The 144,179-nt window shown below is 44.7% G+C and overlaps 3 protein-coding genes and 1 non-coding gene across 6 annotated transcripts; all 4 read right to left on the bottom strand.

Moving 5' to 3' along the window:
* Positions 1–52,952: 52,952 nt before the first annotated feature.
* Positions 52,953–58,289, bottom strand: pik3ip1 (phosphoinositide-3-kinase interacting protein 1; the record flags this gene model as incomplete). Its single annotated transcript, XM_007910074.2, has 3 exons — positions 52,953–54,941; positions 57,036–57,114; positions 58,055–58,289. Coding segments are annotated over 3 exons (522 nt in total), but the record flags the coding sequence as incomplete, so codon positions are not given.
* Positions 58,290–83,300: 25,011 nt separating this feature from the next.
* Positions 83,301–115,049, bottom strand: limk2 (LIM domain kinase 2). Of its 2 annotated transcripts, none has more exons than XM_042337769.1 (16): positions 114,907–115,049; positions 111,549–111,648; positions 107,325–107,460; positions 106,546–106,655; positions 105,762–105,950; positions 104,754–104,859; positions 104,114–104,289; positions 100,119–100,302; positions 94,650–94,736; positions 92,106–92,237; positions 91,062–91,118; positions 90,816–90,881; positions 89,823–89,994; positions 87,381–87,436; positions 84,802–84,959; positions 83,301–84,128 (listed from the first exon to the last, which is right to left on the bottom strand). In XM_042337769.1, the coding sequence occupies exons 1-16, from the start codon at positions 114,920–114,922 to the stop codon at positions 83,972–83,974; spliced, it is 1,902 nt and encodes a 633-aa protein (XP_042193703.1). In that variant the 5' UTR covers positions 114,923–115,049; the 3' UTR covers positions 83,301–83,971. The 2 variants fall into 2 exon arrangements, 1 of the variants encoding a protein (XP_042193703.1); XR_006085276.1 differs by lacking the exon at positions 83,301–84,128 and adding an exon at positions 86,335–86,409 and having other exon boundaries at positions 84,903–84,959.
* Positions 115,050–130,485: 15,436 nt separating this feature from the next.
* trnat-cgu lies at positions 130,486–130,557 on the bottom strand. The gene has a single exon. It is a non-coding gene; the product is annotated as a tRNA-Thr (tRNA).
* Positions 130,558–131,253: 696 nt separating this feature from the next.
* Positions 131,254–140,032, bottom strand: rnf185 (ring finger protein 185). 2 transcript variants are annotated; one of them, XM_042337770.1, is made up of 6 exons: positions 139,757–140,032; positions 139,240–139,258; positions 138,326–138,438; positions 137,704–137,758; positions 135,772–135,889; positions 131,254–131,886 (listed from the first exon to the last, which is right to left on the bottom strand). In XM_042337770.1, the coding sequence occupies exons 1-6, from the start codon at positions 139,996–139,998 to the stop codon at positions 131,789–131,791; spliced, it is 645 nt and encodes a 214-aa protein (XP_042193704.1). In that variant the 5' UTR covers positions 139,999–140,032; the 3' UTR covers positions 131,254–131,788. The 2 variants fall into 2 exon arrangements, with proteins under 2 accessions (XP_042193704.1, XP_042193705.1); XM_042337771.1 differs by having other exon boundaries at positions 131,254–131,883.
* Positions 140,033–144,179: the final 4,147 nt, after the last annotated feature.

Here is a 144,179-nt window from a genome sequence, read left to right as displayed (position 1 = left end):
GTGGTTTATGGCAACTAGAATTGGTCTATATTTAAGATTGATGTTAAAGCGATGGTGGTAAGATACAGTCTGTATTGTATTAGCTGATCTCAGCCGGAATATGCAGTGGGCACTACAAATGAGGTCAATATTGCTGGGCCAATGAAAGAGGAAACCAGATAAGGTTCCTTGTCCTGGTCGCTATCAAGTGATTATTGCTGTAAGTGCACGTGTGTGGATGTTGAGTTAGTGTAGCAGAGGCCTTCCACACACAACTCCAGGCTCATGTAGGTGAGTGAGTTACTGCAGTAGTGCAGTTACCTGAGGTACCACATCCATTATGAGTCAGTGTTAAAAGAGCAGAAGCTGAACAACTGGGGAAGAAAAGGCTATTAATGTTAATGACTACAATGGATCCCCATTATAACACAGCAGTTGGCAGCCATAAAATCCCAACCAGCGCTATAACAGGGCACAATTGCTGCTAGTGTTTCTGTATTCATTGACCTTGCATACAGGGAGATAAAACTGGCCAGCAAATAGGAAGTGATAAATGGCTGACTTCAGGTCATCAGGTGGCTGTTAATTCTTTGTTTGTGCAGTATGCAGGAAGTGATATGGGCAGCGACCTATTGACCAGGAAGTTGGCCCTTTTGTGGTGAATGGGAAGGTGCACAGCAAGTGATATTGGTGATGACTTGATGACCCTAAAGTCAACCATTTGGTTTCCGCCGTGGCGAGGTTTTCTTGAAGCAGCAATGGTACTTTTTTATGTTTATTGATTAACAACAATACAGTGCCCTTCATGTGGGGTGGCATCCCGTAGCACTTGACAGTGGTGGAGTCAGACCCCAAGCCAGGGAGGGGGGAGGTGACCATAAGCACAACCAAAAAGGAAGTTCTTTAGGTGGGATTTGAAAGAGGAGGAAGGTGACAAAGCAGACTGATTGAGGGAGCAAGTTCCAGAGTTTTGGGGCATAGTGACTGAAGGCAAGGCCACCGATGGTGGAGTGGAGGGGATGAGGGACAAACAGGAGGACAAAGAGACAAGCGGAGGCAGCGGGTGGTGGAGTGGGGGGTAAGCAGATCGGAGAGGTAGGGAGGTCCGAGGGCATGAAGTAATTTGAAAATGAATGAGAGAATCATTGTGCAGTAATGGAGCGGGCCTTTTTTTTGTATTTATTGATTACACTTATATTGGGATCAAACCCCAACCAATCCAATAAATGAACCACCATTCTAATTACATGCTTTAGAACAGGAACGTGACAGAACGTCTGACAGAGCGTGAAAAATTAATTCTTGGCATTAATTGATCAATTGTTGTGCAGTAATGCAAAATAATTCTTGTTTCCTCTTTTACTGCAGTAATTGCAGATTAGTATTATAGTCGTTATTTACAGGTGAACTGCTCTCAGGCAATCATTGTGGAGCAGCAGGAATGATGTCTTCTTTATAAACTCAGTGGCCTGAGTGACTGAAATCGGTTTTTCACTTTAAATCATTTGATAAAACAATATATAAAGCGGTAACAAACGGCAAAACACTACAGATGCTGGAACTCTGGGGGAAAAAAACAGAAGTGGCTGGGAACACTAAAGTCTAAAGTCCCTCATCCCTGGTACCATTCTGGTAAATCTCCTCTGCACTTTCTCCAAGGCCTTGATATCCTTCCTAAAGTGTGGTGCCCAGAATTGGACACAATACTCCTGCTGAGGCCTAACCAGTGACTTAGAAAAGGTTAGCAGAACTTCCTTGCTTGTAAATGTAAACTTGTTATTGTTCTGGCATTGGTCTGTTTGGAAACAAAACCTGGTGTAGGGCAACATCTCAGTTTCAATCTGTGAAATAAAGGTAGTGATACCAACATTACTCCTTCAAATAATAATCGTTGAGTTTGATGAAGCGTCTGATTGAATTGAAACATCGTCTGACAGAGCTGCACAGTAAATGGCTGATTAATACATTCTGTGTTCCAGAAAGCCAATATTTCTTTAAATGAAATCAGGTCATGTTTACAGTCTACTAAATGGTGGGGAAAATCTTTTAATATGCACACTCTGATAGCAACATGATACTATGTTATTGAGGCCCCCATTCACATCGATCACTAACTGGACGCAGTCTGTCAAACCGCAGTATGATAAATGGTTCATTTAAATCCTCAGGGAAATAATGGCTTTGGCTGTTATCTGATTCTGGTCTTTCTTAACCTTGAACACTCTCTGTTCCTGACCTTTGCTACATCAGGGAGAGCAGAACGTTTGAAAATCCATGTTCATTTGAAGGACATTTCTATCTTGGTAGTGTTCTGCCATTGCAATTGTAAAGTGTTTGGCAAACAAATCTCCAAAAAACATTTGACATGTGAGAACATACCTGCAGTGGATGTCTTATAGGACAAGGCAGCTGGAGCAAAGAAAGATGAATCAAAGAGTGGAATAAAATGAAAATATTGTAAAATCATCCCTCTCACACTGTGCACTCAAATGGTTCTCCCCACAGTATAATAATAATCCTTTGTCACTGCATTCACTGAGGGCAGGGATTCTTCTAAATTGGCTCCTGATAATCCTGCAAGTGTCCTAGATGTGCGAACAGCAGGAGGCATGGCAGAGGGTGCTCTCAATGCCAAGTTATTTGGAGTTAGCTAATTACCCGTTGGTGGGAGGGGGAGGTAACCAGTGTCTCCTTGCAGCTCAACTGGCTCTAAGGGGATATGCATGGAAATTGAATGCCAGAATCAAGTCAACCCTCTGTGGCAGTCTTAGTAGTCCAGTTCCTGAACCGGGCAGTCCACCGTACTCCAGGCACAGCTGATGACAGAGTTATCAGTAGGTTTTGAAGGGTCAGACCAGTCAATGGAGGCAGAGATTCTTCCCACTCATCTCCTACAAAGTGGTCTTATCTGGACAAGCAGCTGGAAGCTTCCCAGACAGTGCTTTCAATGGCAAGCAATGCAGTTTTAATTGGTTAAACTCCACCAATGCACATTCAAACCACAAGGTCCACAAGCCGGACTTAGGTAATTAGGATGTGTCTCTGTGGGGAGAGAGTGCATATTGCATTCCAGACACAGGAATTCGCATGAGTACATGAGATGCATGGAAATCTCAGCTTGATTTGGATATTCTTAAACATGGTGATGGGTTACCGCATGTGTCAGACACCCGGTTGACCAAAAATGAATCACACTGCATTAAGCTCTCATTTTGTGCAAGTTTCCCAAACCCTCTTGTCACTCCGGTCAGTGAGCTCATTGCACTTGTCATCCTCCTCTTCTAAGAAGTGCCTCCAGAAATGGTTTGTATGTAAAACAAAGATCATTTTTGTTTTAGAAATTTTGACTCGGATGCCAGTTCATGAACTGTGAAAAGATGATTTCTTAATCAAGACAGAATTTAAGAATTCTCCAAAATTCTGCACCTTTTTAAATGTTAAGACAGTAGTTATTCCTAATGATGAGACAATGGAAAATGTCAGGTCGCAAACCCAAATCCCTCCCTCCCCACCTATTTTGTGAACTTGTCTACAGGTGGCAGCCCTGTAAACATTCACCCTCTTCTGTGTATCTGTAATGTGTTATCTATCTTTTCTTACATTCTTGGCATCTCAAACGTTTTCCCTTCTCAGGCTTCCTCTTAATTGACTACCAGTTGCAGTCCTCAGAGACTACATGCTTTCCGTTAGTTTTTAATTGTGGTTGTCAAGTAGTCAACTGTCTTGTATTTGAGTTCGTTCAAGCGCACAGTATATTTGTAAATGCCCCAAAGCAGCGCACTGCTCTGAAAATGAAAATTGGAAGTCTTTCTCAAGAAAGAAACAAATTAAGAAAGTTAGTGAGAAGAGTCATTGGAGAACTAATGTGTTGGGTCAGTGAGTGATAGGTATGAAAGATTGAAAAATAATTGAAAAGAAAAAAATGAAGGGATAAAGCAGTCTAAGCACGCTGTGTAAATTAATGATTAGAACCATTTTTCCAACTCACAACAGAAAGTGAGAAGTGTGCGAGTCCACAGCTCAGATACCCACAGGCAAGTATCAAACGGCAATAAACAAACATTGTTGTTGTTGCTGATGTTGATACATGTTCAATCACAGGGGTCATGGGAAATGGAAATGTCACGTTTGAGCAGTAGGAAGTAACAAGATCATAAGATTGGTTTAGATGAAGACCCATTTAATCTCCTTCCACTGTATCTTGTTGTTGTTGTATACCGACTGTCTTTTCATCACAGCATCAAGTTTTTTTTTAAAAAAAGCATAAGACCAGCAACCTGGCTTCAGCCATGAAGTGAATGATTAATTTGCTTAAGAATTGTCTGGTGAATTGTTAGCCAAGACCCTAGGAGTCCTCAAGATCTTTGAGGAGATGACTTCTCATGTTGAATACCATAGTGACCTGGGTCATTAAACATGTATGTGAAGGGCAGGCACAGAGGACCTGACTTTCATGTCTCATCTGGAGATCAGCACCTTTGACAATGCCACACTCTCCCACTGGATCTCCCAGCAGTAAACCTGGCCTGAGAACACCTCAAATTGGTGCTTAGAGCAAAAATAATAATAATAATAATTCTTGCATTTGATACAGCGCCTTATCACGTCTTCGAGACGTCTCAAAGCGCTTCACAGAATATAATGTAAAGTGAATTGACTGTATATTTTGTGGGTGAAACGCAGCAGCCAATTGCGCACAGCAGCGTCCCACAAACAGTCATGGATTCAGCGACCAAATTTTTTTTGAGGAATTATTATCAAAAAATAGTGTTCCACCAATCAACTGACAACCAGATTCCTACACCTGCACAGAGACATGTGGAATAAGGAAACTTGCCTAAGGTTTTGCCCTGCCCAGGAATCATACCCAGGTCTTCTCGTTTGTGAGGCGAGCGCTCTAAACACTGAGCTACAGGACTCCATAAAATGGAAAAGCACCTAGTGTACAGTGACGGGATCCTGACTGTGACACAGTCGCTACACAGTCACTGGAGGTCAGTTGAATTCTTTATGAATCAAGGTTTAAAAATGAGCTCCAGCAATTAATTTACACTTTGGGTGAATGCAGCTGGTCCCTGCAGTCAGTACTCGGAACCTGTGTCACCACAGAGAGTAACAGGACATTCCTCCCCTCAGGGCACAGTCAGCATTCACAAGGTAATCGAGCTGTGTTTATGAGCTGCTCACACACTGCATAATCCTTCCCAACCACAGTGAGAAGCCCATTTTTCTTGTAAAGCAGGATTTGCTTGCGGCAGTTGTAGCCGGGAAGAGCAAAGTATGAACTTTATTCCATTATTCATGCTTTGCTGCTTTTCTCACTAAGAGAGCCCAGGATGTGGAGTAGAGGTTGCTGAGTCAGGATAAGACATCCATTCTCTATGCATCCACAGTCTGGTTTGTTAACTTGATCATTCCGGGATTGTCTGCCGGTATTATTTCCAAATCAAAGCAGATGTGCAAGTGCTTTTGTGCTCATTAATCTGAGAGCGTCTGGCCCTTGTTTCTGAGTCTGCTTGAAACATCAGTGTTGTATAGTTGATGCTCTCTGTTGATTCAGCTCTGACCGGCTGGCTGCCTGCACTCAATACAGTTCAATGCAGTGAGAGCATTGAGAATTCACGTGGATATTACTATAGGAACGGAACCGTGAGAAGCATTTAGGAAATGGTACAGCAAAGTGAATAATAATAATAATAAAAATCCTTGCATTTGATATAATGCCTTATCACATCTTTGAGACGTCTCAAAGCGCTTCACAGAATGTACTGTAAAGTGTAGTGACTGTATTTTGTGAGCAAAACGCAACAGCCAATTGCACACAATAACAACAAGATTTCATTTATAGAGCGCCTTTTACGTCGGGAGGACGTCCCAAGGCGCTGGACAATTGGGTTGGGACCCGAGCGGGGGGAAATGGTCAGGGTGAGGGGAGGGAAGGGAGGCAGCAAGGAGGGGGGAAATGGTCAGGGTGAGGGGAGGGAAGGGAGGGAGTGAGGAGGGGGTAGAAAGCCGAGAGGGGAGCTGAAGGCACGGTCAAAGAGAAAGGTCTTGAGACCAGCCTTGAAGGAGGAAAGAGAGGAAGCGGCGAAGGCACTGGGGGATAGAGTCCCAAAGCCTCGGGGCTGAGAGGCTGAAATGTCAGCCACAGCAGTGTCCCACAAACAGTCATGCGTCGAGTAACCAAATTATTATTATTACTTTTCTTGGAGGAATTATTACCTCTGTAAAACAACAACAACAACAACAAGATTCCATTCATAAAGCACCTTTCACGTCAGGAGGACGTCCCAAGGCGCTGCACAGTTGGGTCATGACCCGAGCAGGGGGGAAATGGTCAGGGTGAGGGGAGGGAAGGGAGGGAGCGAGGAGGGGGGAAATGGTCAGGGTGAGGGGAGGGAAGGGAGGGAGCGAGGAGGGGGTAGAGAGTCGAGAGGGGAGCTGAAGGCACGGTCAAAGAGAAAGGTTTTGAGACCGGCCTTGAAGGAGGAGAGGGAGGAAGCGGCGAAGGCACTGGGGGATGGAGTTCCAGAGCCTCGGGGCTGAGAGACTGAAGGCCCGACCACCGATGGTAGGGCGGTTGGGGCGGGGGACGTGGAGCAGACCGGAGCCAGAGGAACGGAGGGTACGGGCAGGTAGGTAGGGGGATAGTAGGTTGGAGAGGTAGGAGGGAGCAAGGCCGTGAATGGCCTTGTAGGTGAGGATGAGGATCTTGAAATCAATCCTCTGGGGGATGGGGAGCCAGTGGAGGCGAGCGAGGGTGGGAGTGATGTGGTCGCGGTGTCTGGTGCGGGACAGTACACGAGCTGCAGAGTTCTGAATGACCTGCAGTGTGGAGGGAGGGCCGGGAAGGCCGGCGAGGAGAGAGTTCCCATAGTCCAGCCTTGAGGTGACAAAGGCGTGGACCAGAGTTTCAGCAATCCGAAAAGCGATCCGAATCAACTAACAACCAGGTTCATACTTACTCACTCATACCTCTCCTCACTCGTTCCTCTCCTCTCTTGTCAGATCTCCAGTAACTTTTTCTAATTTCCCATTTTTTTCCTCATCCTTCTTCTTTTGACAGTTACTTTTTTCTGGGGTAAATTTATTTTTTTTAAAAATGGTCAGCCTTGTTCAGTCGGTAATACTCTGGCCTCGGAGTCAGAAGGTTGTTGGTTTCAAAATTCGCTTTTTGACCTTATCGTCTCAGTTGACATTCCAGCACAGTGCTGGGGGAGGTGCTGTGCTGTTGGAGGTGTCCTATGAATGAGATGTTAAACCGGAGAGATTGTCCTCGCTTGCGCTGAGGAACTGATAAACCTTACTTTGGAAATGGTTCAGCAGCCATATTGGAGACTCAAGAGTTTCTGTTAGCATTGAAGACCGACTGACAAAGAAAATAACGCAATGATTACATTTTTCTGTGATTGCATTCAAGGATTAACAAACAAAAGTTTTCCTAATATTTTGTTGTGTAGCCAGCAGTCCCTGAAGTAACTGTAATAAAGACAATGGGAAAACTCTGAAATAGACTAAAGCTCATGGAAGTCTGAGCCTGGATCACATTGAGTCCCTATTCCATGGAGATCTGTGTGTTGTTACTCCAAATATCCACTTTCTTATTTTTCTATTTGACGTGCCTGTCTTGAAAAGGTTTCTGCTGAAGACCTTTCTTTTTGACCGCGCCCTTGGTCACCATCCTCCCCCTCCCCCAGCTCGGTCCTGGGATCTGAGACTGTGAAGCGCTCTGGGATGCCATCCGGCGTGGAGGGCACTATATAAATCCAAGTTGTTGTTGTTTCTCTGCTAATCATTTTCCCAAGTTTGTCTCTCCTTAATCTCCTGGTTGAATTATGCTTAAAATTTGAGAACTTATTTTATGTGAAGGTGCTCTACAGTGCAAATCATAGAGTCATAGAATTATACAGCACAGAAGGAGGCCATTCAGCCCATCGTGTCTGTGTCGGCTCTTTGAAAAGAACTTCCAATTCATTCCCACTCCCCCGCGCTCTCCCCATAGCCCTGCAAACTTGTCCTCCCAAATGATTATCTACTTATTACACGACTGTTTGTGGGACGGTGCTGCGCGCAATTGGCTGCCGCATTTTGCCCACAAATATACAGCCAATTCACTTTACAGTCTATTCTGTGAAGCGCTTTGAGACGTCTAGAAGACGTGAAAAGTGCTATAACAAATGCAAGGATTATTATTATTATTACTTCTCTCTTAAAAGCTGTTATTGAATCGGTTCCCACCGGCCTTTCAGGCAATGCATTCCAGATCCCAACAACTCGCTGTGAAAACATTTCTCCTCACCTCCCCTCCGTTTCTTTTAACAACTATTTTAAATCGGTGTCCTCGGGTTACCGATCCACCCGCCAGTGGAACGTTTATTGTATGGCTCCAATGGCATTAGGAGGGGTTCTGATAGCTGGATAGAGTAATGAATAAGCCGAAGCTGACAGCTCTAATATAAATACTGGATAGGAACAAGAGGAATGAAAGGAATGGGTTGGTCTAATAATTCACTGAACATACCTGGCTGATTGCTGTAATGACTAGCACAGCCTTCCACTATATTGTTGTTTTCTTTTATTTGAAACGTGGTGAGAGTTGCTGCTTGAACATGTGACACCTGAGCTGTGAGTGTAACGTAGGATGGAGATTTATCACCAACAGGAGTGGCAAACTGTCAGACCATAATCTGTATCTATTTGCCAAAATACATTACATTCTGACCGTACCCTTAAGAATGAGCAGAATGAATCATTCCCAATGACAGGTCCAAATATTGCCTCCACTGCAATGTAGTGGACTAGAAGTTGCTTCAACAACCCATTATATTTATTAGAGAGTTAGATGCACGGAGGTGATTATAAGCATACATATAATTTTTACATTGTTACCATTTCGACATACTAGTTTGTCTTCAGCTCCAGATCTGGCAAGACACTGGACTCAGACCAGGTGTTTACTCCTGAGATGAAGGCCTGATTTTCAGTGTTCTGTTTGATTGACAGATTCAGCAGATTCAGAAACGGTGTTGCCTTCTCCGAAACTCAGCTTAGACTAAGATCAAAGTCCCAACATAGCTGCTTGAACCCACAACCTTCTGACTCAGAGGCAAGAGTGCTACCAGTCGGGTCAGGTTGACACCTATATTGTCCCAGTTTGCTAAAAATTCACAGCCACAATCACATTTGCCTAAGTAAGGTGCATTTTATTTCAAATCAGTTTTGTTAGAGTAAAGCATTCTCAGACTTTTTTACATGAAGGTTGCTATATAAATGTAATTTATTCTGATATGGTAATAATTCCCTCTCCTTCCTATCCTAGAGACACTCAGGCCATTGCAGTAGCTACTTTTGCAGGAGTTTAAACTTTCTAATTTATATGACTCAGCAGCAGAGATTTCCCAACTAAACTATCAAGTCACTGGATGCACAGAGGGCTAATATTGAACACTTATCCTGATCCAGCAGTAAACTCTTATCTTATTAGGCAACTATGTAGATAATTATTTGGGGAGGACAAGTTTGCAGGGCTATGGAGAGAAAGCAGGGGAGTGGGATTGATTTGGAAGTTCTTTTCAAAGAGCCGTCACAGGCACGATGGGTCAAATGGCCTCCTTCTGTGCTACATAATTCTATGATTCTATGCCATTGGGTGCAGCAATGAAGACTTATTGTTAAATCAGTTAAGCCAGGCTGTGAAACAATCCTAAACACTGTAATAAATAGCATACTATCGATCCAGTCAAATGTTATTGATGCTCTCACCAGCAATTGCTGTAGCTTCATGAATTCCTTTGGCTTCCAATTATTGTTTCCATATTGCTATACACAGTCTCTAATACTTTACAGTTTCTGAGTAGAGCTTAATCATGAAGATTAATAACAGTATAAATCAAACAGTTCTCCAAATCCTCTTCTGTCCGTAAAATGGCACATTATATAATCATGGTTTGCTGCACAGCATCATTTTTTTTAACTAAACTAAAATGACTATGATGCTCTCACTGGCTTAGAGGGACTACACCTTCTGCTTTGCTGGTGAAGAGTATAAATCAGGAAGGTCCCAGCATCAATCTCTGCTAATGTGCTGTCTTTGTTCACCTCCCACGTTCAGATTGAGGAGGAAGTATAGATAATAATAATAATAATCCTCGCATTTGAAATAGCACCTTATCACATCTTCAAGACGTCTCAAAGAATATTCTGTAAAGTGAATTAACTGTATATTTTGTGGGCAAAACGCAGCAGCCAATTGTGCACAGCAGCGTCCCACAAACAGCCGTGGATTGAAGTGACCAATTTTTTTTTGAAGGAATTATTATCCCCGGAATAGGAATGCGCCAGTCAACTAACAATCGGGTTTCTACTTACTGCTAGGTAAACAGAGCCGTATGGAGTAAGGAAACTTGCCCAACATTTTGCTCTGCCCGGGATTCGAACCTAGCCCTCTCGCTTGCGAGGCAAATGTTCTAACCACTGAGCTACAACACCCCATTAGATAGTATTAGTTGGAACACACATAGAATCATAGAATTATACAACAACAACAAAATTACATTTGTATAGTGCCTTTCATGTCGGGAGGACATCCCAAGATGCTGGACAGACAGAGTTCCGAACCCAAGCTGGGGGTCGGCATCGGGGAGGGTGGAGGGGGTAAGCAGGGAAATCGAAAGCACAGTCAAAGAGGAGGGTCTTCAGATAAGTCTTGAAGGAGGCAAAGGGAGGGGGCGAGGTAGAGGGACTCCGGGATAGAGTTCCAGAGGGTGGCGGCCAATAGTAGGGCGAGCAAGGCGGGAGACGTGAAGCAGGCCGGAGCCCGCTGAGTGGAGGGAGCGAGCAGGATGGTAGGGGATTAGGAGGTTGCAGAGGGAGGGGGGAGCAAAGCTATGGAGAGCTTTGAAGGGGAGGACCAGGATCTTGAACTGTATCCTCTGTGTGATGGGAAGCCAGTGGAGTCGGGTGAGAATGGGGGTGATAGGGTCACGGAGCCCGGTGCAGATGAGGACACGGCTGCGGAGTTCTGGATGATCATATTTTTCTAAGTGAAAATTTATTTTATCCCTGATTATAGTCTCGAGAAGTTTCCCCACTACTGACATTAGGCTGATTGGCTTATGGTTCCCAGGTTTATCCTTCCGTCCCTTTTTGTATAGTGGAATAGCATTTGCAAACCTCCAGTCCTCTGGCATCACCCCTGTGTTCTAGGAGGATTGAAAGATGGTGGCCAGAGTCTCTGTTATTTCCCCCTTTACCGGTTCTAATTCCCTCAGTAACCTGGGATGCATCCCCGTCTGGACCGGATGACTTATCTACCTTGAGCACCGACAACCTTTTTAGTACCTCCTCTCGGTTTATTCTTATCCGATTTCTCTACCCTCTCCTCTGATACTGTGGCATTGGCTGCGTCCTCTTCTTTTGTGAGAACAGATGCAAAGTACTTATTCAGTACATCAGCCACGCCCTCTGCCGCCACAGGAAGATTTCTTCTTTGATCCTTTATTGGACCCACCCGACCTTTGACTAACCTTTTATTCTGTATCTGCTTATAAAATACCTTAGGGTTCCCTTTTATGTTACTCCCTAATCTTTTCTCATACAACCTCTTTGCCCCTCTTATTTCCTTTTTCAATTATCTTCTGTACTTTCTATTTGATTATCTTCTGTATTTTGGACCTGACATTTATCATGTCTCCTTTTTCTGTTTTATTTTAATCCCAATTTCCTGCTGCAGATTTGCTCGTCTATCTCCTTCCCACTATTTGGTGGTCTATAGTGTACATCTAACAGAGTGACAGCTCCTTTTCTGCTGCTTAACTCTAAACAAATAGATTCTGTTTTTGGACCCTCTAGCACATTGTTCTTTTCCAGGGACATAACCGTGTCTTTAATCAATATTGCCACCGCCCACCCCCACTCCCCCACAACACACAACCTCTTTTTTCCCCCTCCCTATCTCTCCTGAATCCATTGTAGCCAGGAATATTCAGCTCCCATTCCTGCTCTTGTTTGAGCCAGGCAATCCACCACATCATAACCCCATGTGGCAACTTGAACCCCAGCTCATCAAGCTTATTTGTCACATGGAGCAAAATGTTTGTCACTCAGACATTCACATCTCACAGAATCCTTGGATTGACCAGAAAGGTCCAACCTGGAGAAAATAAAACATTTGTAACTCACTAAAAATTGAGGTAAAAAAGTCATATTAATTGGTTCATCTGATTGCCATTTGTGAGTTGTAGTCAGTGCAATTTAGCTGCTGTGTTTGCCTACATAACATTCACTTCTTTTTTAAATTATTCCCATTTTTTGAAGCACTTTGATACGTTCTTTTATGTGAAAGGTGCTGTGCAAACACAAGTTGTTATATTAGAGTATTTTCACTTGCCTGATATTGGCCATTTGTCCCTGAATTTCATGGGCAAGGGAAAGTTTTGCTGAAGTTTGATCAAAGCATGTTCAAACATCTTTGCCTCAGAGAACCCCCAAAGAGCCCTCTGATTAAAGGAACATGTTGTCAGAGGCACTGTACAGCAACCCAATCCTAATGAGAATAATGAATGGACGTGACTGAGAGGCCATTACATATTCCACTGATGATATGGAATCTAGCAGACTTTGTTGCTGTGTCCTTTCTTTAACTGCAATTACCACAGGGCAAATTCAGCAATTGTACTTGCAAGCTGAAGCCCAATTACCACAGGTTTCTTATGTAAATTTGTAAATTTAATTCACTTTAACATCAGCATTTTTATTTCCCCAGTTGCTTCCCTTCCTAATTGGTCCTGCCATTACAGTGATTTTGTTTTCAGATTACTCCGGCTGTACAAATGGCGTGAGATGGTATCGACACAAGATCACAGCTACTCCCAGAGCTTTCAATTTAACAAGAAGCTGCTGTACCAGGCAATGGTCTCGCTATTGTTCTGCATGGCTGCATTTCACAATGTTAGACCAGGAGCATATACTGTTTTTTTTAATTCATTAATTGAATGTGGTTCATTAAAATGTGATCAATCTTATTTTTACTTTCTAAAACTAGTTATTTGCAAGTGAAGGCAACATCATTATAAATGGAAAAACAGAAGACCAAATCAATGAAGAATATTGAGACCAAATCAATGAGAACAAGAGGAATCTGCCTAGAAAACTATAGCGAAAAATTGGTAGAAGGATTTAAGAGTGAGAGAGAAAGACAGAGAAAGTTCCTTGAGGAATACCTATCTACCTACCTACCTGGCTGGCTGGCTGGCTACCTCCCAATCGATACCACTTAGCTTGTCCCTCATATCCCTGTTGTTTGCTTGTCTAAAGTTGTAGAGTTTTGTTGATTGCTTGTGCCATTTCGCAAATCCAACTGAATATTACTGAGCTACTAGGTCACTGTCATCTAGTAGATAAACTACTTCCATTCCCAGTGTCTGTGTCATTGATTTGAACTACATCAAGAAGCGATATACCCCCTGTGCCCTCCCTGACACTGAATCAGAAAGCAGTCATGTACTGCATTGACAAGCTCAGAATCCTTCCTACTTGGGCATTCCCACTTTATTTTTGGTCAGCTGGGTGTCTGACACACACACATAACCACAACAAAATTACATTATATAGTGTGTTTCATGTCGAGAGGGTGTCCCAAACCTATCACCAGGCTAGACTATCCAAATCAGAGTTCCAAAATACTAAGCCATGGAGCTTTCCCTCTGTCTGGAGTAGAATGCACACTCTCTAATTCCAGAGAATACTAAGTGTATATTGGTGAAACTCAAGGCTTGGGGACCCCAGAATGTGTGTTGTTGGGTATTGACAAGCTTCATGGTGCTTGTCCAACTAGCGCCACCCTATCGGTCAGGGCTTTGGCTCGCAGAGTTGCCACCCCCATGCCACCTCGAGCTTACCTTGCAGGTCCTGCTGAAAGCAAGGCTGGCTGATCTGTCATCAACAGTGCTCTGAAGTCCCGCTCTGAAGTCCCACGAATCACCTGGCTCTGAACCTGACCACTGAGACATCCACACAAGGTTAACTCAATTCCAACAATCCATTGCCCAGCACATCATCTTGAAGCTAGCTCAGTTCCAAGGAGATCTCATTTCCTCCCCCAAGTCAGATAGTTAAAACATTCTCTTTCCTATCCTTCTTATAAACATTTTGTCTCCTTGAAACTGTTCACCAGTTATCAACAAACTCAATTTCCTCTTGCATTCAGAATTGTCAACCAATCATTGGTGATCCTGCTCCTCTTTGCACGTCCCCAGACAATTATGAGACACATAATTCACTCCCTTATCACACAGATAGCTGGTTGAAATCCAATCAAACAGTCCACTGTCAGATTTGGCTGGACCACATCAAAACCAAACGCTCTGCCTTCACCTCAGCCAAATCACCCTTTACTCCAGGATTACCTGGAAGGCCAAGGACAACCCCATGCTCCTGTTCTCCACCCACCTTCCCTGCCATCCTCTCCTCCAACTCCAAATGCAAATTGACTTCCTTGGGTCCAAAATTGACGGGATCTGCTCTACTGCCTCTGCCCTTGCTGCTGCCTCCCCCCCACCTCATCCCACCAATCCTTCCCAGCCTCCACCCATCCCTACCTCCACACCTTCAATCCCATCTCTCCCTCTTCCCTCTTTTCTGTCATCTCCCAAATGAAGGTCACCAATTGTTCCCTTGACCCCATTCCTCCCCCTCTCATGACCTCCCAAATCCAACTCCTTGCCTCCTCTAAATAGCCATCTTCAACCTCTCTTTGTCCACCGGTACAATTCCCATCCCAGCCCAAAACAGCTGTTATTACCTCCTCAAAAAATAACATCCCATCCCTGTTCCCTAACTACATCAACCTCTCCAATCCGGTTTCCGCCCTGCCCACAGTAATGAGACTTCCCTCGTCATAAAGTCACAAATGACATCTCTCTCCATTTGTCACTCCATCTCCATGTCTTTCTTGACTGCCTTCGACACCGCAACCACCCTATCCTCCACTGCTTCTACTCTCAGGCCCAGCTTCTGGTCTTTGTGGAGTCCTGTAGCTCAGTGGTTAGAGCACTCGCTTTGCAAGTGAGAGACCTGAGTTCAATTCCCGGCAGAGGGCGAAACCTTGGGCAAGTTTCCTTACTCCACACAGAGCCTAATAACAATCCCTCCAAAACCAAAAACAATAATAAATTGGTCATTTTCAATCTACGACTGTTTGTGGGACATTGCTGTGCGCAATTGGCTGCCGCGTTCGCCCACAAATATACAGTCAATTCACTTTACAGTGTGTTCTGTGAAGCGCTTTGGGACGTCCTCCCGACGTGAAAAGTGCTATATCAAATGCAAGGATTATTATTATTATTATTATTATTTCTAGTTTTATTGTTACTTTTCCCATCATCTCTTTATCTCTTCATATCTGCCAATGACTTCTCCTTCTGCCTCCACGTACTATCATGTGCAATGTTCCTCAGGGCTCTGTCCTTGGTCCTCTCCTCTTTAATATGTACAACCTCCCACTCAACAATGTCACCTGAAGCCATGGGGTTAACTTGCTCATGTATGCGGATGACGCCCAACTCGATCTCAATGCCTCCGTCCTTGATTACATGACCACTGCTGTTCTGGCCCATCTCTTGTTGGATATCAAGTCCTGGATGTGAGCTAATTTTCTCCAACTGAATGTCAACAAAACAGAAGCCCTCCTGCTTGGCTCTCATGAGTGCCTTCTCACCTCAGGTGTTGACAGCATCAGTCTACAAAGATGCACACTCCACCTTACGGAGCCAGAACCATGGTACTATTTGAAAAGAAAAAGGAAGTTTCTCTCTGCCTCCTGACTAACAATCCCCAAGTAAAATTGATCAATCACCTCATGGGTGTTTGTGGAACATTGTGGTGTGCAAATTAGCCGTGTTCACTTACAAAATACAAAATCACGCTATTTTACAGTAAATCCTGTGAAGCACCTTGAGGCATCTTCTTGACATGAAAGGTACTGTATCAAATCAAGGATTATTATTCTTGTTAGGAAGCTGGTGTTATATGAGTACATGACCTGTTCTGTCCCTCCTACCTGTGGGCTCTCCAGGCTTTGTCCTGGGTTTCCGAGTAATGTTAAGTACTTTCTGGGAAACTTCCTTGTGAGGTTTCGAAGCACAATTAGTTTTCTCCTGGGAGGTATTACTCCTTACAATCTCTGGCTTTACGTGCCCTGAGTGAACATATATCTTTCTCATGGGCCTGTCTCTCACTTGTAAAATTGTACTTGTCCATTGATGAACACTCTTATCTGATGTAGCATCACCAGGAATCATAGAATTGTAGAATTATACAGCACAGAAGGAGGTCATTTGGTCCATCGTATCTGTGTCGGCTCTTTGAAAAGAGCTTTGAAATCAACCCCACTCCCCCGCTCTCTCCCCATAGCCCTGATCAACCCCACTCTCTCCCCATAGCCCTGATCAACCCCACTCCCCCGCTCTCTCCCCATAGCCCTGATCAACCCCACTCCCCCGCTCTCTCCCCATAGCCCTGATCAACCCCACTCCCCCGCACTCTTCCCATAGCCATGATCAACCCCACTCTCTCCCCATAGCCCTGATCAACCCCACTCCCCCGCTCTCTCCCCGTAGCCCTGATCAACCCCACTCCCCCACTCTCCCCATAGCCCTGATCAACCCCACTCCCCCGCTCTCTCCCCATAGCCCTGATCAACCCCACTCTCTCCCCATAGCCCTGATCAACCCCAGTCCCCCACACTCTCCCCATAGCCCTGATCAACCCCACTCCCCCGCTCTCTCCCCATAGCCCTGCAAACTTGTCCTCCCCAAATAATTATCTACTTCTCTCTTAAAAGCTGTTATTGAATCGGTTCCCACCGGCCTTTCAGGCAATGCATTCCAGATCCCAACAACTCTCTGTGAAAACATTTCTCCTCCCCTCCCCTCTGTTTCTTTAACAACTATTTTAAATCGGTGTCCTGGGGTTACCGACCCACCCGCCAGTGGGAATAGTTTCTCCTGTTCACCCTATCGAATCCCTCATCATTTTGAAAACTTCTATTAAGTCTCCTCTTAACCTGCTCTGCTCCAAGGAGAATAATCCTCGCTTCTCTGCCTCTCCTGATAGCTGAAGTCCCTCATTCCTGGTACCATTCTGGTCAGTCTCCTCTGCACCCTCTCCAATGCCTTGACATCCTTCCTAAAGTGTGGGGCCCAGAAATGAACACAGTCTCTCGCTGAGGCCTAACCAGTGTTTTATATAAAGGTTCATCATAACTTCCTGACTTGTGTATTCTATGCCCCTATTTATAAAGCCCAGTATCCTGTAGGCTTTTTAACAGCTTTATCTGCCTGTCCACCACCTTCAAACATTTACTGTATGACCTCCAGGACTCTTTGTTCCTTCACCCCCTGTAAGTTTGTACCATCAGCGTATATCGCCGCTCCTCATTCTTCCTCCCAAAATGCATCATTTTGCATTTCTCCACATTAAACTTCATCTGCCCCGTGTCTGCCCGTTTAGGGGTGAAATCAGTAACAGTGTTTCACACAAAGGGTATCGGAAATCTGGAACTCTCTCCCCCAAAAGGCTGTGGATGCTGAATCCATTCACATTTTCAAGGCTGAGGTGAATAAGAACATAAAAACATAAGAATTAGGAGCAGGAGAAGGCCATTCCACCCCTCGAGCCTGTGCCCCGCCATTCGATAAGATCATGGCTGATCTTCAGACCTAACTCTGATTACCTGCCCTATCCCCATATCCGCTAATCCCTCTATTTTTAAAAAAATCTATCAGTCTCAGCCTTGAAGATGTTCAAGGACTGACATCTAAGGCCTTCTGGGGGAGTGAATTCCATAAATTCACTGCCCTCTGAGTGAAGAAATGTTTCCTCAACTCTGTTCTAAAAGGCTGACCCTTAATTTTCAGACTGTGACCCCTGGTTATAGATTCTCCTACCGGGGAAACAGACCCTCAGTGTCTACTTTATCAGCCCTTTAAGAATCTTATATGTTTCAATCAGATCTCCCCTAATTCTTCTGTACTCCAGAGAATACAGCCCTCGTTTATTCAGCCTCTCCTCATAGGTCAGTCCCCTCATCCCAGGAACTAACCGAGTGAATCTACAGCTGCACCCCCTCGAGGGCAAGTATGTCCTTTTTTTAAATAAGGAGATCAGAACTGCACACAATACTCTCGGTGCGGTCTCACCAAAGCCCTATACAGTTGCAGCAAAACTTCCCTACTCTTGTACTCTAAACCTTTTGCAATGAGTTGCAATAGATATTTGTTAGGAGGGTATTAAGGGATTAAGGTGGGTAATTAGATTTGAGGTACAGATCAGCCATAATTTAATAGAATGGTGGAACAGGCTTGAGGGGCTGAATGGCTTCCTCCTGTTCCTATGTCCTATGTTTCTATATGTTTCTATATATGAACCCCAACTTCTGCTCCCTCAACCTCCTCCCAACCCAGTTGCTGGTCACTCAACTCCCCCTCATCTGCACCCTGCTGACAGACACTGTCTACCAGCCTCTCCTCAGGCTCCATCCCACTCCCCCTCAAAACTGCTGTCATCACTTACCTCCTGAAATAAAACACCCTCAATCCCCTCTCTAATTCCGTCCTATTTCCAATTTGCCTTTCCTTGCCAAAGCTCTTGACCTCGCTACCTTATTCCCCTGCTCGGCTGGCTCCGGCCTCCTGTATGTCCCTTGCTCCACCATCAGCTGCCGTGCTTTCAGCCACTTCGCCCTGAAACTCTGGAACTCTCTCCATCAAACCCTCCGCCTTGCCCTTCCTTCCCTTTTTTCGGATCACCACTTAATATCTTCCTCTTCAAAAGTGCCTACCTCGCACCCCCCCCCCACCCCACCCACACCCTCCCAGCTCAGCAACAGTCTCCACCACTCTTAAGCAATCTGAGATGCTACCTTATGTGAGGGGTGCTATATAAATGCAAGTTGCTGTTGTTTTTGGAGTTGATCTTCACTTGTTGCAGAACTTTAAGCATTTGGGGATGAAGAATTAATTCTGCCGTGCAGTATCCATTGAAACCTCAGTGCCCTTAATCCAGAATGTGACCTCCTCACATCCTCAGTTGTATGACAGTTTGGCACAACTTCAATCATTTCACTTTGTACTCAGTTTACAACATTTTTCCTTGGACTCTAAACACTTGAGACTGCTGATCATCTTTCTCTACATTATCTGCTTGCTTAGCACATGGCAGAATTTTTTATCACAATCATGACTTTCATTTGGTTTTGTTGATGTAGTGAAGTAATGAATCTATCTGCTTGGCTTTCATTGGGCTTTGTAGACACAAAGTCTCATCTTCTGTAATAAAGTCTGGCAGAATTGCCTTTGTGAGCAGTCGCAGTACGGACCTTATCTCAGTAGTGCAAATTAAACTGTTCTGTCCTTGAAAACACAGCTCCCAACTGAAAACAGGCTCAAGGTGTTGAAAAGTCAGGGTTTAGGGATTAGACCCGAGTGGGGGGTTGGAGTCACACACAATACTCAACAACAACTCAGACTCTCTTTGCCTGATAACTAAAATTACATTGTAAAGTGCTCTTGTTTGCCACATAGAATTTGTGGAGGCTGACACTCAAACAAGCTATTTCCCTGTAAATGAATGAATCTGGGATTGTTTAAATTTCAGAAAATTATTTTAGGAAACTTAAAAACATAAGAATTTGCTGGCGAATGAAGATCGAGGTCCACCTAGTTCATCTTCCACCTTCCTGGACATGTTGTGTTACAAACTATATACTGATTCCTGAGATATTCTATTCTGTTATATTACATATTATATTCTAGCAAAATTCTAATTTGTTCTTCAAACAAACACCATTTTCTGCTTCCACTGTCTCTCTAGGGAGCCTGTTCCATAAATTTACAATGTATTTTTTCTGGTTAACTCAAGCCCAGAAGGGTCTTGCCCATCCTCCTGATGGTTTTCAATTGAGATTATCAGGTATGCGCTAACAAATAATATTTTATTCATGCATTGTGTTTTATATTTTAGAGCTAAGGTCATTTTGCTTTGGAAAAAAATCAAATTATTATTCCAGAGCTGTTGTTAAATATGAATACTGTAATCTCACAGTCTGAGACACCACTGACACTATTATGTGGTATGTTTAATAAGTGCCATGACACAATTCAAATCTCTCAGCTGTTAAGGAGATTAGTCACAGCAGAGGTCAAAGAAAGGTAATTCTTTATTAATGCAACTCTTCTCTCAGACTGAATGGTTAACAAGCTGCTGCTCTACAAAGACATTTCCATTTTTTATATTTACAAAGACTTACAAAACATGTTCAGCACAGAATCAAGTCAATCGGGCCAACCAGTCTGTGCCGGTGTTTATACTCCACGCAAGTCTCCACCCATTCTGTACTCCTTCCCGTACACTTCTATTCCCCTCTTCCTCACGTGAAGGTCTACCTTCCTCTTGAATGTATCTACACTGTCTACATTGAGATCACTTCACTTGTTATACATTATCAGTCTGTCCCCTGAGTCAATCCTGTCTCCAGAGGCAACTGGCAGTTTTCCTGACTCTGGATTTTGCAAGACTCAACTTGGAATCAGATCAACTGTTCAATCAGGAGTGATGGAGGGAAGGAGAGGGGGAGTGGAAAATCTGCTGAAAGAACAGCTGGCTTTCTGGAGGCAAATTGCTGATTGCTAGAATTGTACTTGATTGACAGGTTTGAATGTCAGTGGTTGGGAATCTCTATGTGTAGGTGGGATGCACAGAATTCTCAGTTTGATTTGAATACTCTTAACCATGGTGATGGGTCACTGCATGCGTCAGACACCCTGTTGACCAAGACAAGATGTCAGTGGTTTGAACGGCAGGTCACTCGATCAGCCTTTTCTTGTAGGTTGGCTGACTCCAGGTGAGTCCTGTGATTTTTTTTACACCAATTTTAAAGAATGTTTTACTTCTTCACACTCCACCCACCCGCCAATGTGACTCAGAAGTTAAAATTCGCAGAGCTTTGACACCGATTGGCATGAACCACACGTTGCCAGATTCCAGACCCTCAATAATAGAGGCTGCGTACATAACAAATGCATTCAGAGGTAATTCTGTGGCAAGAAGACTGGGAGAAGGGAGGATTTTCACAGCATCAGTGAAAAGCTCCTTAAAAAAAAGTTGGAGTTTGAATTTAAAGTGAAAAATTAAAGTAAAGAAATAAATGCGTATTTAACAGAGGTTTCTTACTTTGGGCGTTCAATAAAGCTTTATAATCTATTTGAATATTTTTCTTCTTTGAGAATCCTTTAGCTGAGGTGCTGCTGCTGGGCCTTGTGATACCTTGTGTCACACGGTTTTCAATGCAGTTTCTCTCACCTTGGCAGTCTCTGTTTCAGGCATTAGCAAATCCCCCATTGAACCTGGACCAGAATACTGGAGCACCAATAACCTCAGATGCCTTTATCACAAGATGAGAACCTGATTCAGCTCCAAGCTTTTATTTGTAATGGAAACTGAAGAAAAAAAGTATCAGAGCCAGCAATGAAGAAAGTTCATAAGAACATAAGAACATAAGAATTAGGAGCAGGAGTAAGCCATTCGGCCCTTCGTGTCTGCTCCGCCATTCAATAAGATCATGGCTGATCTTCTCACCTAACTCTGATTACCTGCCCTATCCCCATATCCCCAATCCCTCTATTTTTCAAGAATCTATCAGTCTCAGCCTTGAAAATGTTCAAGGACTGAGGATCTACAGCCTTCTGGGGTAGTGAATTCCATAAGTTCACTACTCTCTGAGTGAAGAAATGTTTCCTCAACTCTGTTCTAAAAGGCTGACCCTTAATTTTCAGACTGTGACCCCCGGTTATAGATTCTCCTACCGGGGAAACAGACCCTCAGTGTCTACTTTATCAGCCCTTTAAGAATCTGATATGTTTCAATAAGATCTCCCCTAATTCTTCTGTACTCTGGAGAATACAGCCCTCGTTTATTCAGTCTATCCTCATAGGTCAGTCCCCTCATCCCAGGAACTAACCGAGTGAATCTACGCTGCACCCCCTCGAGGGCAAGTATGTCCTTTTTTAAATAAGGACCAAAACTGCACACAATACTCTCGGTGCAGTCTCACCAAAGCCCTATACAGTTCTGTGTATTCTATGCAGCAAGACTTCCCTACTCTTATATTCTAAACCTTTTGCAATGAACGCTAACTGCCGTTCGCCTTCTTAGTTGCTGCTGCACCTGCAAACTAACTTTTTGGGACTGGTGTACAAGGACACCCAAATCCCTTTGAATACTAACACTATCTAACTTCTCCCCTTCCAGAAAATAATCTGTTCTTTTATTCTTGCTACCGAGGTGAATAATTTCACACTTGCTAACATTGAATTCCATCTGCCACCTACTTACCCACTCCCCGCGCCTATCTATATCTTGTTGCAATCTTTTTGCATCATCCTGAGAGCTCACTCTGCTGCCGAGTTTAGTATCATCCGCGAATTTAGACACATTACATTCAATGTCCTCGTCCAGATCGTTGATGTAAATGGTAAATAGCTAAGGTTCCACTGGATCAAGTCAGATTCCTTATCCCAAAGTGGAATCAGCCTATAACGTTATCTTCTTTTTTTTCTTGTGAATTTATGTGCTTATCAAAAATGGCACGTTAGCACTGGAGAATGGAATTATATCCAATTTCATAGAATTATAGCCATTTGGCCCAAATAGACAGTGCTGTTGTTTGTACTCCATGTGGGTCTCCACTCCTCATAATCCTCTTTCCCGTATCTTAGTCACAGACCCAGTTGTCAGCAGTGAGCACTCTGAGGCTGGGAATAACACAGCAAGATGTGAAGTAAAGCTTCCTTTGTTGTGCCAAAAATAAACCAAAACTCCAACCTCAGAACTTATCTCTATTTCCAACACCAGCCTATCTTCTCTTCTTTCTGATTGAGAGTATTAGGGACATTTTTGTACTGTGGGTTGGGATTGTCCAAAGTTATTTTACACCTCGATTCTTGAAGGGAATGTGCCGCGTTTTGTTGACAAAAATATAGTCAATTCACGTTATAATAATAATAGTATATTCTGTGAAGCGCTTTGAGACGTCTCGAAGGCATGATAACAGGCTATATCAAATGTAAGGATTATTGTTATTATTATTATAAATCAATGGAGAGACCTTTTTGTGTAAAATAAATGAACTGCTGAACATTTTTGAACTGCTTCCTACTATTTTACCTCCAACTTTGGATGCACGTAAATCTTAGCTTGGTTTGGAGGCTCTTAAGCATGTGTCAGACCAAAAAATAAATTTGTCACAGTGAGCCTCCCCAAGAAAAAAATATTGATGTAGAGATTATTGAAATGAGGTAAATGGATTGATCTTTCCCAGGCCTGCATGCTCCTATTTTTCTGTCAGGATAGTCTCATATAATCATAAAATATTACAAAAACAAAATTATATTTGTATAGCAACTTTCATGTCAGGAGGACATCCCAAGGCACTGGACAATCAGCGTTTCAGACCTGAGCTGGGGATCGGAAATGGAGAGGGTGGAGGGCAGTGGGGGATGGAGGGTAATTGAAGGCAAGGTCGAAGAGGAGGGTCTTGAGATGGGTCTTGAATGAGGCAAGGTGGGGGCGAGGCAGAGGGACTGCGGGATGGAGTTCCAGAGGGTGAGGATAGAGTGGCTGAAGGTCTGCCCGACAATGGTGAAGCAGTCCGGGACCTGCTGAGTGGAGGGAGCGGCAGGTTGGTAAGGGGTTAGGGAGGTCGCAGAGCTAGGGAGGGAGCAAGGCCATGGAAGGCTTTGAAGATAAGGAGCAGGATCTTGAACTGTATTCTCTTTGTGATGGATACAGAACAGATAGAGGCCATTCGACCCATCGTGCCTGTGTTGGCTCTTTGGAAGAGCTACCCAATCAGTCCCACTCCTCGGCTCTTTCCCCATATACTTACAACAGATGTTCTTAAATTGTAGGATGTGTCTCTGGCCCCATGTCCTAGCGATGACCAGGCTCCGCAACACACATACCTCAGTGGCCAGACCTCGCCTCTACCTTTCTACACTACAACCCCCAAATGCCATACTGTGCAGTGAGGATTCAGGCTCATTCCTCCCCCTGATGGGGTGGTACTGATGGATATTGTACTGAAATGGTCTGTCGTTCTTTGGTGTTGTGATTGCCTGGAGCTTTTGTGGCAGTTTTGCTTTGGCTGCTGGAAAGTGTCCTCTTTTTGGGCAGAGCCACAGGATAGACCGGAGGCGACTTTTAGAAGCTCATACTCTTATTGTACCGGTATTGTTCGGAGACCTTCTACTGAATCCCCATCCCCAAATCTCCAAAGGTAATCAAACAAAACCTGCAGAATATTCCTCCATCCACACACCTTCCCTGTTGGCTCCTGGCCTGCTTCCTTCCACAGCCCCTGCCCACACTGTAAAATCACTGCATTGGGTTTGTCATCCACATGCTCAATGGGTTTGATCAAGTCCCACATGAAGCTTATTCATTTTGAAGTATGTGCTAGTGGTAATAATAATACTACTACTAATAATAATAATATGTGCTAGTGGTGTGCTTATAGTCTCAACTAGTTCAGACTAGTTCCAATGTTCATACTATGTTTTTAAAAAGGGGGGCAAAATGGGATTACAGTCTATAATATGATTAACCAAATATGACTTTGACTATTGAGGCCACTTTTGGAATACTGCTAGAAAATAATATCTTGGGATACAGTATATAGTTTGGTATACGAAATGTCAAGCGACTGCCAGGTCGGTGGAAGGCAAATTAGATGGACCTTAGTTGTCTTTCGCCAGCAAAATCTAATATTCTTATGTTCTCATGTACTGTGTGCACCTTCCGGCAATCTGACCTTCAAAGGAATATTTTTGTTTTGGAAGAAGGAAGTTCCCACAGAATTATTTAGCTTCACACAAAGATCACAAACTTGATGGTTGATAGATTGAGTTACAAACCTCACAGAGCAAAAGCTGGGTCATCCAAAGGTTTTCCAATAGGAACTGGACAAGTTCTTGTGAACTGAAAGGAGTCAGGATTATTAGTGAATAGTATAGTAAAGAGATACTCCAAGCACCAAAGAACAGAGTTAATTTTTACTTTATAGGAGGTTTAGAAACAGCTGCTTTTTAATGAAACATTCTGGAAGCCACATTCATTAGGCTAACGCTCAATACTCCAATTCAGGGCTAAGAGCTAAAGGAGATCTAGTAACCAGAGCTAAACTTTCCCTGAAGCAGTAATTGAGTGTATAGATGCATTCAAGAAGAAGCTAGGCCTTCACATGAGGAGACAGGAATAGAAAGGTATGGGAGGGAGTAAGGAATGTCTGGAGACTGGCGTGGACTATAAACACCGGCACAGACTGTTCTGTGCTGTACACTCTCTGTAAATCTTTATCTTTGTAAACAATATAATGTCAGCCAAATACGTTCAGCTCTGTAATCTTGAGAGATTTGCTGCTGGCATATGATCCTATCCAAGGAGTAATCATTAACTAAAGGGAATGTTATCTCTCGAGGACCAAGCCTAATAATCCACAACTGTTTGTGGGACACTGATGTGCGCATTTGACTTCCTCCACTATATCACCCCCTTCACCCCTATCTTACTGTATACACTGCTGAAACTCTCATTCAGGGTTTTGTTACCTCCCACCTGGATTTTTCTCATGCGGTCCTCACCAGTCTCTCCAATCCCACTATAAATAAAGTCCAAACAATACACAATTCTGCCATCCATGTCTTCATCTGTACCAGGCTTAGTGACCCCATCTTCTTGCCACTGGCTCCACTGGTTCCTCATTTGCAGAACCGATGGATTTCAAGATCGTCTCACTCTCACTTTCAAATCATTTCATGCCCTGACACCTCCCTATCTCTTCAATCTGCTCGCACCCCACTCCACTACCTGTCGCTTTTGCTCACCTAACTTGGTCTTCTGCATGTCCCTCAGCCCCTCCGCTCCACCACTGGCGGGTGTGCTTTCAGCCACAACAACCTGAATGCTTGGAATTCCCTGGCTCAATCCCTCCTTCTTGCCCCCTCTTTGCCCATCTTTAAATTACACCTGAAGACATAGGAACATAGGAACAGCAATAGACCATTCATCTCCTCAAGCCTGTTCCGTCATTCTAATAAATCACGGTTAATCTATATCTCAACTCCAAGACCTCTTTGACTCTTTCCTCGTTGTACCTCTTTGTCACCTCCCCTCTCTTTCCAGCTCAGTGTCAAAACACACTGCTGTTAAATGCTCTGAGACACTATTTGCATGAAGGGTCTATATAAATGCAAGCAATTTTTCATCATGCGTCACTGTGTCATCATGGAGAGCCCTGGGTGATGTGAGGGTGAGCCCTGGGTGATGTGAGGGTGAACCTAAATGATATAGAGGGGGAACCCTGGGAAATGTGGAGGGAGAGCTGGAGGGATTACTGGCTCAGATTGTTTGACGTACAACTTCCAATTCTCAATTCGATTCTGTAACTGGGACATTTTAGATACAAACGGAATTCCAATATAAATATCCGAGGGCTCTACTGGAATGCACTGTCTGGGTATTTGTAACATGTGTTTCGCTGTTCATCACAGCAGGTCTCTGAAGGAGATTAAATGGAACAGAGATGCCCTTTAAAGGTTACTCGGTTGGACTCTGAGAAAATCTTGACCTTTTAGCCTGGCTAGTAGTTGGTTTCTAACTCCCAGCTGCCTCTGACTACATCGGGATAAAAGGCTAAACATTCTTTCAACAAGAAGGTTTGGGAAATCAACCGAATCATGTCAAACCTTGAATGTTGAGCTTTTCTTCTCACTTAGAATGAGAGGAAGAGCAAAGTTCTCACTGAGCAGAAATGACATTTAATAACAAACAAACTCAAAAGATGGTTGTGGCCATGAATTGAGTGATATATTTATTGGATTTATCTAACAGTAACTTTGCAGTCAAGGGCTGTCTCAAAGTTAGTTTTAAAAAAGCATATATGAGAGAAGTGAAAATATACTCATATATTCTCACCCTGAAAGCAGTGTCATGTCACCTTTACCTGATGCGAATTGTTTGATTTTACATTTGGAGGAATTTCAATTTTTTTAAAGAAAAATAGAAAAAGTGCCTGACCACCCCGGCTTCAGAAAATCTGAATTTCTCCCACTTTCACCCAAATTGTTCGGATTCAACCAATGAGTTGATATTTTTGTTTATGTTATGAGCACGAGTGTCTAAATTCCATCAGATTTACCCTGAAGGTGTTAAAGGGTTTATAAAGGAATATTTATAAGTTAAAATAATGATTTTTTTCACATGGGAGGCATGAGGGAGGGCGGTAGGTAGGCACAGTTGAAAAGGAGGGTCTTGAGTCATGCCTTGAAGGAAGCAAGGCAAAGGGGTTTGTGGGATGGAGTTCCAAAGGGTGGGAGCAGAGAGGCTGAAAGCCCGACTGCCAATGGTCGGGTGGGTTGGGTGGGAGACATGAAACAGGCTGGAGTCTGTTGAGTGGAGGGAGAGGACAGGTTGATAGGGGGTCAGCAGATCAGAGATGTATGAGGAGGCAAGGCTGTGAAGGACCTTGAAAGTGAGAAAGAGGATTTTGAACTCTATCCTCTGGGGGAAGGGAAGCCAATGGTGCCAGGCGAGGGTGAGAGTGATGGGGTCACGGAGCCTGGTGTGGAAGAGGACACGAGCTGCAGAGTTCTGGATGATCTGCAGCTAATGAAGGGAAGAGTTCGGAAGGACGACAAGGAAGGAGTTTCTGTACCCAAGCCTTGAGGTGACTACAGAACGGAAATAGCAGACGAGGACCTCTGTACAATGAGATGCTCCAATTGCACCGGCAGAAGGTTGAGTCTGGATTTGTGGAGTCCTGTAGCTCAGTGGTTAGAGCGCTCACCTCGTAAGTGAGAGACCTGGTTCTATTCCCAGGAAGGGTGAAATGTTAGGCAAGTGTCCCTACCCCACATGCCTCTGGTTACCTATCTTCTGAGGCATGGGGAGCTCCACTGGTTCCTCATCCCTCAGAGGATAGAATTCAAAATCCTCGTCCTCATGAAGTACAAATCCTACTTCATGAAGTTAGTCGATTGACAGATTGTTTTCCGGGGGTAATAATCTGGCCCCCAAGAAAATAATTGTAAAAAATTATAATCTGGTCACTCAATCCACAACTGCTTATGAGAACGCTGCTGTGCATAATTGGTGGCCGTGTTTCGCTCCCAAAATACACAGTCAATTCACTTTACAGTATCATCTCACTCTCACCTCTGAGTCAGAAGGTTGTGCGTTCAAGCCCTATGTTCAGACTTGAACTCGCATAGTCTAACCTGACACTCCAGGGAATGCTCATTGCCAGAGGTGCCTGAGACACGAGATAACAGATGAGACATTAAACCAAGGTCCTGTTTGCCTGTTCAAGTGGTTGTTAAAGATCCTAAGGCACTACTTGAAAAGTTTCTCCTGGTGTCCTCGTGAAAAATGCCCAAATCAAATTAATCATTCACTTCATGGCTGTTTGTGGGACAGCCCGTGGGTACAAATGTGCTGCTGTGTTTTCCTATAAACACACAATCATTACACTTTGCAGTATATCCTTTGAGATGCCCTCCTGACTTGAAAGATGCTATATCAAAATGCAAGGATTATTATTATAAGATCAAATCACATGCAGATTATTAATTTTTATTTTATTTTATTTTAGAAATTTAGTTTTCCTAAAACAAATTGCTCATACTTTACCCTGGTATTAACAATGCTATTTTATAATAATCCTTGCATTTGATATAGCGCTTTTCACGTCTTCTCGACGTCTCAAAGCGCTTCACAGAATATGCTGCAAAGTGAATTGACTGTATATTTGTGGGTGAAACGCGGCAATTGCACACAGCAGTGCCCCACAAACAGTCATGGGTTGAAAATGACCAATTTATTATCGTTTTGTTTTTGGAGGGATTATTATTAGGTGTGTGGAGTTTCGCCTTGACCTGCCGGGAATTGAACTCAGGTCTCTCGCTTGCAAAGCGAGTGCTCTAACCACTGAGCTTTATAAAAGAAAGAAAAATAAGTCCAACAAACAACCGCCTTCCAACCCTTAGCGAGTCATGTGCAAACCTTGGGAAGTGACTGTTGATGTGCACAAAATGCCTCTTACTCTCCATTTCTCACCACCTGAACGTTCAGGCTGTAGAAATCTTTCTATTCATATATAATAATGACATGGATGGAGCATGTCATCCACACGTTATCCACCCCAATGAGTCCCCTCAGGAAGCCAGTAAACTTGTAAAAGTCAATTTATCTTTTAAAACGCAAAATACTGCAGATGCTGGAAATCTGAAACAAAAACAGAAGTCACTGGGAACACTCAGCAGGTCAGGCAGCATCTATGGAGTGAAGAAAGTGAGTCAACGTTTCAGGTCCACGAGAATGATGCTGCGTGACCTGCTGAGTGTTCCCAGCCACTTCTGTTTTAGTTTCAATTTATCTTTTGATTTGTTCTCATTAAATTAATTCAAACCTGATGTTTCTACTGATACAACTGAATGGGGTCACCTGCTAATAGGGCAGTCAACAGCAAATTGGCCAACAATCTCTATGACTTCCCCTGATCTTTGGAAGGAGCTTGTGGTGCAACAACAACTTGGACTTATATAGCGCCCTCCACACCGGACATCTCAGAGCGCTTTACAGTAACGGATCCCGGGACCGAGCCAGGGGGAAGGGGGAGGGAAGGTGACCAAAGGCGCGGTCAAAAAGGTCTTCAGCAGAGACCTGAAAATGGGAAGGGAGGGAACGAGATGAAGGGAGTGAGGAAGGGAGTTCCAGAGCCTCAGGGCATAGTGGCTGAAGGCACGGCCGCCGAAGGTGGAGTGGAGGACTCGGGAGACAAGAAAGAGGCCAGACCGGGAGGAACGAAGGCAACGGGTTCTGTTGTTAGGAGAAAGGAGGTCAGAGAGGTCGGGGAGTGCAGAGGATTGTTATTGTTGTTATTGAAATCGATCCTCTCTGGGATAGGCAGTCTGGCAAGGACTGGGGTGATCGGGCAGCGGAGTTTCGTGCAGCAATCAAAGACCATTGTTAATCTGAAGTTCACTGTGCTGACCCTATTTAGAGGCATCAAGGCCATTCTTATGAAGTTTGCCAACTTGCTCACAGTGTGCTTGGGTGGATGCAGCCAATTTGGCTATTCCTCCTATATCAAGTCGCTGTCGCTCTTTCACCTAGTGAGGGCTCAGTTGTCGAACGACCAACTAGTGACTATCTGCTTTGGGGAGGGAAGGGAAGGTAAGCAGGGTCTCCTTGGAGCTGAACTGGCCCCAAGGTGACATGCCTGGCAAGGGAATGTGGGAATCGAGCCAGCCCTCTATGACGATCTCTAGTCCGGTTCCCGAGCCAGGTGGGTCCGCAGTATTCCAGGGCACTGTTGATGACAGCCCAGCCCAGCCTGGCTCATCAGCAGGACCTGAAGGGCAGACCAGTCACTGGGGGCCGGGAATCCTCCCACTCACTCCTGTTAACCCTGCAAGCCAAATTCCTAATAGGTAGGATGGTCCTAGCTGGATAAGCAGTTGGAAAGCTTGCCAGTGATATCAATGGCAACATATGCAGTTTAAGCTGGTTACACTCCAGCAGTTACCCCAAGCACACACTGGGGTCTCCAAGCCTTGGCTCTTGCCAACCTGGAGTCCTGTAGCTCAGTGGTTAGAGCACTCGCTTTGCAAGTGAGAGACCTGAGTTCAATTCCAGGCAGAGGGTGAAACCTTGGGCAAGTTTCCTTACTCCACACAGAGCCTAATAATAATCCCTCCAAAACCCAAAACAATAATAAATTGGTCATTTTCAATCTACGACTGTTTGTGGGACATTGCTGTGCGCAATTGGCTGCCGCGTTCGCCCACAAATATACAGTCAATTCACTTTACAGTGTGTTCTGTGAAGCGCTTTAGGACGTCCTCCCGACGTGAAAAGCGCTACATCAAATGCAAGGATTATTATTATTATTATTAATCTGCACTTAATACTCTCTGGAATGAGCTAAACAAGATGCGTCCCTCAGGGAGAGAGTGAGCATTCCATTCCATTCCAACAATCTGTCTCTGAGATTTGTTTGTGTAGGTGGGAAGCATGGAATTCTCAGCTTGGTTTGGATACCCTTAAGCAACTGTGATGCATTTCCGTACGTGTCAGACACCCGACCGACCAAAATAAATCTGTTTCAGTCTACATGATCTCCTCCTAGGACTGACTGGCCATTGACAGGCCACGTGCTTGTTCTCAATGTTAGCCTGCGCAGTGCTGTGCATGAGGTAACGCCTTATTACTACTCAGCAATGCTGGAGCCTGCGCCCCTCCCAATCACTAGTGTGATATATCATGCACTGTTTATTACAGCATGTGACCATCTACCAACTGGGAAGTGCACCCATTATGACAGTGAGAATTCTAGAGTAATGATACGCTGGCTTCACTAGCTATGTTACGTGGGGTTCAGTGCATCCTACTCCCTGTAAATATGAAATGGAAACAGCGAAGCCAACTGGTTGTGTCAGCACGCTAAATTAAGGGATGTCAATTGAGTGAGTCCTTTTATTGGCCTACATGTGTCAGACATTCTGAGCACTGGAGCAATGGTGGTGCATTCCAGACTGAAATAAATCATCAATGTTGTCATTTCAGGCATCAAAAGTCATTATAGGACACCGATAGCAAAGGCTGTAGCTTAGCTCCCCAGGTCCCAGCCTCTGACAGTGTCACGTGTGATCACAGGTTTCATTTTTAATGAATGGTCCAAAGAATACAAGTGAGTCTAGATTTGCTCTGTTAACGGAACATTTTAGACCATCCAGGATTTGTCAAACTTTTAAACACAGTCTCTAATTTTGAACCCCTTTTTCTGGAAGTTCTTTTAAGAACTACAGAAAATCAACTTCAAAGTAACAACTTGTCATATTTCTGAAGTGCTACAATAATAGAGTAAACCTAGATCCAGCTGGAATTCTACCCAGAAATAGGTATTAAATCCACTCAGACTATCTGCTCATGGTTCTGCTGTCAATATAATATATACCTCTTTGTAAAAATCATTCATTACTTCCATTCAATGATTGGCTTCTCCACGATTGCTGTGGTATATCACTCTGGCACCAGTGATAAGAATGACAATCTAAGGCACTCAACAACAACAACTTGCATTTATATAACGCCCCTCATGGAGGGTAGTGACCCAACGTGCTGACAGTCAGGGGCTTTGGGATCAGGAAGAGTGGAGGTAGGAAGGTGGCCGAAGGCGCGGTTAATGAGGAGGTTCTTGAGACGTACCTTGAAGGAGGCAAGAGAGGGAGCGAGGATAAAGGATTGTGAGATGGAGTTCCAAAGGGTGGAGGGAAAGAGGCTGAAGGCGCAACTACTGATAGTGGGACAGGCCGGGCAGAGGACGTGGAACAGGTCGGAGCCCGCTGAGCGGAGGGAGCGATGTCCATTAAGATCTCAGCTGTATTGATTTATAAAGCAAATTAACTTCACATAAGTTTTTGGGTCGGGCATCACTGTGCTTAAGAATACCCAAACCAGACTGAGTGTCTCACACATACACGTCATCTACACATGGAAATTCCCGTGTTGGAAATGGAATGTGCACTCTCTCCCTGGAGCGATGCATCTGCTTTAGCTAATTTCAGAGAGCATTAGGCGCAGGTTGGCAAGAGCCAAGCCTTGGGGGATCCCAGAGTGTGCGTTGGGGTAACTGCTGGAGTCTAACCAACTAAAATTGCGTAGTTTGTCATTGAAAGCACTATGTGGCAAGCTTCCCACAGCTTGTCCAGCTAGGACCACCCTACCACCCAGGGCTAACAAGATAATTTAAGAGGTTGTAAAACCTTCAAAAAGAATTCCCCTGATAGTGTTGTGAGTAATGGCACTTCGTGGTGTGAAACCGAGCCAGACAAAGCAGAAAGGTTTTCGATTCAGTTTCAGGTCATTGCTCAGTTGAGTAATCTCGTCCAGGGCAGTGATGGATATATTTCAATTGCCCTTAAAAGATATTTGCCTACAAAACACACAGTCACTCCACTTTCTAGTATATTCTGTGAAGCGCTTTGAGATTTCATTTGATGATATCAAATGCAAGGATTATTATTATCATTAATTATCTTTATATTTAATATAACAACATTCATATCAGGAGGATGTCTCTAAGCTCTTCACAGGAAATACTGTAAAGTGTAATGACTGTTTTTGTAGACAAACGCAGCAGCCAATTTGCACTCAGTCAGGACTGCCACTCCTGACTTCCCAGTGAAGTCTGCTCAAATGTGGCAAGTGTACATGGAGTGATATTTCCCAAGGTTCAATCATCAGCTAGTATTCAGGTTATTGTCTAATACACGAAGGTCAACAACAACTGGCAAATTACACCCTTCATGCAGGATAGCGTCTCTGAGCTGTGGTGAGAATGCTCGAAGGACATTGAGGTACGCCAGGTGTGAAGAAGGTAGAACAATTGGGGAGGGAAAGAACCGGAAAAGGTACATTTACTGCAAAGATTGTATCATTTTTATTGATCTCTTAGAGACTACGCCATTAGCACTCAACAGGTTGCCTCACCATTGGTGTAACTGTCCCAAAATAGAGGCATTTTGGGACAGTTCATACAGACACCATCACCTTGATGTGTCTTTAAATTCTGATGTATTTACAGATAAACTAGTTATAGCAGCATTACCTTCATGGTCTTAATGATAGAAAGACAGATCTGAACTTTAATACTATAATATAGAATAATTATCCTTGCATTTGATATAGTGCTTTGTCGTGTCTTTGACATGTCTCAAAGCGCTTCACAGAATATATGTAAAGTGAATTGACTGTATATTTTGTGGGCGAAACACAGCAGCCAATTGCACACAGCAGCATCCCACACACAGTCGTGGATTGAAGTGACCAATTTATTATTTTTTTGAGAGATTATTATCAGGCATGTGGAGTACGGAAACCTGCCCAATTTTCCAGCCCCTGCCGGGAATCGAACCCAGGTCTCTTGCTTGTGAAGCAAGCGCTCTAACCACTGAGCTACAGCACTCCACTGCAACGTCCTCCCATTTAAATGAAACAGCAACAGAAAAGTCACAGGTTAACAGGTGTGACATTGAGGATAGTTTGTTCAACAATAGTGTACACATGAAAGCTTAATCCTCAGGTTCATCACAAGCAACAACAGGCAGCAGCACAGGAATCAGGCGTCAGTCTGGCCCTGAGCCACAGGAGGTAGTGGGTTCAAACTGGGATTTTGAGCTCACAGTCCAGGCTGACACTTCAGTGCTGTCCTTTAGATAAGCTGTTAAACAAAGGTCCCCTTTTTATCTCCCTCTCCCTCCCTTTCTCTCGCTCTCCCTTTTGCTTTCTCTCGCTCTTGTGTCTCTCCCAATCTCCTCTTTTTCTCTCCATCTCGTCCACAAAATATAGTAATTGCACTTTACAGTATATTCTATGAATCACTTAGAGACGTCTCTTAGATGTGATAATGCGCTATATCAAGTGCAAGGATTATTATTTATCTCCCTCTCCTGTTTCTCTCCCCTGTCTCTCCTGCTCTCTCTATGACCACTCTCTCTCTTCCTATCTTGTACCCCTTCTTTTGTTCTCTCTCTCCCCTTCTCTCTCTCTCTCACCACCCCCCCCCCCCCCCCCCACCCCCCCGACACACACACACTTCTTTTTATCTCTCTGCATCTGTCTCTCTCTCTCTCCAGGCAGCTCATAATAATAATAATCCTTGCATTTGATATAGCGCTTTTCACGTCGGGAGGACGTCCCAAAGCGCTTCACAGAACACACTGTAAAGTGAATTGACTGTATATTTGTGGGCGAACGCAGCAGCCAATTGCGCACAGCAATGTCCCACAAACAGTCGTAGATTGAAAATGACCAATTTATTATTGTTTTTGGTTTTGGAGGATTATTATTAGGCTCTGTGTGGAGTAAGGAAACTTGCCCAAGGTTTCGCCCTCTGCCTGGAATTGAACTCAGGTCTCTCACTTGCAAAGCGAGTGCTCTAACCACTGAGCTACAGGACTCCACAGATTTCACTGTTATGACATCACTTCCAGTTTTGTGCTGAAAGGGAATCTTTTAAATGAAAATTTTGGAGGTTTTGAAAATAACACAGTAGATCCTTTCCACCCTAGGTCTATTTTAAATTTACTCTGAATTTGGAAGCTGGTTCTTTTCAAGAACTGTGGAAATCTGGCTTCGAATTTGAGACTAAATTCTGCGATATTCTGTGTGATATTACATTTGGGGAGAAAATGGTCTAATAGGCAAAGACAAGGTGTTAGTTCCATTCTTATTGTTTATATTTCATGCAGACAAAAACCGTGACTTGTGCAGCAACTGCACTAAACTATTTGTTCCGAATAGAATGGAATAACCAGGGTCAATATTTATTTCGAAACATTCAAAGCCTCTCGTACAAGTCAAACCATCAGAAACTATTCTGCTGTTTGTTTTTCTTTTGCTGTGAACATCTGTCGGGTGGTGAGAAAGGAGGATTGGGAAGGATATGCACAAAGGACTACTTCAGCCAGAAGTATGAAGTATTTTAGGGAGCGTCAAAATTAATCCTAATTCTCTCTTCACCCGGCAGCTATGTATTTGTTGTCATCAGTAGTGGTGGATTGGAGATCAGGATCAGGTTCCACTTCTCCTCAGTGCCCTGTAAATGACTGACCTCACTACCTAAAAAGTGTTGCAAAAATTTAAGTTCTTTTACTTCTTGATCAGAATATCATTGTCTTAGTTTCCGCTGTCAGATGCTTTTGTTTATATAGAAATAATGATTGTTACAGCGTAGAAAAAGGTCATTTATCCCATCACATCTGTGCTGGTGTTTTTCTCAACACGAGTCACCTAATCTAATCCCAGTCGCCTGCTCGCTCCCATTCTCTTCTTTTTGGTCAATCAGGTGTCTGACACATGCAGAAACTCATCACCATGCTTAGCAGTCTCCAAACCAAGCTGAGATTTCCATACATCCCATCTACACATGGAAATCTCAGAGACAGATTGTTGGAATGGAATGCACTCTCTCTCTCCCTGGAGGGACACTTCCTGCTCACCCAATTCCAGAGAGTATTAGGGGCAGGTTAGCAAAACACCAAGGAGTTGGGGTACTCCTGAAGTCTAACCAGCTAAAACTGCAAAGCTGCCTGGCAAGTTTTCCCATTGGTTGCCCAACTAGGACCCCACTAACCACCAGGGCTTTGTCTTGTGAGGTGGACAGGGCTGAGTGGATGACTCCCTGCTCTCAGTGTCTGTCCTTCCAAATCCTGCCGATGAGCTGGGCTGTGCTCTCATCAGCAGTGCCCTGAATACTGCGGACCCGCCTGGCTCAGGAACAGAACGATCGAGACGTCCACAGAGGATGGGCTCGATTCCAACACTCCGTTGCCAAGCCTATCACCTTGGAATCAGTTAGCTCCAGGATCACCCTGCTTACCTCTCCTGCAAGGAGGATAGTGACAAGTTTGACATTGTTTGATATTAGATGTCTCAAGCCCTCACTAGGTTTGAGCACACACTAGGTGATGATAGCCTTTGGAAATAGGAGCAGAACTGTACACCGTTTCTGTATGTGCTTTGATCAATGTCCCAATCTACTGTGATTAAGTCTGAAGAAATGTAACAAGGTTAACCTTCGGTAACAAGATTCCTAATGGAGATTATAAACCAGTATGAATTGGTCTGTGTGTGAGAAAGCAGACACTGATGCAAGTAAGCGCACAGACTGTATAAAAACGGTACCATTGCAGAAAAAAGGGAGAGATGGAGTCAGAAGACAGAGACTCCAAATAACAAGACCCTCCGAGTTGCTGGAGCAGCTGATCCTGGAGAGACGGACTGATCACCCAAACTCCGAACTGCGCTGTACAGTTGTAGGCATGTTGGTAACCATATTTTCCAAGCATATGAAGAATAAAAGGTCAATAGGGTGGGTCCAATTAGGGACCAAAGAGGAAATCTTCCTGTGGAGGAAAGGGCATGGCTGACGTACTGAATGAGTATTTTACATCTGTCATCACAAAAAAAAAGAGGACGCAGCCAATGCTACAGTATCGGAGGAGAGGGTAGAGAAATTGGATATGAATAAACCGAGAGGAGGTACTAAAAAGGCTGTCGGTGCTCAAGGTAGATAAGTCACCCGGTCTGGATGGGATGCATCCCAGGTTACTGAGGGAAGTAAGCGTGGAAATAGTGGAAGCTCTGGCCACAATCTTTCAATCCTCCTTGAACACCGGGATGATGCCAGAGGACTGGAGGGTTGCAAATGTTACTCCACTGTACAAAAAGGGGCAGAAGGATAAACCTGGGAGCTACAGGCCATTCAGCCTGACGTCAGTTGTCGGGAAATTTCTAGACACTATAATCCGGGACAAAATAAATTTTCACTTAGAAAAATATGGGTTAATAAAGGACAGCCAACATGGGTTTGTTAAAGGCAAATCGTATCTAACAAACCTGATAGAGTTTTTGATGCAGTAACGGAGAGGATGGATGAAGGCAGTGCAGTTGATGTACTTTATATGGATTTTCAAAAGGCATTTGATAAAGTGCCACATGAGAGACTTGTAGCAAAATCGAAGCCCCCGTTATTAAAGGGACAGTGGCAGCGGATACAGAACTGTCTGGGAGACAGAGAGCAGAGAGTGTGGGGAACGGTTGTTTTTCTGACTGGAGGGAAGTGCAGTGGTGACCCCCAGGGATCGGTATTGGGGCCACTGCTGTTTGTGATCTATATAAATGACCTGGACTTGGGTATAGGGAGGACAATTTCCAAACTTACAGATGATACTAAGATAGGAAAAGGAGTAACCAGTGAGGAGGATAGTAACAAACTGCAAATGGACATAGACAGACTGGTGACACGGGCAGACACGGGGCAGATGCAGTTTAATGTGGAGAAATGTGAAGTGATGCATTTTGGAGGAAGAATGAGGAGCGGCGATATACGCTGATGGTACGATCTTAAAGTGGGTGAAGGGACAGAGAGACCTGGGGGTCATATTGTAAATCTTTGAAGGTGACCGTACAGGCAGATACAGCTGTTAAAAAAGCGTCCGGGTTACTGGGCTTTATAAATAGGGGAGAAATGTTTTCACAGCGAGTTGTTGGGATCTGGAATGCAATGCCTGAAAGGCCGGTGGAAGCCAACTCGATAACAATTTTTAAGAGAGTAGATAATTATTTGGGGAGGACAAGTTTGCAGGGCTATGGGGAGAGAGCGGGGGGGGTGGGGTTGAATTAGCTCTTTCCAAAGAGCCAGCACAGACACGATGGGCCGAATGGCCTCCTTCTGTGCTGTATAATTCTATGATCCTATGATTAATCAAGTAATAAAGTGGTTTGATTAACCTGAGTCAGTCTGGTATTCAGTCATTCATGGTATAATAATAATAATAATCCTTGCATTTGGTAAAGCGCCTTATCGCCAGGTTCCTACTTACTGCTAGGTAAACAGAGGCGTATGGAGTAAGGACACTTGCCCAACGTTTTGCTCTGCCTGTGAATCGAACCCAGGTCTTCTCGCGTTTCGCCCACAAATATACAATCAATTCACTTTACAGTATATTCTGTGAAGCTCTTTGAGACGTCTTGAAGATGTGATAAGACGCTATATCAAATATCAAAATGGAATGATTTTTATTATCACGTGTGTGGAAGTATGGAAGTTGACCCCATATCCGCGGATGATCTCACCAAGGGGGAGCATGTAGATCATCCTTGCATTTGATATAGTGCTTTTCACGTCTTCTCGACATCTCAAAGTGCTTCACAGAATATACTGTAAAGTGAATTGACTGTGTATTTGTGGGTGAAATGCGGCAGCCAATTGCGCACAACAGCGTCCCACAAACAGTCGTGGATTGAAGTGACCAATTTTTATTATTGTTTTCTTGAGGGATTATTGCAATTACTCTAGGGATTATTACCAGAGGTGCACTTTCAAGTCGTTGCTCAAAACCATTAAATCCCTTACAGTGCCTTACTGTTGCCCAGCCAAGATCAGTGAATCCACAGAATGATGGACTCATAAAATCCTACAGCACAGAAGGAAGCCATTCGGCCCATCGTGCCTGTGCCAGCTCTTTGAAAAAGGCACCCAATCAGTCTCAAGACAGCAAAGTGAATGTGTGGGCAGGAAAAAGCTCTCAATCCATACAGATCACTGATGATTAAGCACTGCTGGTCTACGCAGCCATATCCAGAGATTGGGAAAGGTTCAGCAGCCAGTAAACAAATGAAAATGAGAAACGTGTGCAAGAACAATGTAAAAGGGTAAATTCCATAGAGCTAGTGGGCAGGAAATACCAGATTTTAATATTAATATTTTAATATTTTAGATATTAAAGAGGAGAGGGCCAAGTACAGAGCCCTGGGGGATGCCAGACCTGACAGTGTGGGGTCTGGAGGAGAAACCGTTAGAGGCAACAAAGTGGAGATGGTGAGAGAGATAGGAATCGAATCAGGCAAAGGCAAATCTGCGAAGATTAAGTAGAGGTGTATGAGGACGGAGTGGTCGACAGTGTCGAAGGCGGCAGAGGGGTCGAGGAGGACAAGGAGGCAGAGGGAGCCCTGATCACAGATGTTCCAAATGTCATTAGTGACTTTGACCAGAGCTGTTTCCGTGCTGTGGGCAGTGCGGAAGCCGGATTGGAGGGGTTCAAAGAGGGAATGGCGAGAAAGAAACACAGTTCAGAGGTCACAAAGAGCCAGTGATGTGGTCTGCTCCACACTTTATTAAAATGATTCACACATTACATTTAACATGATCTGTTTGATATATGGAGAAAAATATTGATAAAATAATTTTTCTCCAAAACATCTTGCATTTATGCAGTCTGCCCAAAAGGTCGTGATACCATTACAATGTTTAATATTTCTTAAAGAAATTATGATTTTTTGTTTTGTTTTAGATAATAGGATAGATATCACAAATTTTGGTCACCCTGTATAATAATTTTCATGCTGGATAATGTCCCAAAACAGTGAGGGTCATTGAGCAAGGTGGGAAGAAAGGGCTGTAAATAAGGATGTTGAGTGTGAACGAAGTTGAAGAGAGAGTTGCTATGAGCGTAGGGAGGCTGGGAACCAGGTACGGATTCTGACAGAGTGCCAAGAGCAGCTCAGCCACTGAGGGATGCAGATGATGAAAGCCGTGCGATAGATCTGTGTGAATCAAAACATGTAAGACTATCTCCTTCCCTTATGGAAAATCTGATGTTTGTGCTGACAGATTGCGATGGACTGTTGAGCAGAAGCTACCGATCGACCAGCTCAGAAATGTCACATGATACCCATGAATTCCAGACACTGCTTTAAGAGGTGCACAACAGAGACGGATAGCACAAAGGCCTTAAAAGGAGATGGTCCTTCACTCGACCTTTTTCCCTGCTGTTTGCACATACTTGGAAGGAGCTCAGATTGATCTAGAAAACAATGGAGGAGCATTGGGCACATGGGCTGATGTGGGGGAAGGGGAGAAACACTAGAAGGGAAGGCTGTGTTCATGTGTTGAGCTGAGCTGTTGAAGAACACCTCCCAGTGGCCAAATAGACTGATTCTGTGCACAGGGTCACAGACGCGACTGACACATCCCCCAAATCCACTAAAGTGTGTTCAGGTGTGAGGTTACCTTTTTGAGGAAAGGAAGAAAATACAATGAAATCTGTCTTCAACAACCTCCCATGAGACTGGGCCAAATTGACCTTTATATAAGGGTGGCCTCTGAGTAAGGGTTTGTTAGTGTGCAAACCAGTCTGTCCCATGACTGTCCCAGGGTGGTTGTTAACAGGGGATGGTTGCTAAATGGAGGTGATCGCTTGAACACGTTTCACTTTGTGCTGCTCTTTGATATGGCAGATGGATTTGTAATTTTTCTGATGGTAGTAAAATGCAGCATTTGATATTATCAGTGGTGATAATTATTTATCCCATCGACCAAAAATGTGATCCAAAGCAGTCAATGATAATAATAATGCTTGCATTTCAAAGAGCAGTTATCAAGTGAGTGCTCTAATTAATCACTGAGCTACAGGACTCCATAAGCGATGTGATTATGGGCCGGTGGTGCAGAACTCAAAGTTCAGAGGTCACAAAGAGCCAGTGATGTGGTCTGCTCCACACTTTATTAAAATGATTCACAAATAACATTTAACATGATCTGTTTGATATATGGAGAAAAATATTGATAAAATAATTTTTCTCCAGAACATCTTGCATTTATGCAGTCTGCCCAAAAGGTCGTGATACCATTACGATGTTTAATAATTCTTAAAGAAATGATTTTTTTGTTTTGTTTTAGATAATAGGGTAGATATCACAACTTTTTGGTCACCTGTATAATAATTTTCATGCTGCATAATGTCCCAAAACACGTTACGGTGAGGATCACTGTATTCTGAATTCCAGACACTGCTTTAAGAGGTGCACAACAGGGTCAGATAGCCAATTGCGCATAGCAGCATCCCACAAACCAATGACAAACATATACATTTTGTTTAGAGCAACTTTTCAAAAAACACATGAAAAACTTATTTTTGTTAACATACAGAAACCAATAGGAACCATTGAGAAAAGCTTGAAGTAAATGCCCCTCCAAAGAAAGCTCATGAAAGCTGTTGAGCCAATTCACACAGCTTGACATTTACTTTGACTTACAATACAAGAAGATTCCTAAAACAATACAGTGTACATATCGCTGGAAAGCAATGAGCATTGAGAATGAACATCTTTGACCTTTATGTAATTGGCTCTTTAGCTAACACATTCAAGGGGATTTCAATCTTCACTGCTGTGTATCTGCCAACAGTGGCCAATAGTTCAGACACTGAAAGGTTATTCCACTTGAAGCTGTGCGTTCTGAAAATCTGGATAAATTGCCAAGGCTCACTGTGGAGAGCACCACCTGGGGTAGAATTTAGTTCTACTGGAGTCCTGTAGCTCAGTGGTTAGAGAACTCGCTTTGCAAGTGAGAGACCTGAGTTCAATTCCAGGCAGGGAAACCTTGGGCAAGTTTCCTTACTCCACACAGAGCCTAATAATAATCCCTCCAAAACCAAACAATAATAAATTGGTCATTTTCAATCCACGACTGTTTGTGGGACATTGCTGTGCGCAATTGACTGCCGCGTTCGCCCACAAATATACAGTCAATTCACTTTACGGTATATTCTGTGAAGCACATTGAGACGTCGAGAAGACGTGAAAAGTGCTATATCAAATGCAAAGATTATTATTATTATTAACTTTGGTGACATTTTTGGAGGTTTAAAATAATCAAATAATGTGATTTAGTTCATCTATTCTCCTACCGTTGGTCTTCCCCTGGCCTTATCAATTAAAAACAATCAATGGAGAATTCTCAATAAAACTTTATAGAGCAAAAGCATTCGCAGGGCTGATTCATCTTCAAAATTATGATCATAAACCTGCTAACATTTGAAGCCAATATCAAATGGCATAGCACTCAATCATTGTTAAACAGCCAATGGGAAAATATGCCATCCAACCATCTGGAGAATTAATGATGGATTTTGAAAAATGAAACATAACAACCTGTGGTATAATCTCATAAAGGTTTTTTTATTCGGTGTCAAAAAATTCCATGTTGTCACCATAAAACCTTAATTATCTTTCATTAATAGGTGTGCTGTATAGAGAATTTCCTTAGAGTCATAGAATCTTACAGCACAGAAGGAGGCCATTTGGCCCATCGCGCCTGTGCTGGGTCTTTGAAAGAGTGACCAACTAGTCACATTTCCCCTGCTTTTCCCCCATAGACCTGCAATTTAAGTACATATCCAATTCCCTTTTGAAAGCTATTATAGAATCTGCTTCCATCACCCTTTCAAGCAGTGCATTCCAGACCATGACAACTCTCCAGGTAATTTTTTTTTATCCTCATTTCCCCTCTGGTTCTTTTGTCAATTAACTTAAATCTGTGTTCTCTGGTTACTGACCCATCCACCAGAGGAAACAGTTTTTCCCGATCTGCTCTATCAAAACCCTTCATAATTTTGAACACCTCTATAAAATCTCCCCTCCCCTCCAAGGAGAACAATCCCAACTTTCAGTCTTCACACATAATTAAAGTCCATCATTTCTGGTATCATTCTTGTAATTCTTCTCTGCACCCTCTCCAAGGCCCTGACATCCTTCCTAAAGTGTGGTGCCCAGAATTGGACACGATACTCCAGGCCTAACCTAACCAGTGTTTTGTAAAGGTACAATATATCTTCCTTACTTATATACTCTATGCCTCTAGTTATAAAGCCAAGGATGCCGTATGCCTTTTTAACAGCCTTGTCCTGACACCTTCAACGATTTGTGTATGTGAACCCCCAGGTCTCTCTGTTCCTATAACCCCTTTAAAATTGTCTTGCCTCTCCTCATTCCTCCTCGCAAAATGCATCACTTCTCATTTCCTTGTATTAAATTCCATCTGCCATGTGTCTGCCCCACTCTTCACTACGTTTCCAAGTTTTCTGTCATCTGCAAATTTTAACATTTTGCTTTCTATATCCAAGTCCAGGTCATTAATATATATTTAAAAAAAGCAGTGGACCTAATGCCGATCCCAGGGAACATCACTGTATACCTCCCTCCAGTCTGAAAAATAACCGTTCACCACTACTCTCTGCTTTCTGGGATCCATGCTAACACTGTTCCCTTAATCCCATGGGCTTCAATTTTACTAACAAGTCTATTAGGTGGCACTTTATCAATCACCTTTTGTAAGTCAGTCTGCACAACATCAATGGCACTAGGTTCATCAACCCTCTCTATTACTTCATTGAAGAACTCAATCAAGTTAGGTAGACATGATTTGCCTTTAACAAATCCATGTTGGCTGTCCTCTATTAACCCACATTTTTCCAAGTGAAAATTAATTTTATCCTAGATTATGGTTTCTAGAAGATCCCCCACCACCGACGTTAGGCTGACTGGCCTGTAGTTACCAGGTATCCCTCTCCCCTTTTTTGAACAGGGGCGTAACATTTACATTTCTCCAATTCTCTGGTGCCACTCCCATATCCCCCTCATGGGAATGTATTTAGTCTGTACCCAAACTATCTCTTTCTTGAAGCATTGCTTGCTTACCGTTTAGCCCATCAATATTGGTTTCCAATCCACCTGGGCAAGATCCCTTTTAAACTAACTCTTCCAGTTGAGTGTCTTCACCTTTGATTGCTCCTTGTCCCTTTCCATAAGTACTCAAAACCCAATGATGTGTGATCACTGGTGTCCAGATGCTCTCTGACTGAAACCTGCTCCACTTGCCCACTTCCTCGTTGGTCCACTGCTTCCTTCCTCATTGGACTGGAAATATACTGATCCAGAAAGTTATCCTGACACATTTCAGGAATCCTTCCCGATCCTTTCCCTTTACACTGTTTTTTCCTCAACCTATGTTAGGATAATTGAAGTCCTGCATTATCACTACTCTATTGGTTTTACATCTTTCTGAAATTTGTTTGGGTATTTGCTCGTCTATTCCTTCCTACTATTTGGTGGTCAAAAGTAGTCTATAGTACTCTGTACACCCCACAAAATATACAGTCAATTAACTTTACAGTGTGTTCTGTGAAGCGCTTTGGGATGTCCTCCCGACGTGAAAAACGTAATATCAAATGCAAGGATTATTATTATTATAACAGAGTAACAGCTCCTCTTCTGCTCCTTAACTCTAACCAAATTGATTTTAAACCCTCTAGCTCATTATCCCAGACAATAAAAACAACAAATTGCATTTATATAGCACCTTTCACATCAGGAGGATGCCCCAAGGTACTAGATAGTCAAGGGTTTGCACCTGAGCTGGGCATTGGAGTCAAGAGCGGGGGAGGGTGGGAGGAGGACTGAAGGCATGGTCAAAGAGATGGGCCTTCAAGGAAGCAACGGAGTGAATGAGGTGAAGGGACTCCGGGGTGGAATTCAAGAGGATGAAGGGAGAAAGCCTGACCACTGATGGTGGGGCAGGCAGGGTGGGATACATGGAGCAGGCCAGTGGTTGCTGAGCGGAGGTAGCAGGTCACAGTGGTAGGGAGGGGCAAGACCATGGAAGGCTTTAAAATTGAGGACAAGAGGTCCTGTATCACAGTGATTAGAGGACTCGCCTCACAAGCGAGAGACCTGGATTTGATTCCCGATAGGGCGAAATGTTGGGCAAGTTTCTTTACTCCACACCTCTGTTCACCCAGCAGTAAGTAGGAACCCAGTTGTTAGTCAATTGGTGGATCCTTATTCCAGGGGTAATAATCCCTTAAAAAAATACTAATAATTTGGTCACTCAATCCACAACTGTCTGTGGGACGCTGTTGTGCGCAATTGGCTGCTGTGTTTCACCCACAAATTACACAGTCAATTCAATTTACAGTATATTCTGTGAAGTGCTTTGAAACATCTCAAAGACGTGACAAAACTATATCAAATGCAAGGATTATTATTATTATGATTAAACTCGATCCTCTGGGGATTGGGAAGCCGGCTGAGGATAGGGGTGATTGGCTCATGGAGCCTGGTGCAAGAGAGGACATGAGCTGCAGTGTTCTGAAGCTTGTGGAGGGAAGAATTGGGAAGTCCGATGAGCAGGGAGTTAGCATAGTTGAGCCTGGGTTATGGCACAGATGTGGGGTTTAAAAGTCAGTTGAGGATCAAACAAGATGCAAGGTTCCGTACCGGCTCGGTGAGGCGGAGAGGGCATCTATGAATATGATGCTGTCAGTCCCTGAGGTGAGGAAGCGCTGACAGGAGACAAGGAGGAGAGCCTCGGTCTTGTTGACATTCAACTAGATCCCCTTTGTGAAGAAATAAAATGGAGGTTTTAAAAAAAACTTTCATGTATAGAAATGATGTTTATGCATGCAAGTTATAATAATAATAATAATAAGTTCTATCCATCTGCCAATAATTTTCTTTTTGTTTTTTACTTCACTGTAATGGGCAGCAGTAAGACTTTGTCCTTATGAGATCCTGTGCTCACAGGACTCTGAACTCACAGTCCAGGCTGACTTTCCGGTTCAGGGCTGGGAAATCGATGCATTATTGGAGGTGCCGTCCTTCAAATGAGACATCAGACCGAGGTCGTGTCTGCCTGTTGTGGTTTATGTTAATGATCCCATGACATTGATCGAAAAGAGAAGGGAGTTTCTCTCTCCTGCTGTCCTAACCAAGAATCCCTCAGATAAAAATGGTCACTCACTTCATGGCTGTTTGTGGATCAATGCTATGCACAAATTGGCCTCCACATTTGCCTACAAATACACAATCACTACAGTTTACAGTAAAATCCTATGAAGCACTTTGAGATATTTCCATGATGTATTAGATGCCACATTAAATGCAGTAATTAAATGAAGGTCCTGTGGGATGGAGATCCAGAGACAGAATGGCTGGAAGTTCTCTCCTGATGGTGGGGTGCGTTGGCCGGGAGATGTGAAGTCGGTGTTTGCTGAGCAGAGGGAATGGCTGGGGAACGGGATGTTGCAGAGGTGGGGTGGGGAGAGGCCATGGAGGTACTTGAAAGAGAAGACAAGAATCACGAAAGGTTCTGGTTACATCTACTATCAAACTGTGATCCTTCTCAACACCGACCATATGCTGAAATATCTGCATCAGGCCACACCACATAGTCCTCGATATATGGCCACAATGGGAGCTCTTCCAGCTTTACAGCGATTAGGATTTATAACAACATGGTTAGTATTCAATATGATTAAATTTATCACAGACGAGTATACAAACCGTATTGATCGATAATACCAATTCAGATCGTATCATTTAATATTATCAGATTAAACCATCATATCAAATGCAAGGATTATTTTTAATATTATTATGATGATGATACAGTGCCACACGAAAGAGTACGACAACCATATCAGCCCTTAGAGATTGATGCGAAACCTTCCAGCCAACTGAAGGAAGATTCACGGTTCATTCAGGGATCTGCTGCCGCCTTCAGGATATAAAGAACATAACATTTCAGCAATTAATGGGAAATCCCACTTGTAAAGCCGGAATGAAAAGATCAACTGCAACAATTTTCACTTTCAGAGAATTAAGATCTATTCATCATTTCTGACCCTGTAGGGCGGATCACCACGGTGATGTGGAATACACCACAGTTTAACTTGCATGAGTCTGACTCTGTACAGCACAGCTTCCGCTCATCATTTTACAATTGATCTACTGTGTATTTTATTGGGAAATGTCTAAAAATGTTTCTTTATGCAATTCGACAGAGGTTCTGCCATCTTTTACACATAAAACCCAGAACTCACTCCGCTGCCCTTTATATACAGAGTGATTTTAGGTTAAGTTATCAGAATTAACAAATTTTGAGGATTTTGACATCTCTACTTTCACCCTTTTACAGGCAGGATATACACTATTTTATCCACTAATACCTACACATTTTTGGGGTGTTCCTCTGTTTTTAATAAATGACAATATACATGGTTTAGAAAGGGCAGGTCTTGTCTGACCAATCTCATAGACTGTTTTTGTGGAGATGACACTCCAATTGATTGTGGGAAATCATATGGTGTAGTATATCTGGACTTCCAAAAAATATTTGACAAATTACTACATGAAAGACTCCTTCACAGATTGTGGGCAGTGGGAATGGCAAGACACGGACATCGAGAATTAGTTGAAGGGAGGGGAGCCGAGGGTATTTGTTTGGGGAGCGAGGTCAATATTCTGGGGTCTGTACTAGGCCCCTACTGTCTCTCGTATACCAGTTACACGGTAGTTACATTTGCAAATGACAGCACGTTGGGAAAACTGTGGAATCAGAGGAGGCAACAAAGATCCCACAAAAAGACCTTGATTAGGGTCTGCATGTGAGCTGATAATTGGCAAATTCAATTCAATACTGATAAGTGGAAGGGACTACATACAGGATATAAGAATAGGAAACATAAATGGGATAGAACTTGCCAAGTAGGAAGCTGAAAGAGATTTAGGGATGTTAGTTGAATCATTGTTCACTATGTCAAGATATTGTGAGACAAATATAAACAAGACAAACGGGATGCTCAGCTACACGTTGGTGCTCAACGTCACCTATGCTGACATTCAGTGCAGTGCTGGGGATGTGCTGCATTGTCAGAGGTGGCGTCCTTTGGATGAGACAATAAACCAAGGTGCTGCCTGCCTGTTCAGGTGGAACATTAAAGATCCCACTCTACTCATAAAGAGTAGGGCCCTGGCTTTCTGACCAACAATCCCCAAATATAGTTGGTAATTTGTTTCATGGTTGCTTGTGGAACATTGCTATGGGCAAAAGGGCTGCTGCCTTCTCCTTCAAATACAGTCACTAAACATTCAGACGTCCTCCCAACTTGGAAGCTGCAATACCAAGAGCAAGGATTATTATTATTATACACTGAACAATCTCTGGGGACCCTCTGGTTACAAACTGAGGGTTTCAGTTTACATCTCAAAGTGTGATACACTGTAAAGTGTATACTGTGTATTTTGTGGGCGAGGACATGGTAGGAAGACTGTTCGCCCACAAACATTCCTCTTTATTTAGTGGACTGTGTTTTGGGGCAAATGTGGCAGCCCAATGCCATGTAGCAGTGCCAGCAATGTCCCACACACCAGCCATGAAATGAGTGTCCAATTCTTTTGGCAGGATCCTTTACATAAAGGTTAATAAAATAAGTGACTGAGAACACTCAGCAGGTCAGGCAGCATCTGTGGAGTCAACGTTTCAGGTCGATGACCTTTGGTCATTTTCCTCTCTCCATAGATGCTGCCTGACCTGGTGTAGGTTTCCAGTGACTTCTGTTTTTATTTCAGGTTTCCAGCATCTGCAGTATTTTGCCTTTTGTTTGCATAAGGAGGCTTCAGAGTCCGGCTTAAAATTGGCCAACAGTTCAACATCTACATCCAAGGGTTTTCGCTAAATGGTCCTCCCCTTCTGAAGGTGTTGATTCACTTTGTGATTTGCTTACAAGCTGCTGTCTAGGATCTCCAATTGCAGTATCTGGAGATTTCCCTTCCTCCCTACCTCTCCGACCTGCTTACCCCCAATTCCACCACCCCCTGCCTCCGCTCGGCTGGCTCCGGCCTCATATTTGTCTCTCGTGCCCTCCATTCCACTATCGGTGGCTGTGCTTTCGAACACTACGCCCCCAAACTCTGTAACTCTCCCTCAATCCCTTCCCTCACCCCCTCCCTCCCCACCTTCAAATCCCGCCTAAAGACTTCCGTTTTTGATCGTCCTTACAGTCACCTCCCTCCCCCCTCTCTCTCCGCTACTGTGAAGGGCTCCGGGACGCTACCCTGTGTGAAGGGCACTGTATAAATGCTGTTGTTGTTGACTCTTCCTCTTCTTTAGTTGGCGATGCTCAACATGTTATTTGGGAGTAGAATTCCCGTGACAATCAAGCTGAGGATGGTTGTGCTGGGAATGGTATTTTGGGCACCAATGCTCAAGGTTACACGTGGCCTGTGATGGCCGTTATGTGGGAGAGTATCCAGACACTCACTGTCGTGGCTCACGCCTGGGGAATGGCCAGCAGGTGGCAGCTTGTGCTCATGGAAGCAAATAAATAAGTAATAAATAATCCTTACATTTGAAAACTCAGCGCCTTATCACGTCTTCGAGACGTCTCAAAGCACTTCACAGGATACACTGTAAAGTGAATTGACTGTATATTTTGTGGGCGAAACGCGGCAGCCAATTGCACACAGCAGTGTCCAACAAACAGCCGTGGATTGAGGACTACATTTTTTATTTTTTGGAATGGGAGGGATACCCCGGAAAAGTGATCCACCAATTGACTAACAACCAGGTTCCTACTTACTGCTAACTAAACAGAGGTGTGTGTGTGGAGTAAAGAAACTTGCCTAAGGTTTTGCCCTGACCCAGGAATCGTACCCAGATCCTCTCCCTTGCGAGGCGAGTGCTCTAACCACTGAACTACAGGAACTCCACAAGTTCCAGCCTGAACTGTAAAATTGTTTTGTGAAAAAAGTCCCATCGTCCACATGACTAGCAATGACTTACAAACAACACCTGCTGGGAAATTCTGCTCTTTGTTTGAACCGATTTCATTGGAAATGTTAACATGAGCCGAGCAGTCCACGATGGAGGATTGGTTCACACTGAGGTGGGGCCACTTCATGGACTCAGACCAAGTGGAACAGAGCCAGGTGGGAGGGGGAGAAGTGGCAGGAAATAGAATCAACTTCAAACCCTCCGAGTACGTAAAGACGGAGCCAAGACTTTAAGAGAATTCCAATAAGTATATTAGGAACAAACGAAAAAAGAACGTTTCAGGTTAAGAGCATCTACAATGTCAAGTTATCTCAAAGCATTTCACACTAATTTCTGCCTCTTGTAAATGACTGGGTTTTGTGGGCAAAAACAGTCATTTTACGCACCACAACGTTCCATAAACAACCATGAGGTGAATGATCAATTCATAACAATAATCCTTGCATTTGGTGCAGTGAGTACAACATTGAATCATCTCAAAGTGATGCTATTGGGATTCACCGGGATTTGCTCTCACGTGTAGTGACTGTACTTGTAACAAATAAAACCTCTCATTCATAAATTTACAGGGCAAACAGAATCAATAAAGAGTGCGTTTCACTTCCCCGTGAAAACTTCTATCAAACCAATTGCACTTGGAAGGATAAATATGTCACTGAGGTGAAGGGATAAATCTCCACTTAACCCTCTCTGCTCTAAGGAGAGTAATCCCAGCCTCTCCAGCCTCTCCATGTAACTGAAGTCCCTCATCCCTAGTATCATCCTGAGAAACCTTCTCTACACCCTCTCCAAGGCCCTGATATCCTTCCTAAAGTCTGGTGTCCAGAATTGGACACAATATTCCAACTGAGGCCAAACCAGTGATTTGTGAAGAATCAACATAACATCCTTTCTTTTATACTCTATACCTCTATTTATAAAGTCGGGGATCCCATATGTTTTTTAGTAACTTTGTCAACTAGTCCTGCCACCTTCAAAGATTTGCTTATCATCGTAGAATCATAGAATTACATAGCACAGGAGGAGGCCATTCAGCCCATCGTGTCTGTGCCGCTCTTTGAAAAGAGATTCCAAATCAACCCCACTCCCCCACTCTCTCCCCATAGCCCTGATCAACCCCACTCCCCCACTCTCCCCATAGCCCTGATCAACCCCACTCCCCCACTCTCCCCATAGCCCTGATCAACCCCACTCCCCCACTCTCCCCATAGCCCTGATCAACCCCACTCCCCCACTCTCCCATAACCCTGATCAACCCCACTCTCCCGCTCTCTCCCCATAGCCCTGATCAACCCCACTCCCCCACTCTCCCCATAGCCCTGATCAACCCCACTCCCCCACTCTCCCCATAGCACTGATCAACCCCACTCTCCCGCTCTCTCCCCATAGCCCTGATCAACCCCACTCCCCCACTCTCCCCATAGCCCTGATCAACCCCACTCCCCCACTCTCCCCATAGCACTGATCAACCCCACTCTCCCGCTCTCTCCCCATAGTCCTGATCAACCCCACTCCCCCGCTCTCTCCCCATAGCACTGATCAACCCCACTCTCCCGCTCTCTCCCCATAGCACTGATCAACCCCACTCTCCCGCTCTCTCCCCATAGCACTGATCAACCCCACTCTCCCGCTCTCTCCCCATAGTCCTGATCAACCCCACTCTCCCGCTCTCTCCCCATAGCCCTGATCAACCCCACTCCCGAGTGCGGCAGCCAATTTGCATACAGCGACATCCCACAATCAACCATGATTGACCCCCCAGGTCTCTATTCGCACTCCCCCTTTAAAATTGTACCATTTATCTTATATCACCGCTCCTCATTCCTCCTCCCAAAATGCATCACTTCACACTTCTCCACATTGAATTGCATTGGTGACTGTTCGGTTCCACAGTGGTCTGTGGGCTGTTGATGGTGCAAATTGACCTCCGCGCTCTTGGGTTACTACACTTTACAGTGTATCCTGGGAAGAGCTTTGAGACGTCCTCCAAACATGATACGGCGCTATATCAAACATAAGGATTGTTGAATAGACATCACCAATTCCTGGATTGCACTGCAGCAATTGCTTTCAAGCTGTGCAGTGACTTGACATCCCGCTGTTGGCTTTGGTCACCACGGACCTCTCCAAATTGAAGCAGTAAGTCTCATTTTGAGGATGGGTTAGGAACACAGGCCTGTGCCTGCCCTATAATCCCATTATTATTATTAATACATATCTCTTCTTTCCTATAATCCATCTTGCTGGGATCTGGCTCTGCAAACGGTGGCCAACCTCAGCACTTCTTCATGTTTCAACTCGTGTTAAACCGTTAAAAGGGGAGGTGAGGGTGTAGGAAGGTCACCATAGGCAACGCTGGTCCAACTCTCACTTATCCGTCACACACTCTTCAGCAACTCAGGGATCAGACACTCGGGTTTCCCCCTCCCTCACCCAAAGGCATGACAACACAATGTACTCCTCCACAGTCACTGTTGAGATTTACAGATTTCAAACGAAAGTGTGGCTCAGACAGCTTCAGCACACAGAGCACTTCATCAAAGATACAGGAGTCCAACAGCATCATCCAATTGTAATATAATAATAATCCCTGCATTTGATATAGCACTTTTCACATCTTTGAGAAGTCTCAAAGCGCTTCACAGAATATACTGTAAAGTGAATTAACTATATTTTGTGGGCAAAACGCGGCAGCCAATTGTGCACAGCAGCGTCCCATAAACAGTCATGGATTGAGTGACGAAATTATTATTATTTTTGTTTTTTTATTACCCCTGGAAAAGCGATCCACCAATCGACTAACAACTGGATTCCTACCTACTGCTAAGTAAATAAAGGCGTAGTTTAATCTTGTTTCAATGCAATGACTCATTTGTACTGAAATCAAAAGAAACATTACAATTGCAACATTTAAAAACATTTTTAATTCAGGGTATTTTTTGGTTATTTCGATATACAGAAGTAAAAATTTGCACAATGTACATAATACAGATTCAAATTGAGGTATTTCATAATAAAAATAGTGCGAACGAAACAAAAATCGAGAGAAAAACAATGAAAATTGGGGTCACATTCTTTAAGGGGGGGGTTACATTCATAACATGGTGACATTGTCCACGTTATACACACACACACATGTCCCTTACAAACAACCCCATACACCTGAATTATTGATTCCAAAAATAATGTAACAGCGCAGAGTTCAAAAATAAACAATGCCGTGTAACTGTTCTGCAAAAACAAGGAACTGAGAAACAGACATTACCAACACTGAGTCTTGAGGAAGCGAGAAGCGCAGCTCCTGTCACTGGGCTCCATATCACACCGTATGTGACCACCACTCCCTCCCCTGCTCTGCCATCTCCCTCTGGTGACATGGACAATGTGGCCACAGATGGGAAGCTGTTCTTGAACCAAGCAATAATAACCCACACCCACCCTCCACCCCACATACTAATTAAACACTGGTGGAATCTCTCATGTTTCAATCTGCTCCAGACCTTCTCGCATTGCCGTTTGCTACAGATTCGCGAAAGATAGAAACGGAGCTATAAACTAGGCCGATCAGGGCCAAGCACAACAGCTGCGTGTTCCGCAAAAGCAGCTGCTTCCATAATCCTTCCAGAGACAGAATTTATCGAAGATCTTTAACAAAAAGTTAAGTGAATGAGGGGGTAAAACTAAACATGATCAGGACCCGACTGGTCAACAAACCCCGGTCAGGATTGACCAGCCTCCAGAGGCCAACCCAGGGTCTAGTGGGGCCACCATGTGCTGAACGGTTTGGGACAGATGGTAAGTCGCTGAAATGGTAATGGAATGATGGGAGTCTCACAGTGGAGTTCAGGCTAAAAATAAGTATCTGAACAGCCCGGAGCTGGCAGGTCCCTAATCCATCGACCAGATGGGCGAGGGGTTATCCTTTCAGGTCCTGGAAGAGTTATTGGGTAAGAGTGGCTCTCAGTCATAGAGCATTTCATATCACGAAGGAAGATAATAATAATCTGTACCATTCTCCCCAGTGAGGGACAGGAACAAGAGCTGGAGCCTAATATTCCTCTTCAGCCTCTGCCCTTCCCAACTCAAAAGTTACAACCAATAAAAAAAACTCAACAAAGTAACAAATATACTAATGTGTCCGGTATTAACAGGAACTTCTCATCAAGTACAGAAAAAACACAAGAGACTCGAACATGATGGAAGCTCATTGTCCAGAACTCCACAGCTGTTTGTGGTGGGTGAGGAAGTCCCCAAAATGGACTCGACTTCGCCCCCAAACACACTGAGCAAACACTGAGATCAGGTTCATTACCACCAGGTTATGTTGCACATTGTTTACAATATAAAAAATTCACCGGCTTTGAATTGAAAACTTCCAATACTGAATTGTTGAATACTTGGCTTATTGGCTATATCTGGCACCATCCTTTGCAAAGCAGCTTTCTTTGACAAGAAACGTGAAGCTGCCCATCACTAGTGCTGATTTATCATTCGCAGTTTCCTAGCTCACAGAACAAGTCGTCTAGTTGTAAACCTGGGCTCACCAGAGACATTCGGTTAATAGCACAGATCTAGCGATGGCTTCAAATCCAAATCTTATGTATAGCCTATATATTACTCAGAAGCCTGAAGCTATCCAGGTGTAAAATGCTGATTTTAGCTTTCTGCTTCATGTTCCTAATGTAGTCAAGCCCCTGGAGTACCTGCTTGGTCTATCAGAGGATTGTGGCCCTCACCAGGCTCACCAATCTGTGTCGGGGCGTTCTCAATGACAACTATGTTCTCGTCTATTAATTCGCAGGTGGGATTTGAAAAGGCAGACAATGGCAGAGTAATACGATGCATTTCCCTCTCATAGGCCCTCTGCTCTTGTTGTTTCTTCAGGTTTTTTCCCCTGTAAGAAACGATAAAACAGATTATTAAAATCCCCTTTGTGTACCATGGTCCATATTACAACCTTTCCTATCTATTTTAATCAATACTATTATAGTTATTGCTTCCTCTCTTGCACTGACTAAGCTCCAAGTAGGTTGTCCTACTTATCTCTCTTCCTCCAACTTGCAGTGTAACCGAGGCCCACGATAAACTGGGGTAAAGAGACATGGGGAAGAGGCAGACACACACACAAACACACAGAATTTCTCTGTAGTGCATGAGGGAGGAGAAAGATGACCAGCAAAAAACAAGAGAGCTGCTCCTGCTCCTGAGAAATGTGGTCCAAAACCTACCTGTAACCTGCGTAAGTAACTCTGTGTTTGACTCTGGCTAAACAATCCAGGTGTTCCTCAGAACCAGGAGGAATTCTGCAATTTTGCTGCTATCTTCCTTCCAACCACACTTTACCAACGAAGCTGGGAAGTATTCTGTGCTGTCTGCCTAACCGTCCCAGGGTAAACTATCGTGATCACAGAGTGAGCTGTATTCCAGCTTTGTGTGTGTTAACCGGAGACACTGATCCAGTTCACTTATTGTGTTCCTCCTAAGACAATGTCAGAGCCATTCGGTCGCTCACACAGACTGATGTTGGTTCTGAAACCTGGATTTTGTGGCTAACGCCTTCCTCTTACAATCTACAAGTAAAACACCAAACCCTGTGATCACAGAGACAAAGCCTCGGTTCAGCTTTTCTCATGTTTAAGGTCTGCTCTGCAGTTTGGAACTTGGATATGTATCCAGGTTTGACTTAGCAGCAGGCGGATTCCAGGTGTTTGACGGCTGGAGCGCAAGGGGACGTTTGGGTTCCAGTCAATCACAAGTGGCTCAGCTGTCAATCCATCACCATTTCCCTCCCTTGTTCTTCCCTCTTCCTCCGCCTCCTCATTGATTGACAGCCCAACTCCAGCCGCTTGTGAATGGCTGGAGTCCACTGTCAATCGCAATTTGACTCCTCCCATCTCCATCCAGGAGCCCCTCTGGCTGAATGGACTACATTCACCGGTGAACATTTGGCCCAGATCAACCGCATTTTCACCCGAATTAACATACATATTTTAAACAGATTAGGATACAAATGAGTCGGGGACAGATGTTTTGTTCGATTTACCCAATGTCCGGGTTAACCAGTGTCCAGCTAAAGTGGCTTCCACTGTACTTCACATCCGCATGAGGTAACTCCACAAAATCAAGTCTTTTTATTTTGCTAAAAGGTCTTCCACTAGTGATGTCCCCATTTTGTCCACACTATCAACTGACTCAAAAGGGTTGCTCTAAGGAATATCTCACACAAAAATGTTCATTATAAATCTTGCATTTGATATAGCGCCTTATCATCTTCAAGACATCTCAAAGCACTACTTTAAACTGTATATTTTGTGGGGGAAACACTGCAGTCAATTGCGCACAGCAGTGTCCCACAAACAGTCGTGGATTGAGTGACCAAATTATCATTATTTTTTTAAAAAAAATTTAAGGGGTATTATCCCCGGAAAAGTGATCCGCTAATCGACTAACAACCAGGTTCTTACTTACTGCTAGGTAAGCAAAGGCATGTGGAGTAGGAAACTTGCCCAAATAATAATAATAATCCTTGCATTTGATATAGCACCTTATCACATCTTTGAGACGTCTCAAAGCGCTTCACAGAATATAGTGTAAAGTGAATTGACTGTATATTTGTGGGCGAACGCGGCAGCCAATTGCGCACAGCAATGTCCCACAAACAGTCGTAGATTGAAAATGACCAATTTATTTTTGTTTTTGGTTTTGGAGGGATTATTATTAGGCTCTGTGTGGAGTAAGGAAACTTGCCCAAGGTAAAACGAGTGCTCTAACCACTGAGCTACAGGACTCCACTAAGTTTTTCCCTGCCCTGGACAAAATGTTGGATATAAAAGCTTCACTCCTTATATTTTTCCTAATAATCCAAACCCAAATATGAAATACAGTTTCTGATCTCAACTCGATGTTGCACTGTGTAATACTCCCACCCCAAAACAAACACCTGCCCCCGGCTCGAATGAAGCATCTCCAAAGGATTTACAGCACTTACCGTTTGTAGAAGTATCCTAAGGTGATGCCAACTCCCAGGACAATGATAATCGCCATCATTCCAATTGCCAAAGCTTTACCTGGAGTATTAAAAGTAACAGGAACTTTTACTTAACCCAAACAATGGAATTTGAAGTTTTGACTGAATTAGTCTTTCAAATTCTACTCCGAAATGAAAGGTCAGCAGTGCTCCCTCCATCAAAGGTAAAAACAGCAGGAAGAGGATATGTGCAGTTTCCTTAAATCACCAACAACACATCTCTGAGTTAACAGGTTTCTTACTGCAGTTAAAACATCGACCCCACTTCCTCTGACTTGACTAAATTTCATGTTAAGTTAAGCCACGGGAGTCGATGGCTGAGCCGCAAGTTACATCATTAGTGAAACAGGATCCAAAGCCTAACATGTAACGGCCTGAAAGGCTGGAAACAGATTCATTAATAACTTCCAAAAGGGAATTAATAGGAACTTGAAAAGGAAACATTTGCGGGGTTTTGGGGAAAGAGCGGGGGAGTGGGGCTGATTGGGTGGCTCTTCCAAAGAGCCGGTAGTGGCACGATGGGAGGAATGGCCTCCTTCTGTGTTGTAATATTCCATGATTCTACGAAATAGTCATAGCTCCTGTTCCAGATTTCTTGCTACCTATATGGAGGATAGATGACGGCAAATGGGGTTAATCTGTAAGAACCCTATAACTGAATACCCTCCCGACACTCAGCATCCAATCTCATGTCTGAATAACGTGAGATATTGATTAAGGTTCTGGAGTGCACTGAGCACCCACTGGACCCACTCTCAGTATGTTAGCACTTTCAGGAGAGCGGGGAGCAAAACCAGGGAAATAAACTGGGAAATCAGTCACTTGCACATATCACAGTCATAACAGGTTTAATCTACTGAATAAGGAATAAACCAATTGGTTCTTGAAACATCTGGTTTTCAGGTGGTCATTTTAGACACATCACCTTCAAAACGGCCTGGCAAAAAAACTGCTGATTTACTTAAGTTCAAAGAACATACCAATAACTCCCAGGTCCTTCTTGCCCTTGGACCTTTGCCTGACATGTTGGCTTATCCCTATGACCGGCTGCACCACAACATCTTCATTGCTCGGGGGAGGTGCCTCAACCTCCTCAGATAGCGTCTCCTCACTGGAAAAGGCTGTCACCGTCTTAAGATCAACTGTGGTTGCGCTCAGGTCTTCATCTGAGGCAATATCCACTGGAAAGACAGAGAGGGGGGAAAAGAAGTGATTAAGATCAGAGACAAGCCATTACTTAAACCCAAACTGTTATGAAGAACCTTCACAACAGCTGATAAACAGATGTACTGATAGTAACTATGCAAACTGGATCATGAGAATTTATGTCATTTAATAAGATTGTGTTTTCAAAACATTGTTTGACAAATGTTTTTACTGTTTCACATGACTGCCGTATGAATGAATATAAAGATGGCATCAAGTGTTTCAGAGGCGCAGTCAATAATGTTATTCCTTTCTCACAAAATGGATCCCTCCAGAGGCAAAGCAGCTCAAAATCCATACCACAAGGTTTGATACCTGTCAGGCTGAAATCAAACCTTGTGGTATGGATTTTGAGCTGCTTTGCCTCTGGAGGGATCCATTTTGTGAGAAAGGAATAACATTATTGACTGCGCCTCTGAAAGAAAGAACCATCGGAAGGACCTGCGTCCTACACGGGAGGTATTTTCCTCTGGCTGTGCTGTGCATTGCTCTGTAGCTGATCCATACGCACACATGGAATGATCCCATAAGTTGCCATGTGCAAATAGGAAATCTATCAGCGTTCCCACTCCTGATCAATATCCAAAAGATCCTATTTATCCACCAATACATAGTCACTCCATTTCACAGTACATCCTGTGAAGCACTTTCTGAGAAATGCTCCTGATATGAAAGGCTTATACCAAATGCAATAATTATTTATTTACTGGAAAGTATATGGGAGAAGAGGAAGAAATTGTCATTTGTGACAAAATTATTGGCCGATTTAAACTATTTAGCACTTCATAAATATACATTTGAAAAGTTGGCAAAGAGTTAACACTGATTGTTCATCACACGCGTTTACCTCAGTTTGGCTTATTTCTCTGCAGATAATTTACACATCAAATTTCATCAAAAGCAGTATTTTTAAATTATTTTTAATAATAATCCTTGCATTTGATATAGCGCTTTTCACGTCGGGAGGACGTCTCAAAGCGCTTCACAGAATATACTGTAAAGTGAATTGACTGTATATTTGTGGGCGAAGGCGGCAGTCAATTGCGCACAGCAATGTCCCACAAACAGTCGTAGATTGAAAATGATCAATTTATTATTGTTTTGTTTTGGGGGGATTATTATTAGAAGATAAAGTTCTTATATAAGGTATGTGAGAGGCCGTCAAGCACATGGAGTTCATCTGAATGACAAGGCCTGTAGGGCCTCAGCTCTCCTTGCATTTGGTGCAGTCTCGTTCCTGGAGCAGATGGGAATCAAAGCATCACAACTCGAAACCTGAATCTGCTCAGTAGTTCTGTGCTCTGCAGATAATTTAACACTAATAATAATAATGCTTGCATTTGACATAGCACCTTATCATGTCTTCGAGAGTTTGGGGGCGTAGTGGCTGAAAGTGCAGCTGGCAATGGTGGAATGGAGGGACACGCAGGAGGCTGGAGCCAGTCGAGTGGAGGCAGAGGGGAGTGGGTTTGGGGGTTTAGCAGGTCGGAGAGGTAGGGAGGTACCAGGGCACGAAGGGGTTTGGAAACGAGTGTGAGGACCTACAGCTACAGAAATGCAAGTTGTCATTGAGTTTAGGATAGGCTGCGGGTTAGTTAATGACTGGGTATCCAACAAATAACAGTCCATCTTTTTATTATCTTTCTTTCCTTGTTACCTGGAGGCTGTTGTGTGCTGGGGTATACCCCCCTCGTAGCAGATCACCAGTGAACCCCCAAGTGTCGTTCCTTCCTTGAAGGAAGGAACTGTGACCTGCTAACCCCATATCAAGCTGTCCACCCCTCCGCTCAGCAGGCTCTGACCCACTCCACCATCGATGGTCGGGCCTTCAGCCTCTCTGCTCCCACACTTTCAAAATCCATCCCACAGTCCCTTGGCCTCACACCCTCACTTGCCTCCTTCAAAGCTTTCCAGACCTTGCTCTTCGACCATGCCTTCAGCCACCCTCCGACCCCTCCTGATCCCAACCCGCAGCTCAGGAGCAAATCCCTGACTGTCTAGTGCCTTGGGACGTCACCCAAGTGTGAAAGGCACTGTGTCATTTGTTGTTGTTGCTGTTTGATCATGGAGGCATCACCGCTGGACTGATTGTCCTCTCCAAACATTTATCATGTCACTCTCTCTGTCAGGCTGTGTGTTGCTCAGTGACTGTCTCCGATTTAGCACCTCAGGAAGTCGGGTCCTGGGATTTGAGGCATAAAAATCCCCAAATCCTAAAATTCCAAAAAAAGCATTGGGATTGCAATCCCTATTCACAACCCTCTGTGTGGAGATGTTTCCTGACCTCAGTAATAACCGACCTGGGACCTGATTGTAAATCTATCTATTGAAAAGTACAAAGACAACAACAACAACAACAACATGCAATGATATAGTCCACCCACCTTGACAAGTGCCTTTGACCAGAGATAGACTGATATCTACCATTTCAAATTACACCAAGAACACCCCCCAATAGTAGTGGGAAGATCAGAAGAATAAACACAGAGTGATCAAAAAGTGGTCATACCATTACAATGTCTAATAAGTCTTAAAAGAAAATGATGATATCTTTGTTTATTAGATAATACGGTAATTACCACAACTTTTTGGTCACCCTGTAAATAAATAAACATATGCACGCATGACCCTTGTTGATGATCTGAAACATTAACTCATTTTCCTCTCTCTATAGATGCTGCCTGACCTGCGGAGTGGTCGCAGCGACTACTGTTTTCCTTCTCAAACCATGTGGGTCATGACCCAACTGTGCAGCGCCTCGGGACGTCCTCCTGACGTGAAAGGCGCTTTATAAATGGAATCTTGTTGTTGTTGTTGTTGAGGTGTCTGTAGGGCTGTTTTTTGGGGGGCAATGGCCCAGGTGTGTTTTGTGTGACATACACCATGTGGGCAAAGGTCCAGGGAAAGCGCAGACCTGCTGTTACACACATAATAAAGCAAGAAGACACCAATAATCCTGGCCCATGGAGAAGCACCACATGTTTATGCAGTTAACGTGACTCACACATTATGTAAATGATTATTAGAGCCAGTGACAGGGTTCTGAGACTCGGAGACAGACGGTCCAATAGGCAGAGACAGGGGTTGTGGACTCTTCTCTCTTTATCTGATCAGAGGAGTATTTAAATAGCCATTAACCGCCCCCACCCCCACCCCCACCCCTCCTCGTGATTGACTGGCAATTCCTGCAGCTGATAAAGCTCTTGTTTAAAGGTGGGGCAGAAAAACAGGGCATTTTATGTACCCAAAGTGACATTATCCATATAAACCGTACAGTACTGACAATTCAAAGTTCAACGCCCTCACAACACCCCCCACACAAAAACAAGGAGTTCTGCACAAACTGAAAGCAAAGCGGTTTCTCCCAGAACTTCACACAGGTTTGGGGAAGTTCCTGTGTTTACAGAGTGTCAGAGGTGCTCTCTGACACCGAGCGAGTGGGCACTTCCCAGAAAGGCTCCATCACACTGATCAAACCCACACCCGACAGCCAGGCGGGCGGGGGGGTACTGAGGGGGCGGGGGGGTACTGAGGGGGGCGGGGGGTACTGGGGGGGTACTGAGGGGGGCGGGGGGGTACTGAGGGGGGCACTGAGGGGGGGCGGGGGGGGTACTGAGGGGGTACTGACGGGGGCGGGGGGGGTACTGAGGGGGGCACTGAGGGGGCGGGGAGGGTATTGAGGCGGGCGGGGGGGGTACTGAGGAGGGCGAGGGGGGGTACTGAGGAGGGCGAGGGGGGGGGGGGTATTGAGGGGCACTGAGGAGGGCGGGGGGGTACTGAGGGGGACACTGAGGGGGCGGGGAGGTATTGAGGCGGGCGGGGGGGTACTTGAGGGGGGCGGGAGGGGGCGGGAGGGTACTGAGGGGGGCACTGAGGGGGGGGGGGGGTACTGGGGGGGGCACTGAGGGGGTGGGGGGGCTACTGAGGGGGGCACTGAGGGGGGCGGGGGGGTACTGAGGGGGGCACTGAGGGGGGCATGGGGGGGTCCTGAGGAGGGTGAGGGCGGGGATACTGAGGAGGGCGAGGGGGTACTGAGGAGGGCGAGGGGGGGTACTGAGGAGGGCGAGGGGGGTACTGAGGAGGGCGAGGGGGGTACTGAGGAGGGCGAGGGGTACTGAGGAGGGCGAGGGGGGGTACTGAGGAGGGCGAGGGGGGTACTGAGGAGGGCGAGGGGGGTACTGAGGAGGGCGAGGGGTACTGAGGAGGGCGAGGGGGGTACTGAGGAGGGCGAGGGGGGTATTGAGGAGGGTGAGGGGGGTACTGAGGCAGGCGAGGGGGGGATTGAGGAGGGTGAGGGGGGGTACTGAGGCAGGCGAGGGGGGTATTGAGGAGGGCGAGGGGGGTACTGAGGCAGGCGAGGGGGTATTGAGGAGGGTGAGGGGGGTATTGAGGCAGGCGAGGGGGGTATTGAGGAGGGCGAGGGGGGGTACTGAGGAGAGCGAGGGGGGTACTGAGGAGGGAGAGGGGCGGTACTGAGGCAGGCGAGGGGGGGTACTGAGGCAGGCGAGGGGGGGTATTGAGGCAGCCGAGGGGGGTACTGAGGCAGACGAGGGGGGGTACTGAGGAGGGTGAGGGGGGTATTGAGGAGGGTGAGGGGGGTATTGAGGAGGGTGAGGGGGGTATTGAGGCAGGCGAGGGGGGTACTGAGGTGGGCAAGGGGGGTACTTTGGAGGGCGAGGGGGGTACTGAGGAGGGCGAGGGGGGTACCGAGGAGGGCGAGGGGGGTACTGAGGAGGGGGAGGGGGGTACTGAGGAGGGCACTGAGGAGGGCGAGGGGGGTACTGAGGAGGCCGAGTGGGGGTACTGAGGAGGGCGAGGGGGGTACTGAGGAGGGCGAGGGGAGGTACTGAGGCAGGCGAGGGGGGTATTGAGGCAGGCGAGGGGGGTATTGAGGAGGGTGAGGGGGGTACTGAGGAGGGCGAGGGGGGTACTGAGGAGGGTGAGGGGGGGTGTACTGAGGCAGGCGAGGGGGATATTGAGGCAGGCGAGGGGGGTATTGAGGAGGGCGAGGGGGGGTACTGAGGCAGGCGAGGGGTCTATTGAGGCAGGTCGAGAGGGGTATTGAGGAGGGTGAGGGGGGTGAGGGGGGGGGGGTATTGAGGCAGGCGAGGGGGGGTATTAAGGCAGGCGAGGGGTGTATTGAGGAGGGCGAGGGGGGTACTGAGGCAGGCGAGGGGGGGTACTGAGGAGGGGTACTGAGGAGGGCGAGGTCGAGGAGGGTGAGGGGGGGTACTGAGGAGGGTGAGGGGGGGGGGTACTGAGGCAGGCGAGCACACAATCCCACACACACTCCCACACACACACTCCCCACACACACTCCCCACCACACACACTCCCCCCACACACACTCCCCCACACACACACTCCCCACACACACCTCCCCCCACACACCACACTCCCCCACACACCACTCCCCCCACACCACTCCCCCCACACCACAACTCCCCACACACACTCCCCCACACACACACTCCCCACACACACTCCCCCCACACACACACTCCCCCCACACACTCCCCCACACACACACTCCCCCCACACACACTCCCCGCCACACACACATCCCCACACACACTCCCCCACACACACTCCCCCACACACACTCCCCCACACACACTCCCCCACACACACTCCCACATACACACTCCCCCACACACACTCCCCCACACACACTCCCCACACACACACACTCCCCCCACACACACACCCCCACACACACTCCCCACACACACACTCCCCACACACACACTCCCCCCACACACACTTCCCCCCACACACACACTCCCCCACACACACTCCCCCACACACACTCCCCCACACACACTCCCCCCCACACACACACTCCCGCACACACACTCCCCCAAACACACTCCCCCACACACACACTCCCCCACACACACTCCCACACACTCCCCCCACACACACACTCCCACACACACACACTCCCCCACACCAACTCCCCCCACACACACACCCCCCCCCCACACACACTCCCCCCACACACACACTCCCCCCACACACACTCCCCCACACACACACTCCCACACACACACTCCCCCACACACACACTCCCCACACACACTCCCCCCACACACACACTCCCCCCACACACACACTCCCCCACACACACTCCCCCCCCACACACACTCCCCCCACACACAACTCCCCCCTCACACACACTCCCCCAAACACACACTCCTCACACAACACACTCCCCCACACACACACTCCCCCCACACACACTCCCCCCACTCCCCACTCCCCCCACAGTGTCCCCCCCACACTCCCCCCCCACCTGTGATGGCTGCAGTGCCGCTGCTCAGGGCAATGCTCAGAGTCACCGCCACCACAAACAGCATCTTCCCGAGTCACAGAGACTGAGACACAGAGTGAGACAGAGAGTCACAGAGACTGAGACACAGAGTGAGACAGAGAGTCACAGAGACTGAGACAGAGACTGAGACAGAGTCACAGAGACTGAGACTGAGAGTCACAGAGACTGAGACAGAGAGAGTCACAGAGACTGAGACAGAGAGTCACAGAGACTGAGACAGAGAGAGTCACAGAGACTGAGACAGAGAGAGTCACAGAGACTGAGACAGAGAGAGTCACAGAGACTGAGACAGAGAGTCACAGAGACCGTAACTGTTTGGGTTTCCTTCTGAGAGGATACAAAGAATCCCCAAAACTCTGCTCTCCTCTGATTGCTCTCTCCCTCTCTCTCTTACCCCCTTCTCTAACCCTCTCTCTCTCTCTAACCCTCTCTCTCTCTCTAACCCTCTCTCTCTCTAACCCCCTTCTCTAACCCTCTCTCTCTCTAACCCCCTTCTCTAACCCTCTCTCTCTCTAACCCTCTCTCTCTCTCTCTCTAACCCTCTCTCTCTCTAACCCTCTAACCCTCTCTCTCTCTAACCCTCTCTCTCTCTAACCATCTCTAACCCTCTCTCTCTCTAACCCTCTCTCTCTCTCTCTAACCCTCTCTCTCTCTAACCTTCTCTAACCCTCTCTCTCTCACCCTCTCTCTCTAACCCTCTCTCTCTCTCTCACCCTCTCTAACCCTCTCTCGAACCCTCTATCGCTCTCGAACCCTCTTTCTCTCTCTAACCCTCTCTCTCTCTCACATAAACACACACAAAGCCTTGTTATGATCTCAGACTCCGCAGTTGGTAAACAGCCTCATTTCTGGCGGAGGAACTGCTGATTGTGTCATCGCTGCTCAGGTTTCCCTCTGTGTCTTAAAGCCGCTGTGTCTCCACTACAACCCCACGAGCCGCCCCTCAACAATAATAATCCTGGCATTTGGTACAGCGCCTTATCACGTATTGAGACGTCTCAAAGCGCTTCACAGCATACACTGTAAAGTGTAGTGACTGTTTATTTTGTGGATGAGGCACAATCAAAGTGACCAATTTATTATTGTTTTTTTAAAACATATTTTTTGAAGGGATTATTATCCCCGAAAAATCAATCCACCAAACAACTAACAACCGGGTTCCTGCTGACTGCTGGTAAACAGAGGTGTGTGGAGTAAGGAAACTTGGCCAATGTTTCCCCCTGACCCGAGAATTGAACCCGGGTCTCTCACTTGCGAGGCAAGTGCTCTAACCACTGAGCTACAGGATTCAAAGAACGTGAGAAATAATTATCTTTGCTTTTGATACACTGCCTATAACACCAAAAAAAAGTTTCAAATGCTTTGCAGGTGTCTGCTGTCAAGTGTAGTGACTGTAGGAGCACACAACAGACTGCAGCCAATGTTTCACAATCATATACAGTAATACAACGACAACAACAGCAAATGACATTTACACAGCGTCTTTCACATCAGGAGGATGTCCCAAGGCGCTGGACAGCAAACACCACAGCCAATTTGTGCACAGCAATGTCCCACAAACAGCCATGAGTTAATTCAGCCATTGTTTTTTCCTGACCTTGGTCTGGCCTCTGGCTGACTGAGCCCAGGTCCTGCCGCCACGACTAAAATCCACCAACCACAGCAAACAATACAGGGCATTGCTCCTTTATACAACACCAACAACAACAAATTACATGTATAGCAAGTGCCTTCACATTGGAAAGACATCCCAGGGCGCTGGACAATCAGGGGTTTTGGACCCGAGCTGGGAGTTGGGGTCAGGAAGACTGGGGGGCAGGGGGGACGTGGGGATGTGATGGTGGGCCGAAGCCACAGTCGAAGAGGAAGGTCTTTAGACGGGACTTGAAGGAGGCAAGAGAGGGGGTGAGGCGGAGGGATTGCGGGATAGAGTTCCAGAGTGTGGGGGCTGAGATGCTGAATGCCCAACCGCCAATGGTGGGGCGGGAAGTGCGGGGGACCTAAAGCAGCCGGTGTCCACTGAGCGGAGGGAGAGGACAGACTGATATGGAGTTAGGATTATATGTACATATAGGTTATATATACAGCTCAATACTGCATCCACTTACTGACCCATTAAGCCATCAAAGCTGACCCTCAAGTACGCTTTCATTGGTAAATTGAAGATCAAAAATAACAGTCAATGTTTGGGTTATAGAGTCATAGAATACCACAGAACAGAAGGAGGTCGTTCGGCCCATCGTTCCTGTGACGTCTCTTTGGAAGAGTTACCCAATCAGTCCCACTCCCCCGCTATTTCCCTATTTCCCCACTAATTTTTCCTTTTCAACCACCTGTCCAATTCCATTGTGCAAGTTGTTATTGAATCTGTTTTCCCAGTTTTTCAGGCTGTACTTTCTTCTTTTCTCTTGGTTGGATTAACTAATAACTGTATAAATAGCTGGTGTAAATAGACCAGCAAACCCATCTCCAGGTTCAGTGCCTCTGACTTGGTTAATTTTTTATGCCAAATAAGATTAATTACCAGTGTCTATTTATATAGTAACATCACTACTGAAGCCCTGCTATTTCTGCTGGTGCTGCAGAGACAGACCATATACAGTCAAACTGCTACTTTCAGAAATATAAAATATTTATATGGTAAATGTTTAACATATAAAATATTTATATTGACCCAATGCCGGTCAGGTTTGTGGAATATAAAACCTGAGCAAACTGTCCTCCTTTATGGATCTGGGCTCCTGGGGCTGCAGTGGAGAGGCTCCTCTGACCCATCTGCAAAGTCAGGGATCAAGCAGTGAGATGGGTTTGTGGCAAACACAGCAAGTGGCTGCAGGGAGGGAGAGCTCTGCTCCCACCCTATGGAACTCCATCTCACATTCCCTCTGCCTTGTCCCCTCCCTTTCCTCCTTCAAAGCCTGTCTCAAGCCCTTCCTCTCCGACAATACCTTCAGCCACGCTGTGACCCGCAACTCCCCCTACCCTCCAACCCTATTAATTCCATCACAAGCTGCCCTTTTAAAGGTCCTCCCCCCACATTGAAGGCAGATGTCTATCAGATAGCTGATAGCTGATAGCTCAGAGCCGATGAGGAAACCCTGAGGCTGGGGCGGCAGCTGCTGGAAGGTGTTACCCGGAGTCTGAGTTTGTGACACACGTCCGTACGTCCAGCGCCTGGAGCCCACCTGGATTGGCTGCAGAGAGGACAGCAGCTGCTGCTTAAGCTCCACACCTCCAACTGGTGGAACCATCGCTCAATGGAAAGGGACGTGTGCCTGAGCTGCGGACAGGAAGATGGTGGCAATGCTCTCACACATTTCATGCTGAGATATGCTGCTCACCAGGAAGCTCACAGGGAGTTCCTGGTACCTGCCATCCACCGAGTGAGGCTCAAACCAGCCTTGTCGGAGTCAAACAACCAACTGGTGACTATCCTCCTTGGGGGGGGAGGTAACCGGGGTCTCCTTGGAGCTGAACTGGCTCCAGGGTGACATGCCTGGCAACAGAATGTCGGAATTGAGCCAGGCCTCTGCAGCGGACTCAGTGTTCTGGTTCCTGAGCCAGGCAGGTCCACAAGCTGGCTGTGCTGATGCCAGCCCGGCCCGGCCCGGCTCATCAGCAGAACCTGGAAGGGCTGACCAGTCACTGGGGTCAGGGAGTCCTCCCACTCAGCTCCTGTTAACCCTGCAGCCAAAGCCCTAACGGGGAGGGTGGTCTCTCGCTGGACAAGCAGCGGGAAAGCTGTCCAGACAGTGATATCAATGGCAAACTGTGTGGGTTTAGCTGGTTAGACTCCAGCAGTTACCCCAACGCACAGTCTGTGCTCCCCAACCCTTGGCTCTTGCCAACCTGCGCCTAATACACTCCGCAATTAGGTGAGCAGACTGTGTCCCTCCAGAGAGAGAGCGCATTCCATTCCAACAATCTATCTCTGGGATTTCCACGTGTAGGTGGGAAGCATTTCGTATTTTCTTATGAAATTCAATGTGGAGAAACGTAAACTGCTTCACATGGGGACAAAATATCTTGGAACGGGCTATTATTTGAACGGAAGAAAAATAATATATATGGAAAATGAAAAGAACCTGGGGGTCCTGATTGACAATAAATTGAACCTTTCGCAACTATGCTCTGTGGCAGTGAGTCAAGCAAACCACATGTTGGGAAGTATCAAAAGATCAGTAGCAGCCGAAATAGTGGGGTAATCCTGCCGCTGTACAAATCATTGGTGAGACCGTTCTTAGATAATGTGTACAGCTCTGGTCACCACAGTACAAAAAGGATAAGGGAGAAATCAAGAGGATACAGAGGAGGGCAACCAAAACGATTGAGGCAATGGAGGGACTGGACTATGAGGAGAGACTAAGTAAAATGGTTATGTTTCCCACTAGAAAAGAGAAGATTGAGAGGAGAAGGTTGAAAGGATATGGGAACACAATTTCCAAATTTGCAGACGATATTAAGCTAGGAAACGTAATTAATGGTGAGGATAGCACCAGACTCCAAGAGGATTTAGACAGATTAGTAAAATGGGCAGAAACGTGGCAGATGAGGAAAAATGCGAAGTGTTGCATTTTGGTGGGAAGAATGAGGAGAGGCAATATAAGCTGATGGTACAATCTTAAAGGGGACAAATGATCAGAGAGACCATAAGCAAATCTCTGAAGGTGGGTCAGTAACCCGAGGTCACCGATTTAAGATAGTTGTTAAAAGAAACAGAGGGGAGATTAGGAAACATGTTTTCACCAGTGAGGTGTTGGGATCTGGAATGCATTACCTGAAAGGGTAGTGGAACCCGATTCAATAACAACTTTTAAGAGAGAAGTAGATGGGTATTTGGGGAGGACAGGATTGCAGGGCTATGGAGAGAAAGGGGGGTTGAGTTGGAAGCTCTTTTAGGAGCCGGCGCAGACACGATGGGCCGAATGGCCTCTTTCTGTGCTGTATGAGTCTGTGATTCTATGATATGATTACTGTCTTTAAGATTCTGAAGGGGCATGACAATATAGACCATGACAATATAGACCATGACAATATAGACCATGACAATATAGACCATGACAATGTAGACCATGACAATATAGACCATGACAATATAGACCATGACAATATAGACCATGACAATATAGACCATGACAATATAGACCATGACAATATAGACCATGACAATATAGACCATGACAATATAGACCATGACAATATAGACCATGACAATATAGACCATGACAATATAGACCATGACAATATAGACCATGACAATATAGATCATGTCAATATAGACCATGACAATATAGACCATGACAATATAGATCATGACAATATAGACCATGACAATATAGATCATGTCAATATAGACCATGACAATATAGACCATGACAATATAGACCATGACAATGTAGACCATGACAATATAGACCATGACAATATAGACCATGACAATATAGACCATGACAATGTTAGAAAATCCAAATAAGAGACACTCGCTCGAATGGATGATATTGGTTCTTTAATACTCAGAATCCCAATGGTTAATGCACTTGGTTAATTGTCCACAGGCACAGCCATCGTCCCAACTATCTACTAGTTATGATCGTACTGGACACATAATTTCTGCGAGTACCACGGCCACCGTTCCAACTATTTACTAGTTACGGTCGTACCAGACTCATAAACACGTCAACTGCTGAGTGTACTAATTCAGAGTATCCTGCCGACTACGCCAAATCTGTTAGAAAATAAAATCAGCCATAATCCGTTTGCAACCAGATATCAGACTGTTTTATTATTATTCGTTCGTTATTCCCCAATATCCCGATGAGTCAGACCAAAGGCGGTACAATCAACAGATCTTATAACAGAATAATACCACCGTAGATATCTCGAGTTCAACACTGTGTCTTTCCAGCCCACAAGTTTGATTCTTCGGCTTTCAGTCTTCTTGCCGACAGCTTTCAATCTTCCATCTGATATCCTCAGTCTTAGTGTTTCCAGCTCTCAGTCTTCCATCTCCCGTATCCTTGTCTCCGTGGCCCGGGACGGCCCCATCTCCCGTACCCTTGTCTCCGCAGCCCGGGATGGCCCCATCTCCCGTATACTTGTCTCCATGACCCGGGATGGCCCTGTACACAAAATTATCGGAACTCTTATATCGATGTTCGTCCAATCATGGTGCGGACATTAGATCACCCGGTCGAAATCATGCGGGGTTCACGTGAACACCTCATGGGGTGTACGTGCCTCAGCCAACATACACATTGTCCTGAAGACCCTTGTTATCTGATGCTTGTTATTTTGTAAGGTGGGATCATTAGTAAGTGACTGGTTTCCACATATGTCTTTTAAGTGACTGGTTATTTCTTACCAGTGTCCCCGGATGGTACCAAGGTCCTCCAGTTTAAGCAACTTGCTCGTTAGCTGCTATTCTTGAGGGTTGCCTTCTGTCGCTCGGCCCTGTCAGAATCTAGCGACTTATTGCTAAGTCCAGATCCTGTGTCGACCGGTACCTTGGACCGTTATCTCTGTGGGCGTGTTGTCATTTAATGATAAGAGGTGACCCCCGGCCATTTTCCAAAGCTGTTCATTATTCTTTCAAAAACAGAGAAAACCAGATGTGTCCTATCTCATGAGTGTTAGTCCAGTTGTCCCCCACACTTAACTTAAAAGTTAACCCATTCACAACATCTATTATGATTCTAGCAGTATACAAAAAGTGTATATTCTAACAACAATATAGACCATGACAATATAGACCATGACAATATAGACCATGACAATATAGACCATGACAATATAGACCATGACAATATAGATCATGTCAATATAGACCATGACAATATAGACCATGACAATATAGACCATGACAATATAGATCATGACAATGTAGACCATGACAATGTAGACCATGACAATATAGACCATGACAATATAGATCATGACAATATAGACCATGACAATATAGACCATGACAATATAGACCATGTCAATATAGACCATGACAATATAGACCATGACAATATAGACCATGACAATATAGACCATGACAATATAGACCATGACAATATAGACCATGACAATATAGATCATGACAATATAGACCATGACAATATAGATCATGACAATATAGACCATGACAATATAGATCATGACCATATAGACCATGACAATATAGATCATGACAATATAGACCATGACAATATAGATCATGGCCATATAGACCATGACAATATAGATCATGACCATATAGACCACAACAATATAGACCATGACAATATAGACCATGACAATATAGACCATGACAATATAGACCATGACAATATAGACCATGACAATATAGACCATGACAATATAGACCATGACAATATAGATCATGTCAATATAGACCATGACAATATAGACCATGACAATATAGACCATGACAATATAGATCATGACAATGTAGACCATGACAATGTAGACCATGACAATATAGACCATGACAATATAGATCATGACAATATAGACCATGACAATATAGACCATGACAATATAGACCATGTCAATATAGACCATGACAATATAGACCATGACAATATAGATCATGACCATATAGACCATGACAATATAGATCATGACAATATAGACCATGACAATATAGATCATGACCATATAGACCATGACAATATAGATCATGACAATATAGACCATGACAATATAGATCATGACCATATAGACCATGACAATATAGATCATGACCATATAGACCACAACAATATAGACCATGACAATATAGACCATGACAGGCTGTTTTGACTTGTCCAGAATAGCAAAACCAGAGGACACGGCCTGCGATTGAAGGGGGAAATTCAAAACGAATCTACGCGAACACTGTTTCAGTGAGTGAACAGTGAACCTGTGGAACAGGCCCCCGAGGGAGACGGTTGAAGCAGGAAGTGTTGATTCTTCAAACACGGATTAGATAGTTTTCTTTTAGGAAATAACGTGATGGGATATAGTTCATAGGGAGTTTGGGAGATATGTGCCTTTGGCCACCAGGAAGGTGGAAGGTGAACTAGATGGACCTTGGTCTTTTCTCGACCAGCACTTCTTATGTTCTTATACATGAAAATCTCAGCTTGGTTTGGAGACTCTTAATCATGGTGATGGGTTTCCACATGTGCCAGACACACGGCTGACCAAACATAAACAAACAAACAAACAGGTAGTAGGTGTGGATTGGTAGAGAGGCAGCTGAGAGGGAGGGAGGTGCTACCGAGGCTGATGGAAAGTCTTAACAGCCAGGCTACGTATAACACAGTTAGATACAAAATTGCATCCTCAATCGTGATTTGCCCCAATCTCAACTGTATACATTTCGCCCACAAAATACACAGTCACTACACACTTTACAGTGTATCCTGTGAAGCGCTTTCGAAGTCACGATAAGGTGCTGTATCAAATGAAAGGATTATTATTATAAGAGCAGCCTCTGGTTTGGCCTCTCTCCACCAGCTGTCCCTCAGAGTGAGGTTCTGGAGCAGTCTTGGGCCCACACTCATGAATTAACAGGTTGAAAAAAAACCAATTTATCTGATTTCAGCCCTTCCCTTACCCAGCAGAGAAAAACCAACCGCTTAATATAAAGAGGGTGGGGATAGGGAAATAGCAATCCTGTTCCTGTGTGGGGGTGGGGAGGTGCGGGGTAGTAGCAGACTATTTTAAACTGCTGGCTTGTACATCCACATACAGACATACATACACATACATACACAATAATGTCTCTTTAGCAGGACTTCAGTATGCACATAAATTAACTACAAAGCTTAATAAATATTGCTGAATAAAAATCATTTTAGCTGAAAATACAGAGCCCGGTGAATGAGAAGCACAGCTGCCGGTTGGATCCTCCGCAATGCTGGCCTGGGCACAGTTACAAGAACAAAATGATTCTAAAGGAAGTCAGTAGTTGTTTTTGTGCTTGAGTTAGCCTTGGGTGAATGTACTTTTGTGATCTCAGCTGGTGAGTTAATCTTATCAATCTTCCTAATGACTCAAGGGTGAAAGATTGGGCGAGTTTCCTCACTGCACACGCCTGTTTACCAGCAGTCAGAAGAAACACGGTTGTTAGTCGATTGGCAGATCACTTTTCCGGGAGGGGTTTGTGGGACGCTGCTGTGCGCAATTGGCTGCCACAATTCGCCCATAAAATATAGAGTTGATTCACGTTACAATATGTTCTGTAAAGCGCTTTGAGACACTATATCAAATGCAAAGATTATTATTATTATATTTGGGTTTGATTATCAAGCTTTTCTGATCTCCGTCTATACTCAAACGAGAACTGTTTGATGAGTTTTGTTTTCAGCCCCTGTCCCTGACTGTGATAATTAGTTGCATTGGAGATTAGGAGACAACTCCAGAGATATTGATTATGACAAAGTGGAACAATTTTGTTTATAACAATCCTTAACTTGAAGATACACAAATTCAAGGAAGTGGACACCAGGAGACATGGGTGGAATTAACATAAGATTTTGCAGATAATATGAGTTTCATTTACTGTAATAAGTAATAATAATAATCAAAATAATAATAATTTATAATAATACATCTTTGCATTTAATACAGCACCTTTCATGTTGGGAAGACGTGTCACAGGATACACTGTAAAATGTAGTGACTGTGTAATTTTGTAAGCAAAAGAGTCATAGTAATGTCCCATTCGGAGATTTAGGATTATACACAAATCTTAATTCCTGGAAAATGGAAATGAAAAAGGGCTTGATTCAGGTAAGAGAATCTGCTCTGCAGAAGAAGGTCACTGTGCCCATCGTGTCTGTGCTGCTCTTTTAAGAACAACCTGAGCCCCATGTATCTGTCCTCCCCCCATACTCCTGTGGTTTATTCCTTTATTAGATATTTTTCTAGTTTGCTTTTGAAAGCTGATAGGGATTCTCCCTCAGTCTGCGCTCCCGGCAGAATATTCCATATCCTATCCACTCTGTGTTAAAAAAAATCCTAAATTCCCCATTTGCTCATTTGCTAACTATCTTAAATCAATGCCCTCTGGTTACTGGCTCACAACCAGTGGAAATAATTTCTTCCTATTGAGTCTATCACAACCTTTATTGGTTGTGATAGACTCAATAGGAAGAAATTATTTCCACTGGTTGTGAGCCAGTAACCAGTTTTGCCTTCTTTGTTCCAATGAAAAATGTCCCAATTCCTCCAGTGCTCCTGGGCCAACCCACCATCCTGTCTATCATTCTAGTCAATCTCCTCTGCACCCCTCAATCACCTTCAACATCTCTCCTACTGTAACGTAACCAATATTGCCTACAATATTCTGACTGTGGTCTAAATAAAAATTTGTACAAGTTTCACACTGTCTCTCTGGTTTTATATTCTATGCCTCTTTTTACTCAATCTAAGGTACCTCGTGTGTCATGCACAACTCAATTAAGAAGTACGGTATTCAACATAAATATTATTCCAACCTGTTAATGTAACTCACATTGGGAAAGATCTTTTGATTAAGCAGACTCCTAATAGCTATATAGTATATTTTTAATATCAATTCCATAAAAATGTTATTGCTGTCTATACTTTATGAATGAGAAAGACTTTAGTCATGAAGGACATAAACTCAATGCATAGTGAGGAGTCGTAAGGAAACCTATTCTATTTCTGCTCAGATTTATTTTGTATGTAGTACTATTGGCATCATCCTACATGATATTATAATATACCATCACAATTTAAAACATACATTATAGTATAATGTGGAGTCCTGTAGCTCAGTGGTTAGAGCACTCGCTTTGCAAGTGAGAGACCTGAGTTCAATTCCAGGCAGAGGGCGAAACCTTGGGCAAGTTTCCTTACTCCACACAGAGCCTAATAATAATCCCTCCAAAACAAAACAATAATAAATTGGTCATTTTCAATCAACGACTGTTTGTGGGACGTTGCTGTGCGCAATTGGCTGCCACGTTCACCCACAAATATACAGTCAATTCACTTTACAGTCTATTCTGTGAAGCGCTTTGAGATGTCGAGACGATGTGAAAAGCGCTATATCAAATGCAAGGATTATTATTATTATTTATGGGAGAAACGCGGCAGCCACTTGCACACAGCAGTGTCCCATAAACAGTTATGGATTGAGTGACCAAATTATTATTGGGTTTTTTTAGGGATTATTACCCCCGGAAATGCGATCTGCCAACCGATTAACAACCGGGTTTCTACTTATTCCTAGGTAAGCAGAGGCGCCTGGTGTAGGGAAACTTGCCCCTCATTCTGCCCTGCGAAATTCGCCCTGCAATTATAGTATTTATATTAAAAATTAAATTTATATTAAAAATATACTATGGAGTGAGAATTGGAACATGTATGAACATGTTAAATGGCGCTGATGGTTATTATCTGCTACACGTATGAATAACCTGTTTATCCCAGCCCTGAGCCATCTCCACACATGAACTCACTATTTCAGACTTGTTTTTCTGTGTTAGCTGCAGATTGTGAATTATTTCACCCCCAGCAAACCCAGTGCGTGGAATGTGGCCAAACCAGGCAGGTGGGTGTGACTATGGCTCCTGGAGCTGACAGGGCCGTGTTTATCTTGCGCTGGAGAGAGAGTCTGGCAGCACAAGCCGCACAAATCCCACCATTATCAAATCAATGTAAACACAATAAGGGCCAAAATGTAGGCTTGTGAAACTTCACAAAATGTAGGCAAACATTTGGCATGTTTGCCAGTAGATGCACCGATTGAACTCAGTACCAAGTGCCCCGGAACTTCACCTGCCAGTAATAATAATAATAATAATAATAATCCTTGTATTTGATATAATGCCTTATCATGGGGTAGTGGGATTAATTTGGAAGCCCTTTTCAAAGAGTGGCACAGACACGATATGCCGTATGGCCTCCTTCTGTGCTGTATAATTCTATGATTCTATGATCAAGTCTTCGAGACGTCTCAAAGTGCTTCACAGAATATACTGTAAAGTGAATTGACTGTATATTTCGTAGGCGAAACGCAGCAGCCAATTGTGCACAGCAGTGTCAACAAATCAATGACAAACATATACAGTTTTGTTAGAACAACCTTACAAAAAAACAGGAAAAACTTTCTTTTTGTTAACATACGGAAACCAATAGGAACCACTGAGAAATGCTCCTCCAAAGAAAGCTCACGAAAGCTGTTTGTCCAGTTGGCCGTTTGCCTTGATTGTTCAATGAAAATGCTCATTGTTTCTTTGATTCCAAGGGTGTACAACTGAACACTCTTTGTTACAACTGAAAGATAAGTCATTACATTATTATGTGGTCTTAAGGCAGAGTACATTGTATGTTATCAAAGTCTGTCCATGGTGGCTGCAGCGTAAATTTCACATTTAAAAAAGATATTTTATCATATTTTATTGATGCCATCATCATGTTATCATCATGTTATGGATGACTCCTCGTCCATGTTATTCTAACACCAGAGGAAGCCAGTGGAGCCGGGCGAGGATGGGGGTGAAAGGGTCACAGAGCCTGGTTCAGGAGAGAATATGAGCTGAAGGTCAAACAAGATGCCTAAGGTCCGGACTGGCTTAGTAAGGTGGAGTGGGTATCCCTGAACGGTGATGCTGTCAGCATCTGAGATGTGGAGGCATTGACGGGAACCGATCAGGAGAACCTCGGGCTTAGAATCATGGAATCTTACAGCACAGAAGGAGGCCATTCAGCCCATCGTGCCTGTGCCTTTGAAAGAGCCACCAACTAGTCCCACTCAACCGCTCTTACCCAGTAGCCCTACAAATTTTTCCTTTTTAGGTATCTATCCAATTCTCTTTTGCAAGCTAATATTGAATGTGCTTCCACCACCCTTTCAGACAGTGTCTCCCTTGTTTTTTTTGCCAATCTTGTTAACATTCAACTGGAGAAAGGGATGGATCCTGGAGAAGTTGTTTTGAGGATGGGGGTGATGACAGTTGTTTTTAAGGGGTGGAATGGTGCCAGTTGCCAAGGAGAGCTTCATGATGTCTGTTAATAGAGGAGCAAGGAGGTGGAGCAGGGAGGTAAAGGAGAGGGGTAGGGATATGGTCAATGGAGCAGGTGGTGGACTCCATTTTAAACATGATGGAGGTGAGAGGGGGAGACAGGGTTGAAGATGTTTAGGGAGGGATGGGTCGGATTGTGAGGGGGAGATGGGAAGGGGGCATCTTACCTTCGCCAGGTCACCCGCCTCCACCCCCACCTCACTCTCCACCCCCACCTCACTCTCCACCACCACCACACTCTCCACCCCCACCACGCTCTCCACCCCCACCACGCTCTCCATCCCTACCACTGGAACACTCATTCACGTCTTTGTTACATCTCGCTTAGCTTCCTCGTTGATCTCTCTGGCTCCATTATTCACATGCTGAAACTCATCCAAAACATTGCTGCCCACATCCTCACCCACACCAAATTCTGCACCTCCATCACCCCAAGCCCTTACTAGTTTCCACTGGCTCCCTGGCTCAATGTCCTCACTATCACCTAGAAATCCATTGGTTCCCTGGCATCTCCTTCGGTCTCCACTCATCTTGGCTTGGAGATAGCTCAGCTAACTTGGGCTATCTCCAAGCCACCACTTGTGACTTCTCATCCCCTCTTCCTCCTCTCCCCCTCCATCTCATTCTCCTCCCCATCTCCCCTCGCTCACTCTGTCTTCCACTCCCCCTCCCCCCCTCCTCCCATCCATCTCACTCTCCACCCTTGTCTCACCCTGCCTTTCTGACTTGCCCTGCCTCAAATTCAACAACAACATGTATGTATGTATGTATGTATGTATGTATGTATGTATGTATGTATATAGCGCCCTCCTCGACGTACAGCGTCTCAGAGTGCTTTACAGTAACGGATCCCGGGGTCGAACCAGGGGGAGGGGGAGGAGCCAGGGGGAGGGGGAGGAGCCAGGAGGAGGGGGAGGAGCCAGGAGGAGGAGGAGGAGCCAGGGGGAGGGGGAGGAAGGTGACCAAATGAGCAGTTGAAGAGAAAGGTCTTCAGCAGAGACCTGAAAATAGGAAGAAAGGGAGCGAGGGGAAGGGAGTGAGGAAGGGAATTCCAGAGCCTCGGGGCACAGTGGCTGAAGGCACGGCCGCCGAGGGTGGAGCGGAGTACTCGGAGGAGGCCAGACCTGGAGGAACGACGGCAACGGGTACTGTTTTGAGGAGAGAGGTCAGAGAGGTCAGGGGGTGCAGAGGAGTGGAGGGATTTGAATACAAGGGTGAGGATCTTGAAATGGATCCTCTCTGGGACAGGAGCCAGTGCAGTCTGGCCAGGACTGGGGGAATCGGGGAGTGGAGTTTCGTGCGGGTGACAATTCGGTCAGCAGAGTTTTGAATGATCTGGATTTTATGGATGGTAGTGGATGGGAGACCGGTGAGGAGGGCATTAGAGTAATCCAGCCGAGAGGTGACCAAGGCATGGGCCAGGGTTTCAGCGGCTTTCGGAGAGAGGTATTGGCGGAGGCGGGCGATATGTCATAGGTGGAAGAAGGCGGTGCAGGTGAGGGACCGGATGTGGATAATCGGGGGTCGAACCTGATGCCTAGGTTGCGTATGGGACTGGAGGGTTTCGAAGAGGGAGTGGGAGGAGAGGTGTGCGCGGAGTTGGTTGGCAACAACACGTTCTAAGACTTTTGTGAGGAAGGGCAGGTTAGAAATAGGGCGATAGTGGCTGGGGTTTGAGGGATCTAGGGAGGTTTTTTTTCAGGAGGGGAGTGATGACAGCAGTTTTGAGGGGGGCAGGGACTGATCCGGAGGAGAGGGACTGGTTGATGACATCAGCCAGTAGTGGGCAGAGGAGGGGGAGATGGGTGACCAGTAAGTTGGTAGAGAGGGGGTCGAGGCAGCAGGTGGTGGGTTTCATGGAGGTGATGGTGGGTGAGGGAGGGAGGAGGGAGAGATGGGGAGGAAGGAATGTAGGATGGGGGTAGTGGTAGGAGCAGATGATGGGGAAGGTGAGGGAGACAGAGAAGGTGCGGTGTTGGGTGACAAGAGGCAGGTGGATGAGGCTGCCTGGCAGATGTTGTGAATTTTAGATGAAAAGAAGTCCATGACCTCCTCGCACTTGGCATTTGATGTGAAGATTGAGGAGGCCTGAGGGGGGCACGGAGGAGGTAGTGGGTGGTGGAATAAAGGATTTTAGGGTTGTGTTTAGCCTCCAGGATGATGTTGGAGTAGAAGCCGTGTTTGCACGTGTCAAGGAACGGCGGTAGCTGTGGAGATGCTCGAGCCACAGTTGACGGTGAACTGTCAGGCCAGTTTTCCACCATCTGCAATCGAGCAGCCGGGTTTGGGTCTTTAGGCGGTGGAGATGGTTGTTGTACCAGGAGGATTGGGTGGGTTTGAAGATGGTCTGGATTTCAGGGGGACGAGGGAGTTGAAGGTGGAGGAGAGGCGATCATGGAGCAGCTGGACGGCTGCTTCAGGATCTCCGCGGGTGGAAGGCCAGAGGGATAGGATGTTTGATGATGCGAGAGCCTTTGTGAGGGTCTCAGGGGTAGCCTTTTCCAAGGGCGGTAGAGTACGGTTGAGGGCTTGGTGGAGAAGAGAGGGATGTGAGAGGAGAAGGAGATGAAGAAGTGGTCCGAGATGGCCTTGTCCACTATGCTGAGGTCGGAAATGTCAAGGCTGTGGGTGATAACGAGGTCAAGGGCATGACCACGGTTGTGGGTGGGTGAATTTATATGAAGGGTAAGGTTTACGAAGGAGAGGAGGGCAGTGAAATCGGCAGAAGTAGTGCAGGGGGAGTTTAGGTAGAGGTTGAAATCGCCCATTGTGAGCAGGTGCTCGGAGTAGAGGGACAGGGAAGAGAGGAGCGATGTCTGTGTGGAAGGAGCCGGGGGGCTTAGGGGGGCGGTAGACAAGGAGGATTTTCAATTGGAGAGAGAGGTGGAAGAGGGTGAGGAGCTCAAAGGAGTGGAAGTAGCCAGAGGAGTAGGGGAGGCCAAGGGAGGCTTTGGAAATGAAGGCCACCCCACCGCCACGTTGGTTTGGACGGGGGATGTGGTGGAAGGTGTAGCCGGGAGGGGAGGCTTCCACTAGGGGGACGGGGTCATTGGGGGAGAGCCAGGTTTCGGTGAGCTCAAAAATGTCAAGGTGCTCGTACAGGATGAGGTCGTGGATGGTGAGGACTTTATTTGAGAAGGAACGGACGTTTTGGAGGGAAATGCGGGTGGGTTTGCAGGAGGGAGGGGAAGGAGGAGAGAGTGATGCGGAGAGGATCTTGGGGTGTTCAGGAGAGATGGTTGTGGAGAGTGGTGTGAGTAGAGACTTGGGGAGGGTACGTATGAGGGAGGGGGATGTTGGGTTTGCCTTAAGGAAGCGGTTTGAGCGGAGGGAGGGAGTGATGGGATACCTGGGGTCGCTGCTCTGGGACAGCCAGTGCTGGGAGCTACGATGGGCCCGGCGGAGGATGCCCAGGCTGGAGCAGAGGGAAGTGGTGATGGGGTCGAGGAGAGAGAGAAGGCGGTGAGAGAGAAGGACAGAGGGGGAGTAGCAGATAGCGGGGGTGGGAGGAGAGATTTAGAGTGGGGGTATTCGAGCTGTATGAACCGGCCTATTGCCACCTCCTCCCCGCTCTCCTTTGCTTTGGTTCCAGCCCCATCCAGTAGAGAACTCCCAGATACTACCCTACGTGAAGAACGCTATATAATTGCAAGTTGTTATTGATATTATCCAATGAGTTATCAACAAACCCATATGTGGGCAGGAACTCCACACTTAGTTGAACTCGGGTTAAAACAAAGTTTTATTATAACTGAGATAAATGTAAAATAATAATCCTTTCATTTGATATTGCGCCGGGTCACGTCTTTGAGACGTCTCAAAGCACTTCACAGAATATACTTTATATAATATAGTGAGTTGACTGTATATTTTAATGGGCAAAACGCGGCAGCCAATTGCACACAGCAGCGTCTCCCAAACAATTGTGGATCGAGTGACCAAGTTATTGTTACTTTTTTGAAGGGATTATTATCCCTGGAAAAGCAATCTTTCATTGAAAACAAACACCTGTTTGTGATGATAAAGGGGATGTGAATGTGATCAGTACCAGTCCTCCATAAAAAATAAATTCAAACATAATAATGGAAAACATTTGTTGGGCTTTTCAAGATACTGTGATATAAACCGTGCAGCTCAGGACAAATGCCCCCGTGCAGTTAGTGATATTGTAATAAACGAGCCCAGCTTGCTTGCTGTATTTTATGATTATTACATTCAAATTGTGAAGATTTCTCACAACATCCACTGAAATCTCTGCTCACAGAGCAATTTGTTTGTAGTGTTTCCTTTCCAAATTTCTACTTTGGTGAAGCTGGTGATTCACATCTGTGGATAATTGTGTCCTGGGCAGGTGAGGTGCGCCCTACACTGACAGGAAACCACGTCATTACAAACTCACACATTAGCCCCTCGCCACAAACTCTGACACTACATCCTCAGCAAAACAGAACTGCTGTGCGCAATTGGCTGCCACGTTTCCCCTACAAAAATATGCAATCAATTCACTTTACAGTATATAATTCTTGCATTCCCTTGAGACGTCTCAAAGTCGCTATATCAAATGCAACGATTATTAAAGATTATTATATTATATAAGAGAATTTGCTCTTCTCAGTGGAAATTGACTTTAGACAGTTAAACCTCCCCACAATTACAGGTTATCTTCCCCACCGGTGACTGGGGGTTCAGAGCTGAGCTTTATCAACTCTTAACAGTGGATGCGATAGATTGAGATCTGCTGTTTGGGACAGAGTGTTCAAGGGCAGGATGTTTGTGGTTTGTATAATTGCTGCTTAGCCTCAGAACGTGTGACTAGAGTTCTCTGAAGTTAACACAAAGCTCGCTGATTGTAAAGCAACATAACTTGACTGACCGACTGAAGTGCATTTCATACAGACAACAGCACACTGAGGTCATCAGGGTTCAGGGGGCTGTGAGTTCACAATTGCACATCAATTGTCAGGACTTTGATGTGCACACATCGCAGAAGGCAATAAAATAATAATAATAATAATTTGAGACATCTCAATATGCTTTACAGAATATACTGTAAAGTGAATTGACTAGATTTTGTGGGGAAAAAACAATTATCGGCAGCAGTACAGCAGTGTCTGTCCCACAAACATTCGTGGATTGAGTGACAAAATTATTTTTTTAAGGGATATTATCCTGGGAAAAGCGATCTGTCAATCAACTAACACCTAGGTAAACAGAAACGTGTGGAGTAAGGAAACTTGCCCAATGGTTTGCTTGCCCAGGAATTAAACCCAGATCCTCTCGCTTGCGAGGTAAGTGCTCTAACCACTTAGGACTCTAAGATGGAAATATCAAGTTTTTTTTCCACTTTCATCAATGGGTGAAATCTGTTTAAAAAAAATCATCATGAAACCGTGTTCATCCAAGAATGTGACTTAATTTTCATGCAAACCATCAATTGAGAGTTCTGTGTCCCATCTTATTCAGGAACTGTTCAATGATATTTATAAATAAAATTAATCGAGTCCATTCAGGATTTTATTCATTCTTTTTTAATAATATTTTCCAGTTCACAACTATTGCCATTTTTATTTAATAAGTAGGAGACCAACACGAATTACATGTTTGGTTTTTATTCAACTGTTTTTCTTGGGAATGTTTTGTAGTGGTTCTTGATATTCACAATTTGTTATACAGAAAGGGTTGCCTTCCCACAAACTGCATTTCATTTAATGCTTAAGAGTCCATGTGCAGTCATTTTATTCTTAAGGATTTAATTTCCTGTGAATATAATTAGTGATTGAAAATGACATACTTCCACAAGGAATTCTGACATCTCTCCTTTTCCTGTTCCCCAAACACTTCATAAACATTAAGGTGCCAAAACAGAGGGTTACCTTTTTCCATAAAAGGGTCGTGGGATTAATCGAGTTCATTGATGCTCGTTTTGAAAAATGTAGCAGAACAATAAGATATCTTGACTCGGTTGCAATGGATACATCTCCCACTTACATTTGGTTTTGTTCCAGTGAAACCTCCTCATGTAATGTTGTAGACAAAGAAACCACCTTCTTTCTTTTTCTTTCTTGGCAAAAGTCCAGGTTAAATTCAAGAGCCCCGCTCCTGTAAACACAACAGTAGAAACTAGAAGAAATCTACTGATTTTAAGAGTCCACCACCAGGCTATGGGTCCATCATTGTCTATTCGTGAACCCCATCCACCCAGCAAATCCAAGAAACATTAAGCAAATAGATGGATTGCTTTCTTGTTTCTGACAGGCTGCTTCAGCTTAAAACAATTCAAACGTGACCTATACACATTCCCCTTTAGGAAGGTAGCATTGCTCTACAGACTAGCTTTCAATCCCAAGATCACTGTTGGTTCTTTTGTGTTCACGTCTTTTGTGAAGCTGGCTGTCGAGCTCCTCCAATTCCGCAGGGAGAGGAATCTTCAGTTCCAAGTACAATGTTAGTGCCTCAAACCAATCCTCCAATTTGGAAAATGGGGGTCTACGAAAAAACAAATTAAAATCACTTTAGGCTTTGTAATAATTACAAGTAATTGGCTTAAATTTGCTGCTGACAGGTTAAGCAAGTTTGTATCAACCTGTCCGCTCCCTCCGCTCAGCATACTCCACATGCCCCACCTGGCCTGCCCCATCATTGGCGGTCGGGCCTTCAGCCTCTCTGCCCTCCCCCTTTAGAACTCCATCTCACATTCCCTTCAGCTCACTCCCTCCCTTGCCTCCTTCAAGACCCTCCTCTTCGACCGTACCTTCGGCCACCCTCCTACCCCTACCCTCCCTGCCCTCTACCCCTCTTGATCACAATCCCCATCTTGAGTCGAAATCCCTGACTGTCCAGCACCTTGGGAGTCCTCCCGACGTGAAAGACACCGAGCAAATGTAATTTGTTATTGTATTGTACATTGTCAGAATATGATGACAAGTTTTGAGCTGTCCCCACAATGAAGACATTAAGCAGTTCTCAACTGGGCTGACAACAGATCATCAAATCTCACCATCTCAGGTTATGCCTGAAGAATAGCTACAGAAACAAATCACCACACTGGGAGCTGCTGCTCCTGTTATACTAAACCCCAGGGGGAGGTGAAACCTTAAAAAACCTTATTAACAAAAAAAACATGGTTCACAAGCCCCAATTTTGCCATTCTTAATCCTACCTTTTTTCTGGATCCAGATCACAACAAGCCACAGTCAATGGGAAGAAGGCCGGTGGACAGTCTTTAGGAACAAATTTTTCGAAAAATGCATCGACGTTTAACCCAAAGTCCATTGATCTTGGCAGGAAATCTGGATCAGCATAAACTTGTCCAATGATCTGCAATTGGAGGAGTTAAACTATTTTTCCTTACAAAACCAGTTTGGAAGACAGTGAAAGTAAACAAACAACATGTTCCCACTTACTGCAAGGGGAAAAAAAGGACAATTCACAGAAAATTCATGCTCAAGTTTGTCCATACCAAAAGTTTTTTTGTATATCAGGACATCGCAGCAACAACATCTTGCATTTATATCATGCGTAAAAGTACATATAAAAGCATTGGATAAATATGATAGTGGACACCAAGCAGTTAAATAAGTTAAAAGATGCTGACCCAAAGCCTTCCTAGGTGTGGAAATGCTGACGGGAGCCAAGCAGGAGAGCCTCGGTCTTGTTGACATTCAACAGTAGAAAGTTAGAGTTCTCATCCAGGACTTGATGTCTGACAGATGAACATTTATCATTCACATGAACATTTATCAGCAGGGTCTCTGGATAGCAATTAGGATTGGGAACCTAAATTAATTTTTACTGCTCAGGCCACAGACAGATGTAGCCAGCATTGAAACCAAATCACTGAGCCCAGACTTTCCTGATATATCTAGCTCAGATGCACATCATACGTTTCAGTTAGTCCAAATCATTTTCAACTTATTGACAAGGTGAAATAAAGATGTTCAAAACAGTTGATATTTGAAAGAGATTTTGCTGCGGTAAGACATATTGCTAGATGAGACATTTTCATAACTCTTGATTATACTGTGGCCACAAAATTGTGTGTTTTAGTGTGGTGTGTGAATGCGAAGGAAGATTATGGAGCTGAGGTAACTTTATTTGGTCAGGACAGCAAATTGTTGCACTGGGAGTGTATTTACAAAGCACCAGTTGATTTCAATTACATGGAAGATTGTACTTGGCTCTGCTTCAGCAAGGGATGCAAAACACTGGTTACTACAACAACAACTTGCATTTATATAGCACCCCTCATGCAGGGTAGCGTCCCAGGTCATTTGACAAGACTATGACAGACAACAATATCTAAAGGCAAAATTGAAAGACACAGAGACAGGACAATAAAACTGTAGGGCTAACTGTAATCTTGCTTCAAGATTGGTACAGATATCGACTAAGTCAAGCAAACGTTAGCAATGGCAAGATACAAAACAAGTTAAAACGTGTGTGTTCAATGAATCAGGTGTTAAATGCAGTCAATGTAAGGCAGAATGTCTCCAAGCCCTAAAACAATGCATTGTAATCATGGGTAGACGATGATTGGTTTGTTTTGGGATGCGAGGGTGCACTTTTGGAAAGCTTTTTGTGAAGATGCAGTAATGAGTAAACAGTTGGGTGGGGGGTAAGCAAAACAAAGTAATGGATCATATGAAGCAGGCAGAGCATGGATTAAAATTCTGCTCTTTGATAACATTCTTACTTGGGTGGTTTGTCCCGGCTTCAAGCAGAAAAGCTGGGAGCTGTCCAGTGTTTATCGAGACTGTAAGAACCCAGTCTGACAGTCATCAGGTTGTTTACAGAAGGAGGTAAATTATAAAGATGTTAAAGATGACTTTCAGCGTCAGACTGCTGACCACAGAAAGAAAACAAAACAGGACAAGGAGCTAAATTAATGTGCTTTGGGAAATTTATCTCAGTAGGTCTGCATTCATTATTAATGATGCTGCATGCTAACAGGAAATCCAAATGGTTTTGATAACATTGTAAATGCAGTAGAGTCCTGTTAAAACACAGTAGTTAGATCATAAAATCCCAACCTATAACAATACCCATGTTCACTGAACAAGTGAGTAGCTAATGCCCTATAATCAGGGGGGTCCAACTTTTGGCTGCGGTGGGCTGGATGCCATTCTTGAGAAACACCTGCGAGCCGCACAACCAATATTTTTGTTTCCCTTCCAGAAACCTAACATCTACAAATTCTCACTCATTCTCTCTCTCACTGCCTCTCTCTCTCTCTCTCACAGCGGACTCCAGCAATTCACAAGCGGCTTTGGGCTGTCAATCAGTGTGGGGGGGAGGGGGGCGGAGGAATGGGGAAGAAACGAGGGAACGGGAGGAGTCAAAGCGCAATTGACTGACAGCTGGAGCCGCTCGTGAATGGGTGATACGCCCTCCATTCACAAGCGGCTCCGTGCTGTCAATCATTGGTGATTGGCCACCACTAATTGGTCCCTGAGGACAACAACTGGAGGGAGGCGGAGTCGCCACTCCTCTGCTGGGCGGGAAGAGAGCTTCGGTTAACACTGGTCACTGCTTAAGCCGGACAGAACAGCTGGCCCCGAGGTGTCCGGTTTAAGTGGCTTCCATTGTATTACTATACCTGTAGACAGACAACCATCCAAACAGCACAATATATAATGCACATTAAAAAATGGGCAATTGTTGAAAGAATTGTTGTACTGAAATTATAAACAAAGGAGTAAATATTACACACATCTCAGATTTTGCAAAGCACGCCATTACCTCACACAGAACAATCCCAAAGGAGAAAATGTCCACTTTTTCGTCATAGCTTTTACCTGGAAAATAAAAAAAAAGCACAAATGTAAATTGGCCACCCACCAAAATAATCTGCAGAAATACCACACCAAACACTACAGAGCATTTACCAGAAATACCAAAAATATTCATATCCTCAGGGATCAGTTTGAACAGACACAAAGATTGACATTTTGAAACTCTCAGGGCAGAACTTTACTCACACAGTCTGACGATACAAAAGTGTTTTTATCACATGGTCAACCATTTTATCACATGGTTTGTCAAGGAGAAATGACAAACCATGTGATAAAAGACATTGCCAATTAACCTTGCAATGTTTGTATTTATTTTTATTCCCCTCCTATGCTATTCAGTTACTGCAATCTGACAGGGTGTAAAAGCCTATTCACTCTGGGCATGGAAAAACATGGGGATTCCCTTTGCAAGGTAACAACAGGCAACTATGTTCCCTCCAGCTGCTCAGGAATGATTAAAAAGGTGATACGAGCAGATAGATGGGTCATAAATTATCATGGATCAGCAGAGAAACTTCTGCCCAATATTTAACTATATCACAAAATGATTTATCAAAAACATCACTACAACAAATGATTTTCTTTTAAACAACACATCAAGTTTTGCAAGACTGAGGCTGTTATAGGCTTTATAAACAGGGGCACAGAGTACAAGAGTCAGGAGGTGATGATTAACCCATATAAACACTGGTTAGGCCTCAGTTAGAATACTGCGCCCAGTTCTGGGCACCGCACTATAGGAAGGATGTTAAGGCATTGGAAAGGGCGCAGAGGAGATTTACGAGGATGGTACCAGGAATGAGGGACTGTGATGATGAGGAAAGGCGAGAGGTTAGGATTATTCTCATTGGAGCAGAGAAGGTTACGAGGACCTGATAGAGGTCTTCAAAATCATGAGGGGAATTGTTGGTTAGAAAGGGAAAAACTGTTCCCACTGGTGGGAGTGTCGGTGACTCGAGGTCACAGATTCAAAATAGTCTCTAAAAGAAGCCGAGGGGAGAGGTGAGAAGATATTGTTTCACGAAGCGAGTTGTTCGAATCTGGAACACTGCCTGAAAGGGCGGTCGAGGCCAATTCGATAACTACTTTTAAAAACGCGGTGGACGGGTATTTGAGGAGGACGGGTTTGCAGGTTATGGGGAAAGGGCCGGGGAGTGGGATTGACATTAATTGCTCTATTCAAAGAGCCGCACAGACTCGATGGGCCGAATGGCCTCTTTTTGTGCTGTACGTGGAGTCCTGTAGCTCAGTGGTTTGAGCACTCACTTTGCAAGAGAGACCTGAGTTCAATTCCAGGCAGAGGGCGAAACCTTGGGCAAGTTTCCTTACTCCACACAGAGCCTAATAATAATCCCTCCAAAAAACAAAACAATAATAAATTGGTCATTTTCAATCCATGACTGGGACATTGCTGTGCGCAATTGGCTGCCGCGTTCGCCCACAAATATACAGTCAACTCACTTTACAGTATATTCTGTGAAGCGCTTTGGGACGTCTAGAAGACGTGAAAAGCGCTATATCAAATGCAAGTATTATGATTATTACAATTCTATGATTCTGCTTGGCTCCTGTCAGTCAGTACCTTCTTATAGCATTAACCTGCATGGATATTTATTCCACTTTGCAGAATAGGTGTATCACCAATTGCCTGTCAAACCCTACATTGGGCTCTTACTGGCTCAGCTCTATAACACTGCTCGCCTCCTCCATTACCCATGATCTCCCCATTCCCCATGCCCGCCTGAGTGCCAAGACCCTTATTCATGCTTTCATCACATCCAGGCTTGACTATGCTAATGCTCTGCTTGCCGGACTCCCCAGATCTGCCTCACACAAGATGCAAACTATCCAGAACTACGTAGCCCTTATCCTCTCCTGCACCAGCTCTGGAAAGCTATCACCCTGTCTCCTCTCTTGGCTCCACTGATCCCAATTTTGATCAAATTCGAAATCCTCGTCCTCACCTTCAAATGCCTCCATAGGCTCACGATACCCTACTTCTGTGATCTACAATGCTACTAACCCAGTCGCTCCCTTCGCTCAGCGAACACTGGCTTGCTTCATGTCCCCTGGCCCAACTGCCACCACACCAATGGCACCATTCCGTCCTCACTCTCTGGAACTCTATCCCGGAATCCCTCCAACTCACTCACTCCCTACCTCCATTCAAAGCCCATTTCATGATGTATCTCTTGACTGTGCTTTCCGTCATCTTTCCTCCTCACACCCTCTCTGTTCCCACCCCCCACCTTGGGTGTGAAGCGCTTTGATATGGTGCAATACAAATCTAAATTCTATTGTATAGCTAACAACAATTTCAGACTTCACAAGGAAGGGAATTTCTTTATAGCTTTTCTTCAGATTTACTGTATGTTTATTATTTTCTCACCATTGATCATTTCTGGGGCCATCCAATATGGATTTCCTACGACTGTATAGCGCTTTTTCCTATCAATCTTCTTCAACATTCGTTTCCTCGGTAATGTTTTTTCCTGGGGAGGCTTTTTGTGTTCAACCACCAGCCGTGATAGTCCAAAGTCAGCAACCACCACAGATTTGTCCTGAAGCAAAAATAAATTTATTTCTATTACATTAATTTCTTAAGTGTTGCTAATAACATTTACATTAGGACCTGAATTGTACCCAGTGCGTGAATTGTGCTCTTAGGGCCTCTTGAATTTCAGGTTGTGAATTAAATCTTCTATCATGCAACAGTGAATTATTAATCTTTTAACTTTCAACTGATTATAAAACTGTCTTGCCATCCCAACGTTGAGTTCCCACCTTCACCACTTTTTTAAATTCTTGCTCCATTTTGGAATTTAAAAAACACTGATTTCAGCATTCTTACAGAATCAAAACGCGTCAGGATTCAAGTTCCAATGTAATATAGACTGATTGTGTGGTCCTGTTTATAGGGAACGTTTGATGGGAAATCACTGCTAGATTCTTGCCGATTAACAGCTAAATTAATGTGCATTATAAATAATATAATAAATGCATGTCCCGTAAACTAAGAGATCATCTTCCCTAACTTTGGTGCTGAGGCCAATTGTACATGAATTACCTCAGCACAGACCAGACATTGAACCCTGTATATTTCTGGTCTGCATAGTTCACCTACTCACTGGAAAAAATAGCTAATCCAATAAAAGAACTGTAAAATTAGTTAAACCTAACTGGGATTAGGATTCACTAGTGTACATTTGCGTGCATGAAAGAAAATACATATCCTACAATTCTAAAATGTAGCACCACTGTGATTCTCCACACAAAAATATATTCTAAAAATAAAACAATGCTATCTTTTTAAATAGAAATCTTGCTATTTTTCACTGTATACTGTACATATTTTATGACCTAAACACATCATGAAACGTACCAGTTTGACCAGGCAGTTGTGAGAGTTGAGGTCCCTGTGGATGATACACATTGAGTGTAGATATGTCTGCAACAGAAACAGATATGTCAGCACAGAAGGCAGCCATTCTGCCGATCATGCCCTACAACGCAGTTCCATATGAGAGTTAATGAATCGACATGACTCAATACATGATCAAACACTCCACAAAAAATGTAATCCTGAGCTTAATTGACCAAAAGAGTTTAACAACTAGAATTTGCTCACCATTCCTGATGCAATTCCTCGGGCGAAGCTGATACGATCTTCCCACGGAAAATGATCCTTGAACAGAAGACAGAATTTTAAAACTGCGCAAAAATCAAAATGCGCTCTCTCACTAGCACGCGCGCACACACACATCTCCCTCTTATACTGCAATACTGGTGCATAATTCGATTTGATAAAACAATAAGCAAACAAGCTTCTTTTTACAGAAACGTGCATCAAATCTCCAATATGAAGCCGTAATCCATGCCTTGACCCGCTCTGCCATCCCCTACCTATGCAACATCACCACTGCCTCACCCTTCAGGCCACCGAAACCCTCATCCACATATTCATCACATCTGGGCTTGACTACTCTAACTCCCTGCTTATCAGCCTGGCCAACTCTTCCCTCCACAGGCTGTAGATCATCCAGAACTCTGCAGCTCGTATCCTCTCCTGCACCAGGCTCCGTAACCCCATCACCCCCACCTTCTCCTGGGTCCACTGGCTCCCCATGCCCGAGGATAGAGTTCAAAATCCTCATCTTTGCTTTCAAGGCCCTCCACGGCCTTCCCCTCCTACCTCTGTCATCTGCTAACCCCATATTGACCTGCCCACTCCCTCTGCTCAGCGGGCTCCAGCCTGCTCCAAGTCCACCGCCCAGCACCCACCATTGGCAGCTGGGCTTTCAGCATCCCTGCCCCCACCCTTTAGAACTCCAGCCCACATTCCCTTTGCCTCACTCCCTCCCTTGCCTCCTTCAAGACCCTCTCTTCATCCGTGCCTTCGGCCATACTACTATCCTCCCTGCCCTCTACTCTCCCTAATGCCAATCACCCCTCCCAGTTTGGGCCCAAATCCCTGACTGTCCTCTCTACATGAAAGGTGCTTTACAAGTGTAATTTTGTATTGTATAAATACAAACTGCTTTATTTGTAATGAGGCCCCACTTTATAAGATATTTTCCTCTAAATTCAAGCAGTTCTATAGATAACAGCAGCAGGCAAGACCCAATACTGTATGACAAATTATCTCAACTGCTTATTTTTTCAGTTTACTTACCATGTTTCGGATATAGTCTTTTAGTGTTCCTCCTTCTATATATTCAGTTATCAGATTCAGTTTCTTATCCTTGTACAGAACGCCAATAAACCTCAACACATTTGTATGGTGTAAACCACGCATCACTTTCACCTGTAGATTGGCAACATAAAAAGGTGAAAAACAACTGTATTCTAATGGTTCGCAAAGCACAAAGCAGATTGTAAAGGAAAAAAATGTATATTACAAGATGCTGAAATAGATTCACTACAGTAAATCTCACATAAGTCATATCAGTTGGTACCATACATTTAATATGACATTTGCAAAATATGAGTTATGTGAAACTTGCGGAAGTCGTATCATATACAGCTTTGTAAAGTTATGTAGAAAACAGATTTATATGACTTAACAAATGCATAAGGACTGTCCTGGCTGATGACATTAAGGCAAGGTTTCTGTACCATGTTTAACCCGTGTATATTCAAGCTATGGTAGCTCATTCTTTCATTATACCATGCCGCACAGTACTGTAGCTCATGTGCAGAAAACATGCACAACTAAACAGATTGCCAGTTGTTGTTTCCTCTGTTCATGGGTATATAAATTCCAGCCAACAGAACAAGATAGTTTGAACAGAGTGGTTAACTCCACTATTAACAGTACTTTTGAACCTAACAATCACATGCCTTAGTTGTACCAATAACAAGACTGTATAACTGGGTTCAGGGTTTACATTTGTTTTGAGCTCTTATTGGAACCGCCTATTTGCTAGAATCCTGCAGGACCACACTAAGGGAAGGGCACTATGACCACACTTGGCTCTCTGCAACTAGGTCCCAATAAAGTTAAGCTTTTGTGGATATAAAATGTATGTCCAGTAGGTTCTCCTTCATATTCAGAACTCCCAGGCATGCAGCAGAGGACTTTCCTTTGGCCTAATTGTGAAGTCCAGAACCAAGCAGTGGATTTGTGACTCCTGTTAACTCTGCACGGCAAAGCCCTAAGAGGTAGAGTGGTCCTAGCTGGATAAGGAGCGGAAAGCTTGCCAGGCAGTGCTATCAATGGCAAGATATGTGGTTTTAATTGGTTAAACTCCAGCAAAATCCTGATGCAAACTGTAAAGTCCATAAGCCTTGGTTCTGGATAGCCTACACCTAATATTCTCCGGAATTAGGTAAGGCAGGTGTATCCCTCGAGGGAGAGAGTACGCATTCCATTTCAGACACAGGGAAATTTCTATGTTGAGTTGTCATGCATATGTGGAACTCTGTCTAGCTTGGATAATCATGGCTTTCTGCATATGTCCACACCTTGCTGACCAAACAAAATGCAACTTTTAAATCCAGAGATAGGGTGTTAGTAACTTGTCAGTTACTATGACCAAACAGTGTGTGCAGCAGTAAACAACACAAACAGGATCTCGGGCAATATTGCCAAATCAGAGTTCACATCCCCCAAAATCATGGTCAAGCTGAAGAGTGCGCCAGTCAAGCCACATCTGTGTAGTTCGGCAGTTACGAGTGAGAGTAAAAAGGATGCCTGGCTGAGTTTAGAGTAACAAGCAGATAATGTCATGCTCCTCAGCCTTACAAAGTGAGGAAGAGGTGCTTACAGAGGTGCTAAATGGGATTAAGTCAGTAAACCCAGAAAAATACTGTCAAGACATGCCAATGCAGCTGGACAAAAGGGAATAGGTTCAGAGTTTTCAAGGGTAATTTCAGGACAGACACCAGACAGGACAGACTGCAATAATAAATGAGCATGAAAACTTTTTATGAATTACAAGATGTCAGCATATATAAGTCCACAGATCACCTACTCTATAAGCAAAAATATCACTAAACCAGGGAGTATTATAATGGGGTGCTTGTTCCAACCCTGAATCAAAACCAGAAATAAAACTTTCATATAGGAAATGTGGTCACCTAAAGGGGGACTTACATTGTTTTTTTTAAATTTGCGTTCTGGAAAAACTCAGTCCCCTCCATTTTAAAACAAAGTACAAAAATATAAATGGCCACCTTCTGGGTTATCAGGCCACCACTAACATAATGTTGTGTGTGCACGTTCTCTATTTTCAGGGAGCACAGCTGATGCCACATCCTGTGTGCTGTGCAGACACTGCAGAACTCACGGCCTTTGGAAAGCGATGGCTACAGCATTGCTTCCATAGCGCCCAGTGTTTTAGCAGACATCAACTGCATCTTGACCACCAGGAAGGCGGACATTTTTAGCATGAGAAGGTGATGGCTTTAGCATGCAGAGTTTGTGTAAGACGGATCTGGTCCACAGTGCGCCTACTCTTGAAGTAAACAAACCCTAGACCAGGCAGCATAAATGGGGTACTTGTCCCAAACCTGATTCAAAACTAGAGATAAAACTTTCATTTAGGAAATGGGGTCACCTAAAAAGGGGGGGGGTTACATAGTTTAGTTAAAAAGCAGCCATAAAAGGAATGAAAGTGCATAATTTGTGGAAGTTATCCTGAGATGTGTGATTAAATCATAATTTGATGTAGCCACTTAATTGCATTAAAAGTCATGTTTAGTATTTTCCTCTCACCTCTTTTAGAAACGTTCTTTGAGTTTCCTCATCACACCGTATTAGTTCCTTCATCACCATTACTTCTCCTGAGGCTTTATGAGTCACCTATTTAAATTTAAAAAAGAGATTATTTAAAACCAAATTATGGAAACATTGAAAAACGTGTTTTAAAAACTACAGGAAGATTCTCTCCTAACACTGTGGGTTCAATATTTGTATTAAAATAAATATTCTTCAAGCTTCCTAATAGTCCAATGGATAAAAGCCACACAGCTCTAAGCACTTGGGTTAGGTTGCAGTCTATGCTGTGTTAGCTCATTTTTGTTGATTGTTGGATACTACAATTAACCTCATTGTTCCCGGGATAGTGAGAGGGAAAATAAAATCAGTCTGCGATTCCCATTGCTATCTAGTTACCCTTGCTAGAAAATGCAAGTGTGTGGATATGAGACAGAATCACACTAGATTTCTGCAGTTGAATAACCTGTCACAACCCACTGCATACTCTTGTACAAATAACAGGCACAATTGAACCCCAGTACAAGTTAGCAACTGCACAAAAGGAGAGAAAAATAGCTGCTCTGAGTGTCAATTTGTTTAGAATGAGCGCTGATGGTGTTTCAATTGGTTAATTGTTGTTGAGGCTACAACAACTGAAGGTTTAATCAATATCCTTACACTTATACTTACACCAGGGTGATTGGGAATAAGATTCTTGACAGATGTTTCTGTCTGTGAGGACAAGAATTTTCTGCATTCCTCCAAATATCTGAGTTCTGCTTTCCCTAAAAATGATCAATGGTGACTTTTCTTCTGTCAGCCTAGTGCAGTGGCACTAGGCTGACTCTGGCCTCAGAGTCAGAAGGTTGGGGGTTCAAGCCCACATCGGGACGTGTAATCACACAGTCTAAGATCAAACTCCAATGCAGTATTGGGGAGTGTTGCATTGTCAGAGATCTGGTCCTTTGCATGAGATGTTAAACCAAAGTCCGATGTGCCTTCAGGTGGATGATAAAGATTCCACGACACTATTTGAAAAGAGAAAGGAGTTTCTACTGATGTCCTGGCCAACTATCTCCCAAATAAGATTGGTCACTCACTTTATGGCTGTTTATGCTGCCGCGTTTCGCTCACAAAATACAGTTAATCCACTTTGCAGTAAATCATGTGAAGCTCTTTGAGACGCATCAATGACAACAAATTACATTTGTATGAAGTCTTTCACGTCGGGAGGACGTCCCAAGGTGCAGGTAGAGCTACGGATGCGAGCTGGGGGTTGGGGTGGGGGAGGATGGAGGGCGGAGGGGGGGGAAGCAGGGAGATCAAAAGTACAGTCAAAGAGGAGGGTCTTGAGGGACCATGGGATGGAGTTCCAGAGGGTGGGGGCAGAGTGGCTGAAGGCCCGCCCGCCAATAGTCCCAATAGACCCCAGTCCCCTGATGTTCTGTCAGCTGCCTGTCAGATCTCAGAGGCTGGATGAGCGCAAATTTCCTTCAGCTGAACGTTGACAAGACGGAAGCAATACTCTTTGGCTCTCGTCAACGTCTAAAATCTCACGGCTCTCACCTCCTCCACCTACCCGACCTCCCCCTAAAACACTCCAAACCCATACGCAACCTAGGCGTCAGGTTCAACCCCCAATTAATCCTTCCTCCCCCACACCCGGTCCCTCACCAGCACTGCCTTCTACCACCTCCGACGCATCGCCCGTCTCTGCCAATACCTCTCCCCAAAAGCCGCTGAAACCCGGGTCCATGCCTTTGTCACCTCTTGGATGGACTACTCTAACGCCCTCCTCACCGGTCTTCCCTCCACTACCATCCATAAAATCCAAATCATTCAAAACTCTGCCGCCCGAATTCTCACCCGCACCAAACTCCGCTCCCCGATCCCCCCAGTCCTGGCCAGACTGCACTGGCTCCTGTCCCAGAGAGGATCCATTTCAAGATCCTCACCCTTGTATTCAAATCCCTCTACTCTTCTGCACACCCCAACCTCTCTGACCTCCTCTCTCCTCAAAACAGTATCCGTTGCCTTCGTTCCTCCGGGTCTGGCCTCCTACTTGTCCCCCGAGTCCTCCGCTCCACCCTCGGTGGCCGTGCCTTCAGCCACTATACCCAGAGGCTCTGGAACTCGCTTCCTCACTCCCTTCGTCTCGCTCCCTCTCTTCCCATTTTCAGGTCTCTGCTGAAGACCTTTCTTTTCGACCGCACCTTTGGTCACCTTCCCCCCCCTCCCCCTGGCTCCTCCCCCTACCCCTGGCTCGTTACTGTAAAGCGCTCTGAGACGCCGTCCGGCGTGGAGGGCACTATATACATCCAAGTTGTTGTTGCTGTTGTAGTGGGGTGAGCAAGGTGGGGTACGTGAAGCAGGCCGAGCCCGCTGAGTGTGCAACCATGGATAGCAATGCTGTCAGCACCTGAGGTGAGGAGGCGCTGACAGGAGCCAATCAGGAGAACCTCGGCCTTGTTGACGTTCAACTGATTTAACTTCTCATCCAGGACTTGATGTCTGACCCGATAAGGCACTATATCAAATGCAAGGATTATTATTATTATTTTCATTCAGTCCGGCCTTATCTCACCAAAGAATCTTAGGCCAGTCACTGTGTGAACACATGATTTTCTTTCTGTGTTCAATCAGCATCATTTTAGAAGGTTGAAAGAATTTGTTCTTACACAAAGTTATTAATATTAATGATCTATTTTTGGTCAGCAGGGTGTCTGACACATGCGGAAACCCATCATATGCTTAAGAGTATCCAAATGAAGCTGAGAATTCCAGGCATCCCACCTACACACGGAAATCCCAGAGATATATTGTTGGAATGGAATGCTCACTCTCTCCCTGGAGGGATGTATCCCGTTTACCTAATTCCAGAAAATATTAGGCACAGGTTGGCACGAGCCAAGGCTTGAGGACTCCAGAGTGTGTGTTGGGGTTGCTGGAGGCTAACCAACTAAAACCGCGTAGTTTGCCATTGATATTGCTATCTGGCAAGCTTTCCCACTGTTTGTCCAGCTAGGACCACCCTCCCCGTTAAGGCTTTGGCTTGCAGGGTTAACAGAAGCTGAGTGGGATGACTCCCTTCCCCCAGTGTCTGGTTGGCCCTTCCAAGTTCTGCCGATGAGCCAGGCTGGGCTGTGCTGTCATCAGCAGTGAGTTCCCTAGAACACTGAGGACCTGCCTAGCTCAGGAATTGGACAACCGAGACCGCCACAGAGGCCTGGCTCGATTCCGACATTCGATTGCCAGGCATGTCACCCTGGAGCCAGTTCAGCTCCAAGGAGACCCCGCTCAACTTTCCTGCCCATAGTTACTAGTTGGTCATTCGACATCTGATAAGTGTGGGTTTGAGCCTTACTAGCAGGTACCAGGAACTCCCTGCAAGTTTTCCAGTGGGCAACACAGTTCAGCATGAAACGTGTGAGAGCATTGCCACCATCTTCCTGTCCGTAACTCAGGCACACGTCCCTTCCCATTGAGCGATGGTTCCACCAGTTGGAGCTGTGGAGCTTAAGCAGCAGCTGCTGGCCTCAGCCAATCAAGGTGGGCTCCAGGCGCTGGACGTACGAACGCGTGTCCCAAACTCAGACTCCAGGTAACACCTTCCAGCAGCTGCCGCCCCAGCCTCAGGGTTTCCTCACTGGCTATGTGTCAGGCATCGGTCTTCGAGGGGAGCGGGGGGGGGGGGGGGGAGGACCTTTACGAGAATATATTAAAGTGGCCATTGACACAAGTCAATTATGCTACTTCATTTAAAAAGGAAATTGATGCATATTTGAAATATACAAACACAAAGAGTATTTAAACAGCAGAAAAATGGGATTAGAGCAGATTTCTCCAAAAGAGAGCTTGCATGTCACAGATATGGACTAACTGTCATTTGTATGTGCTGAAATTTCTACAGACTTCTGTGAAATCCAAGTGACAACACTAAACTCCTTTCTGTTACCCTTTCCCAAGTTAGCAATGCTGATATTTACTGACACTGAAGATTGTTACTTAAGAGTATTGATTTTCAGCGCTCTGAGACACTACCCTATATGAAGGGAGCTACATAAATCATTAGTGTCACTATAATAATAATAATAATCCTTGCATTTGATATAGCGCTTTTCACGTCGGGAGGACGTCCTAAAGCGCTTCACAGAACACACTGTAAAGTGAATTGACTGTATATTTGTGGGCGAACGCGGCAGCCAATGGCGCACAGCAATGTCCCACAAACAGTTGTAGATCGAAAATGACCAATTTATTATTGTTTTTGGTTTTGGAGGGATTATTATTAGGCTCTGTGTGGAGTAAGGAAACTTGCCCAAGGTTTCGCCCTCTGCCTGGAATTGAACTCAGGTCTCCCACTTGCAAAGCGAGTGCTCTAACCACTGAGCTACAGGACTCCACAATTAATACTTCCTAAAACATTCTCCCAAAGCTTCAGTTTAGAATATTAGTCTATACATTGACATAATAAAAAATAATCCTTGCATTTGATATAGCGCTTTTCACGTCTTCTCGACATCTCAAAGAGCTTCACAGAAAATAACAACAAGATTTCATTTACAGATGAGGACGGGAGGACGTCCCAAGGCGCTGGACAATTGGGTTAGGACCCGAGCAGGGGGGAAATGGTCAGGGTGAGGGGAGGGAAGGGAGAGAGCGAGGAAGGGGTAGAGAGTCGAGAGGGGAGGTGAAGGCATGGTCGAAGAGAAAGGTCTTGAGACCGGCCTTGCTCTCTCCCTTCTATGCTTTAGAATAAATCTTTCAACGTTTTAAAGCGTACCTCTTTGACTGTGCTTTCCCCTCCCCAGATCAGGTGCCCATCCAGCTGTGAATGCAGATTGGGATGTCAAAGGTGCTATATAAAAGTAAACTGTACTATTTTATGTCCTAAAGTACTCTGAGATGGCCTCCCAATGTGAAGGGCTGAAATGTAAGGATTGTTATTATTGCACGATAATGCTAAACAGTGATGGCCCGTAGTTGATTTAACACTGCAGATTCATGTATATGAACATATATTCTGGTTAGATAGTGGGAATTCTAAGTCTCTTCTCACTTTGATTTGGATAGTGTACTTTTAGCATTGTGAAGTCCTGTAGCTCAGCAGTTAGAGCAAGCGAGAGACTTGGGTTCTATTCCCGGCAGGGCGAAACGTTGGGCAAGTTTCCTTACTCCACACGCCTCTGTTTACCTAGCATAAGTAGGTTGTTAGTCGATTGGTGGAACACTTTTCCGGCGATAATAATCCCTCAAAGAAAAAATCAATAATAATTTGGTCACTCAATGTACGACTGTTTATTGGACACTGCTGTGCGCAATTGGCTGCCGCGTTTCGCCCACAAAATACACAGTTAATCCACTTTACAGTATATCCTGTGAAGCGCTTTAAGATGTCTAGAAGACGTGAAAAGCACTGTATCAAATGTAAGGTTTATTGTTAGTTGTTGTTGTTATTGCCAGTTGAGATTTGCATTGTAATCTAACCTTGATAGCCTGACCAAAGAATCCTTTGCCAAGTACTTCACCGTGGATCAGGTCACAAGGCCGGAAGATTCGGTGAGAGCAGCTTGTTATGGATCGCAGAGATTCCGAGCGGCTAATCTCACGGTTTAGCATGGGTGCAGTTGGCGAGGAAGGTCCTGGAGATTTGCAAGTGCTGTTACTGCGCCTGAAGAAAATTAAAACATAAAACACATTATAGAAATCACATGAAGTAAAATAAATTATTGGCTTTACTTCCGTGACTATTTCTCTAATATGAATATCTTGGATGTGAATACTTAACCAATACACTGTCCAGAGATTGAAAAATGAAGACCATACAGCACCACCTTTTTTTCATTCATATCAATTAAATGTTAGTTCCGAATTTTCCTGCCCAGTTAATGCTTACCAAAGATTGCCTACAAAATAGTCACTGCACTTTTAGAGTAAACCTTGTGAAGTGCTTTGAGATGTCCTCCCTGATGTGAAAGGTGCTATATCAAAATGCAAGATGCATTTTAATCCTCTTTGCGGCTTTAATTCCGTGGTACAGGTTTCTGATGGATGTCAGATAACAAATATAATCAGTTTAGCAGGACGCGTGACTTTTGTTTTAAAACATCACAGTATTTGATGTAAATCAGACAACTTTATTTTATTGTAAGCTGATTATTTGCTTTCAGGTGAAAACTTGTTAATAACATAATTGGGTTGGCCATTGTGCAGGTTTGACAGAAATTGTGGAGGGATTTATAATATAATAATCTTTATATTTGATACAGCGCCTTATCACGTCTTCCGAGATGTCTCAAAGCGCTTCACAGAATATACTGTAAAGTGAATTGACTGTATATTTTGTGGGCGAAACACAGCAGCCAATTGCGCACAGCAGTGTTCCACAAACAGTCGTGGATTGAGTGACCGTGTTTTTATTATTTTTACTTATTTATTCTGAAGGGATTATCACCCTCGGAAAAGCGATCCGCCAATTGACTAACAACAAGGTTACTATTTACTGCTAGTAAATACGTAAGGGAAAAATTGTTCCATTTTTCAAATTTGTAGCCTCAGTGCATACTTCAGCAAACTGTAATTGTTATCATTTAAATATGGATATGGATATTTAAATGATTACATTACAGTTTGCTGAAGTATGCACTGAGGCTACAAATTTGAAAAATGGAACAATTTTTACTCATTTGGTTTTACTCATTTACTCAGATAGAGTATACACATCAACATCTCTGGGAAAATTGTACGTGAAATGACCATTATGAATTAATAATAATAATCCTTGCATTTGATACAGTGCTTTTTACGTCGGGAGGACATCCCAAAGCGCTTCACAGAACACACCGTAAAGTGAATTGACTGTATATTTGTGGGCGAACGCGGCAGCCAATTGCGCACAGCAGTGTCCCACAAACAGTCATGGATTTAAAATGACCAATTTATTATTGTTTTGGAGGGATTATTATTAGATGTGTGGAGTAAGGAAACTTGCCCAAGGTTTCCCTGCCTGGAATTGAACTCAGGTCTCTCTTGCAAAGCGAGTGCTCTAACCACTGAGCTGCAGGTCTCCACATAAGGTCATAAGACAAAAGGTCCAAGATGTGATCTGAGTGGGCTGGGCTCGGTGATGTCAGGCGAGAAATAGTGCTCCTAGCTAAGGAGAGAATAAAATAAATCTGGGTTCTTGCTTTGGGTTGGTATGTTGTGACCCCTTCTGAAAACTGCACAAGTTTTCGGTTTTATGGTACATGAAAGCATCATGATAGACACATGGCGTCCACTGTCTTGCCTTTTTTTAAAAAAGGCTTTGGTCTTGAATATACAAAAGGAATTACTGTATTATATATTATTATATCATATTATTATACAGGATACTGTATTATGATAATTTGGTTCAGCATTCATAACATTAAGATGTCTCAACGTGCTTCACAGGTAACTGTTGTAAAATGTAGATTCTGTATGGCAGTTTAAAAATAGTCTTTTTCACGGTTTTCTTAATAAAATGAAAATAAAGAGCTTACAAGCTGGTTCCAATCAGGCTGAATGTCTCACAAATGGCTAAGAAGTGAAGGGGCAATTTATCCGCGATTGTTGGCCAGGAGGACACCGCTTCACAGCACTTGATTGGAATTTCAGCCTGGACTGTGAGCCAATGATAGCCATATCACAGCTCAAAAGACTTTCAAACGCCTATGCTTTCTGGATTTAGAGTACAAACTCAGCAGTTCACATGCTTCTCTGCAACACTGTACAACACTGTTCATTGTCAGGACAATCGGAGTCTCCTTTCACCGTCACGGGGGAGGGGGGGGACTGAAGTCAAGACACTGAGTGGCATGTTGTCCAGTTTCCTCACAGAAAACTCCCTTTCCCCAGTGAGAAACTACTCTATATCCTTCAAGCACCCTCCCATGACCTCCCGACCCGGCTGTTCTCTTTACAGAGCAAACACCAAGTTTCCACCCACCCCATCTGCCCCACCATCACCATTTTGACCCCCTTCTCTGGAGCTCTATTCTTGGGAGTCCCTCCCATCCGTTCCCTCCCTCCTCTCTTTCAAGCCACACAAAGACCTAATTCTTTTCACCATCCCACTTCACTCGGCCCCCAACCCCAGCTCAGATGCCCAGCCAGCAGTGTTGAGCACTTTTAGACGTCCTTCCGAAGAGAAAACGGCGCTGTGTAAATGTTACAGAGTATAATAGTTACATAGAGTGATACGGCATAGAAATAGGCCGTTTAGTCCAATCAGTCCATGCCAGTTTTCTAATAATAATCCTTGCATTTGATATAGCGCCTTATCACACCTTCGAGACGTCGCAAAGTGCTTCACATGATACACTGTAAACAGAATTGACTGTATATTTTGTAACAACAACAACAAGATTCCATTTATAAAGCGCCTTTCACGTCAGGAGGACGTCCCAAGGCGCTGCACAGTTGGGTCATGACCCGAGCAGGGGGGAAATGGTCAGGGGGAGGGAAGGGAGGGAGCGAGGAGGGGGTAGAGAGTCGAGAGGGGAGCTGAAGGCACGGTCGAAGAGAAAAGAGGCAGCCAATTGTGCACAGCAGCGTCCCACAAACAATCAGAGTCGTGGATTGAGTCCTTGCATTTGATATAGCCCCTTATTACATCGGAAGGATGCCTCAAAGCACTTCACAGGAATTACTGTGGAATAGAGTGACTGTCTGTTTGTAGGCAATTGTCACAGCACAAATGGGCATAGCAGTATTCCATAAACAGCTTGGAATGAGTGACCAATTTTATTTGGGGGATTGTTGGCCAGGACAAACTCCCTTCTCTTTTCGAATGGTGCCATGAGATCTTTAATGTCCACCTGAACAGGCAGATGTGACCTCAATTTTACGTCTCCTTTGAAGGACAGCACCTCTGATAACGCAACACAACCCCAGCACTACATTAGAGTGTCAGTTTATAGACTATGTGAGTTCAAGTCCCAGTATGGGATTTGAACTCAAAACCTTCTGACTCAGAGCCGAGAGTGTACCACTGAACTGACACCATTTAGCTTACATTTTTATTATGTGTGTTCAAGCATAGAACACACAAGGTTATGGAGTATAATAAAGAGATTTTTTTTTTAATTTTTTTTACTTGGGAGTCCCTTTGTTCCCCATTCAATGAAAACAATATGAAAATAATCCTTACAAAAAATCCTTACATTTGACAAAAATCCTTATCAAAAAAATGAAGAATGACCAGAGAGCATCTTTTATGGTCAGTGTTATTTCCTTTAGACTAACATCGAGAAGTTTGGAATTTCATTTTTCAATCCTTTGAGCACGTACCTTGTTTCTGTTTAATGACTTTAACCAACCTCCCATCATCCAATCTGAGGGGAACTCTCTGCACGGCAAAATTATGAGGCAAATAGGTGGCAGAAGGACTCACTGTTAATATGTTAACATTTTACAGTGAGAAGAAATTTCTTAGATCAATAATTAATTTTTTTTCTAACCTAAGGGATCGTCTCCTCAGGGTACCTTCATCAGCTAGAGTCTCTTTACAATGTTGCAGTGATGAAGGAGACAGTGAGCAAGCAGAATGTTCTGGTACTTCTCGTGCCTGAAGAACTGGATCGTGTTCAATGAGTATCTGTAGTGATTGATTAGTTTTCTGGATAAGATCTTCAACCTGACGGAAGAAGCAAGAAGCAATCAAGATTTTAGCCAGCAACATAAAACATAATCAACCTGGTTGAACATTACATTTTCCATACTTTTTTCAAAGCATTGCTTGAACAGGTGCCTGTTCCCACATCTCTGGCAGCAACAAGATAAAGATAACCAGATAAATATAGGTCACACAAAAAAAGAACAATTAGAAATATAAAAGACATAGAAGGGAAGATTAGTGGCTAACAAAGGATAGTAGTGAACACTTTAAAAAATATATGAAGAGTACAATAAAATATGAAGTGGAACCATCTGAGTTAAAGGCAGGAAACCTGAAGGAATGCTTTGTAAGTATTCTGCCTTTATTTACTGATTAATGAAGTCAATGAAGAGATGATGGAGACTATGACAGTAATTTTCTAAACATGTTTGGAAAGAGATACTGTATTGTGCCAAAGGACAAGAGGATGGCAGCTCACTCACCTCATCCACAAATAGATTACGGATGGGAGTTCCATTAATTTCAAGGACACGGTCTCCTGGATGGATCACCTTCTGAACATCAGGACTGATCTGCATCCTGGAAACACTATTCCAAATCAAAATAGAAGAAAATACTTTTAGCTGGTTACAACCTTTTTTAAAAACACATTTTTTTCTCTGAATATTTCATAAACCTTAATTGCCAATACAATGAAAGAAGCTGAGTTACCAGTCAAGTAATTCAATAGCTCCACCTGCAGATCAGTTGGCAAATTCTGCGCAAATAAAATATTCTGCCACAAGGAGGAACTAGACTCTGGGTTACCAATAACAAAATAATTTAGGTTCATAAATCTAACTTTCTGGGATCATTTAAATACAACTTTCCGTTTAGCTCTGAATCGAAAATGGTAAGCAGTCATTTGTCATTTAATTTGTAACTTGTAGCTTGTAATCACGTGATCATAATGTAATTCAAATGTTTTGCCCACAAAATATACAGTCAATTCACTTTACAAGATAATCTGTGAAGCGCTTTGAGATGTCTCGAAGACATGATAAGGCACTACATCAATGCAAAGATTATTATTATTATTATTAAATTCTTTACTATAAATGCCATTTAATTCAGTCTTCGTTGAAGTCCTGGGTTAAAAGCTCCTCCTGAAAGCTTACTGTGGAAGATGCAGAAGAATTAGATTTTCAGGCTGGTTTTCAAAGCAGAGAAGGTCAAGGTGGAAGAATTTCAGAAGAGTTCCAGAGTACAGGCAAAGTAGCTGAGAGGTGATGGAGAGGCAGAGGAAATGAAGGAAGCCAGAGTTTGCAGAGTGAAGTTCCTGGGCAGGGGAGTAGCATTGCAAGAGATCATGAAGGTTGTGTGGGACAAGGCAATGGAGACAAGGACAAGAATCTTAAAGCTGATCCTCTGGGGAAAGAAAGTCAGTGGAGCTGAGCGAGGAGAAGGTGATGGTATCAGCAGATTTCAGACTGAATCTGAACTGAACCTACTTGTTAATCTGGACACTTGTAGCAGTTGTGGAGCTATCACCATCAATTGAAACAGAGAATCCTCTTTTTCCATGTGTTGCTGCTGGGATTGAAACTAAAGTCAAAATGTGAGGCAATAAATCCTGTAGTGAATCAGGGAAGAGCCTTTCAAACATGGGCGACAGGACAATCTGGTTATGACATGTCCCACTGTGAAGAAAGTGAAGAACAAGGTTAGGTATGGAAGGTCCAGATCAATTCATCAACTAACAGGACACGTTATGTCTACAACCCAGAAAGAATGAAATTATCTTTTAAATATTTCAAGACAATGACATACATGGATGGCACAGCAGTAAAGTTACCTCTGGAATCTAAATCAAGCCACTACAACTGAAGGCAGTCTTACAAGGTATGTGGAATGCACCTGCTGCTTCCACAGACACTAAGATATACCAAACGATGGTACAGTAAAACTCACACAAGTTTTATCTTTATAAATTGCACAAGTCATGCATTCCTAACAAAACCACTTAAGATTTCTTTGCACTACTCATATTAATCACCCCTGAACTCGTAACTCCACTCCCCTATCCCCCATTACTCCCACACTTACCAGCTGTAGAGAATTACACGTGTACAGTGTAGATTATTAGTTAAGTGGGATTTTATTCCATTTATACAACTCAGACTTGGTGTAAATAAAATTAAATGTTATGGTCCCGTCTGATACAACTTATGTGAGTTTTACTGTATCAAGAGGCCTTCCAGGACTAAATTAGTTGCTACAAGCAGCCAGTCTTACCAGAAGAGCTTTGATCGCTGAACAAGGGCATATGTATCTCCATCTCCAATTATTACCTTACAATGCATACATGAAAAACACTCTGGGTGGAATTTATATTGACCTGCAACCTTCAGGGAGAAAAAAAAACAGTTTAAAGCATATTCTGTCAGTTAGATCAAAGATTTATTACAGACACATGTCCATCACAGCAAGGGGGAAGGTGAGTGGGAGAAAGGAGGGTGTGCAGCAAGGCGTGGTGGTGTGGGGTTTGAGCAAGTCAGAGAAGTAGGAAGTTGCTAAGGAATGAAGCCATTTGTAGATGAGGGTGAGAATCTTGAAATCGATCCTTTCAGAGACAGGAAGCCAATGGAAACTGGCAAGGATTGGGTGCGGAGTTTGGAATTGGTGAGGATACAACCAGAGGAGGAGAAGTAGATCTGGGTGTCATCTACATTCATGTGGAAGTTAACCACATGCCTGTGCATGAATTTACCAAGAGCATGTAAATGAGGGAGCCCATGATAGAGCCCTGAGGTAGACTCGAAGTGACATGGGCAGGAGGAAAAAACATTTGAGGCGACAAAGTGGAGGCAGATGAGTCAAACAGGAATTGAACCAGGAGAGTGCAGTCCCATGAAGCTGTTTCAGACTTTATAGATAAGAACTAGGGGATCTAAAAGAGAATTTAGAAGGAACAACTTCATGCAGAGGGTAGTGAGATTGTGGAACTTGCTGCCTGAAGTGCTTCTTGAAATGGACAATGGTCAAACTATTTCATGATACTGGAGAACACTTACCATCACTGGACCAGTCATTACCAAAGAGCAGCCATGACAAGACTCTCCAAACTTTAACCCATAGTCATTGTGACAGTACAGCTTTCCATCTTTTTCATAATACCAAGTGCTGAGACGATCACAGCAAACACAGCAGCTGAATAGAGAACCCAAGGGACAATTACACAACGATCCTTTCACATAAAAAATAGCCAACTTCTAGATTACTGATGGCCCACGGGGTTGTCAAGAAGTGGCCACTCTAGAGTATTCATAATAGAATAATCCTGGGCCAACCTTTTTGGTTGGCCAACAAAATAAATGTTATTGATTAAACATTTTTTGATTTATGCCATAAATCAAGAAAATTGAATCAAGATAAAAATGGCAGCACATCTTTACTGTTCTAGATTATCGGGGTGCTTCGCTCACCAGTGCATTTTGGGAAATACTGGGATCCACACCCCAACTGCATTGATAAAATGATTCTACTGTATCAACTTAAACTGTTTTATCTTATATACTGCAGAATTTTTCAAAACAATTTAAATACAACTGGAGCTGTACGTGCTGGGATCTCTGGATTGCAGGACAATGGCAACATTGTATGTGCATCCACCTCAGGAGGCCAACAGAATAGAATAGAATAGCCAACCAGCTACCAACCTCTGTAAAACAAACTATAGGACTATAGAACTTAGCAAGATAGAACAGGATTATCAGTTCTAAATATTAGCAAATCTGCCCCACACTGAGCGCTGACAGTACATACCAACTGAATGAGTCACATCACAGAACTGCATGCCAACGGGTTACCAACAAGTCTTTTGAACTAATTCTTGACTGCTGACTGCCAGTTGTGTATCATATTTATGGGCGACTTGAGATTTCAGAACCGATTCTCAAACAGCCTGAGGTCACTAGTACCTGGAATCTCTCTCAGTTTATTTTTTGGGTGAAAATCCAGATACCATTTGCAAAACAACAGCATGCAGTTAAATAATGCCTTTTACACAAAGCGCTACAAAAGATAACACAAATTTATATTGGGTTTAGGTATAGTCAACATCATCCATATTATCATAGAAATATATGACACGGTAGGTCATTCGATCCATTCTACAATATTTGTACTGTTACATGTTCTTCCAAAGCAGCAATCTATCTGAATCCTAATTCCCTGCTCCCCCCAAAAATCAAATTTGCCTGGCAATTAATTCCAGAGGCTAGCAAGCCCTCTTAACAGAAAAATATTTTTCCTCTTTCAAACAACCGGTTATAATCTAATATTCATGCCCTTGTCCTCAAATCACTTATCTTTGGAAATAGTTCCTCATCATTTATCCTCCCAAACCCTTTCATTAACTTGAACACCTTTATTATACCATTCCTCAACTTTCTCTGCTCCAATGAAAAGAATCCTAATCGCTTCAGGCTCTTCTAAAAGCTATATTACAGTCTATTCTGCGAAGCGCTTTGAGATGTCGAGAAGACGTGAAAAGCGCTCTATCAAATGCAAGGATTATTATATCATTATCTGCCCTCAACTTTGGTTTCACCCTCATGAATCTAATACTGTATACTCTCCACAGCAGTAATAATAATAATCCTGTCAAGGCATCTCAAACCACTTCACAGCAATTACAGGAAAGCCCCAGACTTTGACTTGTGCATTTGTAATTTGTACCCAGCCAGAATGGACCTAAAATGGAATTAAAAAAAGCGATTCCACGGGCTTGCGCACATGTAGACTCCCATCAACCCACTCTCCTAATACGTGCTCCAGCTTCACCATCCTTGCTGGCCTTCAGCGGCCAGGGACACTGACTTTGACTCAGTTTGAATCCCATGAGCAAAAGACAGTTTATTCACTATATTCTGCTCATACAATTCAATTACAATGCCGTTAATGATATTTTTCAGCACGGAAAATGCCTATGGCAAAAAAAGCCAAAAAATGCCATAAATTACACTTAGTTGGAAAGTCCCACTTGTCAGACTCAATATCCCCCCCCACCCCCTTAGTCAGGGCTTTAGTGTAATAACTATTTGTGGGAGAAAGGGGCCGACAATTTGTACACAGTAAAGTCCTACAAATAATCAAGAGGTGAATGATCAATTTAGCTGATGGATTTATTGCCCAGGACTACAGGAGAAGCTTTTTTTCAAATAGTGACATGAGTTCTTTTCATGGCCACCTGAATGGGCAGACAGGATCTCTGTTTAATCTCTCACCTAGAGGACCACACTTCTGACAATTCAGTGCTCCCTCAATAGCTGCAGTGAAATATGAAATCAAAGCGCCCATTGGAAGGACTTGAACTTACAGCCTTCTAACCAGAGGCGAAACTGGTACCAATCAGGCCAAGCTAACTGAGCCAATTTGACATCAAACATCACTTTATTACTTTTTTTACACACAGCGAGTTGTTGGGATCTGGAATGCATTGCCTGAAAGGCTGGTGGAAGTTGATTCACTAACAAGTTTTAAGAGAGAAGTAGATAATTATTTGGGGAGGACAAGTTTGCAGGGCTATGGGGAGAGAGCGGGGGAGTAGGGTTGATCAGGGCTATGGGGAGAGAGCGGGGGAGTGGGGTTGATCAGGGCTATGGGGAGAGAGCGGGGGAGTGGGGTTGATCAGGACTATGGGGAGAGAGCGGGGTTGATCAGGGCTATGGGGAGAGAGCGGGGGAGTGGGGTTGATCAGGGCTATGGGGAGAGAGCGGGGGAGTGGGGTTGATCAGGACTATGGGGAGAGAGCGGGGGAGTGGGGCTGATCAGGGCTATGGGGAGAGAGCGGGGGAGTGGGGTTGATTTGGCTCTTTTGAAAGAGTCGGCACAGAAACAATAGGCGCAATGGCCTCCTGCTGTGCTGTATAATTCTATGACACAGGTAGAAAAGGCAAAATATTTTATAGACATTTACCATTACACTAAACCAACAATAACAAATTGAATATGACACTGGGCAAAATTGCCAAATTGTTAAATTAAAATTCTGAGAATTAGTAATCAGTGTTAAAAGATTTGTGTGTACACACACATTCACAACTGACCCCAAACCAATCTGTTGGCAAACTCTGGGGAGGAAAGAATTAAGAGCAAACCAGAGAGAAAAAAAANTCATGGATATTTACTGTAAAATAAGTTTCCAAAAAGATTGATGTGCTGATTTCTAATGATTTGGGTATCTGAGATTCGTTAGCTATATGTTTAACCACTTTACCCACTTCCTCCCTCCTGAACATTAAAAAACTGATCAAAAAAAACCTAAAAATCAACCAAGAGTACTAAAGGAAGAAAAACATTTTGAGGCAGTGCTATTTACAAGGGGCGTCGACTCAAGCTCAAATGAGTCAAGATGAAAAGACTCAGATTGAATTACTTTACACCAAGTGGTGAATACTTGGAATCAACTACCCTAGAACCCAGTGGAGGCAGAATGTGGCAACAAACTCAAGAAGCAAAAGTAGCTGTTTGGTAAAGAAATCAATTGAAAAAGTTGAGAGGTAAATTGGTGTGTGATTTAAAAAAAACTATACTATGAGTCTACCAAGATGGACTGCACTTGTTTTGGTTTCAGTTCTTTACATTCCTGTGTTCACCAGATGATACAAGCAAGGCAATTCCAAGAGATCTTAAATCATAACATTGAATAGATCCAAATCACAACACATTCATCAATTACTTAAACATTATCTTTTGATCTATAGCAGCCTCAGTAATCTGCTTTCAATTTTTCCAAAATAAATCATCTTGCAATGCAATTGCCAGTGTGGGAGTCAGGGGTGTTCAGTAATGGTGAGGAGAGTTATTAACTTAACTCAAAATAATTAAATGTACAACTTTGCTGCAGGAATTAAAAAAGCAACTATGATTGTGGCATTTTGGTCCAGCTGTTTCAGGAGCTTAAGACTTCCAACTTAAATTCTGGTGAACTCAGTGAACAACTGACTTACTGATGAAATCTTCAATCTTGCTCATTTTGCAAAATTGTTTACCTCCAATTCCCCCCTCCCCAATTTCCTTTGACTCATTTTCTCCACTCTACCTAGGTTAGAATTCCATAGGTGCCTGAATACACTGCCAGAGTAAAATTGTTCAAATGCAAATTCTCCACAGACAAATTCTCTGGCAGGCATCATCAAAAATAGACCTCTGACTTTCTGATCTTTATGGCATAATGCTGCATCGGGCAGCACATTTATCCTTGCTTTTTTAAAAAAAAATGAAATTGCACTCACCAGAAGCAGGAAGAGTGCCATACTTTATTTACAATTCTGATCAGAGTTCGTGGATCTGTTACATGGCCACCACACCCTGCACATTGCCAGATCTCTGTACCTGGAGACAGAAAAGACTTCTATAAACACACTGACAACATTATTTCCTCTGCTTAGCTAATACCTAAGTCAGAACACACAATGTGCTGATTATGGTCATATCTGGTAGTAAAAAAAATTCTAATTCAGTTTATGCATTTTGCTCAAGATTCATATAATGTAGTTCAAATAATGCTGCACTGAAAAAAAATTACCATTTTATAAGAAACCATCAGTTTTCATATAAGTATTGCAGTATTTCAACTATGCATACCTACTGAAATCACTTTGGGAGAAATTAAATTCCTTCTCAGTTGTTTAGTTTTTTTCCTGATGATCATAACTCATACTGTGGTACTGTTGGATTTGTTAATTTTCTTTAATCCTTTAAAGTTCAGGGACTTCATTTAGAACGTATTCTTGCAAATGTCACTATATTTTAATCTTAGAAAACTTAGAAAGATAATCAAACAGAAAAATTATACTCATCATTGGATTTTACATATCAAAGGGAAAGAGTATACTGTAATTCTGCAACATTTTCAAATGTGCTGCATAAATAAATTTAAAATAAATTGTGGACACGCACTAAAAACTAGGTGCGGTAAGACACAGAAAAAATCTGTACTATTTTTTTTAAAAAAAGGATGCATAAGATCTGTTGCAGTTATCTTGTAAAGCCATTTTTCATGCAAAATGATGCTGTTACTTCTGAGAACATTCTCTTCAAAAGTCCTGAAACCAGGCATGTTAAACTATAGTTTATCTCTTTTAAAACATTCTACACTATCTGTTAAAATATGAAAGATGGAAGTTCAATTAGTTGCTCAACAGTTTATCCAGTCATCAGTGAGCAACAGAGGCTCAAAGTTCAATACCCAGTTTATGCTGAATTAGCCAATTTCAGCTGGAGCAGCACTTGGGGTGCTACAACTGACCTGCATCTAGTTCAGATATGATTTCCACCCTCCTCCCAGTCTAGAAGCTGATCATACTCACGTATGAATAATGGCAACTTGGACAGATGGTGCACAAACAATATTATCAGGAAAGAGGGAGTAGAAAAATATGGTGGAGAAAATATGGACAAGTCACTTGTCAATTTCTTTTTCTCACTTCTTGATCAAAAACAATATTTCATACAATTTGTGTGATATATATGTATATACATTATATAGGTGGATGGAATTGTTGGCTCAGTTTTCATGTCAAGTCAACTGTACAAAGGTTGACTGAAATTAAAACCACACTTGTCACACACTGCAACACAGGAAGTTTGGGAGCATGTCAAGGCTTTACTGACAAAATACATTAATAAGAGAATTGAAAATAATGCTTTTTGGGGGGTCAGCCAGGTGTCTGACGCATATTGAAACCAATCACCCGTGCTTAAAAGTATCCAAACCAAACTGAGATATCCATGCATTCCACCTAAACATGGAAATCCCAGAGATAGATTATTGGAATGGAATGCGCTCTCTCTCCCTGGAGGGATGCATCCTGCTTACCTAATTCCGGAGAGCCAAAGCTTTGCAACCCACAGAGTTGCGTTGGGGTAACTGTTGGAATCTAACAAGCTAAACCTGCATAGCTTGCCATTGATATTGTTGTCCAGCAAGCTTTCCTTCCCGCTGCTTGTACTACTAGGACTGACTATTCTACCTAACTTTGGTTGCAGGGTTAACAGGAGCTAAATGGGATGACTCCTTGCTCCTAGGGATTGGTCTACGTTTCGAGGTTCTCTTTGACCGAGCCTTCAGCTCCCCTCTCGACTCTCTTCCCCCTCCTCGCTCCCTCCCTTCCCTCCCCTCACCCTGACCATTTCCCCCTGCTCGGGTCCTGACTCAACTGTGCAGCGCCTTGGGACGTCCTCCTGACGTGAAAGGCGCTATATAAATGGAATCTTGTTGTTGTTGTTTTTGTAGGTCTTACCGATGAGCCAGGTTGGCTGTGCTGTCATCAGCACCCGCCTAGCTCAGGTACCAAACAACCAAGACTACCAGAGAGGGTCAACCCAAATCAAACAGGCTTTGAGCCACGCTGCTATGCTTGCCTACAAAATATAGTCACTGCACTAAACAATGTTAAGTGAGCACTTTGAAGCCTCCTGACAACAAAAGATGCAATATCAAATGCAAGGACATTTATTACTATTATTAATAATAGTTTGGCTGAGATGGTGGTGGGTAACTAGCTAAATACAGTATAGTCAGCGCCAGCACAAGTCAGCACATTCAATCGGTGCGGGACAAATGAAATAAAAACAGAAGTCGCTGGGAAGCCTCAGCAGATCAGGCAGCATCTATGGAAAGTGACCAAAGGTCATCGACCTGAAACGTAACCCACTTTCTTCTATTGAAGTGTATTTTGTGGACGAAACGCGGCAGCCCAATGGCACAGCAGCGGCTGTCCCACAGTCTGGATTGAGTGACCAAATTATTTTTTTTGGTAGGAATTATTACACCTGAAGCGATCCAACAATCTACTGACTGTTGGTAAACAGCGGCGAATGGAGTCAGGAAACTTGCCCAACGTTTCACCCTGACCCGGGGAGTGGAGCCCAGGGGCGGGGGCTTCAGCTACTGAGCTACAGGGCTCTGGATTGCCTTTTGGGGACAAATGAAGCCCCTCATCCGCCACCTCCTCCGGTTCACACAGCGTCTGCCCCCGCTTCCCCCCCCGGCCCGGCGCCCCCCGCTCCCCACACCCCCCCCGGCCCCGGCTCCCCACCCCCCCCGGCACGGCCCCCCCGCTCCCCACACCCCCCCGGCCCGGCGCGCTCCCCACACCCCCCCCGGCCCGGCTCCCCACCCCCCCCGGCCCGGCGCGCTCCCCACGGCCCCCCGGCCCGGCGCGCTCCCCCCCCCCCCGGCCCCCCGCTCCCCCCGGCCCCCCGGCCCCGCTCCCCCCGGCCCCGGCCCCGCTCCCCCCGGCCCCCGCTCCCCCCCGGCCCCCCCGGCCCGGCGCGCCCCCCCCCGGCCCCGCGCCCCCCCCCCCCCCCCCGGCCCCGCCCCCCCCGGCCCCGGCCGCGCTCCCCCCCCGGCCCCCCCCCCCCCCGGCCCCCGGCCCCGCTCCCCCCCCCCGGCCCCCGGCCCCGCTCCCCCCCCCGCTCCCCCCCGGCCCCGCTCCCCCCCCGGCCCCCGCTCCCCCCCGGCCCCGCTCCCCCCCCGGCCCCCGGCCCCGCTCCCCCCCGGCCCCCCGCTCCCCCCCCGGCCCCCGGCCCCGCTCCCCCCCGGCCCCCGGCCCCGCTCCCCCCCGGCCCGGCAGGTGCTGAGCTTACCCTGCTCTTCCCCCATGAATGCCCGATCGCCTCACATTATTCCAGAAGCTTCTCTCGCCCTCCCGCCCGCCACCGCTGCGCACGCACCTCCGACTGCGATGGCCAAGGGCGCGACGTCACCGCGCTTGCGCGCAGGTAACCCCAGCTCAGCCCCGCCCCTCGCCCCGACCCCTCACCCCTCGCCCCGCCCCTCACCTCGCCCCGCCCCTCACTCCGCCCCCTCACTTTGCCCCGCCCCCTGGCCCCCTCGCCCCGCCCCTAATCATATAATAACAATAATGATCCTCACCACATCTTCGCACCGTCTTAGAGTGCGAAGATGTAGTGACTGCATATTTTGGGGGTGAAATGCAGCAGCCAATTGCACACAGCAAAAAAAAATTTTTTGAAGGAATTATTACCCCTGGAAAAGTGACTTAACAACCAGGTTCCTACTGACTGCTGGTGACCAGGCGCGCGCGCCCGGGAATCAAACCCAGGTCCTCGCGAGTGCTCCAACCGCTGAGCTACAGGACTCCAAATAAAAACATACCCTGTACTATACTACACCAAATATTTTTATGCGCATGCTCCGCACTCTGCGCCTGCCCGGGGTAGTTCCGTCACTCGGTTTCTTTCCCTCTGACCGGTGGTCGCCTCACCTTCCCCTGACCCCAGGTGGTATCTCTCCCTGATAAACAAAAGGTAAAATACTGCAGATGCATGAAATGTAAATTTCTATTTAAATGTAATTTGTTGTTGTTATATGTACTGTGACAACCCAAAGTACCATCTTCGAAGGTGAGGCACCACACTTTAGGAAGGTTGTCAAGGCTGTGGAGAGGGTGTAGAGATTTACCACGATGGCACGAGGGATGAGAGACTTTAGTTACGTGGAGAGACTAGAGAAGCTGGGATTGTTTTCCTTAGAGCAGAGAAGGTTAAGCCAAGATTTAATAGAGGGGTTCAAAATGATAAGGGGTTTTGAAAGGAAGAAACTGTTTCTATTGTTCCCTCTCGACTCTCTACCACTTCCTCCCTTCCCTCCCCTCACCCTGACCATTTCCCCCCAATGCTCGGGTCCTGACCCAACTGTACAGCGCCTTGGGACGTCCTCCCGACGTGAAAGGCGCTCTATAAATGCAATCTTGTTGTTGCTGTTGTTGAAAGGAAGAAACTGTTTCCACTGACAGTTGAGTTGGTAAGTAGGGCACATAGATTCAAGATAATTGGCAAAAGAACACAGTGAGTTGTTGCGGTCTGGAAAGCACGGCCTGAAAGGTTGGGGAATGAGATTCAATAACAACTATAAGAAAAAGAGTGGGGGGAGTGAGATGGATTGGGTAGCTCTTCCCAATAGCTGGCACAGATACGATGGGCCAGTATCTCTCAAGATATCAATCAGGAAATTAGCAGAGCATGTAGCAAAGGAAAAACATTAATTGTGGGTGATTTTAATCTGCATATAGACTGGGACAACCAAATTGGGAAAAGTAAGATAGAGGAAGAGTTTATAGAATGTATTAGGGATAATTATCTGGATCAGTATACCGAGGAGCCAACCAGGGAACAGGCCATATTAGACCTTGTTTTGTGCAAGGAAGCAGAGCTGATCAGCAAACTGGAAATTTAGGCTCCTCTTGGGCAAAGTGATCATAATATGATGGAATTTAGGATTAAGTTAGAGAGAGTAGTTAAGTCCGAAGCAAAGGTCTTATATTTAAGTACAGTCAACTATGCTGGTATGAGAGAGGATTTAACTAAAATAAACTGGGAAATTAGACTTCAGGATTTGACAGTAGACCAGCAATGGCAGACGTTTAAGGAGACAGTGCAAAATTCCCAGCGAGCACGTATTCCTTTGAGGAATAAGAATGCCACGGGAAAGGTGGCCCAACCGTGGCTCACTAAAGCAGTTAGGGACAGTATAAAGTTAAAGGAAGAAGCCTATAAAACAGCTAAGATGAGTAGTAAACCCGAGGATTGGGAGAACTTTAGGGATCAACAAAGGAGAACCAAAAAAGTGATTAAGAGGGAGAAAATGGAATATGAGGGCAAACTGCGAGGAACATAAAGACAGACTGTAAGAGTTTTTACCAATATATAAAGAGGAAGCGGCTGTCAAAGGTAAATGTAGGTCCATTACAGGCAGAGACGGGGGGGAATTATAGTAGGGGACAAAGACATGTCAGAGTCATTAAACAAGTACTTTGCTACTGTCTTCACCTTAGAAGACACTGACAACCTATCAAGAATAGAGGGGAACCAAGAAGACAATGTTAGCGAGCAACTTGGGGGAATTAATATTAGTAAAGAAATGGTTTTAGGTAAATTGTCAGGTCTTAAAACTGATAAATCCCCTGGACCTGAAGGCCTACATCCTCGGGTTTTAAAAGAGGTGGCTACTGAGATGATAGTGGAAGTCATGCTTAACTAATCTTATAGAGTTTTTNGAAGATGTATCTGCAGGTTAGATAGGGGGGAACCAGTAGATGTAGTATATTTAGATTTTAAGAAGGTATTTGACAAAGTGCCACACAAAAGGCTATTGCACACGGTTAAGGCCCACGGGATTAATGGGAACATATTAGCACGGATTGAAGAGTGGCTAACGGGTAGAAAACAGAGAGTAGGGATAACCGGGTCATTCTCGAATTGGCAGGAGGTGACTAGTGGAGTGCCACAAGGATCAGTGCTTGGGCCTCAGCTATTTACAATTTACATCAATGATCTCGACGAGGACATTGAATGTAACGTATCTAAATTCGCGGATGACACTAAACTCGGTGGGAGAGTAAGCTCTGAGGATGATGCAAAAAGATTGCAACGGGATATAGATAGGCTCGGGGAGTGGGCGAGTAGGTGGCAGATGGAATTTAATGTCGGGAAGTATGAAGTTATTCATTTAGATAGAAAAAATAGAAAAACAGATTATTTTCTAGAGGAGGAGAGATTAGATAGTGTTAGTGTTCAGAGGGATTTGGGTGTCCTTGTACACCAGTCTCAAAAAGTTAGTTTGCAGGTGCAGCAGCAACTAAGAAGGCGAACGGCATGTTAGCGTTCATTGCAAAAGGTTTAGAGTACAAGAGTAGGGAAGTCTTGCTGCAACTGTATAGGGCCCTGGTGAGACCGCACCGAGAGTATTATGTGCAGTTCTGGTCTCCTTATTTAAAAAAGGACATACTTGCCCTCGAGGGGGTGCAGCGTAGATTCACTCGGTTAGTTCCTGGGATGAGGGGACTGACCTATGAGGAGAGGCTGAATAAACGAGGGCTGTATTCTCTGGAGTACAGAAGAATTAGGGGGGATCTTATTGAAACATATGAGATTCTTAAAGGGCTGATAAAGTAGACACTGAGGGTCTGTTTCCCCGGTGGGAGAATCTATAACCAGGGGTCACAGTCTGAAAATGAATGGTCAGCCTTTTAAAACAGAGGAAACATTTCTTCACTCAGAGGGTAGTGAATTTATGGAATTTATGGAATTCACTACCCCAGAAGGCTGTAGATGTTCAGTCCTTGAACATCTTAAAAAGTAGACTGTTGGATGTTTGAATATATCAACGTCTGAGTGTTAAAAAAAAATGGGCTGTTGGATATTTTGTTTAGATATCAGCATCTGAGGGACCGGACTCTTCGAGTACATCGGTAATTAGTAAATAAGCAGTTAAAGGGATGATTGAGAGTACCCCTCGGAGAAGGGTCCACTAAAATGGGCTTTGAAATATGAAAAGAAGGTGATAAAAGTGATACAGGGATTGAAACTAGGGGCAAACGTTGATAATGTTCCCCAACCCCAAGGTAACCTGGGATACTGCGGGCTGAGGTTGGAAATAGAGAATTTCGGCACTCAGAGGAGGCTGAGTGGCAAAATAAGTTGTTGAAGTACCGTGAAGTTGTTGTTATCAAGCTACCGGCCCATCTCCAACCTTCCATTCCTGTCCAAGGTCCTTGAAAGAGTCATCACCTCCCAGCTGCGCTCTTTCCTCTCCACCCATTCATTATTCGAACCCCTTCAGTCAGGTTTCCGTGCTGCCCATAGCACAGAAACTGCCCTGGTCAAGGTCACCAATGACATCCTGACCATCTGTGACCAGGGCTCCCTCTGCCTCCTCGTCCTCCTCAACCTATCGGCCGCATTCAATACGGTCGACCACGCTATCCTCCTCCACCGCTTGTCCTCCCACCTCAACCTTCAAGGCCCTGTCCTTGAGTGGTTTAGGTCATACCTCTCCCACCATTTTCATTTTGTTTCCACAAATGGCTTTTCCTCCACCCCCGCACTGTCTCGTGCGGTATCCCTCAGGGTTCTGTCCTCGGTCCCCTCCTCTTCACCCTCTATGTGCTGCCCCTGTGGTGACATCATCCGCAGACATGGGGTTAACTTCCACATGTATGCGGATGACACCCAACTCTACCTTTCCTCCTCTACCCTCAACTCCACGACCTCCGATGTCCTGACAGCTGTCTGTCCGACATCGAGTCCTGGACGAGAGACAACTTTCTTCAGCTCAATGTGCGCAAAACTGAGGCCCTCCTGATTGGCTCACGTCAGCGCCTCCGCACCTCAGGCGCTGACAGCATCAGCATCCAAGGCCGCACTCTCCACCTCTCAAAGCCATCAGGAACCTCGGGGTTCTGTTCGACCCTGAGCTGTCCTTTCTTCCTCATATCCGCACCACAACTGGCACCGCCTTCCATCACCTCCGGAATATCGCCAGACTACGGCACTACCTCACCCCTCACGCGGCTGAAACTCTGGTCCACACCTTTATCACCTCAAGGCTGGACTATGGGAACTCTCTCCTCGCCGGCCTTCCCGGCCCTCCCTCCACACTGCAGGTCATTCAGAACTCTGCAGCTCGTGTACTGTCCCGCACCAGTGACCACATCACTCCCACCCTCGCCCTCGCTCGCCTCCACTGGCTCCCCATCCCCCAGAGGATCGAATTCAAAATCCTCATCCTCACCTACAAGGCCATTCACGGCCTCACTCCCTCCTACCTCTCCGACCTACTATCCTCCTACTTACCTGCCCGTACCCTCCGTTCCTCTGGCTCCGGTCTACTCTACATCCCCCGCCCTAACCGCCCTATCATCGGTGGCCGGGCCTTCAGCCTCTCAGCCCCGAGGCTCTGGAACTCCATCCCCAGTGCCTTCGCCACTTCCTCCCTTTCCTCCTTCAAGGCCGGTCTCAAGACCTTTATCTTCGACCGTGCCTTCAGCTCCCCTCTCGACTCTCTACCCCCTCCTCGCTCCCTCCCTTCCCTCCCCTCACCCTGACCATTTCCCCCCTGCTCGGGTCCCAACCCAACTGTCCAGCGCTTTGGGACATCCTCCCGACATGAAAGGCACTCTATAAATTAAATCTTGTTGTTGTTGTACTGGATGATGATTAGCTGCCAGCAGATTGAGGAGGTCAGACGGAATTGGGAAGTTGACGCAAGGCGTACAAGAGAGGAGTTAAAGGCAGAGTTACGTGACTTGAAGGACTTGGCTAATAAATATAAAATGGACTATTATGAATTACGAGAAAAAGGGAATGTGCGAGAACAGGCATTAGAATGCGGAAATAAAGAATGGGAAGAGAAATATGGGATATTGAAAGCACAGTGTAATGGTCAAGTTGGGTTAATGAGCGTGTCAGCTTATCGAGCTCGGGAGGTAGATAAGTTTGAGGAAGAAAATCAACAATATTGACAGGAAATAGAGATGCCTAAGCGGAAAAATGAGGATTTGCGAGGAGTGTTGAGATGTCAGGAATTAGGGAAAAAGGGCCAAGACGAGTTGGCATGGTATAGACAGAATGAGTCAGGATGAGAGAGAGATCAGGTGAGGCAGAGGGCTTTGGTAGCTGCTGTATGTGGAGCCGCTGAGCCAAAGGAAGTTGAAGTAGGAGACATGTGGGATGATTTAAATGGTGAGGCTGCAAAGTATCAGGAGAATGACGGATACGGTCCACCTAATCAGATAGGGTGCGTATGTCCAGTGTCCACCACTGTTAGGACTACAGCCAAGGGAAACCCCGGGGGAGGAGAAGTCGTTAGCACAAGCCTGTCTGCTCATGACGTAAACGCACATTGTGCCCAACTCAGACCAAAAGTGGCTCCAGGTCAGTCTTGGTAGACCTGGAGGAGGAGATGGGAGAATTTTAAAGATGATAACCCCGCTCACACTGACGATGACCATATCCGGGTGCTCAAAGCAACGTTGAGTCTGGATTTGAGAGGTTGCCTAGACCCAGTGGTTCTCGCAGCCGGAGCTCAGTTAGAGGCGCGAGAAGGGGCTATTGAGGCTGTACTAATTGAACAGCGGAGATCCATCGGATGATCTGGCTACCTGTAATCAGGGACCCGGAGAGGGACCACAGGTATTTCACCTACGGTTGTGGCAGTTATATTCCGCAAGTCAAGAGACCCCACTTACCAGACCACAATGCAAAGCGTTAGTGAAGTATAAGAAATGTTGGTTAAAGAAACTTAATAAGAAAACCACAGCGGCAATGGGTATTGGGATTGATCCCGCCTCTCCCTGGAATCAGTTAATGGGTATAGCAGGCAGGTGCCATGGGATAATACAAAAAACTGTTAAAACAGAGAAAGTGGAATCTGTTTGCTCGGGAGAGGGGAAAGAGCCATGGAAACCCAGGAATGGGTAGGATGGAAGCGAGCGTAGACCACCCCGAGGCAACCAAGGCTCTTGGGACTGCGCTGGGGATACATGCTTTACCTGTGGGAAAAGAGGTCATTGGCCAGAATCTGAAACCGAGGGGACATCGGCAAGGTGCAGGACCGCAAGAAAGGGATCCTCTGGGTCCTAAGGATTACGAGGAGTGGGAGTCTAACTTGTTGGGACGATTGTCCAAGGCTTTGATTAAGCAGCAGGAGGTGATTCAGCAGCAGGAAGGAAAGGAGTCCTGTAGCTCAGTGGTTAGAGCACTCGCTTTGCAAGTGAGAGACCTGAGTTCAATTCCCGGCAGAGGGCGAAACCTTGGGCAAGTTTCCTTACTCCACACAGAGCCTAATAATAATCCCTCCAAAACCAAAAACAATAATAAATTGGTCATTTTCAATCTACGACTGTTTGTGGGACATTGCTGTGCGCAATTGGCTGCCGCGTTCGCCCACAAATATACAGTCAATTCACTTTACAGTGTTTTCTATGAAGCGCTTTGGGACGTCCTCCCGACGTGAAAAGCGCTATATCAAATGCAAGGATTATTATTAGTATTATTAAGGTGTCGGCTGTAGAAAGCCATAATCAGGATTATGAAGGGGTTCGGTCCCACACCCAGGTTGCGGTACCCTTGCCTGTAACACTCGCATCTAATAATAATAATAATTATAATAATAATCCTTGCATTTGATATAGTGCTTTTCACGTCAGGAGGACGTCCCAAAGCGCTTCACAGAACACACTGTAAAGTGAATTGACTGTATATTTGTGGGCGAACGCGGCAGCCAATTGCACACAGCAATGTCCCACAAACAGTCGTAGATTGAATATGACCAATTTATTATTGTTTTGGGTTTTGGAGGGATTATTATTAGGCTCTGTGTGGAGTAAGGAAACTTGCCCAAGGTTTCGCCCTCTGCCTGGAATTGAACTCAGGTCTTTCGCTTGCAAAGCGAGTGCTCTAACCACTGAGCTACAGGACTCCACTGTGTACCGTTTAAAAAACCTGCGGGTCCTAGACCCTTTATACATGTGAAAGTGTGTGGGACCATACATGAGATGTTGGTGGACTCTGGGTCTACTGCCACTTTGATCAATTTTGATTCAGGCCAACCCCCACCTCCCCTGACTGGAGCCAAATTGGAATTCATGGGTGTATCAGGAAATGGTATGATCGGGCAGGTCTTAAAGCCTTTGGGTGCACAAGTAACTCCTGATCGGGTAATCATGTTAGAAGGACCAGTTGCTGTCCGATTGCCCACGGAACCTGGTATTTTTGGTGGCGATGAATTGACTAATCGGAATGCTTTTGTGGACTATACTAACCGCAGTTTATGGCTTAATGTTGACGCAAAAAGGGGAGATTGCCAGGAAATTCTGGATGGACATGCTGTCTGTGCCATTAAAAAACCACCCCTTACATGCCGGTCGATAGCAGCCACGAATGGGTATGCCCTCCGCTGGACAAATACCCCGGAGTTATCGCTACACATAAACATGATTGCGGTCATATGACTGAAGTAGAGGAAATTAACGGTCACACTTACCAACCATGCAAACAGTATCCCCTCCCCAAAGAAAGCCTTCCCTATGTTCAGGCCACAATTGAGAGTCTAGAGGCACAGGCTGTGATTCGCAAAGGTACATTTTCCACCAATTCTCCCATTTGGCCGGTCAAGAAACCTGATGGCTCATGGCGTCTTACCATTGATTATCGTCAACTGAACAAAGTTACGCTAGCCTGTGCTGTGCGCCTGTGGTCAGTGACATGATCCAACTTATGAAGAATATTCCGACGGGCCAAGTTTTTCTCCACATTAAACATCTCCAATGGTTTTTGGAGCATTCCAGTGCAAGAAGATCAACACAAGTTCGCTTTCACGTTTAATGGCCAACAGTATACCTGGACTGTGCTACCCTAAGGCTTCCATAACTCTCCCACTATCTTCCATAAGCGCATGATGGGCGTCCTCGCCAATGTTAAGTGCCAGCCAGGTACCTGTATGTTACAGTATGTTGATGACATCCTGATTGCATCGGAGGATGAAGAATCCCATTGACACTTTTTGGAATAAGTTTTGACAGCACTACATATGGGCGGCTTGAAGGTCAACCCCACCAAGGTTCGTCTATGCATATCCGATGTCCTGTTCCTCGGAATCTCCCTAAATGCAGATGGTCTCCGACCAGATGACCACAAAATAGACATTATCCAGCGACTACCCCTTCCTGTCACGAAAACAGCGTTGCGATCCTTTTTAGGATTAGTGGGATATCAGCGACAGTTCCTGCCTCAATTTGCAGAGGTGGCTAAACCTTTCTACTCCCTATTAAAATCTGATGTCGACAATGACCTAAGGAGCCATTGGACCTCTGACCATACTGACGCAATAACGGACCTCAAGCAGGCCATCATACAAGCAACTTCGCTTGTACACCCGCAACCTGATCAACCGTATCATTTAGAAGTTGCTGCCAGTTCCGTCTCCCTGGCTGCTGTTTTGACTCAGCCCCTCAATGGGAAATATCTTCCTATCGCATACATTTCCAGAATCCTTACAGGGGTGGAGCAACAATTTGACCCATGTGAGCGACATCTCCTGGCATTATCTTGGGCGGTTGAGTCCTTTCAGTACATTACTGGTCTGCAGAAGATCATTCTCCACTCCCCCCATGCTCCGGTCCAACTGCTCCAGAGGCCAGGAAACACATTGGTATCATCTCAACGGCTGACACGATGGACCCTCACCTTGGTCGAGAAGGACATATCTGTGGTAACTGGGCCTACTACCCTCATTCCCCAGATGATGCTATATGATGGCGAGCCGCATACCTGTCCTCTTCCTCAAATGCGTTTCGCAGATGCTGGAGTTCTCAAGACCCCCTTGGAAAGTACTGAAGAGCACCCAGTGATAGATGTGTACATCGATGGTTCCTCCTATCATGTTCATGGCCAAGCCTACACTGGATTCTCAGTAATCCTTCCAGACGCGAAGGTTGGGTATAAATGCACTCCACACTCCACCCAGTATGCTGAATTGGCAGCTCTGGTTGAGGCTGTCCGGCGTACCTCCGACTCATCAACAAATGTTTGGTCAGATAGTGCCTATGTGATCAACACCGTTTACTATTACCACTGTATGCGTCTCATCAGTTTTGCTCTTCTACTCGCAAACCCCTCGTTCATTCTACCTTACTTCAGCAACTTTCAGACGTACTCTCCCGTCGGACTCATCCAATACATATTGGTAAGGTAGCCGGTCATCAAAAACAAGGACCTCATGCTTCGAGAAATCAGTTGGCTGATCGCATCGCTAAGGCTGCTGCAATGGACGGCGAGGCTTGGACCCCTCCTCCCCTTCCCACTGCTTCCGTCATGAGTATTTCAACTTCGCCATCCTTAACTGATCTGATCAATCTCCAGAACTCATACCCACCCTATCAGCAGGCCATTCAGTGGCATATGGAACAGTTGGTGGGAATCGATGTGATACCTCAGCCCCAGTACGATTGGATTGCTCACGTTCACCTTTATGTACCTCTAGATTCTCAAGCCTCTCCTGTCCTTATGTATGACACGCACGGAGTTTTCACTATATGCATTCCTCCCGAATGTGCGGATGCCATGTTCCAGTTGTATCACTCCCATCCCACAGGAGGTCATTTTTCCCCCTCTAAGACTATTATGAAAATCTGTAACTCAGTGTGGTGGCCGGGTTTGTCTGATGACGTGCTCGTCCGCTGTAAAAGGTGCATTGTCTGTTTCCAGCATAACCCTTCTCCCAAGTCCAACCGTGCCTTTTTACAGAGCGCTCCCGTCCCACATGGCCCATGGGATCACATCCAATTTGATTTTATAGGACCCCTGCCGGTTGCTTCGGGTGGCTATAAGTATTGTTTGGTGATTATTGACAAATTTACTAAGTGGATGGAGGCGTTTCCCACTAAAAATAACACTGCCCTCACCGCTGCGCGTATTTTGTTGCGTGAGGTGATCTGCAGGTGGGGAATACCAGGCACAATTGACAGTGGTCAGGGTTCACATTTCACCGGGGAAGTCTTTACGGCCCTATTGAAACTATTGGGAGATAAAACACAACTTGCATGTGTCATATCATCCACAATCCTCAGGGGTAGTTGAGAGGAGCAATCGAATGCTTAAAACCTTACTAAGTAAATTTTGTGCAGATCACCCCATACAATGGTTGAAGGGACTGCCATTGTGTTTGATGGCAATTCGCTCAACTCCACATGCTACTACAGGCACCTCACCATACCAGGCTATGATGAGACAACAGGTTGCACTGCAGTAATGACAAAAGAGGCACTGAAACAGTCAGAAGGGAATGTTACGTTACAGGGAACTGTAGAGGAAGCATGGCTCAAAGACATGCTTAAGGACACTAACAGATTTGTGGCCATAAATATGGGAAAATCTAAACAGGGCATGAAGAGACATTATGATTCTCTGGTTAATTATGAGGAGTATGAGGTAGGGGATGAAGTGATAACCCGAGTATACGGGAAAAAAGAGTCTGCGTTTGCACCCAAATGGAAAGGGCCATACGAGATTATGGAAAAAGCAAGCCTGGCCGTGTTCTTGGTATATATGCCATTATCAGCCAAACCAATGAAATGGTACCATATTAACCAGTTGAAAACTGCTCAGAAAAAGCAAGATAAAGAGAAAACTGATTGAATAAATACTACATTTGTGTCTTACAGGACTAACAGTAGAAGATTAAGATGAATGACTGGGATCTGTGTATATGGCTGACCATCCTCACTGTGCTCCGACTAATGGTCGAGATAGCCAAACCCGAACCCTGGTATAAGTATCAATTATCAACCAATGAAGGAACCAAAACACGGGTCTCTGTGGAGAATGAACAAGCGCTTTTTTCATTTTACAATGCTTGTTCGTATGCTATACTCTGCTTTTAACTTTCTATTTGTGTAGACTTGTACTTAGAAATAAAAAGCAAGCTGACCAATTAGAATTAGCACAGCTGATGTGTCAATGATGTTTTGATACCTCATTGTGTAATTCGGTATCAAGGTGGGGACTGCTGTATTAAAAAAATGTTTGCTTGTAGATTAGTCATTAAGGGGTTAAAGTTAGAAGAGTGTGGCTGGGGAGTCATACTAAATAGACATATTATGGGAAAAAAAACTGCATATAAGGTCTCAAGGTCTTGTCTGCAGAAGAAAGTGCGGCTGAAACTGGTTTAGGTACTAACAAAGGAACACGTGCACGTGTTGATAAGAAAGTCAGGCCATAATGATAAGAGAGGTGGACGAGTAATAATTGGTTAAGAAATGTATATGTAAAGAAGGAATTGAAAGAATCAAGGCGAATTATTGGATATGTTACGGGCGCACGTCACATGTAAAACAAGAATTGAAAGGATCAAGAAAGATGATTGGGTTAGGCGAAAACAAAGGGACCTGAAGCTTTTTGGAAAGTCAGTCGACTCCGGACCTTCTTGATGAAGGACTAAGAGCTGGAAGAAACTTGTAAGCGGCAAAGACAAAAGTGCTGACCATCATTGGAAAACGGTATTATTGTTCTGTTGTTAAAGACATTGATTATACTTATATCCACTTACCCATTGGGATACTGAGTATCCGATCCTAAGTTTCAATTAAGTGCACTGAACAGCTGGTTGCAAACGGTTGTTGTGGTACAATTTATTTACAGGACTGGGTTTCTCTAACAAGACTGATAGATTTTTAAAATAGAGGGATTAGCGGATATGGGGATAGGGCAGGTAATTAGGGTTAGGTCTGAAGATCAGCCATGATCTTATCGAATGGCGGGGCACAGGCTCGAGGGGTGGAATGGCCTTCTCCTGCTCCTAATTCTTATGTTCTTAAATGACCTCCTTCTGCGCTGTAATATTTTGTGATTCTACATGCTCAGTAACGGTGTGTTAGAATTGAGTCGACTGTCTGTGATGGTTTTAAGTCCAGTTTGTGAACCTGTGTCTGTGAGCAGTACTCCAGGACACAGCCTGTGACAGACCAACCACCCACTCTATCACCAGTATAGTGCAACTTCAACCTCTGGGGGCAGGGGTCTGTCTTTCCACCCGAATCCTTTAACACTTCAAACCAAATCCCTAATGTGTAGGGAAGTTGGACAAGCAACGGGAAGACAGCACCTACAACGGTAAGCTGTACGTTTTTAGTTAGTTAAGCACCACCATCTTGCATTCATATACTACCTTTCAAACAGAATAACATTGTACAGCTTTAAAGCAGTACCTCAGTGCACACTCAGGGGTTACGAAGTCTTGGCTCAACAATCTGCACTGAATACTACCCAGGTTTTAGTAAGTAGGGTGTTTCCAGGAAGTGAGTGTGCATTCCATTCCAAACCCACAGAAATGCATAGGTGGCATAAGTATGTCTGTTTGAATATGAACACAGCTCTCAGTCTGGTTTGGATACTCGTACGCTCGGTGATGGGTTTCTGCATGTGTCACCTGACTGCACCCGAAAAGGTTCAACCCCCACTAAAGTGCAAGATTGACTCAAAGGATGATGTAGAATAAATTTATTTCTATATGTACAGATTTTAAAACTCGTTTTGACATTAGATGACAAAGCAATACAACTGAATAACAATAAACTACAGATTAAAGATTAAAGAAATTTGTGTTATTGCAAAGCATTGAAACAAACTACCAGGTGGCTCGTCACCGCATAAATAAACTTGTGATTTACAATGCATATTTATTAGAGACGTTTTGAACAATTTGAATCCTATTCACAGTAATAGTTTCCAGTCATGCAATATTTAAAAAAATAAAAAGCAATAAAAGTAGAAGTAGGTTGTGAAGTAAATGGTTTAATTCATAAATGTACTAAAAATTTGCATCCAATTTATTCATGTAAGGAACCAGTTTATCTCTAAACATTTTGCGCACCAATTTACACTAAAATAAACAACAAAGGATGAGAGCCAGGCCCGAAACTTGCTCAAAAATAAACAAAAAGCTTGTAGTTCTTTGTCCCAATAAATTCAAATCTTTTCTTTTACTTACATCTGGTATTGTCCTAATTATTACAATAAATTGTTTCCACCAACAGGTAAACACTGTAAATTAACATTGACACAGACAGTTATTTGCACAATAGTTATCCCATCAAACAGTTGCTCAAATCTAGAAATAGTAAAACTGGCACATGAAAGAATTGCATGAGCCCAACATTGGCAGAAGGCTGGCTTATCTGGCACTCAGTTGTTAATTAGATTCTTTCAGTCTTGAAAAACGACACTCAGATGCAGAAACTACTGACTGAATCGCAGTTCTACCCCATATTCAGTGATGACTCCAGGCAGATTGCTTTTCAACACCTAGACACCCATTTCCTAAGACCCTGGAGTTTGTTAAAACACATCTAATATAAATCTAATATAAATTAGGCACAAACTTCACACTGGCTAACAAAACAGAAACTGGACTTTAAAAATGAATTGGAGATACACTACGAACAAATTAATTTAAATTATTAACCAGGTAACTACAAATGCAGCACATGTCGAGGGTGGATTTTAACAGCTTACAACGGTTTGGGTAAGGGCTTTGAGATGGAAGCTCACATACACAGATGACAAATGGCATGTTTACTATTTATCAGTAGAAGCCTTTGAAAGAAAAAAATCATTTAAATTTTCATCCAATAAAATCAACTGAAACCACCTTTCAAAGGGGGAGGTGGGAGATTATTCTGTGCATAAATGTAGACAAATATAATAAAATACTGATATACTACTTAAATACCCTTACACAATAACATTTTCCTATATCGAATGGCAAATTAGAGATAGATAACAGCATCCCCCTGTATGATTTTCAGATGGTAGTGGTCATGGCGCTGGATGGTTAGTTTGATGCTTCGGAAAGGTTTAAACAGGTTATTGAAAAAATATGAAACACTTTCTAGTCCTAATTATTGAAAATGTTGGCAATAGGAAAGCTATTGGGATGTCTACTAATTAATATACAGTCATTCAACATTATGTTTGCTTGAATTTGTTGTGGCTTAGTAAACCAGTGAATCCACGCAATAATTACCAAATGTAAGTGAAGTCCGCTCCATCCCTTATGGAAGCTGCAAAGGCCCCAGAGGTTAACGAGTTAAATTTATGGTTCTACTGATAGTCACAAGATGACTACCTCTTTGTAGTTAGACCAAGTATCACAGTACTTATTTCTTGTTCCGTTGACTAAGATCTGTTGAATGGAGCAATGCTGGGGTTGGATCACAGTGATGTGCAAACCATGCTCCATTGAACAGGAACTTGTTTAGTCAACAGATCAAATAGATCAACACTAAATAAAAGATAAACAAGAGAAAATAGTTTCATTGAAAATCTCACATTTGTTGCAGGCTAAGGAGGTAGGGAAAGAAATGTATATTATGAGCAGCATGGAGGCAGACAATTGGATCAATGCAACACAAGTAACAGATTGCATCAACACAGAATTGATATCATGCAACTGACTGCAGCATTTAATTATTCTACCTTCCTATGTTCTTAAGTTATGTTCAGTTCTGCATTGAAGCTATGCACCAATGAGGAAGTTTTGGAGAGCACTTGTAATGTTAACCAAATGTCAAATAATAATCCGCGCATTTGATATAGCGCTTTTCACATCTTCTAGACGTTTCAAAGCGCTTCACAGGATATACTGTAAAGTGAATTGACCCTACATTTGTGGGCGAAACGCAGCGACCAATTGCGCACAGCAGCGTCCCACAGTCACGGATTGAAAATGACCAATTTATTATTGTTATAATTTCTTAAAGGAATTATTTCCCCCGTAAAAGCGATCCAGCAATTAGCTAATAACCAGGTTCCTGCTTACTGCTCGGTAAACAGTGGCGTGTGGAATAAGGAAACTTACACAACATTTCGCCCTGCCGGGATTCAAACCCAGGTCTCTCGCTTACGAAGCGAGTGCTCTAATCGCTGAGCTACAGGACTCCAAATCATTACATTGAAACAACAGAAAATTGCTTAGAGGCATTCATTTAATCTTGACAACATAGTACCTGACTGATTCTGAGCCAGTGCTTCTTGTTTAAGAAATGCCATACTATGATTACTAATAAAGATGATAATATCATTTGCATGCATTTGATAATAATACTTTCGTGTTAGGAGGATATCTCAAATCACTGTGCAGGATTTAGTGTAAAGTGTAGTGACTGTATTTGTAGACCAATGTGGCAGCCAATTAGTGTACAACAAATTCCCACAAATATCATGTGAATGACCAATTTTATCTGTGGGCAAACTCAATAGCGTTGACCAGAAGTCCTCTACAAAAAGAAGTGGTGACATTATTCATGAACACAAATAATTAGCCCACAAAATAATAATCCTTACATTTGGTATAGCACCTTTCACATTGGGAGGCCATCCCAAAGTGCTTCACATGATATACTGTAAAGGGGGAGACCTTGTGTTTTTTGCAGCCAATGTTGTGCACGGTAGTGTCCCACAAAGAGTCAAAGTGAATAACCAATTTTTATTTGGGAGAATTGTTGGCAGATCACCACGATATTCTTCTTTTCAAATAGTATCTTCTTTAATGTTAAAATACAGTCCCATCACTTTACAGTAGACATTAAACACATCCTCAAGACTATAGGTGAAGGACTTATTAGGACTATTTTATTCTTGATTTACCTTTTTAATCAGAATTGATAATGCAGCTATTTTTACAAAACACAGTATTGTTAAAATTGGACTCTATCACCCTCCCTTCACCACATGGTGGTTCAATTGAGTGATTGCTCCCCTCCCCCCCCATCCCAGAAGAAACAAAATACAAAGGACTCTCCTGCTTAGTGACGAGCCACACTTAATCATTTGGTAATGCTCTGAATTTCTCTCTATTCACATACAGATCAATAATTTCCAATCAGAAAAAAAAGAAGCCATCGATCCTGAATTATTGTTGAAAAAGAGGAAATGTTATTTCAGTTGTGTTTGCAAGGTGCCTGTATATATTGCTTTCACAGATAAATGTTGAGAAAGACAGATTAATGATATTTATACAGTTGCTCAATAAAATTTTGCAAGTAAAGTCTACACAAGATAGAAAAAACGTGGATAAACTGGAAGAGTTCCACTTTCACTAGCAAAGTTCATCAGCCACCTGCTACTCCAACACTACCCATCACAGTCAATGGCATTCTATCAATAGTCCTTATGCAATGAGCAGCCAGAACATGATCACAAGGGCCACAAATAGGAAGAGCCGAGACAGGAACTGTTCATCCATGTACTGGGGTGTTCCTGGTGCTGCTTCAGTTTGAAAAAACACAAGAAACAAAAAAAGTAACCATCAGTAAGAAACATTTTAAATGTACTTTATTGAAACAAGTCTATAAATTTCAAAATGCATCATCTGGATTTACATGGAATGTTTATTTAAGCCATTATGTATCAGAACACAATTCACCTACTTTTAAAAATCACTGTTGGGCAACACATTGATTTTTAAGTGCTCACAAACTGATGACACATCCTGACATTCAAAATGCAATGGACTTACAATATACAGTAAATACTAACAGTCATACCTGTAACTGTACATTTCTCTCTATATCCTGTTCCCTCTCTCCCTTATCCAGTTCTCTGTGGAACGTGAATCTTGTGCAGCTAAAAGGCTGAGTGAAGAAATGCTACATGACTCTACGAATCCCATGAGCTTATGTGAAAGCAGCTCTTCTCCCTATAAGGAAGCACGGTCTGTTCTTCGTACTCCTCATGAACTAAGGAATACCAATACCAGTTACACTTATACAGAGCCTTTCATTTCAGTAGGACATTGGAAGGTGCTGAAGAGTCCAGGGTTTGCACCCAAACTGGGGTTTGTAGCTGGATTGAGGGGGAAAGATGGCCAAAAAGCACAGTCAAAGAGGAAGGTCTTGAGGCAGACCCTGAAGAGAGGCAAGGGAAGAAACAAGTTGAGGATGAAGTTCCAGTTGGTGGGGGCAGATACTCAAAGCCCGACCACTGATGGTGGGGCAGGGGATATGAAGCAGACTGAGTGGAGGGAGCGGCCAGGTTGGTAAGGTTTGAGGAGGTTACAGAGGGGCCAGACCATGGAGAGATTTATAGTTTAGAACACGGATCTTTACCTAGGGGATGGGAACCAGTGGAGATGGGAGAGAATTGAGGTAATGGGCCGATGGAGTACAGGAAAGGACACAAACTGCAGAGTTCTGGACAGTGTGGAGCTTGAAGAAGAGGCGGGTAGTCCAGTGATCAGAATTGGTGTAATCTAACCTGGACATAACGTATCTGTGGATTAGCTGGAGGAGAGAGACAGTGGCTGGAGGAGAGAGACAGTGGTGGAGGTGGGCAATGGTAAAGAGGTGGGGAAAGCTGAGTGGGTCAGAGTGAGGTTTAAAGCACAGCGGAGAGTCAAACACGAGGTTCCACACAAGCTCTGCCAAGTATTTAGATGCTATAAGCATTTGTGGTGAGAAGTCTTGTCAGAGTGGGCCTGGCAGGTTTAATCATGGCTCAGGGAGCAGAGGAACTATGGAGCTCATTCACGGTCAAGGAAGTGATTCGGAATGCAATGGACCAATGTGTACCCTTGTATAGTAAAGATACCAAGTTTAAAGGCTCTCCTCCCTGGTTGGACGGGGTCAAAAAGCAACTCAAAGAGGAAAAAAAGGCTCTTAAGGCCATGAAGGAAAATGGCATAGAGTAAAAACTGACTTATTACAAGAAGGAAAGCAGGAAAGCCTCGGTCTTGTTGATGTTCAACTTTAGAATGTTAGCTCCCATCTAGGACTCTCTGCTGAAGACCTTTCTTTTCGACTGCGCCTTTGGTCATCTTCCTCCCCCTCCCCCTGGCTCGGCCCCGGGACCTGTTACTGTGAAGCGCTCTGAGACGCCGTCCGGCGTGGAGGGCACTATATAAATCCAAGTTGTTGTTGACTTGATATCTAACAGGCAATCGGTCAGAAAGCAGTGGTCCTGGAATCGAGAATGAAGGCAGAGATAGAGGTGGGTGTCTTCCCTATACATGTGGAATTTAACCCCATATCTGCAGTTGACATGGCAAAGCATGAGCATGTAAATACTAAAAAGTAGAGGACAGAGGCCTGAGAACACCGCAAGTGGCAATATAAACTGATGATACAATCATAAAGGGGGCGAAGGAACAGAGAGACCTGGTGGTTCATATAAGTAAATCTTTGAAGGTGGCCGGACAGGTAAATAAAGCTGGTAAAAAAGCATATGGGATACTAGGCTTTATAAATAGGGGCATAGAATACACAAGTCAGGAAGTTATGATGAACCTTTATATAAAACACTGGTTAGGCCTCAGCGAGAGACTGTGTTCAGTTCTGGGCCCCACACTTTAGGAAGGATGTCAAGGTATTGGAGAGAGTGCAGAGGAGACTGACCAGAATGGTACCAGGAATGAGGGACTTCAGTTATCAGGAGAGGCAGAGAAGCGAGAATTATTCTCCTTGGAGCAGAGAAGGTTAAGAGGAGACTTAATAGAAGTTTTCGATTCAATAACAACTTTTAAGAGAGAAGCGGATAATTATTTGGGGAGGACAAGTTTGCAGGGCTATGGGGAGAGTGCGGGGCAGTGGGGTTGATCAGGGCTATGGAGAGAGAGCGGGGGAGTGGGGTTGATCAGGGCTATGGGGAGAGTGCGGGGGAGTGGGGTTGATCAGGGCTATGGGGAGAGAGCGGGGGAGTGGGGTTGATCAGGGCTATGGGGAGAGAGCGGGGTTGATCAGGGCTATGGGGAGAGTGCGGGGCAGTGGGGTTGATCAGGGCTATGGAGAGAGAGCGGGGGAGTGGGGTTGATCAGGGCTATGGGGAGAGAGCGGGGGAGTGGGGTTGATCAGGGCTATGGGGAGAGCGCGGGGGAGTGGGGTTGATCAGGGCTATGGGGAGAGCGCGGGGGAGTGGGATTGATCAGGGCTATGGGGAGAGAGCGGGGGAGTGGGGTTGATCAGGGATATGGGGAGAGCGTGGGGGAGTGGGATTGATCAGGGCTATGGGGAGAGAGCGGGGGAGTGGGGTTGATCAGGGCTATGGGGAGAGAGCGCAGGATTGGGGTTGATCAGGGCTATGGGGAGAGAGCGGGGGAGGGGGTTGATCAGGGCTTTGGGGAGAGAGCGGGGGAGGGGGTTGATCAGGGCTATGGGGAGAGAGTGGGGTTGATCAGTTAATGAGGGAAAAAGAACAAATCTTGGAAACAACAAACCCTGTTTAAATACCTTTGACAAGAACAGCATGTTGGAAATGGGACGGTAGTTAGGGAACAAGGATGGGTCAAAGCAAGATTTTTCAAGTAGAGGGTGATGGCAACTGTTTTGAAAGGGGTCGCAGCTGTGTCAGTGGACAAGGAGAGGTTTACAATGTTGTTAATGGGGGGCAAGGAAGTGGACCTGGGAGGCCAGGAATGGGATGGGGATTGGGTCGAAGGAGCGTGTGGTGGGTCTCATATGAGGGAGAAGAGGGATGAAGTTGAGACTGGGCCGAAACTGTGGGAGGAGGCCAGAGGGAGAGGAGGCAGCAGCAGAGCCAGCGGAACAGATCGTCTCAATTTTACAATAAGTGCCTTCAAACTGTGGTGCAGTAATAATAATCCTTGCATTTGATATAGCACTTTTCACATCTTCTCGACGTCTCAAAGCGCTTCACAGAATAGACTGTAAAGTGAATTGACTGTATATTTGTAGGCGAAACATGGCAGCCAATTGCGCACAGCAGTGTCCCACAAACAGTCGTGGATTGAAAATGACCAATTTAATAATAATAATCCTTGCATTTGTTTATTATTGTTTATTGTTTTGTTTTTAGAGGGATTATTATTGGGGGTGTAGAGTTAGGAAACTTGCCCAAGCTTTCCCTGCCTGGAATTGAACCCAGGTGTCTCGCTTGCAAGGCGAGTGCTCTCACCACTGAGCTACAGGACTCCAACAGTATATTGCTGTTCTAAACTATTTTACCTGTAGTGTGAAATGGTGGTCCCAAGGCTCATCTTTAGTCTTACTCTCCCTGCGGGGAACATTCGCTGGCTATCTCCCCCACATAGAACAGATGCAACAACCAACTCACCAAGCAGAACAAAGTAGATCAAATCTTGGGCCAGAAACTGAACCTGGCAATATTGGGAAGCTAGAAACGACATGTCAGTCAGTTTACCTGGAGGTGGTCGGCCATCATTAATGTTGAAAGCTGTAGCAAAAATTCCAAATGGAAATGCTCCAATACCAAATGACATCTGGAATCCTCCATCTCCAAATCCAAAACCTTGAAAGCCCTGGGAAATAAGTCAAATATGGCAACATTATTATAAGTCATCTAAAACAAGGATTAGAATTAGTGACTCAACTATAGATCTTCATGTCACTGAGGATTTTCCATAAATTCTTCAGATGAAACTTTCTTATGGCTGCTCTTGAATTCCAAAGTTAGGTTAGAGGTTAGTGAGATAAACACTGTTACAAAATATTCCACTTCTTGTCTTGTACAATACATTATTGAAGGTAAATCCTGTGAATTCCTAGTGCACTAAAGCTCACAGAAGTTGTATCAGTCGGGACCATAACATTTAACATGACTTACGTGAAGCTCGAGTTCCAGGCAAGTTGTATAAATCGTAGAAAATCCAAATTAATTAATAATCTACACAGTGCATGGGTAACTTAATGCAGCTGGTAAGTGCGCATGCGGTGACGGGTCAACACTATATTTCCTGCAATTCAATGCATTTTGACCCATCACCGCAGGTGAATGTATTGGCAAGCATTAGAATCGCATTGAAACTCAGGAAATCAAGTTCTTCTGGGCATGTGTCGACGGATCAAGACTACGTTTCTTGCAATTCAATGCAACCTGCAAGTGCGAGAGTGATATACGGGAGTGGAGTTACGAGTTAACTATCTCTCTGTCTCCATCCTCACCTCCAGGACTACTGCTGTCCTGACTGACTGTCTGTCAGGCATCACGTCCTGGATGAGAGTTAACGTTCTATAGTTCAACGTCAACAAGACAGAGGCTCTCCTGGTTGTCTCCCCTCAGCACCTCGTCACCTCAGGCATTGACAGCATCACTGAGACACTCCAACCCACTGAGCCAGTCTGGAGCCTTGGCGCCTTGTTCGACCCTCAACTGTCTTTTAAATCCCAAATCTGTTACATTATTCGTTCTGCTTTCCCCCATCTCTGCAACATTGCCCTCCTCCACCACTCAGGCCGCCGAGGCACTCATCCATGCTATCATCATGTCCAGGCTTGACTGTGCTAACTCCCTGCTCTAGATTTAAAATAATTGGCAAAAGAACCAGAGAGACAAGAATTTATTTACGCAGTGAGTTCTTACGGTCTGGAATGCACGGCCTGAAAGCGTGGTGGAAACAGATTCAACAACAACTTTCAAAAGGAATTGGATATATATTTGAAAAGAAAAAAACTGCAAGGCAATGGGGAAAGAGCAGGGAAGTGGGACTGATTGGATAGCTCTTTTCAAAGCTGGCACAGGCACGATGGGCCAAATGGCCTCCTTTTGTGCTGTAGAATTCTATGATTTTATGATATTAGGCAAATACAATACTAGGAATTGCGAGAAATATTTCAATCATGAAAAAAAAACATTACCAAACATCTGAATGATAAAATAATAATAATCCTTGCATTTGATATAGTGCTTTTCACGTCTTCTAGATGTCTCAAAGCGCTTCACAGAATAGACTGTAAAGTGAATATGTGAATAAAGTGACTGTATATTTGTGGGTGAAATGCGGCAGCCAATTGCGTACAGCAACGTCCCACAAACAGTCATGGATTGAAGGGATCAATTTCTTTTCTTGAGTGATTATTATCAGGTGTGTGTAGTAAGGAAACTTGCCCAAGGTTTTGCCCGGCCAGAAATCAAACCTAGGGTCTCTTGCTTGTGAGGCAACTGCTCTAACCACCAAGCTACATGACTCTAATGATCATTGGAAGTCACAAAAAAATCCTAAAAAGGCAGAATTTATGTATAAATTAGCCTCACCTATACAATACATTCACATAATCACCTTTTTGAGACAGCAATCCGATATTTTATCAATTCTTGAATTATCTTAAAACTCACCCCTCTGCTTTCCGGTTCTGGTCTTTGTCCCTGGGGTCTTGGTGGAGTTTTTTCTCTGAATAATTAATGATAGTTAGTAAAAAAAAAAGCATAGCAATGATGTGGATTTCCATTATATCAGTTTGTATTACTAGAATTCAGTAATACAAATAGACATATTGGAAATTCACAGCAGGTCAGTCAGCATTTTAAAGAGAAAATAAGCTAATGATTCAAGCATGACTATAAAAAATGCAGTAACTACACTTTACAGCAAATCATGTAAACACTTTGAGACTTTCTCCTCTGGTAAAAGGTGCTATCTCAAAGTTAAGGAGTATTATAACCCAAACTAAATACAAACCAAATAAAAACAAGCTCTTATTTAATGTTTTATATGTGAAAGCTTGTGTTGGAATTGCATTAGAATTTCATTACATTAATGAAATGCACAGTTTTGATCCCATTCAAAAAATTAAGTCTGAAAATCTCTTTCAGTTGGAAGATGATTTGGCAGCTCTCATCATGGACTCATTATAGTCCAAAATCTTGATTCTGCTGAAGGGTGGCTTTATTTACAGGTCATAGTGATAACATCATCACGTGGTACAAAACAAATCAAAGATCTTCCTGCTTTCCTCACCTGGGATCTTGCTGGCTGGTGCTGCCTCTTCCGTAAAGTGGAATAACCTTGTCTCGACTAATCCCAGCTTTGCAAACAGGGCAAACTTGTCTGTTGGGTCTTGTCTCTAACCACTGCCACATGCACACACCAAAACACAACACATCAGTTTACATGAATCTCACCTGAAATTCCAAAGCAAAACCTTTAAAAGTACAAAAATAATTCTAATTCAAGAGATGCATCATATCAGAATTTACTAGAATACACTAATGACAGCCTGGTTCATTTGGAGGACCTGGAAGGGCTGACCAGTCACTGGGGGCAGGGAATCCTCCCACTCAGCTCTTGGTAACCCTGCAGCCAAAGCCCTAATGGGTAGAGTGGTCCTAGCTGGACAAACCAGCAGGAAAGCTTGCGGAACAGCAATATCAATGGCAAGCTGTGTGGGTTTAGCTGGTTAGAGTCCAGCAGTTATCCTAAATGCACACTCTGGGCTCTCCCCAAGTGTTGGCTCTCGCAAAACTGCACCTAATATATTCCAGAATTAGGTGAGAGTGAGCATTCAATTCCAACTATCTATCTCTGGGATTTCCGTGTGCAGGTGGGATGCATGGAATTCTCAGCTTGGTTTGGATATTCTTAAGCAACGTGATGGGTTTCCTCATGTGTCACTTTTCAAATCGAATGCCATTTGTTGATCAAAGGCATTTGAAATTGATTAGAAAATCAATGTTGTGGTTCTAAGATGATTGCGATTGGTACTTTGTTTGTCTGATGCCGAGAACATCAGTTAGACCAAAAATAAGTCCCTTCCCAAACGATGAGCACAGAAGGTGAACATGAAACCCAACTCAGTGGATATAGCATGGGATACTGTCCCATAATTGTTAAGCTTCAGTTAATGATAGCCCAGAACTCTCTCTCACACTTACCTGATGTAAACAGGGCCAACTGAAGACATTCAGGGTAACCAGGCGAGGACAAATATGGAAAAAAAGAGTCAATTGTTTTAAAATATAAAATAACAGTTGTTTGGTTAAAAAAAAACGACCAGTTCCATAACCCCCACAGCCCTCTCACCTGCTCCACCCCCACACCACAGCCCTCTCACCTGCTCCACCCCCCCCTCTCACCTGCCCCCCCCACCCTCTCACCTGCCCCCCCACCCTCTCACCTGCCCCCCCCCCTCTCACCTGCCCCCCCCACCCTCTCTCACCTGCCCCCCCCCACCCTCTCTCACCTGCCCCCCCACCCTCTCTCACCTGCCCCCCCCCCTCTCTCACCGGCCCCCCCACCCTCTCTCACCTGCCCCCCCACCCTCTCTCACCTGCCCCCCCACCCTCTCTCACCTGCCCCCCCACAGCCCTCTCTCGCCCTTTCTTCCCCGCACCCTCGACCCCCCCCCCCACAGTCCAGGCCCCTCCCCTCACTCCAGCCCCTCCCCCTCACCAGAAGAGATGGCCGCACAGGCTGATGACGGCGTCCTTGGCCGTGTCCAGGCAGATGTTACACTCGAACGTGCTGTCCTGCCCCCCGGCCTCCCCGGTGCAGCGGCTCCTGTTCTCGCCCCCGGTGCCGCCCCCGCTCGCTCCCGGGCTGGGGGAGTCCCTCTCGGGGCCGGGGCCCGGACCAGGACCCGCCGCGGCCGCCGTGGAGCCAGAACTCGCCATCTCCGCGCCCCGGACCGACATCCACCGGAACGGACCGAGGCTCAGCACCGGGTCCGGGCGCGCGCTGCCAACCAAGTGCGGCCACAGGAGGGTCCGCCCGGAAACACTGAGCAGCGGAGAAAGGTTCCGGAGGATCAGCCCCACAACCAGACTGGGGGGCCGGGGGGCGGGGGGAGGGGAGGGCCGGGGGCGGGGGCCGGGGCGGGGAGGGCCGGGGCGGGGAGGGCCGGGGGCCGGGGGGCGGGGGGGGGTTTGCCCTGAATCAGTTTGTTATAAATAAACCAACCGTGAAATCATTTGGTTCCGATTAAGATTCTTAATTTAAAATATTAAATATTTTGGGTCCGAATCTCTTGTCAGTTCAGCGCCTCAGGACGTCCTCCCGATGTGACCCCACAGCCCCTGTGGCTCAGGGGTCAGACCCCTCGCGAGCGAGAGACCTGGGGTTTGATTCCCGGGTCAGGGCTGAACCTTGGGGAAGTTTCCTTACTCCACACACTAATAGGAACCCAGTTGTTAGTTGATTGGCGATCGCTTTTCGGGGGATAATAATCCCTCAAACAACAATAATAAATGGTCATTTTCAATCTACGACTGTTTGTGGGACATTGCTGTGCGCAATTGGCTGCCGCGTTCGCCCACAAATATACAGTCAATTCACTTTACAGTCTATTCTGTGAAGCGCTTTGAGACGTCGAGAAGACGCGAAAAGCACTATCAAATGCAGGGATTATTATTATTTTATCAATAAGATCATGGCTGATCTTCTAACCTAACTCCATCTGCCCGTCTTATCCCCATATCCCTTAATCCCTCTAACCTTTAGAAATCTATCAATCTCAGTCTTGAATATGTTCAAGGACTGACTGAGCATCTACAGCTTCTGAGTTAGAGAATTCCACAAATTCACTACTCTGAGTGAAGAAATGTTTCCTCAACTCAGTTCGAAAAGGCTGACCCTTTGTCTTGAGACTATGAGCCCTAGTTTTAGATCCTCCAACCGGGGAAACAGTCTCACGGCATCTATCCTGTCAAGACCCTTAAGAATCTTATAGGTTTCTATAAGATCACCTCTAATTCTTCTATATTCTGGAGAATATAGGCCTAGTTTACTCAATCTATCCTCATAGGTCAACTCCCTCATCCCAGGAACTAACCTCGGGAACCTACGCTGCACCCCCTCTAAGGAGAGTATGTCCTTTCTTAAATAAGGAGACCAAAACTGCACACAATATTCTAGGTGCGATCTCACCAGGGCCTTATACAACTGCAGCAAGACTACTCTTGTAATCTAAACCTTTTGCAATAAACTCCAACATAATAATAATAATAATCCTTGCATTAGATATAACGCTTTTCACGTCTTCTCGACGTCCCAAAGCGCTTCACAGAATATACTGTAAAGTGAATTGACTGTATATTTGTGGGCGAACGCGGCAGCCAATTGTGCACAGCAATGTCCCACAAACAGTCGTAGATTGAAAATGACCAATTTATTATTGTTTTGTTTTGGAGGGATTATTATTAGGCTCTGTGTGGAGTAAGGAAACTTGCCCAAGGTTTCCCTGCCGGGAATTGAACCCAGATGTCTCGCTTGCAAAGCGAGTGCTCTACCCACTGAGCTACAGGACTCCAACATGCCATTAGCCTTCCTAGTTGCTTGCTGTACCTTCAAACTAACTTTTTATGACTGGTGTACAAGGACACCCAAATCCCTCTGAACACCAACACTATCTAATCTCTCCCCCTCTAGAAATAATCCGCTTTTCTATTTTTACTACCTAAGTGAATAACTTCACACTTCCCCACGTTATACTCCAGCTGCCACCTTCTTTCCCACTCACTTAGCCTATCTGTATCCCTTTGCAATCCTTTTGTGTCATCCTCAGAGCTTATTTCTCCCACCGAGCTTAGTATCAGCTGCGAATTTAGATATTTTAAGTTCTATGTCCTCGTCCAGACCATTGATATAGATTGTAAATAGTTGAGGCCCAAGCACTGATCCTTGTGGCACTCCACTACAACAACAAGATTACATTTGTTTAGCGTCTTTCACGTCGGGAGGATGTCCCAAGGCACTGGACAGTGAACAGCATTACAGACCCGAGGGCGGGATAAGGGAGGGGAAGAGGAGTGACCGATGACATAATAATAATAATGATAATAATAATCCTTGCATTTGATATAGTGCTTTTCACGTCTTCTAGACATCTCAAAGTGCTTCACAGAATAGACTGTAAAGTGTAGTGACTGTATATTTGTGGGCGAAACGCGGCAGCCAATTGTGCACAGCAGCGTCCCACAAACAGTTGTGGATTGAAAATGACCAGACGTGTGGAGTAAGGAAACTTGCCCAAGTTTTCACCCTGCAGGGAATTTGAACCCAGGTCTCTCGCTTGTGAGGTGAGTGCTCTAACCACTGAGCTACAGGAATGCCAAGGAGAGCAGAATTCGATTTTCAGTTGTGATGCCCTATTTAGCTGAATAACATGTCAACGATCCCTGGAGCATTGCTTGCCAGGAAACTGGGAGAATCTCCATTCTCCTTTTGAATTAGTTTCATGGGATCTTTCTCTGACCACCTAAACAGGCAGACATATCCAGCATCAATTTAATAGCCTCAAGTGAGGAATCGGAAAGCGCTGGGTGTTCATGGAACTATACCATAGCTAAAACTAATGTCTTTGGGGGTGCAGGGGGAAGGATTAGAGATCACTTTTGACAATATTGAGCCTTTTTACTAATTTTCATATAAAAGAAAAGTATCACACAAAGTCAAAAACGACTTAAACTCAAAAACTCATACAAACATTGGACAATGTTTGCATTTAGAAAATAATAATTCTTACATTTTAAACACTAATTTCACAAAATATTGCATCTAGAACCTCATAGAATATTCCATTGTCATCTCCAGTATGAATGACAACAATCTAATAAAGATTCGTTATGGTTTTCGACATGGTCGAAGAGGAGGGTTTTGAGGCGGGACTTGAAGGAGGCTGAGGAGGGGGTGAGGCGGAGTGATTGGGGATGGAATTCCAGAGGTTGGGGGCAGAGTGGCTGAAGGCTCTCCCACCAATGGTGGGGCGGGTGGGTCAGGGGACGTGGAGCAGCCGGAGCCGGCTGAGGGAGGGAGCGGGCGGGTTGGTAGGGGGTTAGGAGGTGGCAGAGGTGGGGTGGGGTGAGGCCATGGAGGGCTTTGTAGGTGAGGACCAGGATCTTGAACTGGATCCTCTGAAGGATAGGGAGCCAATGGACGGGCGAGAATGGGGGAGATGGGGTCACGGAGTTTGGTGCGGGAGAGGACACGGGCTGCAGAGTTAGTTCTGGATTATCTGCAGCTGTGGAGGGAGGAGTTGGGAAGGCCGACAAGCAGGGAGTTTGCACAGTCGAGGCTGGAGGTGATGAAGACATGAACAAGAGTTTCAGCGCCTGAGGGTGAGGTAGTGTCGGAGTCGGGCGATGTTATGGAGCTGAGGGAAGGCAGAGCGGGTCATGGCTTGGATGTGGGGGAGAAAAGACAGTTGAGGGTCGACAAAGACACCTATGTTCCTGGCGGGCTGGTGAGTTGGTGAGTTGTAGTGGGCAACCATGGAGGTTGATGCTGCCAGAGCCTGAGGTGCGGAGGCGCTGGCGTGAGCCAATCAGGAGGGCCTCAGCCTTGTTCACATTCAACTGTAGGAAATTTGCCCTCATCCAGGACTTGATGTCCGACAGACAGTCTGTCAGGACAGCAGTGGATCTGGAGTTGAGGGTGGAGGCAGAAAGATAGAGTTGGATGTCATCCGCATACACATGGAAGTTGCCCCATGTCTGCGGATGATGTCACCAAGGGGGAGCATGTAGATATTAAAGAGAAGACAAGGACAGAGCCCTGGGGGCCGCCAGACGTGACAGTGCGGGGGCTGGAGGAGAAACCGTTAGAGGCAACAAAGTGGAGAGATAGGAATTGAACCAGGGAAGGGCAGGTCCGCGAAGGTGGAGTAAAGAGGAGAGGTGGTGTATGAGGATGGAGTGGTCGACAGTATCGAAGGCGGCAGAGAGGTCGAGGAGGACAAGGAGGCTGAGGGAGCCCTGATCACAGATGTTCCGAATGTCATTAGTGACTTTGACCAGAGCTGTTTCCGTGCTGTGGAGTTTCCCCACTACTGATGTTAGGCTGACTGGCCTGGAGTTCCCAGGTTTGTCCTTCTGTCCCT

The sequence above is a fragment of the Callorhinchus milii genome, unplaced genomic scaffold (genome assembly GCF_018977255.1).
Source record: "Callorhinchus milii isolate IMCB2004 unplaced genomic scaffold, IMCB_Cmil_1.0 Scaffold8, whole genome shotgun sequence".
NCBI classification, from domain to species: domain Eukaryota; kingdom Metazoa; phylum Chordata; class Chondrichthyes; order Chimaeriformes; family Callorhinchidae; genus Callorhinchus; species Callorhinchus milii.
Note: the sequence above shows the minus strand (reverse complement) of the source record. Positions and strands in the feature narration are given on the sequence as shown.

Coding starts and splice junctions, on each gene's coding strand:
- limk2 (XM_042337769.1), bottom strand. Junction 100,303..104,113: donor CTGAGGAGACGATCCCTTAG/GTTAGAAAAAAA, acceptor AATTTTCTTCAG/GCGCAGTAACAGCACTTGCA. Junction 84,960..87,380: donor TTGGGATTGTTCTGTGTGAG/GTAATGGCGTGC, acceptor CTCCAATTGCAG/ATCATTGGACAAGTTTATGC.
- rnf185 (XM_042337770.1), bottom strand. CDS start 139,998: ATGTCGGTCCGGGGCGCGGAGATGGCGAGTTCTGGCTCCACGGCGGCC. Junction 137,759..138,325: donor ACCAGCCAGCAAGATCCCAG/GTGAGGAAAGCA, acceptor TTAATTATTCAG/AGAAAAAACTCCACCAAGAC. Junction 131,887..135,771: donor TGATGGCCGACCACCTCCAG/GTAAACTGACTG, acceptor TTCAAACTGAAG/CAGCACCAGGAACACCCCAG.